This window comes from Copadichromis virginalis, linkage group LG3, assembly GCF_057382275.1.
Source record: "Copadichromis virginalis isolate Kocher_CV1m ecotype Utaka linkage group LG3, C_Virginalis_male_GT1.1, whole genome shotgun sequence".
In the NCBI taxonomy this organism is placed as follows: Eukaryota; Metazoa; Chordata; class Actinopteri; order Cichliformes; family Cichlidae; genus Copadichromis; species Copadichromis virginalis.
Window position 1 is genome coordinate 43,332,906 of NC_140620.1, and position 111,597 is coordinate 43,444,502.

At 44.3% G+C, this 111,597-nt stretch overlaps 7 protein-coding genes across 14 annotated transcripts; 3 read left to right on the top strand and 4 right to left on the bottom strand.

The window, feature by feature from the left end:
- Positions 1-415: 415 nt before the first annotated feature.
- On the bottom strand, positions 416-3,957 carry LOC146714873 (transmembrane protein 272-like). Of its 2 annotated transcripts, XM_085451214.1 has the most exons (5): positions 2,874-3,957; positions 2,566-2,635; positions 2,421-2,471; positions 2,125-2,283; positions 416-1,310 (listed from the first exon to the last, which is right to left on the bottom strand). In XM_085451214.1, exons 2-5 carry the CDS (start codon positions 2,612-2,614, stop codon positions 1,012-1,014), a joined length of 558 nt encoding a protein of 185 aa, XP_085307340.1. In that variant the 5' UTR covers positions 2,615-2,635; positions 2,874-3,957; the 3' UTR covers positions 416-1,011. The 2 variants fall into 2 exon arrangements, with proteins under 2 accessions (XP_085307340.1, XP_085307339.1); XM_085451213.1 differs by having other exon boundaries at positions 2,566-3,957.
- A 2,137-nt stretch (positions 3,958-6,094) lies between these two features.
- On the bottom strand, positions 6,095-8,839 carry LOC146714874 (transmembrane protein 272-like). 2 transcript variants are annotated; one of them, XM_085451225.1, is made up of 5 exons: positions 8,740-8,839; positions 7,194-7,269; positions 7,063-7,113; positions 6,814-6,978; positions 6,095-6,300 (listed from the first exon to the last, which is right to left on the bottom strand). In XM_085451225.1, the coding sequence occupies exons 2-5, from the start codon at positions 7,252-7,254 to the stop codon at positions 6,110-6,112; spliced, it is 468 nt and encodes a 155-aa protein (XP_085307351.1). In that variant the 5' UTR covers positions 7,255-7,269; positions 8,740-8,839; the 3' UTR covers positions 6,095-6,109. The 2 variants fall into 2 exon arrangements, with proteins under 2 accessions (XP_085307351.1, XP_085307352.1); XM_085451226.1 differs by lacking the exon at positions 8,740-8,839 and having other exon boundaries at positions 6,814-6,950; positions 7,194-7,259.
- A 2,813-nt stretch (positions 8,840-11,652) lies between these two features.
- Positions 11,653-24,272, bottom strand: polr2a (RNA polymerase II subunit A). The gene is made up of 29 exons (XM_085451187.1): positions 23,947-24,272; positions 23,069-23,201; positions 22,842-22,978; positions 22,553-22,726; positions 22,180-22,461; positions 21,928-22,089; positions 21,615-21,835; positions 21,386-21,518; positions 21,172-21,296; positions 20,794-21,004; positions 20,494-20,703; positions 20,239-20,407; positions 20,041-20,135; positions 19,708-19,911; positions 19,396-19,618; positions 19,121-19,304; positions 18,818-18,989; positions 18,271-18,376; positions 17,784-17,989; positions 17,426-17,689; positions 17,098-17,305; positions 16,911-17,011; positions 16,708-16,812; positions 16,420-16,602; positions 16,097-16,300; positions 15,825-16,011; positions 15,586-15,699; positions 15,324-15,473; positions 11,653-15,150 (listed from the first exon to the last, which is right to left on the bottom strand). Exons 1-29 carry the CDS (start codon positions 24,031-24,033, stop codon positions 14,000-14,002), a joined length of 5,901 nt encoding a protein of 1,966 aa, XP_085307313.1. The 5' UTR covers positions 24,034-24,272; the 3' UTR covers positions 11,653-13,999.
- Positions 24,273-24,755: 483 nt separating this feature from the next.
- Positions 24,756-52,014, top strand: zbtb4 (zinc finger and BTB domain containing 4). 4 transcript variants are annotated; one of them, XM_085451189.1, is made up of 4 exons: positions 24,756-25,452; positions 26,740-26,846; positions 26,956-27,057; positions 43,346-52,014. In XM_085451189.1, exons 1-4 carry the CDS (start codon positions 25,447-25,449, stop codon positions 48,849-48,851), a joined length of 5,721 nt encoding a protein of 1,906 aa, XP_085307315.1. In that variant the 5' UTR covers positions 24,756-25,446; the 3' UTR covers positions 48,852-52,014. The 4 variants fall into 4 exon arrangements, with proteins under 4 accessions (XP_085307315.1, XP_085307317.1, XP_085307316.1 ...); XM_085451191.1 differs by lacking the exon at positions 24,756-25,452 and having other exon boundaries at positions 26,762-26,826; XM_085451190.1 differs by lacking the exons at positions 24,756-25,452; positions 26,740-26,846; positions 26,956-27,057 and adding an exon at positions 37,123-37,367.
- An 8,137-nt stretch (positions 52,015-60,151) lies between these two features.
- On the top strand, positions 60,152-66,811 carry shbg (sex hormone-binding globulin). Of its 2 annotated transcripts, XM_085451209.1 has the most exons (9): positions 60,160-60,550; positions 63,163-63,328; positions 64,088-64,185; positions 64,431-64,617; positions 65,104-65,265; positions 65,406-65,562; positions 65,810-65,946; positions 66,074-66,275; positions 66,400-66,811. In XM_085451209.1, exons 2-9 carry the CDS (start codon positions 63,221-63,223, stop codon positions 66,534-66,536), a joined length of 1,188 nt encoding a protein of 395 aa, XP_085307335.1. In that variant the 5' UTR covers positions 60,160-60,550; positions 63,163-63,220; the 3' UTR covers positions 66,537-66,811. The 2 variants fall into 2 exon arrangements, with proteins under 2 accessions (XP_085307336.1, XP_085307335.1); XM_085451210.1 differs by lacking the exon at positions 63,163-63,328 and having other exon boundaries at positions 60,152-60,550.
- Positions 66,812-68,358: 1,547 nt separating this feature from the next.
- On the top strand, positions 68,359-86,509 carry neurl4 (neuralized E3 ubiquitin protein ligase 4). Of its 2 annotated transcripts, none has more exons than XM_085451193.1 (29): positions 68,359-68,561; positions 73,623-74,130; positions 74,218-74,283; positions 74,368-74,837; positions 74,999-75,110; positions 75,191-75,279; positions 75,366-75,438; positions 75,855-76,128; positions 77,683-77,864; positions 77,946-78,031; positions 78,114-78,276; positions 78,367-78,577; positions 79,137-79,213; positions 79,307-79,385; positions 79,650-79,819; positions 80,016-80,144; positions 80,306-80,451; positions 80,585-80,803; positions 81,575-81,673; positions 81,753-81,905; positions 81,985-82,152; positions 82,249-82,407; positions 82,556-82,735; positions 83,224-83,317; positions 83,413-83,520; positions 83,596-83,740; positions 83,874-83,986; positions 84,106-84,265; positions 84,349-86,509. In XM_085451193.1, exons 1-29 carry the CDS (start codon positions 68,397-68,399, stop codon positions 84,551-84,553), a joined length of 4,803 nt encoding a protein of 1,600 aa, XP_085307319.1. In that variant the 5' UTR covers positions 68,359-68,396; the 3' UTR covers positions 84,554-86,509. The 2 variants fall into 2 exon arrangements, with proteins under 2 accessions (XP_085307319.1, XP_085307320.1); XM_085451194.1 differs by having other exon boundaries at positions 78,370-78,577.
- Positions 86,510-89,020: 2,511 nt separating this feature from the next.
- On the bottom strand, positions 89,021-110,245 carry hdlbpb (high density lipoprotein binding protein b). Its single transcript, XM_085451196.1, has 28 exons — positions 110,134-110,245; positions 108,611-108,690; positions 106,763-106,864; positions 106,365-106,516; positions 105,965-106,180; positions 104,240-104,446; positions 103,792-104,007; positions 99,819-100,025; positions 98,977-99,084; positions 98,555-98,659; positions 98,246-98,324; positions 95,995-96,134; positions 95,801-95,905; positions 95,575-95,688; positions 95,416-95,502; positions 95,175-95,306; positions 94,202-94,420; positions 93,896-94,117; positions 93,585-93,803; positions 93,190-93,331; positions 92,561-92,688; positions 92,368-92,472; positions 92,137-92,271; positions 91,682-91,825; positions 91,418-91,597; positions 91,220-91,336; positions 90,322-90,480; positions 89,021-90,232 (listed from the first exon to the last, which is right to left on the bottom strand). Exons 3-28 carry the CDS (start codon positions 106,836-106,838, stop codon positions 90,140-90,142), a joined length of 3,807 nt encoding a protein of 1,268 aa, XP_085307322.1. The 5' UTR covers positions 106,839-106,864; positions 108,611-108,690; positions 110,134-110,245; the 3' UTR covers positions 89,021-90,139.
- Positions 110,246-111,597: the final 1,352 nt, after the last annotated feature.

A 111,597-nucleotide genomic window follows, 5' to 3' on the forward strand; every position in this document is an offset into this window, starting at 1 on the left:
TGTGTCCCCCAGTCTGTGTTAAGTTGGTGTGCTATGTCATTGCGTGTATGTGTTTCCTGTTTTATTGTGAAGGTCTGCGTCTTATGTGAGTGTTTTCAGTTTGCCTCCCTAGTCTCGTCACGATAATCACTCCCAGCTGTGTTCCCCACCTGTGTGTAATCTCCCTGTGTTCTCTGGGTGTATTTAAGTTGTGTCTTCTGTCATGGTAGTTGCTGGTTTGTCTGTGTTGTTTCCCCTCGGTCTCCCTGCATCTCTCCATGTGTATTTCCCCGGATCTCCCTGCACCTTCGTTCCTGGTTTGTGTTGTTAGTTTACCCAGTTTAGGTTTCCGGTTTCATGTTCACCCACCATTGCTGTTTGTACCCACTCCTGTAAATAAATACTCGCCTGCACCAGAGCTTCCGCCTTTTGGGTCCTTTCTCCAACTCCACACGGCTTGCCCCGGCAAACCGTGACAGTTATTCTTATTTTCTTTTATTTACAAGTAAATAAAACACAACTAACACATGAATTTCATACATAAAAATTTCATCATATACACTTTTAAAAGGAAAGAGGGTTAAATAAAAAGATGAGACATAAATCATTAATTGTAATTTTACATGGTAACTGCAAAAGTTTCACGTTGCCGTATTAACCAAGATAAAATACTGGGCGATAAGCTCCAAATGTACATAAAACACAGATAACAATAATGATTAATCAATAATATTGATCAATTGTATGCTTATCTTTTCTGATTAATCTTATAGTTGGATCAGGTGACCCTTATCTTCCCTTAGTTATGCTGCAATAAACCAAGGATGCTTGTGGGATTCCCGAGATTAAGTTAAAAAGGGAGTTTTTCCTTCCCACTCTCGCCAAGTTTTTGATCATAGGGGGTCGTGTCTTGTTGGGGTTTCTTTTTAGTATTGTGGGGTCTTTATGATACAGAGCACTTTAAGCTGTTTTTACTATTGTTGTGAATTGGCTGTATATAGTAATTGAATTATGATTTCGATTCAGTCATGTTTAGGTTGCTCTTGAAATTGAGACCTCATGTCTCAATGAGATTTGCCTTTGAAAAAAGTAAACTATAAACATTGCATTATTTTGGTTATCCCCAAGCAGCGTTTGAGTCTCATTATCATCACTTTCTATCAGAAAATAAACAGCTAAAGAATACGAGCAAAAAAGAACAGCTAACAGGACGAAGGCCAGGTTGGTGGTCCAAAATGCAAACAGGTAGAGCGTCTTGTCGCAGTAATGATCGGGGTCTTTAGTGTTCTTGTTGTAGTCAGGTTGATAAACGGAGTAGATGCGAATGGTACCTGGAGAAATATAAGGGAATCAGTTAAGAAAGCTTGATCATGATTGTGCAGGAGGCAGGAAAAGAAGACACAAATGTGCGCACACACAGGCGAGTATGAGGGTAGGACAAGACTATGAGCAGGGATAGACGCAGACACTAAATACAAGTGGTGAACAAGACCAAGAGGAAACAGCTGGGAGACACGGCTGACATGTCTTTTTTGAGGTGGGCAAAACAGGACATTACGCACCCCGACGGGAGACTGTCAAAATAAAACAGGAAGCAGAGAAGCAGATTTGACACAGCGACGTGGACACGACAGGTTTAGGAAGGCACAAAAACAGACCATGGAGCACAGAGACAAGAGTGACAAGGAAGAAACGGAACAGAGGGAGCATGGAATCAATTATTCAATTATTTATTTCTATTTAGTTTCAAAGCTCTTCTTCTTAAAAGCTGCACCAGTGAATTTCAGCCACTTGAAAGCAGCAGAAAACAACACATCACAGTTTGTGAATTGTGACTCTTCTTTTGTATTACAGCCTGAAGCCTGACCTTCAGTCATATTAATCTCATGAAGATTATTTGCATCTACAATAACTTTATTATTTAAAACTGTGATCATGTAAAAGGAAACAAGAGTGATGGAAACTTCTTACACTTCAAGCAAGCACAAAGCAGCAATAGGGATATTTCACCAATAATCACCAATAATTTTACTCTTGTGAAAAATCTCTGGGTTTTCGTGTTGCTATTTTTTTATGCTATGCAGACTATGTGTAATATTTCTCAGTACTGCACTGTTAAGAAACTGTATAATTTATAACGCTTACCCATGATGAACCACATAAAGACAATGGCGATGGATGCAGACCAAAGGATGATACCACACCACCTCTTAGACCACAACCAGAACACGGCTATGAATCCATAACCAGACAGATAGACGGGGATGAAGGGGTCGATTCGACAATCATCAATGTGCACCAATCCTGCAAACCACAAGTATGAAAATAAAGACGGTCAAATGGTTATTACATCATTTTGGTTATTTCATTTTTTTAAACATTGTTTTCATAAAATACATTTAAAAGGAATGCAATCTGAATATGGAGCGTCTGTCACTTACCAGTGATCGCCTGAAGAAAAAACATGATGTGGTAAACCAGCAAGGTGCAAGCTGAAGGAAGGCAGACACAAAGTGATTTCAGTCACAAATGACTCCAAGCTGCAGCCGCAGACGTGTGCAAAAACATTTTAAATCATTCTCTCACCTATTGTTTGACGTATCCAGGTGAAATAAGGTCTTTCACTCTCTGGCATTATGACTAATTATAAATGGACCTACAAAGACACAAACAAGGCTGTGAGATATGCTCAAGCTGTCTATATGTCCGGTAAAAGAAACGATAAGTCTAGAATAAGTATGACAAATTATAAACAGTTATTCGTTAGTCTGTGAAAATGAAATGATACTGAAAATACAGCATGTCGAAAATCTGAATAACAAATGGATATAAATGTATATCAAATAGTTATCAAATAAACCTTAAATGTATTAAGTGATTGGATTAAGGCCTACCTGTTTGCACGACTGACAGGTCTTTGTCTTTGAAGAGAACGGTTTCATGAGAACTTGGCAATATATAGTGCTGTCAGATTGAAAGTGTTGCTGTCTACACTTCCTTTTACAGTGACTTTCACTTTAATACTTGTTCTTCAGCCATATTCCTTAAAGAACAACACCCCAAACTGTTTTTGGTGTTGTTGGCTCTGTGCAGCAAATGTCAAACAGTTCAAAATTCCAGGATAATTCCTCCTACTTTAGGTACATTTTCATTTTATCGTGAGTATGAATGAAAACTGCATGAAATCAGTCTTTTTTTCTGAATTACAGTTACTGTTTTAGAAATTTTAAAAAATGGATAAGTGACGAGCAGACATCAGCGAAGATACACAGATACCATGACAGAGACTAAGGCAAAGTTTTGAGTCATTGTGATAGTGTGCGTCAGCATCCGCATCACTGGGAACACAAGACTGAAACCAGTGGCAATCGCTACAACGCTCGCCCTGACAGAGGTGGAGTTTGGATGGTAATACCTGCCTGCAGTCCTGACCTCAAACCCACTGAACACTTGGATCAGCTTTGGTGTGCTGTTTGTGCCAGAGCGACTAACACAACCACACTGGCTGACTTACAAAGAAGGAGACGCCAACAGTAGAAACAATAGGTTTGTATACCAAACTCTACTTTTTAGGATACCAACCGTCTGTACTAATAAATCAGCTGGTGTCAAACTTTGGTACCAGAACACGTCTGGATTAGAGGAAGAACAAGAGTTTCAGAGGAGTGAGCAGCGATCTTCGGATGTGTTGAAGACCAACAAACAAAGATGGCAAGACAACGGTGGTGAGCTGCAAGTTGTCTCATGCGTGTTTAAACTTTTCATAACTTGACAAAGCTCTCAGAAATAACCATGGCAACACATAAAACCTGATAAAGCACCCGGTCAATCAGAAAATATATCTAAAACCTGAAGAGTGTACAGTAGTTGAGCCTGAAATCCAAATTCACTGACAGAGCTGCAGCTAGCATCAGCAATGGAGGATGATGATGAAAAGCAAGACATCCACATCTTCTTCAGGTCATCAGGCACTAACTGAGCATTTTTACACTGGGTACACTCAGATTTCTTATTGGCATGTTACAGTAAATAAACCTTATGTGACATGGCCCATCTGTTGAGAAGTTTTTATTCATTTTGCCAAACAAAATTTGAAATTTTTGACACAAGTTTGAAGTTATTATTCAAAATTGCTGTGAAGGAATTTATTATTCCTTCGCAGCAACATCTTTCATTGGCAGATGTGATATTTCCCACAAGTGAGCTCTTTGAGAGATCACGCAAAGTTTTTTTTAATGTATTAAACTAAAGAAATTAAGCCAACTTTTTGACTTTCAAATATTGGGATCTGCTACCCAAAGAAGTAAGCACCATCAGAGCTTAACGGCTATTAACCAGCTACCCTCACATCACATCTGGTGAAGGTGCTGGAGTGGCTAAACCACCCAAGACTCCAGGTAAAAACATCTCTGATGCTCTGCAGGACAAATCTGTCAGTGGATGATGCAATCATCTGCTTGTTACTAGAGTTATTGATCACCTTTGATTCCTCAAATACGTTTAACTAGATTCAGATGCTGCTACTTAGAGGAGGACAACAGGAAGTGTCAGTAAACACGTGCACCATCTCATGGATTACTGACTATCTGACAAACTGGACACAGTGTGTGAGGCTGGGCAGAGCACTCGCTGATTTGGTGATGTGCAGTAAGAGCCGTGATCCTTAAACATGTGCAGCAAAGTGATGTTGATTTTCCATCAGTCAGCTGTGGTGAGCACAGCGTACTTTACTGTGGTCTGCTGGGGGATCAGCACTGGAGCTGGATAAACTGATCAGGAAGGAGTAATAATGTTTAATTTTATTCTTATCAGTAGTAGTAGTAATGCTATCATCCTTTCAAGTACAGTAACAACAGCCATGATGAAGGCTGGTGTGATAAATAAAACAAAACAAAATAAATTAAAATAAAATAAAATAAATGCTTAATATCAAAAATGAAGCATTAAGGGCTGTGTGATTTGAGGCATTAGGGGGACATCTAGTGGTCTTTGAATGTTATTGCAGTCAGTTCTTTGCTGGACTTGGAAGAAGTGGCGCAAATGACTTGAAGAAAAATGTGCTGTCTAGAAGTCAGATTTGAGTTCTTTTTGTTCTGCACATTTATTTATTTATTTGTTTATTTTTATTTCTTTTTATTGTAGGTGTTGTTATGATCGCACGTAAATATACCCCAAAAACTGGTGGATAGAGTCCTATATGTGACATCGCTGTAACCAGTGTTTCTAAGAGGAATCTGCAATCAGCCACTCCTTTAGCTAAATCCTAACTTTGTCATCGAGAGGATTATTTTCTATTTCTCAGTTACTTGTTCATTTAGTCTGTTCATTTAGCAACAGAAAATATTGCACCAGTTCTTCAAACAGCTCAGTACAGAGAAGACGATTATGAGACCACAGAGGAACATATAGATGGGGATGAATGGCGCCTCGGACAGTTATTAATGTGCACAAATCCTACAAACACGAAAATGAGGAGTGTCAAGTTGCTGTTCCACAGTTCATTATTTCATTATGTTATTTCAATTTTCAAGTTTTATTTCCAACACATTAAATGAATGTAGATAAATTCATTCTGATTATAGTGCCTCTCTCACTTACCAACTATCCCCTGAACAACAAACATGATGAAGAATACCATGGAGATCAAATCTGACGGACAGCAGACACGATATGGTTTCATTCACAAATGACACCATGCAGCAGCAGATGTGTGCAAAACTGTTCAAAATCACTTTCTTACTTATTGGTTGAGATATGCAAGTGTGTTGAGGTCTATCACTCTCTGGCATCATGACGAGCTAGTAATGAAGCCTACAGAGACACAAAGGAAGCCGTGAGACGAGCTCAGGTTGTCTGTATATGTCAGATAAATCAAAGATAAGAGTGTCAGAAGGATGACAAATCAGAAAATGCGAAGTGTGTGAAAGTATTACTTAACATACAAATCAAGCTTAAAATAATACAACAGCATACAAGGACATAAATGTCTTTACTTTCATATTCTCACATGAAAGGAACCTGTTAACACATCAGCCAATGATGAACGTGTCATATTACGACATGACGTAAGATAACTTTTTAAATCGTTATTCAATATAAACCACCATCCACAGTATTCATTGCTTTTTGTTTATTCACCATAGGGTAAAGGCAAAACAAAAAAGCACGAGCAACAGGGACAGAAGAGCGAGAAGCCTAAAAGGATGTAGTTCAGGTTCATGGTCCAGAAGGCAAACAGGTAGAGTGTTTTGTCGCAGTACATATCCGGGCTCGCTGTCTTATTGTAGTTGGGCTCATAGACGGAGTAGATCCACACGTTTCCTGAAAGACAGAGCAAAAATAAAATGTTTAATATAGAAGTGAAGAGTTTCATGACTATTATTTATTTTCTTTCTCCAGTGCACTTGTGTGATTCATTAACATAACGCTGATGAATGTTTGTTATTATGGTACACCTACCATATCTGTTTCTCTCACATGCTTTATTGGTTTTTTGGTGCTGCCCATACCAAGAACTTTCATACATGAAATCAATGGGTTCCACATTATTTTATTTACCTCTGTTCACCAGCAGAGTGAATTTAAAATCAAACAATCAAGATTTGACTGAAGTGCAGACAGTGTTAGTTTATTTAACAATGCAGCAACACACATAAATAGTGTGGTCTGGAGGAGGTAACCAAGGCAACCAGTGGAAGTAACATATGAGCAGTAAGATCAGGAAGTAATTGGGTGAGAATGTCTGAAGGTTTTACCTACATGCTGAGTCTTACATTTGCTTTCTGGGAAGCAAACAAACAAAACAAAACTGCTTTCTTCCATTTTTCAGCTTACCAGCAATGAACCAGCAGAAGACGAAGAGTGAAACGAGGCAGCTCCAGGCGCTCCTGCAGTTGCGGCAACACTGAAGGATGGAGAACAGCAAGGTCACCACTCCAACCACCAGCAGGTAGATGGGAATAAAGGGCTCCCTGGGACAGTCATGGAGGTTCAATGCTCCTTTTAGGACACAGAAAAATACCTAACTGTATACATTTATGAAAATGTCTACATCTGTCTAACAGTGAGTGCACCTGTGCTTACCCATGATGAGCTGAGCAATGTGCATGACAAACAAAATCACCTGGAAACATCCTGAGACAAAAACAGAACACATATTAAAGTCATCTGTCTGATGATGGTCCTGCTGAGGTCAGCGTGGCACCAGTTCTTACCTACGACCACAAATGGAGGTCTACGTCTGTAGACGTATGTCAGTGTGTACGTTTCAAGCATCGTCTCCAATGAAAACTTCAAAAGATAAAGACACAGAAGTTCAGCTTTGTTCACGACTATCACAAGACTCAAGTGACTCAAGAATCACAGAAGCAGTAAATCTAACCAGGTGACCAAGCAAACTTTAAAAAAACCTTCCCCAAAGGGAAGTGGGTTTACACCCTGTAAATGCTGCACAAAACAAAGGCTAGGTGCACCCAAATTTTTCAACCGCATTGCTTAATCAAGTTCACTTTTTTTTTTAAGTTGCTGTCCATACAGACATTATTGATTTGTAAATGATTAACTAACAAAGTTCTTTATTTGGAGCACAGTTCTATAGGAAGGATAAGTTACTTAAAAAGTGCTTGTGCTTAAAGTGCTTTGGCACTTTGGCACTCTTTGGCAATATTGTAGACAATGTTAAACTTAATCACATCGGCCTCCTCTGACGACCTGTTTGCTGCTGACTGCTGCTTAAAGGCAGTGGGGAGAGGGGAAACTTGGGCAGTGCATTTAGCGCAGCATATAATGAGCTTTCTGGATACACTGTGCTTTTTCAGCGTTGATGGCTCTGTGTCAGAGCACTGGCTATGAATTTCAGACAGATCAGGCCTTAACGAAAAAGTTATCAATCCTTCTTTTCATCTTTTCTCATTACCCACAGCTACATCCACTTCTGTCGGGCCTAGGCTACTCACTAGGGCTGAGTATCATCACTGATTTCTATAATCCATTTGATTCTGATTCACGAAGTCCCGATTCGATTTGATTCAATTTTGCCTCAGACACTCAGAAATATTATAATTATGATCATTTAGCAGTAATTTGGCATAATTTAGAAAAAAATTAATTTTAATGTAAATATTTAAAAAGTTGAAATTTCTTCGCTATTAAACAGCAGACATTACGCTTTCTTGTGGAGGTCATTTTTGAAAAACAAAAACAAAAACAGTAGCCGACAGCACTGTACATAACTTGTGCGTAATAAGCCAACGAATAATGCAGAAAACAGATTTGAGACAGAAAACTGTTCTTGAAGTATACTGAGAGAGAGAGCAGCTGTGCCAGATGTGCTTTTGGTGGAAGCAAAACAGCAAAAGTAAGAGGGAATTCGTGACGATGTTTATCAAATGTGAAGCATAGTTTGGATCTTTTTTTGCTGCTGGTTCAGTCAGTTTTGGTTGGAGAGTGAAAAAAAACCTGCAGCATCAGAATCTAGCGCAAAAAAAGTGACGTAAACACAAAGACCGGATCTGTGCTTTCGACTTTCAGCGTGTCCGTGTACGTGCCGTTAGGTCAGAAAACCGACATCTCGCTGATTCTGACGTTTTTATGTCGAATCCGTTAACCTGCTCTCATTTACCGTTTTAGCTGTTTGGTGGTTGTTGAAATAGTTTTGTGAGCTTTAACCTGAGATTCTGGCGTTTCTGTCAAAAATACGTTTATACTTAAAAGTCGATTCAGGATTTAATGAATCGATATTGCGTTAATCACGCTACTCACCTCCCTCTATCCGCCGCACTTTCAAATGTAGACAAGAAGAGCTACAGAAATATCTGGACCACGGCCAATCAGAGAAGTCCCGCCCCTGACTATCTCTGATTGGTTTAGACCATGATATGGGCATAATGTGTGTTTGTTGTTGTTGATTACATGGAGACTATCAGAGTGCGGAGACTTTTGTTTTTTTGTTTTTGCCGAATGGGGCCATTCGATTTTTGATTTTCTGATTTTATTTTATTTTTTATTTTATTTTTTGCACTGTTGAGAAATTGGTCGAACTCTAGAGCCCCGCCTTTTCACTCAAATGATGCTGCTGCTCAACCCATTTGTTGGTTGGGCAGCAGAGTTGAGTGCGATGTTTGTGCCCATGAAAAACTTACCAAATCTTCTCTGCCAATGCCGAACAGTTTCTTTTGCTCCTGTTTTGCAATTCTGATTGGCTACCTGTTTTGTGCCATGTTTGACTGATCTGAAGAGGGCCTATGGCACAGTTTGGAGCAAGCCCTTGTACCATCTCCATATTAAAGGCCAAGCCCCATGGGCTACAACCACACTGAAAAAAGGCCGAACTGGAAGACCAACACAGAGGCTGGATGATAAGAGGCATTAGGGGGACATCTAGTGGCGTTTGAATATTATTGCAGTCAGCCAAGTGTGTTTTCTCTCAGGCACAGTGTGTAAATGTTATAAATCTAAAAAGAAAAGGCTCAGCCAGATGAAAGCTACAGTATGTTTCAGTACTTGAGCTGTTGCACTAAATAAGAAAAAACAGTCAGTTTTACTTCTCTCAGTTAGTTTGAGGACTTTAATTTGTTTACTCATGCCAGGATTAGTGACCTCCAATTAGTGCAGGTGATGACATAATTTACAGTCTCACTAATTCTAAAAGTCCAGTAAATAACCCTCTGCAGTTTGATCTTTTTGACTCCGAAAGTCAAAGCAGTGCCTGCACACATACCTGAAAGTAAGAAGGTAGTCCTCCCACCTAAAGAACTGCAGACCACATCTGCAGAATCCCATAATTTCAAACAGTACAGACTCACGGTGATTAAGAAATATCAACAGCAACATTAAAACATTCAAAGTTTACCATGTTCCTACTTTTTGCAGCTCAACATCTTGAGGTTAATGTGAAGTCTAACAGGGCAGAGGTAAGACTTGTTGGCGACAGCTACATCTGCCTATAGCTCAGAGGACTCACACTCGAGCGGAGAACTCAGCGGAGGAACTCGGTGAAGAAGAGAGAAGGTTAGTTTATATTTCCTGGTAATGATTTGCAAACTTGGTGGATAAAGGAAAGAGCAATCATGCTTGTAGAGTGGGGTTCATGTAGCACGTCTGCTTCAGGTTAGGCAATCTCAAACACGAGTACAAAGAGGAGGAAGTCAGAAGATTTTCTCCTCCTTGTACATGTTTCTGTTGCTCTTCAAGTCACTGACTTTAGCTGAATACTGGCTGCATACTGAACATATGTTCACGACTCTTACCCAAGGCACTCCAGCTCCCACTGGGAGAGGAGGTTTTTGCAGGGGGGCAAAGACTTTGAGATCCACTCAGCCTCCTGCTGGACACAGTCTTCCTCGACTTCAAGCTAGTCAGTGCTGACGTGTCTGTGATAGAAAGTCAAAAACAGTGCAGCCACAGACATGAAACCACAGATGTACAGGAGGTGAACACAAACATCAACATGATGTTTGAAATCAGCTCAAAGCAGGAGCAAACACTGAAAGGATCTCACAGTGACGAATACATAGGAGAATAAGCACAAAGCAATCAATGAGCTTCAAACAGGAACACATTAAAAGGACCTCATACCTGAGCTCTGTATTCATTTGTCACGGCTTCATTTTTAAGATGAGCTTTTGACCGTTTTGGTTACAAATAATGGCTTGTTCAGAGCTGCTTCTCTGCAGTGTCACCTTACAAAAAGCCCATCCAGTGAACTGATGGGAGTTTACGCCTCTGACAGCATCAGCCTCTCTAATTTATAGATCCATAAGAGATAAATTTACTGAATTTTCCAGAGGAACCCACCCGAGGGATTTATATTTCTATCTAAATAAGTTGATGAAGAAAATGTCCCAACATGATGATGTAAATCAAACATGCTTTCAGAGTGAGTCTCCAACACGTGAGGAAAACGGGAATCAAGTGAAAATCTGGACTTTCCTAATGAAAGTTTGTCAAACACGATTCCAAATCACTGACTTCCTTTTAAAGTCTCCACAAATAAGTCACTGCCATCTTGCGGCCACAAGATGGCAGTGACGTAAAGGTTGGCTGCAAAGAGGGAGACAGAAGCTGTTTAATATGAAAGCAGAGAGAGCTTTACTTGTTAATTCATGTGTGACTTAAAACTAAGTCATCCTGGACAAAACTGCCTTTTTTCCAGGCTTCTGAGACTGAGTGGCTCCAGTCTGCTCATTCGATCAGTTTTGATTGGTGGAATCCTGCAGAAATGATCGTCCTCCTGGAAGGCTCTCCTCTCTCCACAGAGCAACGTTGGAGCTCTGTTACAGTGACCATCAGGTTCTTGGTCACCTCCCTGACTGGTCAGGCAGAGAGCTCTAGGAAGAGTCCTGCTGGTTTACAAACGTCTTCCCTTTAGAGATGAAGCTGCTGAGTTCACTGGGACCTCCACGCCTTGATACAATCCTGTCACAGAGATCAGCAGACAATTCACTGGACTTATTGTGTGCAGAATTTTGAGATGAAAAGTGAATTTAATCCATTTTGGAGTAAGACTGAAATGACAAAATATGACACAATGGCTGAGAATACTTTCCAGATGCATTCCAAGTTTCTCCATTCAATTTACATTTTATTAGCAGGAAAACTGAATGCTGCTATCAGATTTATAAGTGCCTGAAATAATAATTACTAAACGTAGATGCTGATTTAAAAAAGACAAAACAATTTTATAGTAAAACTTTTATTCGGTTTTTTCAAGTCAAAAACAAAGAACAGATACAGAATGAGATCATGACTTGATTTCTATACAGTGGCAACTTTAATTTAAACCTTCCTTTGCCCACACATGTAAAGTCATTCCTCAGCTTTACACTCTGCATCACCCTTCATTCACTCACGCACACACTCCCATTCATTCATTCGCACTGGGAGTCCCGATGACCTGCATTGAGAGAACAGCACATATTTAAGACTACAGGATTGGATGCAGACATAGCGTCCACCGAGATATTTACTGAGTGCAGTCACCAAACCTGGGTTCTGTCAAAGGCCAGAGGGATGCAGTCCTTTAAATTCAACACCCATTGGGGAAGCAGTGTTTTACAAAAGTAGACATTTGAAGATTTTCAGAACAAAACCCAACCGATGCCTCGGGACTCCCAATCACATCCAACACCTGCTCTCCTCCCTATGATTCCCCTCGTCACAGGTACACTTGTAGAAAGAAAAAAAACAAACACTGATTTTCAGAAATGAGGATCACTCATGGATGAAGAGGGAAAAGGGAAGGGGATCCAGCAAGTCCAAAATATTCAGATGAGTTTTTCCATCAGGGGTACAGACTGTTCCCTGACATCATCAAAGCACGAGAGAAAGCACCCGCACTGAAAAGAAAGCTCACACTAATGTAGTGGGTAACAGTGTTTTAAAGAGAGGCCAAAGGCGCCGTTTCTCTGGACGATCTCCGCTTTCAAAGAAAAAACAAAATCGTTACTCTTACCGAGGACAAAATAAAAATAAGTTCAACCTTTCCTCTTTCACAACCTGGTGACATCGGTCAAAATGCGATACAGCTGAGAGTGAACAGAAAAGTAAGTCGTGAGTGGGAGAAAAATGTAAAAATAAAGCACTCCTCCTTCACCCCCTGCCCTCTTCATCCACAGTGTGTGAACATGAGCCTCCTGGAAACAGGTTTATAAAAATCACCAAAAGCAAACAAGTGAAAAGCCAAAAAGAAGTCTTACTTTGTCTCTATTCACACAGAATAGTAGTTAACTTTCTTTCTTAAATAGTCCAAATAAACCTGTGTACAAATCAACTATCAGAGATGGGACAATGATTAGTGAAAAGCCAGATGGATGTGGGAAAAAAATGCTCAAACTAAAGCTTGATCAAAATGTATCAACATGTGTTACTCATGCAAACAGTGACAGAAGCAGCAATGCCAAACTAGTATCCCTCATCCACGGCTGCCCCATTTCCTCCTGAACTCAAAAGTAAAGACAATCCTTCTATTTTATTTAATAGAAATCTTTAAATTCTCCCGCATCAGGGGAAGATCATTTGGAAAAGTTTTCTTCTTTTTCTTGCTTTTGATGCACAAGTCTCCAAAATAGCAGAGGACAATAGGATGCTGGCGGGTGTTTATGACATCATTCAGCGCTCTGGGGTGTGAAGGAGGAAGAGTGCGAGGCCGATGGGTACATACGCTTATGCAGTCGAAGATGCTCTGAATGAGAAGCGTCTTTTTTTGTATAAACTGCATGCCAGTTTCTCTCTCCTGTAATGGATGCGTTAATGGAGACGACATGTTTTAATGTAATTGCACTCGAGCCCCCAAAACAACTGGCAGCAAGTGTTCTTCTACAAAAGCAGGAGAAAAAAAAATAAAAAAATTGGGCAGGGGGTCTCACAAGACACACCTCGGTGAAATGTGCAGTAAACAAAAAGGCGCAGGCTAACCCTCCTCGATTTTCCTTCCAGCTTATGCTTTTGGTGATGAATACAATCTGCTTAGCTTTTCGGAAAAGGCTTTTGGCAATATGTACGCGTTCCAGGAACCAAAAAAAACCAAAAAACAACCATTTAATTAATAAGAGCAAGAGAGAGAGACTGGATGCAGGACACTATAAAGTTAAAAAGAGACTCATTTCCCCCTCCACAGTTTAAATATTCACCACATCTTCCTCTCCTTTTCATCCTCTTGAGGGATTCTCAGTTTTGCTTCAACACCCCAAGTGAAAATTAAAAAACTATTTCAAAAAGGCAGCCTTTTTTCCTTCAGGCAAAGCAGTTCAAGTCTTTCACATAATAGTTTTGAACTTTTTTTTTTTGGGGGGGGGGGGGGGGGGGGTTTAAAGATGAGGGGGTGGCAGCTCCTTCGGATGGTCCCAGGCTTGAGTTTTCCTCACAGGAAATGATCACAGCTGGGACCCTCCAGTGGCTAAAAGCTCCGTCACCTCCAGCTGTTTAAAGATGCTGTCCGTTTAGTTGTCTCCCACGAGGCGATGGAGCTTCGTCCCCGTTCTGTTATTTCTTTTAGCCGCCTCCCCTTCTCCTGCGCAGCTCATCAGTTGTTCTCCTCGTCGCTGTCGTCAGGGCTGATGGCCGGGCTGTAGGTGGGGGAGGTGGGGCTGTATCCAGGGGAGGTGGGGCTGTATGTCGAGCCTTTGGGACTAGTCGGCGAGTACGTGGGAGATGTGGGTGAGTATTTGGGTGAAGTTGGGGAGTAAGTGGGGGATGTAGGAGAGTATTTGGGGCTGGTGGGGGTATAGGTGGGGGAGGTGGGGGAGTAGGTGGGAGAGGTGGGGCTGTATTTTGGAGTCGTCGGAGAGTAAGTAGGAGAAGTGGGAGAGTACTTCGGCGATGTTGGGGAGTACTTGGGTGACGTGGGAGAATATTTGGGGGAGGTGGGAGTGTACTCTGGGGAGCTGGGGCTGTATGAAGGCGAGGTCGGAGTATATTTGGGTGAGGTGGGGGAGTAAGAGGGCGAGCTGGGGCTGTATGATGGTGAGCTGGGCGTATAAGTGGGCGACTGCGGGGTGTAGCGTGGACTGGAAGGCGAGTATGACGGAGAGGTGGGTGAGTACGAGGGAGAAGTGGGTGAGTAGTTGGGGCTGGTCGGGGTGTAGTTGGGAGAAGTCGGGGAGTAAGATGGCGATGTCGGGGAGTAAGATGGGGAGGTAGGGGAGTAACTGGGTGAGGTGGGGGTGTAGTTTGGTGATGTGGGGCTGTAGCTCGGGCTGGTCGGCGAGTAGGAAGGAGACGTGGGGGAGTACGAAGGGGAGGTGGGCGAATAGGATGGAGAGGTGGGGGAGTAAGAAGGCGAGGTGGGAGAGTAAGACGGTGAGGTGGGTGAATAGCTGGGCGACGTCGGGCTGTAGCTCGGCGACGTCGGACTATAGCTGGGCGAAGTGGGAGAGTAGGAGGGGGAGGTGGGAGAGTAGGAGGGAGAGGTGGGGGAGTAGGAGGGAGACGTCGGAGAGTAGGAAGGAGACGTGGGCGAATAGGAAGGAGAAGTTGGGGAGTAACTGGGCGAGGTGGGCGAGTAGGAAGGAGATGTCGGGCTGTAGTTGGGGCTGGTGGGAGAGTAAGAGGGAGAGGTGGGGGAGTAGGACGGAGAGGTAGGGGAGTAGCCCGGGCTCTGTGGGGTGTAGCCACCTGGGGAACGAGGCTCGTAGGCGGGGGAAGTGGGGGAGTAGTTTGGTGACATGGCTCCACCTAAAGAAGAAGAGACATTTTAGAGATGAGTAAGAAACCATCCAGGATGAGTCTTTGACTTTAATGCATGCAGATTTAACACAACACAACAAATGGATCTAAAGACATTATGAAGCGTGTATCCAAGGTAACTGCCCAAACAAGAGATCAAATGTGCCCAGTCAGTATCTAACCTGGAGATGGGATGTATGGGCTGGCAGGTCCCGGAGATCCTGGAGAGCCAGGAGTGGGAGACCAAGCAGGGGAGTAACCAGGAGAAAAGCCACTTGCGTCTGATGCTGCACTGGGGGAGAACCCTGCTCCTCCAGGGGTCATGCCGCTGCCTGGAGGGTAAATTAAAAATCAAACATCAGTAAATGAAGAACAAAATTAACAAACAAACAAGAAAAAAAAAAACCCGCCCACAAAGCAATGTAGGCGCTCACACACACTTACCAACACTGGGAGACCAAGCGCCATAGGCTGGGGTAGCTCCGGTGTTCCATGGGGTCATAGCAGGGGACATGCCGCTCATGGGACTGGGCACAGTGCCGAAGAACATTCCCGTGGCTGCAAATCGGATGGAGACGGAACATTAATATCGTATAAAGAAAAAAGAAAAAGTAAAAAATAAATAAATAAATCTGCAATACAAACGATCCCTGGTTCTATCCAACAGACTTTCCCCCACTTACGTCCAGCCACGCTGATGCCGGGTATGTTTGTGGGAATCTCCATGCCGTATTTGCACTTCTCAGCGTCCAGCAGTAGGTCGAAGCAGCCCGTCCCCGCTGGTGCTAGCTGGCCAAGCATGATATTCTCTGACACACCCTTCATGGGATCGCACTCTCCATGGGATGACGCCTCCATCAACACATCCACCTAAACAGAAAATAAAAGAACATAACTATGAGGACAAAATCTTCATGATTCAGATTAAAAATAATTCAGTAGTTAGTTCTCATACCGTCTCCTCGAAGGAACACTTCATGAGCGGTCCCGTGTCTTGGCGGTTGATGCCGTGACGGGTGATGGCCATCAGGTGACCTCGGCAGGTCATGGTGTCACAGAGCAGAGCCAAGTGGCGGTAGTTGACGTAGGAACCGTCGAAGGAGATGACGTGGTACAACTCCCTCTCCAGAGCCTTTCGCACAGCCTCAATTCCCAAGACCTAACAGAGAGAAAAAGCAGGAGAGGAGAGGGGAAAGTAAATAACAAGGACAACAAAAACAAACAAAAAACAACAGTATTTTGCTCCACTGAGATAAAACCATTTTTATGCTTTTGTACCGTGAATATCTCCACAATGTCGTTGGAGGTGGTCCTGACGGGGTCGACGTCTTTCTCGCTGAGCACTCTCATGAGACTCACTCCGTCCGTCTCAAGGATCCACTCCTGCAGGGCTTTGAACTCACCGTCCTCTGTGATGATGATCTTCTTCTTGTTGTCAGTCTGGGGCAAGTGCATGTACACCTGAAGGAGAGGAGGTGCGCCTTTAACTTATAATCAGGCTTTAGGGAGGAGTTTGAGAACATTAACTTTCCTGCAGCAATCATTAAAATGTGCGTTATCCATTACCTTGCTGATCTGCTCGATGCCCTGCAGAGTCATGTCTGTCAGCATGTTGGACTCGATGCACCTCAGGAAGACGTCGTCATCCATCTTGTCCACCACCTCCTCGTCCTAGGCAGGAAACAAAAAATTAAAAATAAAGAAAATGAATAAATATAAAATCTGACTAGAGTGAATTTACTGTTATTAAAATCATCACTGCTGCTCACCTCCTGGAACTTGTTTTCATCACTGTTCATGATTCTGATTCGCAGCACCAGCTTCTCAGCGTTGTCGTCGTTGAAGATGCAGTTGAGGTCTTCTCCAAAACCTGACAGAGACGCCACAGTTACATTATGGTAAATTCATTCCGAAAAGGGAAAAAGAAAGAAAAGAAAATGTGCGTCCACACCCCACCTGCATTGATCTTCTCTGCAATCTGCTCCATAGTCAGTTTGCGATCTGTCATGTGCTTCCGGTCGAGCTCGATGCGCAGGAGCCACGGCGAAATTCGTGTCACATCGAAGTCGGGCATCTCGTAGTAGACGTTCACCCACTCCTGGTCCTCGGCCACCACCGTGTTCTGTGGGTTGGGATCGTAGTAGATGGCGGTGTTGGCCGTCACCTGAGAGAAAAAGAATCCAGCTTGTACATTAGGACCGAACAATTTTCTGAAAAATGACACTTCCTGTGGCTTCCTCTAGATCCCATCAAAATAAAGGTACATACAATGACTTCCTCTTACTTTTCTCAGTGTTGTGTGCTCCAGCCGACAGAGGATATCTTTGGCCCTCTCTGCGTCACGTGCCGCCTGACCCAGAAGGAAAACAGTCAGTGAAGGCGTCTTTGGCCTCTTCGAAATGTTGATCAACTCCTTCAGACGGGGCACACCGAGTGTTACGTTCTTGGCCGACACGCCGGCGTAGTGGAAAGTGTTCAGGGTCATCTGAGTGGCTGGCTCTCCCAGAGACTGAGCAGCCAGAGCACCCACCATCTCACCGGGGTGAGCCTGGAAAAGGAGGTGCAGGAAAACAAAATGTGATGTTCAGCTGTTCAGAAGCCTAAAAACGCTTAAACCCCTCGCGTCAATGTGCTAAACTCACAATAGACTGGTTGAACTTGGTCTCAATCTCTCCCAGCAGCCAATCGAAAGCCTCGGTGGACAGCCGGAACTCCTCGGTCATGCGCTTGGAGCACAGTGTGGAGCGCAGGTGGATGTTAAAGAGCAAGGTGGCGTTCTGCTGGGCCTGTCTACTCAGAGGGTCGTCGCCATTCACAATCACCAGCTTCTTACTCAGGTCGTGAACACCTGAGGATGCAAATGCACAAAGACTGAAATTTTGTCTACAGTGGTGTACGCTACAGAAAAAATAAACACCTTTCCTCCCTGTCAGAACACTGGAGCTATGTTGATCTAATCATTCCGCTTGTTATATAACCGGCAGGAATTCACCAAGTGGCTTTACAAAGCTTTAAGAAGCACCTGAGGCCAGGTCATGATCTCTCAGCTCCAACAGCCTCCACACGCACAATTCATCCTTGAACATAAAGAGCTGCAGCTTCAGTGAGATTTCTTATTTTTCAGCTTACCCTCGACCACTCTGAGAGGATGGAGGTCTGTCGGAGTTCGAGGGTTGATTCGGAAGATCTTCTGAGCGTTCCAGATCATTCTGGCCAGGTTGCACGGCAGCACCACCTGCAGGTGAAGCAGCATAGCAGAATGAGTATTTCTGCATTCTCAGTAGTCAAGCTGACCAGTTGTCCCACTTTATGTGGGACAATTCAGTCAGCGTCCCACATTTTGACTGGCTCCGGTTATAAAAGTGAAGACATCTCTCAGAGGAAATCTGTGGCCCATTAAAAAGAAATATGCTGATCTATGTATTTATTCTCACGAATGATTAGCAGACAGAAACATGGCCGAAAGAAAAGTGGGTGCACAAAGGTCCACAGACACTCCAGCTTTATTAATTAGTTTAATAAAAATGTGTGAATCATCTGTGCAACATGAGATTTATACCAGACGTCTAACGTCCATAGTTTTGTTTTTAGATGCATTCATGTTTACTACCTTTAGGGTTTTTGGGGGGCAGTGGAGTTAGAGAGCAGACACATCTATTACTGTGATCTCACACACCTTACTGTCACCAGTAGGGAAAATTGCTCGCAGGATCTCCCTGTCCTCCTTCATCTTATCAAACTCCCTTTCCAAGGTGCCCTGGACATGAGCATTGGTCATCACGTCTTTCACCACGTCTTCTTGCAGCGTTCGCCTCAGTGCTCGCTCATTTGTGCAATCAAACTTGAACCTGGAAATACCAGATGAGGCATGTTAACCACTTCAAAAAAAATGAATAAAATGCTCAGCACAGATCTTAAAATCATTTTAAAACACCACTTCTGTGATTGAACACATGCAGGTGTCAGGTGCGTGACTCACTTCTTTTCGAAGGCTTTGTGCGAGGGTTTCACTGTTGCCAGATTTTGGAACTCTACATTCTCTCCTGCCAGGCCGTCCTCACCGTATCGCAGCTGCACCACCTGATTGATGGAGTTCCGCACTGTGCCATCATACTTCACCATCACAGACTCCATAGACTTGATCAGACGACGCTGGATGTAACCTATAAATGGGGCAATTTTTTTTTTCCTTAAACATCTTGTCCTGCGTTTAAATTTTATTCTCCATTTTTTGGTCAGACTGCACAGACTTACCAGTCTCAGCTGTCTTGACAGCTGTATCAATCAGACCCTCTCTGCCTCCCATGGCGTGGAAGAAGAATTCTGTTGGTGTCAGGCCGGCCAGGTAGGAGTTCTCCACAAAACCTCTGCTCTCAGGACCGTAGTCATCCTTGATGAAGTGAGGCAATGTGCGATGTTTGAAGCCAAACGGGATTCTCTTACCCTCCACGTTCTGCTGCCCCACCACAGCAATAACCTGAATAAGGAGGAAAGACAAGTCGAGTGTCTCGAACTCCAATCAAATCCAATTACTCTAATGCAAGGTGGTAAGGAGGACTCCTTTACCTGTGAGATGTTAATCTTTGAGCCCTTAGATCCAGCCACCACCATGGACTTGAAGTTGTTGTACTCGGACAAAGACTTCTGGGCAGAGGATCCCGTTTTGTCTCGAGCATCGTTAAGGATGCGATTCACCTGGTTCTCAAAGGTCTGCCTCAGTGTGTTACCAGGGGTCGGCTCCAGCTCGTTGTTGTGAGCTTTCTCAATGACCTGGCAGACAGAGAGTCAAAGAAATTATTTTCCTGTATAAAATTTCACTCTATTATCTGCAAAAACTGGTGAACCAGCTGAATAAGAATCAGCCTCGAGTTTGAGACGTTTATGAAACATTGTTCTTACTTCTATCACATCCTGTTTGGCTTTCTTGATCGTATTCTGGATGTCAAGGTACGTCTTGGCATCAGCAATGGAGTCACCAATACCAATGGAATGACCTGTTAAAATAGAAGGGCTTATTATGAAAACAATCAATTTGGGAATATTTATTTAATGTCTATTCAGAAATATAGCGATAAAGCTCCACTTCTGATTTCGTACCCTCGATGAGCAGCCAGTTGTTGACCACAGTCTGAATGTTGGAGTAGAAGAGTCGGGTGATATCATGGCCCATTTCCAGGTAGGAGATGTGGACGAGGGAGCCAGCTGATGTTCCCAGGGACTTCTTACACAGGATGCCCATGATCAGCTCACCATTCTCCACTATAACCTGATGAAAGAGATCATAAATGGTTTACTTATAGTGTAATAAGTTTCCAGTCTGTAACTGATACATAGACGGTCTGGCCTTTGTACCTTAGTGTCGCCGGGTGATATGTGCTTATAAGGACCGCTGTCCTCGTCGTCAGGGTGGGTGCTGTGTGTGCGGATCACATTAATGTGTCCTGGAATGATAAGACTGAAGATCTGCTTGCCAGTCCACAGAGGACGAGGTTTGAGAATGGCCGGCTGAGGCATTTTCCCATCCCAGGTGGAGAGGAACATGAGGAGATTCATCACTTCACCCTGTAAAAGAATTAAATGAGTGCAAAAGGCACTGTGCATTTAGGATCCTTTAAGAGAAAGAACTGCTGGTGATGAAACGAATCTCCTTACCCTCTCCAAGAAGACGTCCCTTTTGGTGAATTTGCGAACAGCAGTCAGAGTGTCCTGCACGATACCCATGACGGGCCTGTTGGACTGCGGTGTGACGATCATACGAGGCACCATGGCCAACTCTTGAATCTCTGCCCTCGTCTCCAGCGACTGTGGCAGGTGGAGGTTCATTTCATCGCCGTCAAAGTCAGCATTGTAGGGCGTGGTGACACTGGATGGAGACGAAATGTTAGAAACGCTAAAACACTTGTATTACAGCTATTTGCAACTGACAGCGTTAGGAACTGCTAATAACAAATATAGTAAAAGATTTACTAAACATAACGAATTCAAGATACTCAGATTACTTTCAAGACAAGAAGATGAGTCATTGAGTACCTGAGGTTGAGTCGAAATGTGGACCACGGCAGAATCCGCACCCTGTGCCCCATCATAGACATTTTATGTAGTGTAGGTTGTCGGTTGAAAATGACAATGTCCCCGTCACACATGTGTCTCTCCACCTACACAGAAAATAGTGCTTTTTAGTCTGAACACATACACAGGATTGCAAATCAAGTCAGGCTTTAATTATGTATTTTTTCCTTCTTACCTTGTAGCCAATTTGCAGATGAAGATCACTTGGTTTTGGGTGAAATCGCAGGTCAATTCTGTCTCCATTGTCGCGGATGATGTATTTGGCTCCGGGATACTGGCTGTTTCCTCGTCGTACCAGTTCTTGCAATCTGATAGACATAATCCGAACGAATTAGCTGACACAAGTTCACTTCAAATTAAAAAATTCTTGAAGGCACAAATCATTACGTTAAATGAAAATGTACCTGTCTATATTGAAAGGTGTGACAATTTCTGGGAAGGTCATGTTGGCAGCAATGGATCGTGGTACGCCCACTTGGTCAATTTGCAGGTTGGGATCTGGGGTGATGACGGTTCGAGCTGAGAAGTCCACACGCTTCCCCATCAGGTTACCTCGCACTCTCCCCTCCTTCCCCTTTAGACGCTGTTTTATGGACTTGAGAGGGCGGCCAGACTTTTGCATCGCCTGATGTAGAAAAACATTGGTTATAGCAGATGATAATGAGCTCACGTGAATGTTTATCTGTTTCGTTATGGTGCCAGAAAGTACACACATACTCTTGGCAAGCCTGGCAATTCATTGTCCACCATAGTGGCAACATGAAACTGAAGCAGCTTCACATCTTCAGCTATGACGTGAGCAGCCGCACCACTCTGCTCGTTTCTTTTAAGCTGGTTGTTGATTTTGACGATGTCGGCCAGTTTGTGGGTCAAGTCATCCTTTAAAACAGAAGTTAAGTAAGTCATGATGATTTAGGATGCTCTCACATATATGGGAGGGGGAAAAAAAAAGTCTCGGTTGTCCTTTACCTGGTTGCGAGCTGAGCCCTGCATCACTACAGCAGGCCTTACAGACAGTGGAGGCACAGGCAGCACAGTTACAATCATCCACTCTGGTCGGGCGAACTTGGGGTCCATGCCCAAGATGATGTCTTCTTCATCAGCGATGCGCTTGAAGATCTCATGCACACGCTCAGGACTCAGCAAGATTTTCTTCTCCTGCGAGTCCTCATTAACGTGTTTCCACTCAGCATACAACTCCAAGCCGGAGCGTTTAATGCGTGGTTGATAGCGTCCACAGCCCCCGTGACCCTATGTAAACCATAAGGGAAGGATGAGGTTAAATAGCTGAGCCATTCCACGAATGTTTGTACACGGTGACTAAAAGGCCCCACCCAAATACCTTCTCCTTGGTGAGATCCTCCTCCGTCTCCTGCTGCTCCATTCCAAATTTGTTGTCCATCTCCTCTCCGCCTTCACAGATGTTTTTTCCTTTGCACAACTCGTAGACGTGGGTCAAACGCTTCCTGGGTTGTCCTTTGGATTTTGCGAGGATGTCTTTGATCTTGGGATTGTTCTATAGGTTAACAGTAATGGATTAAGGTGTTTTAAGAATCCAAACTTGAAACATCAGGACAGAAATAAGATTTTTTTTTCTAGTGAAACGTCAGTACTGTATTATTACTACTTACTGAATCCACTAGCAGCTTGGAGCAAAAGAAGCAGACACACCGAAGAACCTTCATAATCTTTGATATGAAGCCAACGTGGAAAACTGGTTTTGCTAGTTCTATGTGGCCAAAGTGACCTGGACATTCAGTCATGTTGCCTGAAGAAAGAGAAGCAATGTAAACAATATGACATCATGGCCCACCTTTAAAAGAGTATATAGGGACAATAAATGCTAAATTGACAATACCTGCACATGTCTGACATCTCCCAGTTCGCTCTATGACCCCTTGTCTCGGATCCATAAGGCCACTAAGTTTCGGACGTCCTCCTTCTGTTGTTTCGGGGTACTTGATTCCCCATTCTGTGACGGACATCCGTCTCTGGGGAGAAAACAAAGCAAAGTAAATTACTTTCTTCACATTACTGATCATGTCTCAAAAATCGATACATATTCATTTTGTAAGTTCTTTCAATAATGTAATAATGTAAAATATAATAAAGTAAAAAGTAACACGTGTACACACCACGTAACACGTGTTGTTTCGCTAACAACTGTGCGTGAAAAACATGAATCTCTGCCCACGATAACTTCATATTGAAATTTTAGCTATATGAAAAAAAAAAAAAAAAAAATCACCAAAAATGCAAACCAAGAAACTGATCAACTATCAGTCATGTCACGCTTAAAAAACAACCTTCAGGTTTAAAAATGCTCTGAATTTATTGAAGTAACGATGCCTTTATTGTGCATACAGTGTTAAAATTCAAACACGCAATGAACACATCAAAGAGCTTCACAGACACCAAAATACCATCTCCACACTGGGCCCAGTTATCAATACGCCTTAATAAAATGGGGTTTCATTCATGTGATAGCATAGATTTATTTAAATAATGATGTTCTTTAAGTTCACAAACTTCCTGCAACATGCTAGTTAGCTCAAGCTACTTACTTACTGTTAGCTAGCTAGGCTACGCTAACAATAGGATTTCCCCATTGTAAACGGAACCATGTCGTTGCCCCATATTTTAAATTACACTATAACTGAAGACACTAATGTAACGTATGTGATATGTAATATAATTTAAAATACGAAAATCCCACCCTCCATAAATAAAACCTACAAGTTCATCTGGGCTGATGATGCCGAATTGAACTCTCTTGATCGTGCGCAATGGGCATGCGCTGTCGCCGGAGGGCGGTCCGTGCATCCTGTCTATTCAAAGAGACGCGTCCTTCCTCGGCACGCCGCTTTGTGAGCAGGAACAGCCTTTAAATTGTCACCACGACTCTGGTCAGGCCGCCAACGGTGACCGGAAAGTCTCCGAAGGCGATAGTCCAGGGACCTCTGCTGTCGGTTGCCTTTAAAGCCGAGTTAATTTTGTTTAATCATATATAAGCTGACTACCAACTGTTCCCCTCCCTTTTTTTGATCCACACTCTGGAGCGCTCTAAGCGCTACTGAATGTTGAGAGGTCCAACGCTTGCTTATATAGATTGAGTCTTACTACGGGTTGGCCCACTCACAAAGACAGGGGCTGACTCTTCGGAAGGTGGGACGTGGATACCCGTAGTAAAACGCTCATTGGCCATTCAAGCCAGTTAAATGAATAATCTATTTTATTGCACGTAAAACCAATTGGAGGGCACGCTTGTTTTTGTCAGCGAATGAAAGCTAAAGGCGGGCGTTGATTTAATCCAAGCTAATTCCTATTGGCTACATCAAGCAAGAATAGGCGGTGTTGAGCATATTTTACATCCAAAATGTGAATATTCAATTTAAAGCCTTCGGATTCGTTCTTTTTCTCGTTAATATTTAGTAGCTGAAAAGAGTTGACCAATGGCTGCGAAGATATGAAGCTTCTTATAATAATTTCACCAAAACCCGCCTCGTTTCCGATGTTTGCCGAATGTTGCCGATGTGAATTTCTTCCCTCTGAGCAAAAATAAAAAAAATCTCTCTTCCCTCGTTCGTCTCGCTGTGGATCAGCCTGGGCTCTAAGAAAAGAGGCTCAGAGCTGAGGCCTGTAAATGTCTGTAGTGAAACAGGGAAAATAGTCGACAAATATTACATTTTCACTTCAGAAACATTGTTTATTGGATTATATTTCGATCTCTTTTAAGAAATGCGTCGACGTTTTGGCTTTTTGACTTGTGCATTTTTGGATCTCTGGGACTTTGAATGCAAGCCTCAGACTCGACTGCGAGGGATGGCTGCATATTGAACTGGATTTTCCCGCACGCCCTTTAGGAAAGTCTCGGGGAAGCCTCAACTGCTTATTTAACACCTGCTTCTCACCGGATTTTGACTATTTTCACTTATATCTGTAATATGCTCGCTTTGTATTGAATCATAATGTTAAATTGTTGATTCGCTTTAAAATATTTTTGTTAAAACGAGAAACCCTACAAAGGCCACGTTTCGAAAGCAGGCTGAAATGGCGGTTAAGTTGCATTATTTGGCCACTAATTTTACCGACGAACGGCGAGTGTTATTTAAAGTGTAATGGTTGCAACTCGTTTACAAGCCCGCTGATTCCATTTTTAAATTTCTAGAGTTATTATTTGGCTTTCTTGGGTAAAGCAGTCGATTGGTTAGCTTAACGTCGGACTATTTACCAGCAATGACGGTATGTTCCCTGATGTTTTTTGCCCTGCTATTTCACGTACCATCAACAGTTTATTATATTTATCCCATAATGGTATTATTATATCGTAGTGTTAAAAAGTGCCGTTAACGTGAGGCTCCCTGTGTTTTAGCCTTCTTCGGTTTAGCCCTGTATTTGCCATAATGGCACAAAACGATGTTTACCGGTTAATTACTGGCTAATGGTACCATGCTTGTTTACATGCTGAGGTTGTTGAAAACGCGTTGATTTACTATACCACCTTTATTTTTGCTTTTCAAACGCTACCGTGAGGAATATAATTAAGGCTATCACAGTTAGCGCTCAACATGGCGGTTGTATGCTTCTTGTTGTGAACGAGAAAAGATGGAGGTCTGGAATATTCTTGTTGGCTAACTTGACCAGTCAAATACCCACGTATTTGTTTTTATATTAAACCGCCGAACACAGTATTAAAATGAGCCCTGTGAATATTTTAGCTTTACTTTTAAATCGTTAGGTTATTTCAGAGGTAGAAAGTGCTCGTTTACGTTTGCCAGTGACGATTTGAACACTGTCGACTCTTCGTCGGTGGAGAAAGTTGAAGCCATTTTGCTAACAACGTGCATATTAGTCTGTTATAGAAGAGGAAATCTCTCTGTTTAGTCTGTATGCGGATGTATAACCCTGAATTTACTGTAATTAGAACAATGGGGTCTTAACCAACATGTATTAGAGTCAAACTGAGGTAAGCGTGTTAGAGCTAAAATATTATAAGTGTCTTCAGTAGCTAAGAATTGTCTTCAGCATAAACAATAGATTATGCTCAAAGGAATCGACCGAAGTGACCAGTGTTTCCTGAGCAAAATGATACAATGTCTTAAATGTAAGCTCTTTGACAGCCACCAATCCCATTTGTCCCATAAAAGCAACAGAGGGTTGTTTGGCAGTAGGTGCTCAGTATTCGGTATAGACCCTTTTACACATTTTGTCTTCGTTTTGTCAAAAGAAGGTGGGAGTAAACGCCACAAGCAGTGTTTAAATCCTTGTGTGGTTGCATAATCTAAATCTGGTGTAGTGTTTTTACTGCATGTAATGCTGTTGAAGCATTGTATCAGGTTCTCCTGCCCATTTTCCTTTTTTTCTAAATAAAGAAACATTTTTGAAACAACAGTATGGACTGTTAAGTTTTATTTTTACATCCCACATTTTCTTGTTAAAAAAAAATACCACATGCATGTTGCTGAATGGGACCAAATACCAGCACTGTGAACATGCCTGTTTGCCATCATCTGTTCTGTTTTTTGGCAGATCCATCAGAGGAGAGCATCACTGAAGCTCAGAAGCAAGGTCAGATCTGCTGTATCCACATGGAGTCAAAACATGCTCCGAGTGATGGTGATGACACGTTTTGAAATGTACATAGGAATGTGACAGTAGATCACTTTGTTCACCATGTGCCATGCTATACCATGACTATACAAAGGATTCATTGTTGACCAGTTGGCTCCCTCCTCTGGCTTGTAGTGAGAATGATCAGCTTTGCAAAGGCATTGCACAACCACATTTTCAATGCGGAACCGGCTCCCAGAAGACTGTCAAAAGTGCTCCCTCTGCTGTTCCGAGGAGGTTAGTGCATATAGCCCCATAGTGTCAGCATAGTATCAAAAGCAGTCACCTCTGCTTTCCTAAGCATGAAAGAATCAAATGTGTATAGATCAGACTGGTTCAGGAGTAGGAACGTCCTGTAGGCCTGGTGTGTACGGCCCTTGACTGGATTATTTAAAGAAGATTTCAATGTAAAAACACACTAAAGTTGTGCAATTACTGTAACTTTATGTATATGATTCACTTTTTTTGCTGTTATTGAGTACTTTTTAGTTTTACATACACCTTGTAAATGTAATAGGTAATATCAAATTTCTAAATGGGTAATTACAGCTATGAGATTATGCTGACAAGCAGTTGTAAGTATATATAGAAATATACACTATAATACTTTAAAAGAAGGACAGAGACTATGAATGAAAATTTGAATGCATACGTTTACTAGTAATGCATTTTAAATGTTAATAATAGTACCTTTACTCTAATGAGGCATGTGATTGCATATAATGTGAACTTCTTTCAAACTGAAGTTGGAAAATATTTATATTTAATGATAATGATTAATCATTACATGTAGTGAATTCAGCTTTAGAAGTCTGACAGACTGCGGTACTGTCCGCTGCTCAATGTGGCGTAGCTTCTCATACTTTTAAGGTTGCTTCAGTTTATGTTTCTCAGTCATGTTTGCCGCTCAGTTTCACTTTAGAAAATAGATTGGAAGAAAATCCGGACTCTGTGAATGCTGGTGGTTTTGGCAGCTGGATGTTTCCTTCAGTAGCCATGGTTGACTTAAGTTTGATGTTTTAGAGAAGGCCAGTTGGTGACGGTGGCCTGGTTGTTGAAACGTCTGTTAAAACCAGGAGCAAAGTCTCGCTTCGGTTAGAGGGGAATGGTTGTTTGATTTGGCTGCTGTCGGTATAGGAGAGCGTCTGTTTGTTCCTGTAAGGACTGAAGATTGGTGTATCCAGGGGGAGCTCTTGTCTGTCGAGAGCGCGTGTGTGTTGTTAGGGGTCAGTGAGTTTGTGGTGGGGTTATAGCACAGTATAGCAAAAAAACAAAGCAGAGACTTAATTTTTTCAGTCAGATTTACAGTGAGCTTAAACTATAACGTTCGCCTCCATCCCTGTAGAAAAATTGTATTGTTATTGAATGACATCAGCCAGTGAGTCACTGCACAGCACAAGATCACGGTTTCTTGACAAAGTGAAAGGCAGCATGTCCTGGAGGCTGTGTTGCTGCTCTCTGGATAAAACTGCTGAACATGAAATGGAGAATTTGTGTGCCTCAGTAAAGTTTGAGAAAATGGGCGGTTGTTGGAAAAACTACAAATCCCAGTGTGCAGGGGTCATCACGCTGAGCACCAGGATCAAACAGGCAAGACTCAGTATTTAATGTCAGGTTCGTGCGATTATTGGAACAAAGAAAAAGAAAACCTTTCGTTCTCTTACATTAGGGACCAGGATGTTAATAAAAAATGGTTGACGCACGTTCAGAGGCGTGCTCCGAGAGCCCATCTGAACAGGCCAGCCCATTTCTGCCCGCTACAGAATGTCCTGTTCTTTGACTGTTTGTTTTGGCTGATGTCAGCCTCTGCCAAGCGTCTTCATCTTTTCTTTCATCCTTCCTTTTATCATCCAAACACTCTTTCAAGCCTTCCAGGTCCCTCATCTGCCGTCTTTTTTACCCAGGATTCCTTTCAGGCAGCTCATTTGCAGACACAAGCAGGAATGTTAAGTCAGCTAGTATTTGACTCGGAGGAGTTTTTGCGGGAGATCTGTGTTTTGTTAAGGCTCTTTCAGCCTTTTCCTGGAATGATCTGGGTGCTAAATTAATTGCTCCTGATCCCACCTCGCGTTGCAATCAGCTTAGCGCTAATCTCGGGTTCTCAGAGCAGCCAAGTCTCGTCTGGGCGACGCTGCTGCAACGAGCTGTCCATTGCTCGCTTCTTCCAGGGTTTTGACCCCTGGCACTGTCCTTTTCACTCATTGTTAAGCTTTTGGGGGGCTTCTTTTTGTACGCCTTTCATTCTCAATCAGCTTGGCCTATTTACCTTTTCATACGGTCGCATGATTGCTTTCGGTCCCCCTCAAAGAGCTGTCTGCCAACTAACTGAACAACTTGAACATATTTCTCTATGTCTTAAGTTTTCATCTTCGCTTTCTTGCGTCATTGGCTTCGTCTGCCTCGCTCATAGTCTCAGAGATGGCCACATGTTGTCTGCGGTGTCCCTTCTTATCCATTTTTTTGTGTTAAGTTTCTCTCCTGTGCTGCTGTTGTGTTTCCCCTGGCTGAATGCCACTGACCAGACCATCTGCCTCATTTTCTTTTTTTTCCCCTTTCTTTCCCTCTTTCCCTTTAATTCTTAATGTCAGCTCAACAGTTGGGTTTCTTTTTTCCACCCTTTCTACATTTTATTTTTGATTACAGGATACGCTTACCTCATATTTTCCTAACTCAAAAAAAAAAAGAAATCCCTGTATCTATCTCTTTTGTCTTTCCAAGACGGCTTCCCGTCTTTCCGGGAGGCTCTGATTGAAGTGCCTGCGTGCTATTTAAAGAGGCGTGGATGAAAGCGGGGTTGTTTACAGTGCCCTCAAAATACAGCCTGTCTAGAAACAGGAAGTACCATCGCCATGAAGCGCAGCAGCACACGGCGTCAGCCAACATGCAGCTACTTCCTCCTCCTCCTCCTCCTCCTCCTCACGGCTGAGCAGCAGCTCCAGCAAAACAACCCTCCTGCTTATCAGAGAATTATGCACCCCTCCCCTCTCCTGCTCCTCCTGAATGGCGCACATACACAGCAGGCTTTTCACCCCCTCCACCATGTCCTATCTCGCTTTCTCCCGTTTTCTTCTGCCTAATGCCCCCCACCCCTTCCAACTGCCTCTCTTTGCCAGTACAGCATGCCTGAGTAGCTGCCTGGAGATGAAGGAGCTAATTAATTTGATTTAGCCGTCCCCTCTCTCTCCCTCTCTCTTTCTGGCAGTGGAAAAACCAGCCGTCCACCTCCCTCCCTCTCTCTTCCACACCATATCAAGCACCCCTCCCAGATGATTTTCCAACTATCCTTTCTAGTCTCCTTTAGCAACATCCTTGCTTCCTCTCCTCCTCTTCTTTTTCTGCTCTTTCCCCCCGTGTTACACAACCATATTTTGCCAGCGGTTTATTGCATATCAAATTGTAAATTAGATGCCAGCCTTAACTCTCTTGCGCGGCCTGCGCCCATGTAATTCCAGTTTTCGACATTTTATCTCCCGTGTGCCCGGGGAGAGTTTGTGTGACTCAGCAGTCTCGCTGCTGAGTCACACAAACATGCTCGTTATAGCTCGGTGTGCCTGCTTCAGGGACCTAGAACAGGCCTGTTAGACTTTGGGTGGATAAAGGCTCGTTTCTGTCATTTGATACTCCGATGGATCCGCCTATTGAGTTATATCAGGCAAGTCCAGCAATGCACTATAACTGTCGAACATAACTTGTCAGCGTAGCTCGATGAAACCTTTCCTGTGCTTTCATCGTGCCTGTGGGACATCCTCTGAGCTTAGCAGCGTGCAGGTTGTGGACATCTGCTGAGGACAGGCTCTTTGTCGTGTGTGTGTGTGTGTATTTCTGGCTGTGAGCATGGTGTAGAGTTGAACCTGCTAACTCCTCTGCCGAGACTTCAGAAGTTTTAAGCATTCTCAGCTCAAGAAAAAAGGGGGAATATGTCGTCCATCTTCCATTTTTAATCCGATTACATGAAAATTATTTCATGATCATTGTTGTTGTGTTAGCAACTAAAATATTTCCGCTGTTTTGTGCCTACCTGCAGTTGGTTTAATAGGTCTGACAGCTGTGAGAAGTTCAAGTAAAAGTGTGAAATTACCCAATAATTCTTGAAGAAACAAAACGAAGACAGGAGTTTGAAAACAATACTTTCAGATTTCGATCCTAGTCTGTCATAGCTCGACCTTTGTGATGATACAAAAGCAGTTTCACCTTTATGCTATGCACGGTTCTGTGGTTGTACCCTTTTAACCTTGAAGCATCCAGTCGTAGCCTCTGTATAGACGTAGAATAAATGTTGTGTTGTGGCACTTCTGACCTGATTATTCAAAGTTTCTTCTGTCTTCCAACCCTGTGGTTTTACGAGTTTTCGAGAGGCTGCTGGCACAGTTATGTTTACATTCTTACAGGTTGGTTGAAAAATGTGTAACTCATACAGCATTTCATTAGATGCCTTTTTTCCCTACTCAGTGACACGTCAGGGGAATATTTTAAGATAAAGCAGGAAAAAATAGGTTTGTCTAATTATAGCTGTAGAATTACAGTCATGTGAAAAAGCTTTCCCAGTGCAATAGCCTGTTAAAGCCAACATTAGCTAAACTGATTCACGCTGGTCTTGTCTGTCCAAAGGACATTGTTACAAAAGGTTTGTTTAAATCAGTGGTTCCTAAAGTGGGGGCGCGCCCCTTAGGGGGGCACAGAGCCATTGCAGGGGGGGCGCAGTATGAATAAAAAAACGAATGCTTGGACACTGATAGCATAATGGACAGGTTTTTGGCAGGGCTCCCACACAAATACAAAGCAGAAGATGAAGTATCGCCACATATGCTTCCAAACCAAAGACTAGAAAAAATGATGAAGCATATTTTGCCTTTGGCTTTACCTGCACAACGGTGGCGCCAAGGTAGGTATCCCGATCAGAATTTGTTTCCCCTGCATCGGGAGCACCCGCTGGGCTGTCCAAATCCCGGACAAACAGTATCCCACAGTTGTTTATGTTTGCACAGAGAGGCATTTTGTGAAAAATGTATTGATAGCAATATTGAGTATTCTTACACAGTAACAAAAAACTACACGTATAATAATTACACCATAAAGATGGTTTGTTTTTCTGTTATTTAAAAGTGTTGGTAGTTTATTTTATTGTAACCTCTAATTTATTGCAGTTTACTTTCATTTTTTTTTAATGTTTACTAAAGGTTTGAGGTGTGAAATAAACTGCAATGGAGTTTATATGCAAAATATGGGCGTGTGTGGTTGGAGGATGCGTTTGTGCCAGGGGGGCACAAAGATTTTCTTGTAAAACAAAGGGGGGCCCAGCAAAGAAAGTTTGGGAACCACTGGTTTAAATGCAGTTCTGCAAACGTAAGCGTCTCTGAGCTTTGCACAGTCTGACCTTGGGGTGAATTTGCTGGGATGTCGACTCCTGGGAAGATTGGCAGACGTCTTCAGTATCTTTCACTTGTGAATAATCTTTCTTACCGGAGAGTGATGGACTTCAGATTGTTCTGAAATGGCCTTATAACCCTTCCAATATTAATGGACAACAGCAATTGCTTCTCTAAGATTTTTCCTCATTTCCTCATTGGTATTGTATTACCACCACACTGTAAAAACTTCTGCTTGTAAAAAGGTGCTCATATTTGTTGACGATTGGTTAATCAAGTGTAGTAGATCAGCAGCTCCTGGCGGTTACTTTCCCTTTTATTTCCTGTGGAAGCAGCAAAGGTGTACTTAGTTATTCACCTATTGCACTTTTGCTTTTGTTAAGAAATTAATGACATGATATATAATCTTTTCCTAGTTTTAAGACTAATAGGGAGCAAGTGAATTTTATTATGTCCTAATATATAAAACCTTAGACTTTAAAGAGGGTGTACTTTCTTTTTGACTGTGTGTTGTAAACTGGGCTTTATGATGGTGTTTATCTGTAGGTCTGAGTAGTCTGTGGAAGAGCTGTTAAACCAGTTAAATGGTGGTTTCTGCTGTTAACTTCATCATGTGGGAGCCGTTTGTTGCGTGGATTTTCTGTTCCATATTACCGGCTTCCTGCACTGATTTTGTTTTTTTGTAAACAGCAGAGACGTGTTTGCAGAGGACAGGCTGCAGCACGCTCATCTCTCTCCCTACGTCTACCGAGGTTTCATCAAATTACTCACAGCACCGCCCCTCTCTCTGTGAGATAAAACTGAAGGATTCAACACCCAATCGTGTACAGATGTAAACACATGTAAAGCTCATTATTAGCCCGCACGCTTGCAGAAAATGTATATGCTGCGCTTTCACTGCTTTCCTGAGAAACGCAGAAACTTGCTGCGTCGTCCTCTTAAAGCTGCTGCTTCCTCTTTAAGAAGGCACTGACATTTGAACTCCTGGAACGTTGTTTGACTTCCCACTTTGATCAGAGTCCAAGTCAGCTGGAGAGCAGGTTAGTCATCCCTTCTCTGAGATCACTGAGGATGTTTTCTAACCCATGAACGGGCCTCGGGTTATATGCACACCAGTGTCCGGGTTAGCAGAAACACAAAGTGAATGTTAAGAGGAAACAAGCAAAGAGAGTGACTGATTCCTATCTCATAACTCTTTTTTTTTTTTTTATTCAACTACAAACAACTGACCGAATAAACACCAAGAACTAAGGATCTGATGCTTGACAAGTCTGGTAAGCAGTAAGCAAGCACGTTTAGAGTTCAGGTGCACTAAAACTCAAACTGACTGCAGGTGTGACTCTGCATATCGTGGATCTGACAGAGATGACGACCTTTCCCTTTCTTCTCAGATACAAGATCCTAGGCTCACTCAAGTGTTTATACTGGAACAACAAGCCTCGTTCAGCACGTCTTTAAGAGATAGACTCGAGCTCTCAGTTGTCTTCATTTAAAGAAAAAAGTCAGACTCATGCACAAGCTGACAGACCCTGAAAAACAAACAAGGACGCACCTACCAAAAGGTTTCCTCCATAATTCAGCCAGACTGCATAGGGTCCTTTTGATTGCACAGCTGGTATAGTGCTGAGTGAAAACAACAAAAACATTTTAGTTCAGTCCGACCGTACATGTAGAATTAATTCCTTTTAATTTTCTAAAGAAATCTATTTGAGCTTCAACATCCCGTGTGCGCCCGAGACGAAATCCAAGACTGACGCCGCGACTCAGATAAACACTTTTTTGTTTTCTTCTTCCTTTGGTTAAATATTGAAAGACTTGGTGAGTTAATGGTTTAAATTTTCCACCGACATGGCTTTCTAAGTTTCTCTATCTCTGTGTATTCAGATGTGCGTGTCGCTTGGTAGCACAGCATGAAAAGATATGATCACGTCTGGCCTAACAGCCATGAATAGGGATTGACGGACAACGGGGTGCCTCTGAATGTAGAGTTGGTGGCCGGCTGCAGCCACGGGACAATGCAGGTGCACATGCGTGGACCGAGTGGCTGCACTCCTGTAACACACACTCACTCTCACACACATTGTCTCCGCATCACGCATGCATGAGCTCATTTTCATGACAGACATAATTTTTCACTTTCCAGTTCTCTCACATACACACACTTTGCTTTAAAAACGTGCACGAGTGAGGATGGAGGGTGCAGGAAAAAAAAAAAAGTTCACTCAACTCCAAGAGCTCGAGAGGTCACAGGAACAACACCCAATCCCAGAGCGGTTCCCATGGAGACAAGTGTGGCAGCGTACAATGAGGGTGAGAGAGACTGATGAAAGAGGGAAAGGGCAGGGGAAGAGTAGGAGGAGGAGGGTGGGTTGTTGGCGTCAAGGTTCAGTTGGTGGGTACCGGAGGGGGGTGGGCGGGGGGTCTCTCCACTCAAAAGGACAGTGGGAAGTATGATGGTGCTGTAGCATAACAGTACCAGAACATTCTTCCACCCCAGCTCGCATTTTTCTTCCTTCTTGTTCCAGCTGAGAGAATACCTCCTGATCTGAGGCCGCAGAGTGGCTCATGGCTGTCGGAGGAATTTCTACCGACCGCGACACGCAAGGCCGAGAGCAGCGAGGGCGAAGGCAGTTTCTGTTGTGAGGCATTTTGCATGGCTATGCACGAATCAGTGCTCAGATGCAGCTGCAGACCTTGATTAAAGTTGTGCTGCCAAACAAAACTGAGAGTTGTGCCCAGTAGATTTCAGAGTATCCCCCAGATACCCCAGCTGACCTAAAAGCCCTTAATTGACAGGAGCAGCGCCATCGACGGTAGCACTTGAACCGTTTTAGCTGAGGGCACGGACAATGGAATGGTGTCCCTGCCCCGGGGTTTGTGGCGCTCTCTCAGCCTTTGGCCACGTTCTCATTTAAAGACGAGTCTGAAAAATTTCGTGCACTGGCCGCTACTCTGGGACAGCACTCTGGTTTTATACCAGAAAAGATTTGATCCAGTTTCATAAAATGTGAAGTTTCCTTGTCCCTCAAATCTTAAAATATAAACTAGACCAATACATTAGCCTATGATGGAAAAGAAGTATTTAGGCATAGTGAGCGACAACGGCACACAAATAGCCCTAAAGGGAGCTCTGCACGAGTCCCCAAACAGCAAAGATGGAAGATGTCTTTGTCGTTGCAGGGTTGCACGTGGACAGTAGAGGTTCGCAACAGTTTTGTTGCTACTCAGTGTGACAGAAAAGGGTGTTGGCAGTGCAGTGGTTAGCACTGTTGCCTCACAGTAGAAGGTCCTGGGTTCAACTCCACCATCTGGCCGGGCCTTTTTTGTGTGGAGTTTGTTCTCTCCAGACACTCTGGCTTCCTCCCAGTCCAAAGACACGCAGTTAGTGGGTTTAGGTTAATTGGTGGATTTAAAATTGAGAATGGTTGGCCCTACAGCAGACTGGGAACTTGTCCTAGGTGTACCCTGTCTCTTGTCCTATGACCACTGGGATAAGCTCCAGCTCCCCTCATGTTGGTTCTCTGGACTGTGCCGTTAATGAGATGTAGTTCTGAGTTCTGTTGAAATTAAAGTTAGACTGGAGCTTCAAATAACTGCCCAAGTAGGTCCTCAGTTGGGGCTCCAAAGATGTACGCAGAGCACCAAGACTTGCTGCTAGAAAGACTTTGTTTGGTTGATCGGCCTTTCCTCCCACCTTATCCCTGTCACTGAGCTTTGCATCCATCCATGCAGCTCTCCATACTCTCACCGATGAATGGTGGTGCCATCACTTCCTTCCAGCAACAGCTGTTTACTTTGCAAACGTCAGGACGCAGGACTGAATTATTGTGGCTGTGCCGTCGTTCCAAAGTTGTAAAATTCTTTATGACACCACTGTAAAGCGCGCTTGGCCCTTGCACTCGTCGGTCTGACCGGCCTTCCTGGTTGGCGGTGAATTGTTTTGGTACTTGGAGGAACACGCCTCCACCTACGCAGCCTGTTGCATTGTTTTCACACATGCTATTTTAAATCTGAACACCCTTCATGGTTAGCAAGTGAGGTCACGAAGCATGAAAGACATGGGCATCTGCCAGGCAGGGAGAGCATGAGTTTAAGTTGCATCATGGGAAATGTAGGGTTTGGCATTTTTGTTTCTGGGGGGTTGTTTTGAGCTTTGCTTAAAGTTGGGGACGTTCCGGCACCTGCTGAATCAATTTTAGCTGTTCTTTTTTCAAAGTGTCTCTTCCGAATCCCAAAACTTCATCGAAGTGGCGTGCTGAATGGTTGGAGTACCCCCCCCCCACACACACACACACACACACACACAACACCCTTTATAATGTCTGAGTTTTCCCCCACTGAACTTCACTTGTTTCACAGAGTGCTCCCATCCGCCATTTGACTACCACCAGCCTTGTGCTCTCTCTGTCTCTCTCTCTCTCCCCGTCGGTCTCACTTTCTCGCTGTCTCTCTCCCTCGTTCTCCTCTCACTGTCCCTCCGTCTGTCTGTCCTGGTGCCCAGGTTTTTTGAGTTGGCGTGGTTCCTGTTTGTTTTCAGCCATTTTGGGGACTTGCAGTGCTCGTAACAAACTGCTTAAATGGCGTCCTCTTGCTTGCTTGCTCTCCCACTCTGTCTCCCTCTGCCTCTCTCCCTCCCTCTCCCTATCACTGGGCTTTGTGTATATAAAGTAGTGTGTGTGTATGCGTGTGTGTCTGTGCATGTGTGTTAGAGAGGGAAAGGGGGGGGGAGGACAACACTTCCAAATAAAAGGAAGATTGGATTCAGTGAGGTTGGGGTGGAAGTGGTGGTGGGTCAGTTGAGGGGGTGCAGAGGGATTCACTTGCCGGAGAAGAAGAAGAAAAGAGCAAAAACACTAAGAATCGTGTGTCAGAGGCAAAAAAAACTGGAGTGAGACAGGAGAGAGAGCAAGAAAAGGGGGGAGTGAGCGAGTGAGAGCAAGCAAGTTCGAGTGTGAGAATCGCTCCTGCCCTCTGTCTTCACACACTGCTGCCTGTATGTGTGTGCATGCGTGTGTGCGCCGCCTCTCCCTCCGCTCACTCTCTCTCTCTCTCTCTCTCCCTCTCTCGCACACACTCCGACGTGCGCATACACAGACCAAAGGGGGAGAGAGAGAGAGAGAGAGAGGGAGTGTGAGGGGAAAGAACACATCGCAGCAGAGATGCAGCAGGAGGTTTTCCGAGGTACGTTCTCTTGTATGCTTGCCTTGCTGAGAGACAGACAGAGAGAATAAGAGGAAGAGAGGCTGAAATCTGTTGTTTTCCTGCTTGTTTTTCCGCTTCACTCTGCTGCTGTGGCGGTGATTGCTCCGCGCGTGAAGAAGGAGGAAAAGGTTTTTATTTTACTGTGCGCGTGCTGGGGCGTGAGTCCTGTGGTGGGTGTGTGCGCTTATGCAGTGTGTGTTTATGGTAGGGTATTTATATGTGTGTGTATGTGTGTGTGTGTGCGCGCTGGATCTGTGCGTGTGCCAGTAACAGGCCTCGTCCCTCGTCTCCCTCATCCTCTGTCGCTGGCGCACCACGCAGTTCTTTTTCAAGAGCGATGACTCGTTCTGAGATTGTGATGAAACTTTTAATTTATCTCGCATCTCGGCGAGTCACTGCAGGTCAGGGACTCGAGGGGAGAGGGAGCGAGCGGTGGCGGTCAGCCCGCACCGGTCGGGAAAAGGCGTCAAACACGCGATGCAAGGTTTGTTTTGAGGGGGTCTCTTAAACATGGTGGGCCGGTCCCCCACCTCCTGCATGTGAACTCGCCAACAACATTAGAGGAAGTGTTCTGGTGAGTTTAAATGTCGGATGTAGGCGATGGTAAACATCTCCGGTCCCATCAACAGGTTCTGTCTCTTATTTCGTTTTTTTGGGCCGCCCAGTTTGTCCTCCATTTTACCAGCCTGGTGTTGTGCTGGAGGTTGCCTCACATAGAGCGGTAGAGGGCATATTGATGTCCCCAGCCCAGCATAAGCCTTACTTTTTTCTTTTTTTTTTTTCCAAAACAACAGAGCATCTGCTGCCAGCTACTCCCAACATTCCTCGTTCCCCTCCTGGATGCCGAGACAGGTCCCCGAGCTCGGCATGTGGAAAATATGACCCATACTGCCACGGGGTGAGAGGTCATAGGTCAGACAATAGGAAGTTTAGTTCCTCTGCAGCTCTGTTGTGTTGAAAAAAAAAAGAAATAAAAGAAGATGATGATGTTGATAGCGGCGGTTTGCTATTTTAAATGTGGCTGAGTCACACATTAGATGAATTAAGTGCCTTTGAGGCGTTTTTCTGCGCTGGACATTAAAGTGCTGAGATGAAAAGCGTTACCGTCTCTGACTTGGTTAGCTGTGTTTACATAAATGTTTTTGTTTTTTTTCTCACATGCTGCAAACTTAAAAGGATGTGGACAAGCTCAGGAAGCTGGTGCAGCGCTTTGCTGCTCACCCTGCCATGGGTGTACTTGCTGTTCATGGTGACAAACCGCTTTGCTAATACTCGCATGTTAAGAACTTAAATGAGGTTTTCACGCCTTCAGCAGGGACTGCGCATGAAATTGAAAATGATTTGGGGGTGGGGGGAATTACCTCAACAAAGGTCACCGATGCATTGCCGCCGCTCTCCAGAGCTGGGGGTTTTTTTTTCCCTTCTTCATGTTTTTTTGGGTCTCGCTGCTTCCTAATGCCTCCCATGATTCTGTTGCAGCAAGCAGAATTATGGGAATTACGTGCTGGGCTGGGAGCTAACAGAGCGTGGAGAGTGGTGCGTTTTAGACACGGGCAGGTTTGCCGGTGCGTGCAGTGGCATTCGAAAACACCATGATACGACAGTTTACACACAGGGTGGGGGCATGCAGTCAGTCACACTGAGGGATTGCACGAGGGGGGGATATGAAAGACGAGGAAACCGTAAAATGTGAACACGGGATGGATGTGTTTGAAGTCTCCCCTCTAGTCCCCCCACGCCCCCACTCACACCACCATAACCACTCCCCGAACCATGCCAACTTCCCCTTACCTCCTCCCTCCTGCTCTATCCCATCTGGCTGGCTCCACCACGCCCTCTTGGCCGGGGGGTTGTCGGGAGTTCAGTAGCTGTTCTTGCTAACGATGCCCCCCACCCCACCAACCCACCCACACTCACAACATTATGCACACACACAAACACTCATCTTTGCAGACCTACTGCTGCTTCGATGCCTGGGCCCCTCTGGCTGACCTTCCACAGGGGAGGGCGCCCAGCTACACCTTCGTCTTCCCACATGCTCCTCGCCGCTGGCTCGCCGGCTGGAACACACAGGCCCCCCACATTCACCCTCGCAGGCACTCCTCTTAACCTATCACACACACACAAATACACGCACGAGCACTGATACCATGATTACTTTCAGTAATAATAACATTGCAGTCAGCAGCCTAATTGCTGAGTGCAATGTTATTATCACGCCACAAATAAAGGGATATCCTGAAAAAGGATTGCAAAGAAGGAAAAACATAAGTCACACACACACACACAGACTTCCTGGTTCAGCTGTGACCTGTAGTTACTGTCAGGTTACTGCCGCTGGTTACAGTTTCCTATTTTATAAGAAACGCATCAAACTCATCCGCTGCATTCAGGGTCAGAGTAAACTCAAACTAAACTCGGTCCGTCACGGCCTGTTTGATCGTCAAGCTGCTTCTATTTTTTTTTTCCCAGGCGTGCAAGTTATCGAAGATATCCTGTTGTTGTGTTGCAGTTGTGTAAATATGATGGCCTAAACTGTGGAAATAAAAAGAAGTTTTAATCAAGGCCTAATTTGGGAGGGTGAATGGCAAAGAGTGAATACCCAGAGGTGAAGTTAATCATTTAAGCACTATTAGTTCAAAATTTAAAGGAGCCATAGGTGCAAGTGTTAGCTGTTTGCACTATATTGATTGTGCCACATTAAGAGGCGCTAAAGCAGCATTAAATCTAATTTGCTTTAATCAGACCTTTTAATATTCAATTATAAGAAGTATTGTTGTGAAAGAGCTGTAAAGGGTTTCCTTTTTATGTCGTTTTCCCTTTGAAGATTAAAAAAAAATCTCAACACTGGTGGTTTGATTTTTGAGAGTGTTTCTGTAAGATGGTTAAAAAAAAACATGGTAACTGAATCCCACCAGTTATTTGTCTATCAGCATGAGTACCAGTTTCAGTGCGGAATAAACAGATTGCTCAACGTCTGGTTCAAGGCCTCGAGCTGGTGCACCAGCCAAACTCCTCTGCCGTCCTGCCTTCTGTTATACAAGGCCAGTTTAGCGGCGATGTTCCCGGTGACTGATTGTCCGTTGCAAATCATACAATTATAAGGGAAAAGTTAAAGTTCTCCACATTTTTCTCCTGCCAAGAGAAAAAAGACCCCAAAGTCAATAAGTCAAACTTGGAGTCCAAGCAGGTCCAAGTTATTTGTTGTGCTGGATAGCACTTTTAATTTCCTAAAGTTAAGGAGTTTAAAGGTTAATGAGAGGAGTACGGTCAGGTAGGCTTTGTTACTTACGGATCAGCGTTTCCCGTAAAACCCTCTCACCTCCATCAAGTGAATTCCTCTGTCTGAGGTTTCTCCTTGCTTTACTCACGCTGCGTGTCGTGCTTCCTCTTCGCGCTACTGTGTCTCCTCCCTCTTATTTGCCAATCACAGTTTCCACTGTGGCTCTATTTCTTCCAGTGTCCCTCATTTCAGTTACCTGGGGAAAGCGACTGATAGCAGTAGTGAAAAACAAAAAACGAGCCTTAATTTTCCCTGAAGATTTCCTGCTCGGTGGCATACAGGGGTTGCGCAGTGAATGCCAGACCCATCTGTATCCCCCTAATGGTGTCATGCGTTGGTCATACGTGTTGGCCATGCCGTTACAATGTGCAGTCAACGTTTAATTTGTAATTATAATCAAAACGAGGAACTTTATTGTCACTTTAAATGCACCGATCTTCAACTTTGTGCTATTTTTAAGGTTTTAAAGAATAAAATCCTCCTAATCAAAACCGCTGATGTTTACTTTCTCTTCAGATTTGTCATTTGATGTGGAAAACAAACTGAATCATGCTCAAAGTCTGCCTTTGATCCCTCTGCCTGTCAGCCCAGCGTCTCTGTCTTTACATGAAAGCCGACGCGTTTGCTATAATGCGCGTCGTGTTTACGTGAGCCCGCTCCGTAATTTGGCCCGCACCGGCTGAGCACCTGCTCTCGATGCGCGGTTTTTGTAGTGCCACGAGCATAAATAGACGAACGCTTCACAGGCCGGGCGACGTGTTTATTTGTGCAGAACATCCTGTTGCAGAGAGGTGTGGGAACAGGGTTGCTGTTTATTTTGATTTTTGCCTGGGGACTCTCATGGTCACATTTGTCTGTGCGCCGAGTGTCGAGGTGTTTGTCCACTCATCTGTGTGTGTGTGTGGAGATAAAGTTGGGACTTTTAAAAGGCAGCCTGTCACAGTCAGGCTGCGTGTTGTGCAGGCTCTGCTTGCACAGTGGCTCCGTGCGTCATAGGGAGATGAAGAGAAAGAGCGAGGGGGCGTCGTACGCATTTTCCTGTCCGCGACGCAAGAATCAGATGAGGGGATGAAATTTTTAGCCTTGGCGCTGTCTCTCAGCGCGTCCGCCCACTTGTAGCAGCCTGGCGCTTGCCATAAGGGATTTCCTGCACAACATCTATCGCTCAGCAAATGTGAGCGACAACGGAGGCCCGTTTCAGTACTGAGCACTGATTCGTGCACCCTTGCTCTGATTTAGATCTGAAAGCCGGCATGAACCGCTTTATTGTCCCTTGCATAACAAAGAGCATGTGCCGCTGCTTGCACCCAGTATGTGATTAAAAGACACTTCTGTTTTCCTTCCGTTGGCTACATGTCACTCCAGCTGCATCCTCAGTGTTAGGCCGCTGTGCACTCAGATTCACCCTTTGGTTTTGAATATCATTTACAAGCAGGCCCTTCCATGTTGAACTGCTTTGTTTATGCCGGCCTGTCTTGCCTGTGGGTGAGAGTGTATGCAGAGTGCACGTATGTGCTCTGCGTGTGTGTGGTAGCATTAGCCTGGGCTCCTGTTTATCTGACGGTGCCGTGTGTCTGACTGTTCCTATATTAACCCCCCCCCCTTTTTTTCACTAACCCACACACTCTTTCTGTCTCCCTTTTTTTCTGTCACCCTTTCACTCTCCCTCATCCTCACCCTCTTTTCTCCTTCTCTGTCTCTCCCTCCTCTTTCCTCTGCAATAACAGTGCTGACCTAGTTTCTGCCTGTTCAGGGCTGCCTGTGGAATTTTACAGCGGCCTGCCTTCCTGGCTGCTTTGCTGCTCGAAACGAAGGCAGAAAAGCATGACTGAGGATTTTTCTCCTCGTCACATCATTACGGCCCAATCCCGTCTCTGCCCCCCCCCCAAAATCTGCAGACCTAAACAAATGAACCCGCAATAAATAAGTGATAACAGCGAGCTGACTGCCGGTACGCGATTCTGCTGCTTTCTCATTTATGGGACATTTTTGCAGTGGCACTGCAACCGCCACCGTAGCAGGCGAATTAGGATGGAAATGAGGATAGCCTGTCGCTCATCTTCTCCGGCTTAGCCGAGATTGTACCGGATGCAGAGGGCAGAAAAACACCCCTTCTCTGTGCACATGCATGCAATCTCCCTCCCCCCCCCATCCCCGCCTTCACAAATAAATGGTTAGAGTCATGCCTGGCAAATACTAGCCACTGCCAGGAATGGCTAACAAGGCTCTTGCTCACATATAAAGAGAGAGCGGGACTATTTTTATGCGTGTTGGGGCCACGAATCTAAGTCAGCAATTTATTCCGCGGGAATCTTGATTAAATCTGAACGCCTTCCAATTAGGCATAGGGAATGTTGTGTCACAGCCTAGAGAGAGAGATGGATCGCTGGAATGCGTTTCTGAAAGCTTGGCTGTGGCACGCTGAAATCTAAACCAGCACTGCCGCAGATTCATTCCTTCCCCCTCTGCCCTCTCCCTCCCTGCACTCACCATTCCTGCCTGAGCAGTCGGGAGTTCAGCATAGCTGGGCATTTAGTCTTCTCCACCGTTTGTCATGATTGCGTCTGCAAAAGTTTTGGGTGTAATGTCCATTTTCTACCTTATGTATGTTTTGTACATATACCATGGTATGCTTATAATGCTAATACCTTCTTTCTGATTTTTTTTCTTTCAGATTTCGGGGGGTGGTCATGGTGTCCGGTGAGGTGTGGGACCCCCTCCGTGTGGGCCATATTCCGTCACGTCTGAGTGAACAACGCCCGGCTTCCCTCTGCAAACCCGCACGGACTGCAGCTAAGGACCCCACCTCACACCAAAGTCAGCGACTGTCCCCTTTGTCTTCCCCGCCGCCGCTGCCAGTGGTTCGAAACACCCTTCACCCAGCTCGAGCTTCCTCCTTGCATCCGCCTGTCAGTTTGTACGGCTCAAACAAGGTCAAAGGACTACACAAACCAGTACACCGTCCTGGTGTGACTTCCCAGTCTGAAGAAGAAAAAGAAGAGGAGGGGGAGGAAGGGGAAGCTGAGCGCTTGGAGATGAAGGGTAAAAGGCTCGGAGGCCGGGGAGAGACCACAATGGAGGACAGGTTAGAGGATATGGGTGATGGACCTAAAAATGCAAAAATCACCCTAAGCTTCCCGCTCAGTGCAGCCCCCCTTCCGACCTCTCTGACATCACCAAACCACTGTCATGGCTCCTCCTCCTCATCTTCCCCTTCCCCCCACCGACGGCGACCGTCGTCCAAAAGCTCAGACAAGGGGTCGCTGTGGAAACTGGATGCCACCATGGACGTAAAGCACAGACCTTTTAAACCCCCAAGACACGACAGCTCTCCGTCCTCTTCGCCCTCCTCCTCCTCATCTCCCATGACTGTTCATGCACTCATCAGAAAGGACATCAAATCGCCACCTCCTCTAAAGTGCTCCAAGCTCAGTTCAGAGACTCAGTTTCACAGGTCGCCACCAAGATCCTCCACCGGGCCTTTTGGGGGATGTTATGCTAGAGATGGATGGGATGAAAGGCACAGGGCGGCCAACGGTACAGCCTCCCCCTCACAGACTGCTCAGATCCTCTTCAGTCTGGGCACATCAGCCTATCAGAGAGGCGGGGATGCAGAGAGACGAGAGAAAATAACAGGAAGGCCATCTGGGAAAGCTGGGAGCCCTCACGGACCAAGTCTTCACCCACCCACCCTCCATCTCCCTCCCCCTTTACCACCACCACCTCCTCCTCCCTCCGAGGGCCTCACCGCACCCCCACACTCATCCTCCTACTCCCCTACTGACAGCCTGAAGCCCGAACTGATTTGTGGCGTGTGCCATCGGCTGTTTAGCTCAGCCTCCTCCCTCACGGTCCACATGCGGCTGCATCGTGGCAGCCGCGCCCTTTGCTGCCGTTACTGTGGCAAGGTCTTTATCCACAGCAAGAGACTGCAATCCCACGAGGCCTCCTGCAGGGTGCCAGGCCTGCCCTCTAATAGCCTTCGCCCTCCTTCTCTCACTATACAGCCAAAGGAGGAGCCGCTGGAGGAGGGCGAGGTGAGAGTGGAGGGGGGAATGATTGTGGGAGAGACAGACATCAGCAAGGCACGGCCAGGGAAGAAAGCACGAAGCCTCCTGGCGCGTATCCAAGGTGATGATGCAGCAGGCACAGAGGTGCTGGCGGGTGATGAGAACCATTTTGTGAAGGTGGTAGACGGCAATGTCATCTACTTCTGCTCTGTGTGCGAGCGCTCCTACATGACCCTCTCCAGCCTGAAGCGTCACTCTAATGTGCACTCCTGGCGCCGCAAATATCCGTGCCATTTCTGCGACAAGGTCTTTGCCCTGGCCGAGTACCGCACAAAGCATGAGGTGTGGCACACAGGAGAGCGCCGCTACCAGTGCATCTTCTGCTGGGATGCCTTCGCCACGTACTACAATCTCAAAACCCATCAGAAGACCATCCATGGGATTAATCCCAGCCTCATCTCCAGTGAGAAGACAGCTAACGGGGGTTATAAGCAGAAAGCTAACGCCCTCAAACTGTACCGTCTTCTTCCCATGCGCTCCCAGAAGAGACCCTACAAGACTTACAGTGACAGTTTGCATAACGGCCTGCTCCTGCCACCAACCGAAACACCTCCCCTCTCCCTGCCAGGCCTGGGCTGTGCTCTGGGCCCCGGGGACCTGCAAAGCCTAATCAGTGGGGCCCACCCTCAGAGTCTAAAGCCTGACCCAGATGCCTTCCCTGATGGATTCCCTGATGGATTCCCTGTCTCTGTGACTGCTGAGCACAGGGACCTCTCTGCACTAACACCCCTCCCCCAGGTAGATATGTCCCAGGTTAGAAAACATGAGAGTGAAGACATTGAGTCAGAGCAGGAGAGAGGTAGTGGCAGCTTCAAAATGTCCAACAGCAGTAAAACCAAAAGTCTCAAGAGTGGTAGAGGCACAGAGACGAGCATGCCTTCTGTGATAACATATGGCCATACAAAGCCCTCCGTCATAGTTCACGGGACAGCTGTGTCATCCTCTGTCATTGTGCATAGCAATCAGGTCACGTCTGGAAGCGAGAAAAGCCCAGTGAACAGCCCATCCCCCGAAAACAGTGACAGTCAGACTGTAGTCAAGGGCCCGTCTCGGCCCATCAAAAAGCAAAGGGACAGCATAGATAATCACAGAAAGAGGTCAAGAGACAGTTCAGATACGGCAGAGGAGGGCTCGAGAGGCAGGCAGGACAGAGAGACAGGCAGATTATTTCACAAATCACGCAAGTCCCACAGCAAGAGTGATATCTCTAACTCAAAGCAGCTGTCAGCATCTGTAGGGTCACAGGTCAAAGAGGCAGGGCCACTGTGTCAGATTACTGTACGTATTGGTGAGGAGGCCATAGTGAAGCGCAGTATATCTGAGACAGACCTCAGGAGAGATAAGAGCCTTTCTCCCCCCAAAACCAAACGCAGTGAAACATCATCTGTGCGGGACGCCAAGGAACCACGCCACTCTCACTCCCACCACCACCACCACAGACACCGCCTCCAAAGCAGAGCCAGCATGGAAGCAGAGGGCAATAAGGAAGGTGGAGACTCTGAGGAGGAGGAGGAAGAAGAAGAAGTGGTCAGGAAAAAGAGCCCCAAATCCCCCAGTGAAGTGAGGGAGTACTACTTTCGTCAGGAGGTGCGCGAGCTCGAGAGCGACCATGACACAGAGGACAATTTATGGCGACCTTACTACTCCTATAAGCCCAAGAGAAAGGCCCAAGCACATCTACAGAGGGTAAAGAGCTGGCAGAGGAAGCTAAAGTACAAGCGCTCCATCCGGCTGAAGAGGAGGGCAGAGAGGCTTAAGAACCTTTCAAATAAAGAAACAGAGAAATCACAAGATGAAGAAGAGGATGCAACAACTGAGGAGGCTGAAAAACTGCCAAAAGCTAACAGAGACAAGGGAGAGGGGGAAAAGAAAGATAAAAATAAAGAGGCTGAAGAAGAGGTTAAGGAAACCCGCCATGAGGTTTCCACCTCTCCTGTGCACTCTCCAAAACCTCCTCAGTCTACCTCAGTGGCTCCTACAGGAATAAAAAGGCGGCCGTGGACTAACGGGAACGCAGCTGAGTGTGGTACGTGCGGCCGCTGGTTCTCGAGCCCCAGAAAACGAGACAAACATGAGCTGAGCCACCTGCTGGAGTTTGTTTGCCTTTTCTGTCGAGCCACTTTCCCCTCGAGGGATAAGCTGGAAGACCACCAGAGAGCCCAGCATCCCAAACCTACTGAAGCCCCCTGTGCACCTCTCAAAGCTGCTCACGAACAAGTAGAAGGGGTCAAACCTGTGCCAGAGATTTCAAAATATGATGAAGATAAGGGGGGACAGGGTGGCCTGGGAGGGAGTCACTCTAGTCCAACTCGTCTAAGTAGAAGGGCCTTATCACGACACACGTGCCCACAGTGTCACAAGGTGTGCAAGACATCCTCAGCTCTGAATCGACACATCCGACGCCACGAGCTCAGCAGTTCTCCAGAGAGAGAAAGAGAAGATAAAGACACAGAGCCAAAAACAGCAGAGACAGTTGCTGACATTCTTAGCAGAGAGAATGAAAAAGCAGAGCTTCCCAGTGCTCTCTCTGTTTCAGTCATCAGCTATTCGACGCCAGAGCCGCCCAGCAGTGGCGAGTGCTTGGCGTCGCAGCAGCCTGAGGAGCACCTCTGTGAGCTCACAGATCATCAGGTGTCAGAAACCAGTGACAAACCTGAACTAACAGAGCCCACACTTCCAGCTCCAGAGAGAGAGCCACCAAAAGCTGCAGACCCTCCGTTAGACGCCCCAGTAAACCTTACACCCACCAACCACAAATTAACATCTGCCACGCCCTCCACCCTCCAGACCGTGCTCGTCATGAACGGATCTGAATGTCTTGACTACCGCACTCCCAGCAAAAAGCACCTAGATAGTCAGATCCACAGAATACCCAGCCCTGTGCACGCTGTCGCATCCGCCAACACCTCCCCAAATGTGCCCATGACATCACAGACCAGAATAACCACTGCTGCTCCTCCTGTTTCCATGACAACATGTTCCAGCTCCGAGGGGGGATTCATGAAACGGGATGGGGTCATTATGGACAGAGAGAGACAGGGTGGGAGCAGTTTATTTCTACACGCCGGCTACGAGGAGCCGCCTCTGGTGCAAGATCTCAGAGTCCAGTCCCTGTCCCGCAGTCCCTCTCCCAATGAAGCACAAGACCTGACCATGTCCTCAATACTAGCTCGCGAGAGGGAGATAGAGAGGCAAAGGGAGAAAGAGAGGGAGCTGGAGAGACAGAGAGAGCGGGAGAGGGAGAAAGAAATTGTGAGGGAGAGAGAAAAAGAACTAGAGAGGGTCCACCAAGTCAGTAGAGCTGCTCACATCCCAGAGGACCAGATCACACTTTTGGTCCCCAAAGAGGAGCCCTTGAGCCCCGTCCCATCTCCCCAACATATCCCCACTCAAACCACTATGAATGGACCCTCATCACACAGGCACACTCCCAAATCCCCCTGCCGGTCACCTTCGACCATTGGACTGATAGCTCAAACCAACCACCAGGTTCACTCCAGTTCACAAGGACTTGACAGGCTTACGCTGCCCACTGGAGCAGCTGGTGCCGGCGACCGCCCCTCTGCCCACGCTCTGCTTCTCCCCCGAGCCCCACAGCCACCTGAACCGGAGCACCAGGATACCGTTTCTTCTAGAGATTCCCAGCAAGGTAACACCACCCCAGTGGGTTACCCCTCCCAGGATTATCCACTACCCCTCATTGTGCCGGACAGCTACCGCTCTGGTAAGAAGCAGGAGGAAAACCTGCTCATGTCCTCCTACCCGCCTGGAACGCTTCCCTTTGGCCCCTTGGGAAAAGTGATGGTCCCTAATGGCGGGGACCTGGCCAAGCTGCCATTCTATCCGGACCCCTACCAGCTGCTGTATGGGCCCCAGTTCCTGGCCTATCCCTACAACTTGGCAGCGCTGCCCGTGGCTCTGAATATGATGGCACCGGGGGGAGACAAAGTGGAGCCTCTGCCCTTCCTCCCTGCCATCTTCAACTACGCAGCAACTGCCGGGCCTTACATGGGGGCGGCCCCCCATCCCCTCGTGGCAAACCCAAGCCTCTACAGCGGCAGCAGCGGCAGCAGCAAAAAGCAACGGGACAACAGCAGCAGCAAACCCTAGGACAGCCACGCATTAAAAGGAATATAATTCAAAGGGGACAGCCTCATGTGTTCAGGCTGGGAGCGGGAGGAGTGCATACACTGGCACGGCACCCCTGCCTCTCTTTAATCCAGCAGAGATCAGAGTTAGGAAGCAAAAGTGTGAAGGGAGGAGAAGAAGCAAAGAAACTCTCCTGCCTTTACTCCTGCTCGCCTCTCTCCGCATCTCTCCCGCCCAGCTGTAGCGTGTTATAGATCTAGAGCTCGATTAATCTTCCTCTTTGACTCATTATATTATCTATAATATAAGAATTAAGAACTGCTAACAGGGTGTGTGTTTTGTGAAAAAAAGAAAAAAAATTAGTTCAGTCTACTTCCCTTTATAGTCACCGCATAACGAGGATAAAGGCTCTTCAGGGAAGGCTTGTGTGGGCAAGGATGAGGCAGAGGAGTCCTTATTCAACACGGCTGGAGGTGGTGAAGCATTAAACGACTCAAACCTTTTGCGTGCGTTTGTACGAGTGAGCGAGTGAGAACAGCAGGCGTGTCCCGCTGGTGTAAAAGTGTCCACGAGAGGTATATATGTGAGCTTTTACATGAACATGTACAGCAGGTAGGGATGTGTGCATGTAGGGGTTGAGCATTAACTGCATATGTGCGAAAGTGTGTGAGTTTGGGTGTGTGGGAATAAGATCATTCCGTTTGAGACGCACACAGCATTCCTACTCTAGTCGGAAAAGCTACCGTAGGTCAATGTGTAGAAGTGCATTTAGAAGCGATTCTTCATATCCAAATCATTAAGAAGTCGAAGCTGTGGCTGGACGCGAGTCTATGACAATGACAGATCAGCTGAGCTTCTGAGGTCTGTCAGCGAACCTGGCGACTCCGAGGGCCAGATGACACTGTAGGATCTGTATAGCATTCACCATAGTTTATACCTTATGTGCACAAACAAGAAAAGTAGTGGTCACTTAAAAGGGACACTTGTAGCTGCTTTGGAAATGTAGCTGGCCACTGGGTAAGAATTAAAGGCTGGTAGACCATTGCACTTCTGTTTTTTCATCTCATTTCCTTCACTTAAAAACTTAAAAAGAAAAAAAAAACTGAAAATACTACTAAAAAAAAGAAAAAGAAAGGTCAGCCTTCATGTTGCGTAGCTTTTTCCCCTCTTTGACTGGAAGAGGAAAAGGCTCCATTTTCTAAGCCAGGAAGAAGAGAGCAAAGAATGAGGGGGAGAAAGAGAAATGAATTCAGGGTATTGAGTTGTTTCTGAAGAGGAAAGAGAAATATATGGGCACAAAACTGCTGGACTCTGAACAGAAGTGCTCCGTAGAAATGACGCTGCGGACGAAAAATGTTGTCCTGCTCCATAACTGTGAGGAGATTGGAAAAAGAAAAAAAAAGTCTGAACTATTCCCTTCCTGCCTTGTGTTATTAGCGAGAGGTAGGAAAAGGCCAAAAAGCGGTGGCCGACACTCTCCAGACGCCCTCGCGGTGGGGCCTTTTTGTTAAGTGTAATGTTATCTCTCTATATGTTTGTTCCGTTGAAAAGATGTTGTTGTTTATGTTGTTTAGCCCTACCAGGTGGGGAAAGTGGCTTCGGCGGAAAAGAGGGGAGGGTAAAAACTTCAAAATATGAATGTAAATTTAGTCATGAGGTTAATGAAGTACAGCTACATTAATGGTAGAGTTGTTTTTTTGTTTTTTGTTTTTTTGTTTTTTCCAAGTTCCTGTTTTGTTTTCTGTTTTGACACAAATAACCTGTTAAAAGAACCGTATAACGTCTGGTATGCATATATACAGTAGTCCTAGGAACATGTCAGTAAACTTTGGTTCTGTATCCACAAAGCATGAGCAACACTCGCTTCCTAACCGTTTATATCCTCGGCAAATCTGGCATTGTGCGCACAGCTTCTGTTTTGTTTCCTTTTATATATATTTTTTCTGGTCTCTAAATCATCCATATCTGTTATGTTTTTGATGTATTATTTGGAAGAATTCCACAAAAATTAGTCGCCACTTTTCTTTTTTTTTTTACTTCTCACGGTCACTTTGTAGGCGCTATTTTAATCCCGCCCCCTCCTCTCCCCCTCGAGCATACACTCGCTCGCTGCACCTTCTTTTGTTTTTGTTACTGGTGTTGTTGTTCTGAGTGACGACGTTTCGGTGTGTGATGGTACTCGGGCACCTTTTTGGTCCAGGTGGGAGTGTTGAAAACACTGTGTGACCGACTGCAGGGGTGCACAGGCGTCCCCCTTGGGTGTGGTTACAAGCCTTTTTATTTTTAAATGTTTTTTTTTTATTTGTTTTTTTGTATGTTTGGGGTACGTGTTGTGTACGAGAGCGAGCGGCTGCGTGACGTGAATAAGAAAACCAAAATAAATCTGCCTAAGCAGCATATCCCTTGGCAGTATATGGGCCACCTGTTTTGTTTTTCTTTTCTGTGGGTTAGTTTCAGTGTAAAATAAAAAGCCTTTCTGTCTCCAATACACTATCTCAAGCCATTCCTGTAGACGGACATGTTTGTGTTTCGCGGGGGTGTTTTTGGACCATAGTTTCTTATGCCATAGTTTGCTCTCATGGTTATCATACAGACCAAAAGCATGCAAATCGACGTATTGTAGTGACTGGACTGGAATCTGGAGGTTTAAAAAATCAAACTAAACAAAACAACTATTTACTGTATGTTTTAGTTTCAATGAATGTGCCTCTGCTTTGATATTTAAATAATTATAGTAAGATGTGGATCTGCCAGATTTCAACTGTTAAAGGTGCCTTGTTATGGCATAAGAAATTTGAATTAGCATTTTTTTTTCCTTGAGAAATGATGATTTGGAGATAGAGTTCTTGGCTTTGTTTGCTACGAAGCTGTTCATAGATGTAGGAGTGTGGCTAAACTGTTTTGGTATCGTGTACATGTCTAGGGTAATACTGTGCCATATAGAGCCCACAGAATATGTTATTGTTATTTTTAAAAGATGTTTTAATGTTGCCTGATGACTTTGTCTTTAGATTTGATACAAAGGCTTGTAGCCACAGCTCTCCCAAAGTCTGTAGTTTCCTCTCTCCGACATTCTACTTCTCCTCCACCCCAACCCCACCCCGTTTCCGTCTCCCTTTCTTTCTCTTTGCTGCAATCAAACAAAATAAAGTATTAACCTGATGACCCAGCGAAATCAGCTCTAGCTTGGTGCTGCGTGTGTTTTGTGGTTGTTCTTGTTCATGTTGATGATGTGTCCAATCTGTACAAGTTGATCAAGCGCCCTTAATACGAACCATGTGTTTAAAGTCAGCAGATGTCTGCTTTTGCATTGTTTGTGAAATGTGCGTTTAATATTTAGCAGATCGGGGGGAAAAAAGCTTTGTTTTAAAGACGCATGTCATCTCTCCCCTCCAAAAACTCAGAATGTATGGATTTTTCTTCTGGCCTGTGCTGATTTTTATCCTCCAAGATTGTTTTGGTGCGAATTGCCCAGTTTGGGAGATATCAGCTGTAAGCTGAGACGTCTGCCTTCTTCTATTCAATATAATGGAACCAGATGGCTCTCGCTTTACTGTGCTGAGAGTGCCAAAAAACAAAAAAACAAAACAAACAAAGAAAAAGATGCATCGGAAAAGCGAAGAAGGAAAAGTAGAAATTCATTCAGCTATTTCTGAGTAGGAGGAGAAATATGTGGGCACGAATCATGAAGTGAATACTCAAAAATCTTGTTATGAGCAGTTTCATCAGGAGCTTTGACTGCATGAGCCAGCTAACATGACAGCTCAGCTGATCCATTGTAATATTTGCATCCTGTCACGCTGTCACAAGCACGATCTCTGGATACGGCTGGCCGACGTGGTTCACTTGGAAAGAAAATATCTGAAACAGCTGAACAACTCGCAGCAAACCAAACTAGGTCACATGTGGATAAAATATGGCCCGAGGTCCAAAACGGGCCCGTGGATCATCTAGAGCTGGCCCCTGACGTTCTAAGAGGAAAACTAAGCGCACAACCATAAAAATACCAATAAAAAGCAGCACTGTGATAACAGATATTGAGGCGAAGGACTGTTATAAGTCTGCACTGCTCAATTTCAACTTAAAGCACTCCACTTTTTTGTAATGATCTATAACAGTTTTACTCTAATGGTAAATGAGGCCGTATTTATGTAGATGCAACAATTCAACAAGTTTTCCTTTGCTTAGTGTGAAAAAAACTTGACCTGCCCTCATCTAAAGGAATAAATCTTCTTATTTTGTATCCAAACATGCCATTTCTAAAAAATCTTTAATCTAGGAATTTTTGTCTTAGTTTCAGTAATCAATTGGGGAGCGTTTCTAATATGTGTCAGTTACCATTGTTTACTTGTGAATAGTGGTTTCAGAGGGTCAGAGGCAAAGATTGATTAATATGATCAACATGGGCATCTGATCAGATTTAAGAACAGACCAAGTGCTTTAAGCTTTATTTCTCACTTTATATTAAATGCATGTTTAAAAAAGACACGTGGACTGTAATGCAAGCCAAAGCAATATGAGCCTTTTGTTTTATTACACTTCTCTAAAAGGTTGGTTTTTTTGGGGGGGGGTACTCAGAGAGAGAAACCAGTTTATTTTCTATATTGTGATTGTTTTTAATCAGGGCTTCATATATCATCCAAGGCCTGTATAACAGAACATTCTACTGCTAAAAACACACCTGCTGACGGTGTTTTCCTCGACAAACCCCCTCTGTAGAAACGTTTGATCCTAACGTCCCGACAAAATAAAAGCAAATGCTGAAATCTGCATTTGTGGAAAAGGTGAAACAAAGAATTCATCATAAAGTAAGACTTTACCGTTCACCTGTAGCGTCTCTGCTTAATCATTCGTGTCAGCTTAGTTGGTTGCTGAGAAAGAAACCTGAGCCTGATCACAGATTACCATCACCGAATGAGCACTAGTGACACTCAGTGGATTATCCAGGAACAGCCAGTCCTAAAACGTGAGGTAACAGATGAATTGCCTTTGAACATATTAAAGGGACAGATCACTCCAACATCAAAATGACATGTTTTGACCTCTGATCCGTAGCTCCAATTATCCTTCTAGATCAGGGGTATCAAACATGCAGCCCAGGGGCCAAATCCCGGCCCGTCAAAGGATCCCCCTGCCCCACTGTGCGGCTTCAGAAGGTGGGAAATAAAAATGCTTTGAATTCATTAATAAAGTATTTCTATCTTTTAAAGTTGTTAGGATTATAAAGAATTTAAATACTCTTTGTTGTTTCACACTGAAGGTTTTGTACTTTTGTACATCAGCTGTGATCCCTAGATTTTAACACACGTGCAATGACAGTAGCTCATGACTGTTGGAAAAACAGACCTGCAGGTACGAGTCTGACTTCATTCACTCCGTTTATTTTGTAATGTTGCCTGTAGGTGATATTAACACTGAGATGCATTTAACTGTTGATTGGGACATGTGTGTTTCGTGCTGAAATAAACAGCACTTTTTCTTATCACTGTAAGAAAATCACACAGACCTGGTCCCTTTATGAACTTTGGACCTGTTTCCATCCTGACTGATACGCTCCCCAGTGTTCATAAGTTTCTCCTTTTAAATCACTTTTAAATGAAATGAGTTACTCTGAGGGTAAACACATGCTTGCACCTGTCTGAGTTGGTGCAAAATTGGACACATTTGCTTATTTTTTACAAAACAACATCAATTGATGTTGTTTTCCAGCAAGCAACTTCGATTACCTTACACTGATAAGTAAGATGTATGTAGGTATACTCTAGTTTCCCCTGAGCTGATCCGTGGTATGTCACAGAAACACACAGGTATGAGGGCAGATGGAGGGCAGTTATTTTAAATTCATCAAAAATATGTGTATGCATTTGAATCAACTGGAGATAGCAGCCTTTCCCCACTGAGGTCTTTTAATCTTGCCAAATTGTATGTTTTGCCAGCAGGCAGCGGAGACCACTCACTGAAAAGGAGGAATCTATGGATGGTAAAATGGTAAATGGCCTGTATTTGTATAGCGCTTTACTCGTCCCTAAGGACCCCAAAGCGCTTTACATATCCAGTCATCCACCCATTCACACACACATTCACACACTGGTGATGGCAGCTACATTGTAGCCACAGCCACCCTGGGGCGCACTGACAGAGGCGATGCAACTAGAGGCGGGCGGATCGATATCAGTACCAGTGCTAGTATTGGTATGGGATCAATACTAAGTTATACTCTGTTTCTACCCTCTAAATTCCGTGTGTAGTTCACTGAACATTTTACATTTTTTTGTTGTTTGTTACGGTGTTTGTTCCCAGAAATAAAAAAAAGAACTCAAACGTGCACTATGAATAATATCTTAACCTTTTTTCGTGTTGACTGTTTTATTTATAACCTATAATACATTTAAAGAACAGAAGCTGACAAAAAAAATAGTTTCAAAATACATAAAAATCTGAAAGTTGTACTTTGTTGTGTTAACTAATAATTGTGGAAAGTAAACATCACAATGGTCATTAAAATTGATGATGATTAATCTCATAATTCATGCTTTCCCCTGAATAAGCTGATTTTTATAGGTTAAAAGTATCGGTATTGGCAACACTGCTGGCAACACCAGTTAACCTAAAACCTAGTTAAACTGGAACACCATTAACACCGGTGTGTGACGAGTATCCTCCGACCTGCACAGTTCAGGGTCTCGTTATCATGTGGAGGGCAGAGGCGAGCAGGCGAGAAAGCTGCTCGCAGACGTCCTGCTGCCTGCCTACAGCAATGACTCATTGGTCACGTGATAGCCACAGTCATGCCTTCTGATTGGTCCAGAATCTAACGCAGACGACCAATCATCCTGCGATGCGGAAATAACGTCTCCAAAACGACAACAACGTAGCGGGAAATTGAAAGGAGAAGCAGCTGGTAACAGTGCACAGTTTCTGCAACTTTAGGTTCTAAGTTAATCTACAGTTTAAAATGGTATCTTTAGAGCTTTAAGCGATGTTTCCTGGTTTTCTCTGTGGACGCGGTATGTTGCCGCTAGTTTAGTGTTTCCTCGTAAAATCTCGTAAAAGTATTGACTGCAATGAACGCTGTATTTATTTTGACATGTTGCTCAAAAAGGCTGTAAATCTGTGACTTAGCAGTTCCCTGTCCTCTCTATCAGCCATTCCAACTTCTTGTTTCGCAGGAGTCACCGATGCAAGTCATCTGCCTCCATCCTCCTCCTCTGTCATACCAACCCTCTACAGATCCACTTACACTACATCCATGAATCTCCTCTGTGGTCTTCCTCTTTTCCTCCTGCCTGGCAGCTCCATCTTCAACATCCTTTGTCCAGTATATCCACCGTCCCACCTCTGCACATGTCCAAACCATCTCAGCCTGAGCTGTCCGTCTGATGCACACATTTTCAGTCTTTCTATCAGTCCCACCATCTCCAAATTATACATCACAGCAGATCTCTCTACCATCTTGTAAACCTCCCTGTCACTCTTGTTGTTATCCTCCTGTCACAAATCACCCTGAAACTTTTCTCCACCCGCTCCGCCCTGCCTGTGCTCTCTTTCACGTGCACACTGTCTTTTGCTTTCGATGGATGATCTCAGGTATCCAGTGGAGCAGAACCACTGGATCATCATAGTGCAGGGTTTTGGGTGACAACATGTCCCTATTTATGTGGGACTGCACTTGTCCCCCTATGCCACACCTGGAGACAATAACCCACATTTTGATTGGCTCTGCAGAACATGCACTGTTCCAAAATCTGTCTTTTTTTTTATAATACTCAGGAAAAGATTGTCTAATGCCATACTCATCAGGGAAAGTTACACGTCACTAAAATGTCACAAGCTAGCAGATTATGTTCAGTATGATGGAAAGAACTGCAGAAAAATGAAGCAGCAGTATGTACTGAAAAATGGAGTAATGAAATAACAGTGAAATAAAAGGAATTTATTGGAATATATAAATACTGTTGCGTGAGACCATAAGAACAAGCTTAAGCTTCCTTTTATCCTCATTGTGTTTACCTAGCAAGAGAGTTGGAAGTGTGTTAGATTTGACCTCTGTATGCTAAATAAATCTGGGAAAATGTACGTTTTAGTGTACTGTACAAACATTTCAGGCGACCTCTCAACTATGTTGACATGTCCCACTTCACCCCAGTCACACACAGCGTTTGCCCTACATTTAGTTTGTTGGGATCTGGTCAAACTTGTAGGTGGCAAAGTTACAGAAGATGCCTTTAACTATTCTCTGGTCATCATAATAAGAGGATACAGAAGGAGAGCAGAAAATAATTCATTCCTAATTTCTGTCTAGAAGCAGCACACAAAGAGGTTCCAAAGAAATCTGAGTAGTAAAATAAAAAACAGTTCTGTTAATCGGAGTGGTATTTTTCAAGATTTTTTCTTTTTTAATCAAATGGTCAAAAACAAAACGTAAAAAACATGAAGTTAACTTTTTATTACTGTAGTTTACATTCACCCGAGGGCTCACCCCGCCTCCACTTGCAGCATCATTTCAGACGTAGTGCAGAAGCTGCAGGTGCTCTCTCCTGACGCACCAAACTTTATAATGGGGGGTTTTAACCATGTCTCTCTTAAATCAACTTTGGACAATCTGTATCAATATGTATCCTGTCCTACCAGACGGGATAAAATGTTGGGCCTTTGTTACGGATCGGTGAAGAATGCTTATAAATCCCTCCCGCTTCCTCCTCTGGGATCTGCAGACCATAACTGTGCATCTTCTGCCCATCTATAAAACTGTCTTAAAACGAGAGAAGACAAAGACTAAGGATGTTGACTTATGGTCAGAAGAATCTATGCTTACCTTGCAGGAATGTTTTAAGTGTACAGATTGGGAAGTTTTTATTCAGTCTTGTGGAGATGATCTCGACGCTCTGGTGGATGTTACTAGCTCTTATGCAGTATTTTGTAAAGACATGATTATACCCCGTAAGCGCGTTAAGGTCTACGCTAACAATAAGCCATGGGTCACTAAAAGCGTCAAATCCTGTTTAAGGAAAAAGAGACAGGCCTTTAAAGAGGGGGCTGTTACTGATTTTCAGACAGCCACCAAGGAACTGAAAATCGAGATCTTGAAGGCAAAACAGAGCTACAAAAACCTTCTTGAAAGCAAATTTGCTGCAAGAAATTTTGGGTCTGCCTGGACTTGTATGAAAACCATAGCAGGGTTTCAAAACCCCCAGAGCAGCAGTCAGGTCATTTTAGATGGTTTTAATTCAGACAGAGATTTTGCAAACGCTTTAAATATGTTTTATGCTCGTTTTAGTTCTTCTGATTTTAGCGAGGATATTTTGGAACTGAAACAGAAACTGAGAGATACTCAGCACTTTATCATTGAACTCAGCGATGTTAAAAAGGCCTTTCATACAGTCAATGTGAACAAGAGCCAGGGTCCTGATAATATTAGTGGCCGCCTAATTAAATTTTGTGCTGATGAACTCAGTCCTATATTTCAGGTTATTTTTAACAAATCCTTGCAAACACAACATGTGCCCTCTCTTTGGAAAGAAGCAGTCGTGGTTCCTGTCCCTAAATCTAGTCGTCCAAAAATTCTAAATGACTTCAGGCCTGTTGCCCTCACTTCAGTTGTCATGAAAGTCTTTGAAAAAATCATCAGAAATGTGATTATGAAAGAGACTGAAGGTCAGCTGGATCCAAATCAGTTTGCATATAGGCCCAACAGAGGAGTGGAGGACGCACTTTTGACTTTGTTAAATCTGATTCTTAAACATGTAGAGAGTAAAGGGACTTTTGCAAGACTTCTTTTCATTGATTTTTCTTCGGCTTTTAATACAATACAGCCCCATATTTTAATTAAAAGACTTTTAGAACAGTTTGAAATCAGGAAAAACCTGGTGGGCTGGATTTTAGGTTTTTTAACTAACAGGTCACAAAGAGTGAGAATAAATGGGATTCTGTCTGACCCAGTGTTCTCCTCCACAGGTTCTCCTCAAGGCTGCGTCTTATCTCCCTTATTATTCATTCTCTATACAAACATGTGTCAGAGCAGACATGAAAACAGGGCCATCATTAAATATGCAGATGACTCTGTTATTGTCAGCTTACTGAAAGAGGGTGAAACTAACCACGGTCCAGTCATTGATGACTTTGTTCAGTGGTGTGAGGAGTCTTATCTCCAGCTGAACATATCTAAAACAAAAGATATGGTGATTCCTTTTAGGAAACAACAAAATGGGCGCGCAGTCACTTTAATTAAAGGTCAGAAAATAGAGCAAGTACAATCATATAAATATCTTGGGACTATAATCAATCAAAATTGCAAATCAGTTTGTAAAAAGGGTCACCAGCACCTTTATTGTCTTAGGAAACTTGCTCATTTCCACACTGACCAAAAAATGTTAACTTTGTTTTATTGTTCTTTTATTGAGGCTGTTTTATCCTTTTGTTTGGTGGCATGGTTTGGTCAGACCTCTGTCACAGAGAAAAACTCTCTAAATCAGATAGTGAGATGGTCCAGTCGTCTGATAGGTGAGCCACAGTCTTGTTTAGCCTCCCTGTACTCTAAGCAGGTAGAGGATGGCTTTATCAATCCTTAAAAATGGTTCCCATCTTCTAAGGGGTGAATTTCAGCTTCTTCCCTCAGGACGGAGGTTTATAAAAATAGCTTTGTCCCCGTTGCTGTCACTGAATTAAATAAGAACTGTTTTTGATTCGAAATATTAAAATTACTATATGTGTGCCGCAGTGAGGTTTATATCTTTACTAGGTATGTGTGTTTTTAAAGGGATGCCAAATGCTGTCATTTTTTCTGTAAAGCAAATTTACCTTGCCTATGGGTATAAATAAAGTAACCTTGACCTTGACCTTGATGATGGCTCTATCACAGTGTCCCATTATGTCAGAACACAAAATGCCATAACCCTAAAAGCAGCAGCATGGACGGCAGCCATCAGTAATCCCTTCATTTAGATGAGTGCTGATACCTTCTGTGATCAGCTCGTATGTATGAGAGCGTGTGACAGGGAAGAGTTGTGGCCTGTTTGCTGTTCATCTTGCATTTCCCACCTTTCATGGCCTGATTGTGTGCAGCGGAAGAAAAGAACTTTGAGTTCTCTCTCCCCCTTCACTGCAACATTTTACACACACACTTAGTCATGGCTGGCAGCGGTCAATCAAGGTTCCTGTGTAATGTGTAAACACATGTGTCTGGGTTCGCTAAGGTCACTCACCTGGCCCGCAGTCGTGTCCTTACACAAATAACAACGAGTGCGGAAGATTGATGGACTGATAAAAACACACTTTTTAACTTCTAATATTGCAACAGACCCTTTAAAACCCCCCACAGTTTCTTTCTTCTGTTTGCCTGCTGTACTTCACATTCACCACCCACAGCCATCTGCATTTCTGCAAACACTGGTCTCAACCAGCGCGGCCTTCCAGCCTCAGGATCGATAGCTTGTCCAGAACATGGCATATATGCCCTCTGGATCACAGGAATTGTGACAGCAGACACCAGCGAACTGCAGACTTTTCCACAATCTCTCTGCTCCTCATCCTAACTCGACCTCCATCTGCACCGCAGTGTAGCTGGACCAACCGTGGGCTGTGGGGACTGAACGCGGCGAGGCCTGGGTCAGTGAATGTGCTGCAGGATGACTTGGAAAGCAATGGCAGGTGCACTACTGCTCACTCTGAGCCTTATTTTGCTGGGGTGGGGAGCTGAAGGCCAGGAAAACGGAGGTGATAAGGTATGTTAGTGCAACGCACAATGCCTAGAATTAAAATGTGCACTCGGTGTGTGTGCGTAGGAAGTATCATCTATATGCACCTTTTCAGCCTTTAATGAAGTCCCTGATTCATTGTGTTTACCTAGCAAGAGAGTTGGAAGTGTGTTAGATTTGACCTCTGTATGCTAAATAAATCTGGGAAAATGTACGTTTTAGTGTACTGTACAAACATTTCAGGCGACCTCTCAACTATGTTGACATGTCCCACTTCACCCCAGTCACACACAGCGTTTGCCCTACATTTAGTTTGTTGGGATCTGGTCAAACTTGTAGGTGGCAAAGTTACAGAAGATGCCTTTAACTATTCTCTGGTCATCATAATAAGAGGATACAGAAGGAGAGCAGAAAATAATTCATTCCTAATTTCTGTCTAGAAGCAGCACACAAAGAGGTTCCAAAGAAATCTGAGTAGTAAAATAAAAAACAGTTCTGTTAATCGGAGTGGTATTTTTCAAGATTTTTTCTTTTTTAATCAAATGGTCAAAAACAAAACGTAAAAAACATGAAGTTAACTTTTTATTACTGTAGTTTACATTCACCCGAGGGCTCACCCCGCCTCCACTTGCAGCATCATTTCAGACGTAGTGCAGAAGCTGCAGGCGCTCTCTCCTGACGCACCAAACTTTATAATGGGGGGTTTTAACCATGTCTCTCTTAAATCAACTTTGGACAATCTGTATCAATATGTATCCTGCTGTACTTCACATTCACCACCCACAGCCATCTGCATTTCTGCAAACACTGGTCTCAACCAGCGCGGCCTTCCAGCCTCAGGATCGATAGCTTGTCCAGAACATGGCATATATGCCCTCTGGATCACAGGAATTGTGACAGCAGACGCCAGCGAACTGCAGACTTTTCCACAATCTCTCTGCTCCTCATCCTTTTTTCCTTTTTCCTCGTAAATTTGTACATTTACCATTTTTTTCTCAGAATTTTTCCCTTTTTTCTCCCAAAGTTGCAAATTCTTTGCTATTATAATTGTCAATTAAATTGATAAATTTGCATTTGTATTTTTCTCTCAGAACTTTCTTTTACATTTTTTTTCTCAGGTAACTCGAACATTTCTTTCTGGTAAATTAGATAAGCTCCAGTTCTTCTAAAGATTTGTTGTTCTTGTATTGTTTTGTTGTTGTTGTTGTTTTTTTTAGTTTCATATTTTTAATTTAAACCCATTTTTTTAAAAATGAAAAATTTCAACTTAACCTTGAAAAGTAAAGCAATGCAGCTTTGCCCTTTTTACTTTATACATTTGAGTTTTTTCTTGTAAAGTTGACCATTTTTTCACCTAAATGTCTTTTTCATGAGTTTTCCTATTTTTTCTTCTGCGTTTGTGAATTTCTTTTCAATTTTTGTTTCTCTAAAACTTTTTTCTTGTAAATTTCCTAGTGTTTTTACCTCACAAATTTGAGACTTTAATCTCAAATGCCACTTTGTTTTTTTCTTGGCTTTACAAATGTGTAAAGCTATCCAAGTGTTCATAAACACTTGGATTGCCTTGTAATTTTCAGTCTTTTAAACACCACAAGACGAAGGCCACTTACTTGTTTATTAAAGTGAAAGCAGACATTTCCAAAACTGGCCACTCAAATGAGAAAAATCTTGATACTTGATGGATAAACAATACTAAACCTCGGGGGAGAAATATTTCAGTGAGATTCAAACTGTCTCTTTAATCTCTTCATGAAAAGGATGAGTCAGTCATTGTCTGGGAAATGGTTGTGGTCTCCTGAAAATAGTTGTTTCGGTTAAAGCCTAACAAACTGCTGAATTTGACTAAGAACAGATCCCTTTTTTCTACAGCACATGTTGTAGCTTTTGAAAGCAGGGAGACATAGATGGTACCATAGTAATAATAATAATGGCTCTATCACAGTGTCCCATTATGTCAGAACACAAAATGCCATAACCCTAAAAGCAGCAGCATGGACGGCAGCCATCAGTAATCCCTTCATTTAGATGAGTGCTGATACCTTCTGTGATCAGCTCGTATGTATGAGAGCGTGTGACAGGGAAGAGTTGTGGCCTGTTTGCTGTTCATCTTGCATTTCCCACCTTTCATGGCCTGATTGTGTGCAGCGGAAGAAAAGAACTTTGAGTTCTCTCTCCCCCTTCACTGCAACATTTTACACACACACTTAGTCATGGCTGGCAGCGGTCAATCAAGGTTCCTGTGTAATGTGTAAACACATGTGTCTGGGTTCGCTAAGGTCACTCACCTGGCCCGCAGTCGTGTCCTTACACAAATAACAACGAGTGCGGAAGATTGATGGACTGATAAAAACACACTTTTTAACTTCTAATATTGCAACAGACCCTTTAAAACCCCCCACAGTTTCTTTCTTCTGTTTGCCTGCTGTACTTCACATTCACCACCCACAGCCATCTGCATTTCTGCAAACACTGGTCTCAACCAGCGCGGCCTGCCAGCCTCAGGGATCGATAGCTTGTCCAGAACATGGCATATATGCCCTCTGGATCCCAGGAATTGTGACAGCAGACACCAGCGAACTGCAGACTTTTCCACAATCTCTCTGCTCCTCATCCTAACTCGACCTCCATCTGCACCGCAGTGTAGCTGGACCAACCGTGGGCTGTGGGGACTGAACGCGGCGAGGCCTGGGTCAGTGAATGTGCTGCAGGATGACTTGGAAAGCAATGGCAGGTGCACTACTGCTCACTCTGAGCCTTATTTTGCTGGGGTGGGGAGCTGAGGGCCAGGAAAACGGAGGTGATAAGGTATGTTAGTGCAACGCACAATGCCTAGAATTAAAATGTGCACTCGGTGTGTGTGCGTAGGAAGTATCATCTATATGCACCTTTTCAGCCTTTAATGAAGTCCCTGATTCTCTGCAGAAGCATGGATGACTGTAGTGACATATATTGTTTCTGCACAATTACATGCTACAGCTCCTGATGATTGGAAATATCTGCCTGTATCATTTAGATACATCTTTTTCTTCTAGAAAAATCTACTTTGTTGGCTCATAGGTTATGTTTTAAAGAATAAAAGTCTAAGGGGGAGGGGGGATCCCAACATTTGCTTAGACTTTGCTCAATTTGCTCAGTTTGTGGACGCATCAGCATAATTAAGATAAGAGAAGAAATACTTTACTTTTGTCCCAGTTTTGGGAAATTACTAACACAAAAAGAAAAGCAAGACTTGTTTTTCCTCTTAAATGTTGTACATACACATGGTTCATCTCCACAAGTGAGTGTTGTGTGGTTGCTCTTGTCAATGAAATGCAGTGATGTGGCACTTCATCACCATTTAATAATTTCTGCACACTGCTCTGTTCAGCTTTTTTTTAAAAGTCGAATCAATAACTGAATAAATTTAATCTCTCGGTTTAATGTGGTTTTAACGAGCAGCCAATGAAGATCTCTGAGTGTAAAATACTGAGGCTGAGTTCAATAAATTAGAGCTGCGTGTAATAAAAAGCTGTGAGTAACGACCTAAGTGTCAGTTCAGTGCAAGATGAAGCTTGTGTCTTCCAGAAAAAGGTGCCGGGCAGTTCTACCGTCAATCTGGGCCAGAACACCCACGACTGGAGGCCGCTGATCCACACAACGGTCAACCTTAGTGAGATCCGCAGGTACGTGTGCGATGGGGCAAATCAGTGCACCGTCAAGCCTGCACAGCAGCTCATCTGTGGGCAAGAAGGTGCACATGATTCTTCTGGGATTTCAAATTAAAACGTGACATTGAAGTTCAGTTTTTACTGAACAGGCGTACATGAGCTCTCTAAGATCATTCAAAGATAAATAAGCAGGTTGTCTTATTAATGCACCAATGAGCAGCCGTCACTCCAATTTACTGTATCTTTATTCTGCCACGCAGCATCAAATCCTCCTTTGAGTTCCGGACATTTGACCCAGAAGGTCTGATTTTCTACGGAGACACAAAAAACGGGGATGACTGGTTTATTTTGTCGCTGAAAGACGGCGTCCCTCTGATGCAGATCAACAAAGGTGTGCTCATCAGCGTAGCGGGCAACCCGAGGCTCAATGACGGGAAATGGCACACAGTAAGCATCCAGTGATCACTTGGAAATCAGTTTGTTGAACTCCAACTGGCTAAAGAACTGCTTTATGTTGCTTTTTAAAAACTCACCCCCTTATGCTTTTCCTTATTTTCTGTCATACATATACATATATCCTCACAGTAGTGGATGTTCATATTAAATATTGAGGTCAGTTTATATGCAAATTATTATGGTCATCGTCATATAAGGAAAACAGCTGTGAGCACACAAATTCCACCCATCTGCTCCTCGTGGTTTGTTTGCAAGAGACAGCCAATCAGAAGAAAGCTGGAGTGGCCTTGAAGGGGGAGTGGCTAAAACTGCTGGTTTGGGCCTGGAGAGAACTCAGGAGCTGCTCCAAGGCTCCGTATGAGAAATTATGAAGAGCTCCTTGAGAGCGCGAGAATGAAAACATGCTGGAAATGAGCATAACAGCTCATCTTAAAACTGGCTAACTGTACCGTTTGTTGTTCTCTTGATGCCACCAAGATGGAAGTGAGCAACCAGGGCAAATTTGTAAACCTGGAGGTGGATGGCACTGGCGGGCTGGTGGTGGGCATACATTCCAAGCAGATGGAGGAAGTCATTTACGGTAAACTTCGACTGGCCCTTGGCGGGATTCTGATCAGCAAAGAAAAGATGATTCTTCAGGTACTGTGTGTATTTTGCACCATTTGTTTTAAACTGCACTTCAGCTGCAAATAGACCAGATGCTGTTTTCCTTTCCTTGCACAAGACCTCTGGAAAATAGCTTCTTGAACATGTTTGAACCGTCCCTCCTCTTCCTTTAGTTCAATCCCAAAATGGATGGCTGTGTGCGGAAAGGCAACTGGCTGAACCTCACCTCCCCATGGGTGGCAGAGGCAGACGAGCTACAGCCTTGCTATGAAAACATCCAACCTGGCAGCTACTTCCCTGGCACAGGATTTGCCATTTTCAACACCTCAGGTGGGAACACTCTGCTAAATTATCCCAGATACGAGCAAGTGTTTACACTCCTTTATTCAATAACAAGCTTTCCAGCTGGCCCGGATATTGCATTTATGCATGATATGGCATCTCGGGTAGCAATATTTCTCCTACTTCTAAGTAGGTATTCCTGATCAGATTCAACACGTTAATTTGTATTTATCAGAAGTGGTTTTAACTGCCTCAACACATCAGCAAATGTACTTTTTTCTTCTTTTTTCCCCAGATTTCCAGATCGATGGAGATCACGAGGTCCATATTGAGCTGTGGGGGGATTTCAGCCAGATGGACGGGACCCTTTTGAGCATCAAAGCTGATGGGGAGGAGCTCATGTTCTCTGTGGTAGCTGATAATAACACTAAGGTATCCACATAAGTCAGATGTATTTGCCCTCAAAGCGGGATTATTAACTTAGCAATGATGTTTGTTTCATGCAAATAACACACACAGATCAGTGTATGTCACAGTTCTGTTTCCATTTGGCATTCAGAACTTCACATTTACCTCTAGAGAAGAGGTGTTCACCATGAAAAACACTTTCAAGAGGCTCCAAATTAAGTTTCTGAAGGATTCGCTGAGGGTGGTTAAACATGAGGAAGAATCATCGGCTGATTTTTCAGTCAGTGCAGGGAGCAACACCGGTTATTTATCAGCTTGGAGAGATGGTCATCTTGCCATCGGAGGCCTTTTGGGTGAGACTGCAGCTTTAAAGTATTTCAGTCGAATCCTGTATTACTGTGCAGCAACACAAAAAAAGGATCTGCTCTGTGTAACTCGTGAAGACGATTGTTTTCTTCATCTATTTTGTCTTTTCAGGTGAGAATGACGACGATGTCGGCTCTCAGTTCTTGACAGGCTGTCTGGAGAAGATCCAGGTCCAAGGGAAGGATTTGGATCTGGATTTGGCACGCGTGAAACACGTGTCCGTTTCCTCTCACAGCTGCCCCGCTTAAACCACAAAAGCATGCTTACACTTTAGGGTATGCTGAGTAGACATGGTGTTTGCAGTGATGAGCACTAAAGTGTTTTAAGTCAGAATTTTATACTTCTCCCAGTGAATCTCTAAAGTCTAAATAATTTAGTGCTAAATATTAATATTTTACGAGATGTCTCTTCCACTTTCCCACTTTTAACACAACATACAGATAAATCTGATAAATGTGAGCAGTTTTGTGACCCTGGTACATGCAACAGCAAGTTTTTGAATAAAATATGACTTTCCCTAAAATGGTTTCTGATACATATTCATTTTTCTGGTATATTTTAAGGCACAATAGAGGAGTAAGATGTGTAACAAATAAAACTGTTATGTTATTTTGTTATGAACACCTTTATTCTTCAGCAGAGTCGGAACTCTCTTAGGCAGTTTTTTTTTTTGGTAATTTCTTTAAGGGGGCGATCGTGGCTCAAGGGAGTTCGCCTTGTTGGGAGTTCGCCTTGTAATCGGAAGGTTGCCGGGTCGAGCCCCAGCTCCAACAGTCTCGGTCGTTGTGTCCTTGGGCAAGACACTTCACCCGTTGCCTACCGGTGGTGGTCAGAGGGCCCGGTGGTGCCAGTGTCCGGCAGCCTCGCCTCTGTCAGTGCGCCCCAGGGTGGCTGTGGCTACAATGTAGCTTGCCATCACCAGTGTGTGAATGTGTGTGTGAATGGGTGGATGACTAAATGTGTAAAGCGCTTTGGGGTCCTTAGGGACTAGTAAAGCACTATACAAATACAGGCCATTTACCATTTAAGAAGTCTCCAGGAATAGTTGTCCAGGCTTCCTGAAGGACATTTAAGGCTGCCTTTTGTCCTGTTCTATGTTAACATGATGGTCACCCACATTGATCATTTATCCAATCCTCTACTCTCGGCTGATTATCTATCAGCTCAAATACAGTCATTTATAACCCGGTTAGACCTCTTAGATCTTTTGCCACGAGGCTACCATCACTGAGTGTAGTCGATTTCCTTTAAAGCCAAATTTGAATTCTAATTTTCTTCAACTTACGTTCAGCCAGTCTTTTCACGCATGCCTCACAAGAACCCACTCGCTCTCGCCGAGTGACTGATCTTAGACATGAAAATTGCTCCCTCTAGTGGTTAATTAAACATAATGTAAAATTCATCAGAGACTTGTGTATGACGTCATCTATCCCATAAAATTAGATACACGGAAAAAGTCCAAATATTACTTATCAACTTTAAATTATGAAAGCAGAAAAGAAGAAAGATTAGAGCAAATATGAATGAAACGCTCAAGATCAGTTTCAGATAAAATGATGTCTGCTCGCTCGTTTCTGTATTCACTTATCGCTGCAAGAAGTCATCAAAATGTTATGTGCAGCTTTGAAATGAACTGGAAGATGTGAGAGGTCGGAGAACACAGACAGATAAATAGATTTATTTTCATTCAGAACATTATATACATTTGTTTCCCAAGACAGCATTAAAGTAGCAATAAATAGAATAAAAATATAATAACACCTATTAATATTTACCTAGAAAATCATATAATAATAAAAAAAAACATACATAAAGCGATAAAATGCGAACTGATAACGAACGTGACTCTAACTGTAGATAAAGTAGAAAGTTTTTAGCCCTCGAGCCAATAAAGGAGAAATAATCAAAAACAAGTGTACGACGAGGCTACGTTGAATGTAAAAACGTTAGCTTCTGAACCAAAGCGTTTATATAGACTTTAAAATGACGCCACGCTTTCAGTCATTAAAGCCTGAGGTGCGGTTGCTAAGGATTCCACACATCTGCCGGCTGCCATAATGTTACTGTCGCAAAGCCTCGCTGTCGTGAATACTGGCCGCCCACTGAAGATGGCGGCGGAGCTGCATCCGCGGAGCGGAAAGCTGATCGGCCTGTCCAACTCGAACCGAACCGCCCGTCGCAACCAGCCAGTCCAGGAGTTCAATCACGGCCTGGTGCTTAGCAAGGAGCCGCTGAGGGACCGGGATGTCTTCACCGTCCGCATTGACAAGAAGGTAAACAAACTGCAGGCCCGCTGCTGGCTCCTCTGAGCGTGTGTGAGGGCAGCGGGACGGGAGTGGAGCTGGAGGGACGAGCCGGGGGTCTGTGGCTGTCCACGGTCTAAAGCTATTGCTGCTGCTAAGGCGGCACACACAGGGCTTGACAGTAGCCGCAGTGTTTACCGCTCCTCAGGCTTTAATTAGATACACCTACAGAGACTGGGGAGGACCGCAGGGAGCTGATAAACAGCCCGCTGTGGGCTGGATGTGATAAACAAGTCTCTTAGCTAACGATAGCCCGCCCGTGTTGCCTTGGTGCCGTCAGATAGCCGTGCTAATGAGCCGCTAGCAGGCTGGCCGGGGCTAGCCTTTCTGGAAGGTGCTACGAGGGCTTTGTCTGGCGCTGACAGGGACCCGATATCGTTTTATCGCGTGAAAGGATCCCACCTAAGCCGGTAAGTGCGGTTCTTTTAGGGCTTGTTTTGAAGGATCGGTCGCCTGTCAGGCTGTCTGTCCGATGGCTAATAACACTGCAGTGTTCATATCGTAGTGACTCAGAGGCCATGTGTGAACAGTACACAGTGACTACACCGAGGCTGTTACCACTGTCATTAATATTAACCAGAGCCTGTGTGCTGAAAGCCTCCGCTCTGCAGCCTCCGCTCACCTCTGTGCGTATGCAAAGCGTCTGCAGACCGCTAGAACTGCTGCTCCAAAAGTGGCTGACTACTTCATGCTGTTACTCATTAATTACATGCACTCTTTCGGCTGACTTCACAACCATTTAAACACAAAATCACGGATATCACGTGTCTAACTTTACTAGACCTGCTGCTGTTAACTGTTTGCATCATCAAGTTAAGTACAGGTGATCTTTTTCCTTTCTTTTTCCTTCATTTCCAGTCAAAGTCCTGCCTCTCCTCAATCACAAGTACAAAGACAGCTTACAGCTACAGTTCGCATCCACTGATGAAGCTTAAACCAGTTTTTAATTGTGACTTTTTGCAGGTAGAGGTGGCCCAATGTTCTCTTTCCTTGAATTAGCATTTGAATTGCATTAAGAGTGCCTGTGCACAGTGTTTACATTTCAGTTGTGGAAAACCTTCTCCGTTGTAATGGCTTCTGTCTCTGCAGTTGGCCTCCCAGCGACGCTTGCCAACAACATGGCAGCATTGGAGTCAGTGCCAAAGCCAACTGCCCCCCCACACACACGAAATGACAGTGTGTCCAGCCGTCTAAAAGCATAGCGTGTGTGCACGTAAAGCATCTGGTTTAATAGCACCTGCTGCATGCTAGATAATTATGCATCCCTGGTGGAGCTCTCAGCCTGATAAAGGCTCTCATAAAAAGGCTCACGCCCTGTCTTTGCATGCATTGCCAGTCTGAAAATCAATAGTTTGACATCACGGAGCACCCGCTGGTATGACTCTTGAGTGCTGACGTCCAGGGTGGGGGGACGTAAACACATGAGGGGGAATGAAGTGATTTATTGGAACAGGACTCGGCAGGTGTTTTAGCATTTAAGGAACTGATATGATAGGATTCAGTGGAAGATTCAACTTGTGATATGGAATACTATGTCATGCATTTTGTATACTGGGAGTTACTTAAAGCTAAAATGATTAGCTGTGTTTTGTCTCGTGTGACAATATCAAGTTTTGAATTGTGCTTAATGGGATGAGTAGATCAATATAATTGGCACATTGATACTAATATCTACTTTGAAATGCCACTTTTCGTTTCTTGCTGTTACTGTTTAATTACGAGCTAAAGCTAAAGTCATAGGTTTTCAAGTCTAACGTGTTTTAAAAGCACACAAATTCAGTAAATTGTGCCACTTTGTGTTCCTCAGTCATGCCGATCTGGCTGGAAAATTTTTATTTGCTCCCAAATAGGAGTTTGTTGTTGTGAGAATTCGCGCCGCAAAAGCTGAGCAGCTGCGTTTCCTCTCTCTAGCGGTGCTCCTCATAGGTGGTGCTTTTGAAATTGACAGGCTATGAACTTCTCTGTTTCCCTATAAAAGATGCTCTGTTGTCCCGCTTAGTGTGTATATTTGTAGCCTAGAATTATTAGTCTTTTTGAGTCGAGTCGAGTGAATGACCGGGAGGCAGACGCCCACAGGCTGCTGTCACGTAAGCGAGAGCGCGAGGGAAGGAGATGTCTGTCTCCTCCACACACACAGACCCGGTCAGCCTGAGCTACTCCCAGATTTGTTAACCCAGATACCCTGGCTGCAGTAGCACACTGCCTTAGATAGCACCTGCCACGGAGCTGAGGAAGAAGTGGGCAGGAGGAGGCTTACTGTAGTGTAAAAAGGACAAAAAAAAAAAGGTATTGATCCCGGGGAAAGTGTCTTTGGCACAGAAGTCAGCTGCAGAAAAACATCCCAGGAGCTGGAAGGGTTTCAGTGATATGGTCACGGTTATCTCTTACACTGGAGTCCTAATGGGGGTGGGGGTGGGTTATGACTGAGCATAAAACTGAGGCTTTTATCCACCGCTGAGGTTTTTGTCAGATACCTTTCTCCTTGAGCAGCAGGTGGAGTGCAGCCAGAACAGGAGTCGACTCCTCTTCAAGACGACGGGGGTTCGCATCTCCTGCGCTCAAGTGTTTTTAATCAAGACTTAAACATCAACGCCAGCTGCTGTTTACATTTTCCTTTTTCTGCTGCAGTCTCTCGTCCACGTTGTGGAGGTTAAACAAAAACGAACAATAGAATTCATCTCGGCAGATCAATAAAGTATCTCGTTGTCGTCAGCTTATGGTGAGCTTCGTGTTACCGGGAAGAAACAGATGCCTCGGGCTGCCTGTTAGGCGATATGAGGCCAATGTCGTGCAAAGGCACGAGGAATTTTTGCTGTGAAACGGGGACCAACTGCGCCATGAGTTTAGGGGATGGTGAGATCGCTGAGCTGAAGCTCAGGTGTTTGTTTTCTTCGAACGGGTTTAATCATTACACCTGGACCACAGAGCCGTCTGTGCTCTCTGCGGCTCCACTTCTTTTTATTATTTCAGTCATAAAACGGAGGAAAGCATTAGCTATGACCTCATAGTGAGAAGATCCTGAGCTTGTACCTGATTCAACTCTGTTCCTTTACTTGTGGAGTTTGCATAATCTGCCTTCAAAAGCTTGTAAAAAAAATTTCCTGCCCCTGTGCCATATTTATATTATAAATCCCAAAAAACTGCCAGCAAGTTGGTGTACAAGTATACACTTAATGGGTAATAAAAAGACAAAAACATATAAACAAAACCCCTCACCTGTAACACAGCAGATAGTTGCCCCTCCCCGATCCAGAGGTTTCTTCCTGTCAAAAGGGAATTTTTCCTTCCTACAGTCGCCAAGTGTCTGATCATACGGGGTCATCTGATTGTTGACATTTCTCTAGATTATTGTAGGTAGGGCTGTGTGATATGACCAAAATCTCATATAACATGAGATATAAGAATTCTATCGTCCGATAACGATATAAATCACACAAATGTAACATTTTCTGTAAATTCTGTGAATCTCCGGCAGCTCGACTTGCGAGAAGTGTTTCCAGCTGCTCATGTAGCTGGAGTCGAGTGTTTTAACTGATGCATGAAACGATAGATTTTTAGACATAAGTTGTAACGGCGACGTTTTCTTTGTGAGTATTTATTACACAGCGTGCTGCGGGGAAAAGCCTGTTCTAACGTTTGAGTCTAAGGCTTATTTTTTTAGCACCTGGCGGCTCTTTTTTGCTTCTCATCCGTAAATAATCTGCTCTTTCACGTGATTAAGTTTATTTTGAAAAGTCTCAACAGGATCTTGAGCTTTATTGTGAAAGGTTTATGTGGAACATAAACAAGCAGACACGCGATGGTTTTAGCGTAGTTGTTGCTAACCACAACGGATAAAAACAGGCGCTTGTCCGTCCATAGTGTGGTTATATTAAATATAAGAGAAAGAGAGAACTTTAAGAAATTAATATAGCCACTACAGTGACCATCAAAACGATGAAAAAATATTTCCGTAAACAGTTTATTTTGCGACACCACGAAACAAACGATAGCGTAAAATGAAACAGACGTTTTTATATCGTCATCCGATATATATCGTTATATCGAACAGCCCTAATTGTAGGGTCCATAAAGCACCTTGGGGCGACTGCTGTTGTTATTGAATATAGAATTGAATTATTTACATACTAGCAATATTTCGTTACCTAAATAATCTTCCGATTGCTGTCAGTGCCGCTGTATCATAGCAGCCCTAATCTGCACACACACTGCAACATGTATCATTTCAACTGTGCTTTTTGTCATCAAGCTAATGGGACATCAGACAGATGACAAATTGGACAATATGTAGGGACAAAGCTGATTACGTCCTTCTGATGTCGTGGTCAGTTGCAAGTTGTTATTTAATTTTTTTCCCTCTTCTGTTTGATCTAAATATAGAGCAGGATGTGTGAAACTCACCCTTCAGTATCAAAATGTATTTAACTCCCATCTTGGCAGTAAGACACCGGTATCATAACAGTGATCTAATGCAGCACTGGTGGTTCAGTGAGTTTTCTTCCAAGTTCATGTTCGTGCTGTTAAACATGACAGTGCAGCGACAGAGTTACTGTCAACTAATCTCTGACAAATTTTCATATTCTTCTACGCTCGCACTGTCCCGCTTTATTCTCAAAGGAGCGCTGCCTGAGCTGTGCTCGTCACCGGCAGATCGACTAAAAATAACAGCGGCGGATCATACACGACACGCCCTTTGTTTTCCATAGATATCTACTTGCAGTTTTTAGCACAGAGCTTCACTTTTTTAAGAGTAACTCCCACGGCACAACACAGCTCCACTCGGAGTCAGAGAAAAAATAATAATAATACATTTTTACTACTTCTGTGCTTTTTCTCAATATTTGCTGTCGACTTCACAAAGCTACATGGCTCTGACGTTATTTTTGAGCGTTTTTAAATGTTTTGCTAAATGTGGGACAAAGACTCGGTCTATGGTAAGGTGTAAAATCCATACTTTGTTGTCTTTTGCTTTTTTAAAAATGGATCTTTAATTAGGAGAAAGGTTAAAGGTCACACTGTGTCTCCTTTCAGGTGAACTCGTGGAGCGGTTCCATCGAAATCGGCGTGACGGCCCTGGACCCCGCCGCTCTGGACTTCCCCAGCAGCGCCACGGGCCTTAAGGGCGGCTCCTGGATCGTGTCGGGCTGCTCGGTGCTACGCGACGGCCGCTCCGTCCTGGAGGAGTATGGCCGCGACCTGGACCAGCTAGCTGAGGGCGACCGCGTGGGCATTCAGCGCAGCTCCCGCGGAGAGCTCCACCTCTGGGTTAACGGGCAGGACTGCGGCGCGGCCGCAAGCGGCCTGCCACCCAAGCTGTGGGCGGTGGTGGACCTGTACGGGAAGTGCACGCAAGTGACAGTTGTGAGTTGCGAGCCGCCACCGCCCTCTGCGGAAAGAGAGAGCGAGACATTAGAGCGGGAGGAGGAGGAGGAGGATGAGGAGGAGGAAGAGGTGCTAGTGTGTGGGGGTCGGGAGGACGCGGGGATCGCGGCACTGATGAATGTGACAGCAATGAATGGAATGATGAATGGAGATGAAGGTAAGAAGCCTTTGCTCTTTATCGCCACGGTTCTTTTTCCTTCTGTCTGTTGGACTGCACTGATCTGCTGTCTCCTATCTCTGCCAGTGCCTGAGCTTAGATGCAGTCACAATAGACCAGACAAGTTCCTCAACAACCTGGAGCCCGATGCTGGTAAGAACATGCCCCCCAGAACCATCAGCGGACACTTTCCAGCTGGACTGGCGCTCACAGCTGTTCTCTTCCCGTGTCTTTCAGTTCTGACGGAGCACCAGCTCTTTGACGTGTTCAACAACGCAATAGTGTCCTTTTACCGCTCCGAAGATGAGGGCGGAGGGGAGGATGGCGGAGGAGGCGGTGGTGGTGGAGGGGGAGGAGCAGCAGGAGGAGGAAATACAGGAAGCGACTCCTCTTCCAGAAATGACAGAGGGAGCAGCAGCGGAGGAATGAACAGCGACAGCGGGACGGGGACGACAGGAGGAGGAGCGGGAAGTGCCGGGGACAGTGGAAATTCTAACAGCAGCCCTGCTGGTAATGGAGGCGTGGGGCCGGGAGCGCTGACAGGCGCGATGACCACCAACGACGCGCTGCTGTTCCACGAGAAGTGCGGCACGCTGATCAAACTGAGCAACAACAACAAGACGGCGGAGCGGAGGAGACCGCTGGACGAGTTCAACAACGGCGTGGTGATGACCAACCGGCCGCTCCGACACAATGAGATGTTTGAGGTGCGTGCACGTATTTGATACAAAGATTTGCACATTAACCGGAAGTAGCACAAGGACGTGACAGCAGCATTAAGGGTTTATGAAAGTGCAATAAAATCTTTGGTTGACATTAAAATCAATGAATAATTGTGACAGATAATCATAATACTCTCTGCTATCAGATCCGTATCGATAAGCTGGTGGACAAGTGGTCAGGCTCAATAGAGATAGGTGTGACCACACACAACCCCAACAACCTGGACTATCCTGCAACTATGACCAATCTGCGCTCAGGTAAGGCACGAGTAATGACACGGGGAAGTCTGTTTGTCTGCGGCAAATTACAAGGTGCTGATTGTTTCTGCTTCTTTAAGGTACAATCATGATGAGCGGCTGTGGGATATTAACCAACGGAAAAGGAACCCGCAGGGAATACTGTGAATTCAGCCTCGATGAACTTCAGGTGAAGCACGTGAACACACGCGTAAACATCTCATTTCGTCTTTTTCTGGTAAATCTGACTTTACTTTCTCCGTTATCGACTTTTAGGAGGGAGATCACATAGGGTTGATGCGCAAAGCCAGTGGAGCGCTTCATTTTTACATCAATGGCATCGATCAAGGTGAGACGGATCACAGCCTTTGATGAGGAGACAGAAGTCCGGTCCAGGACTTTGAAGCTGCAGGCGCAATATGGTGGTTATGAATGAGTGAGAGATGTAGCCAGTAACCACAAAGCAGTTCATCTGGTGCTGGAGATTTCTTTTAGTTATTTACACCGATCAAGGATAACATTTTGACCACCTGCCCCGTATTGTGTTAGCCCGTGCCACGATGAAGAGATAATCAGTGTTATTTACTTCACCTGTCAGTAGCCATAATGTTATGCCTGATCGATGTAAATATGTTTTAGCTCCTGTGTTATTCTCGGCTGTTCATCTCTGTATTAAGATGTGTCTGAAGATGTAATCGTAGAATCCACACTTGGATGAAGTATTGAGTGTAAAGAATTTTACTGTTCTTGCTTTGTTTCTCCCAGGCGTCGCAGCAGCTCAGACCCCCAACGTGGTTTACGGCGTGGTCGACCTCTACGGCATGGCTGTCAAAGTCACGATAGTCCACAACCACAATCACAGCGACCGCCTCAGACGCAACAACGCCATCATGAGAGCGCTGTCCCCCGACGTGGGCCGACCCCGGACAACTCTCTCCGTCACCCCGGACGCAGAGCTGCCCGACCGTCTGCTCTTTCACCCCAACTGTGGTCAGAAGGCCGCCATCATCAGCGATGGCAGGACGGCGCTGCGACCTCAGTGAGTTGTCCTTTCTGCTACTTCATGTTAACCTCGTGATCTGAAAATACTTGTTACGGGTAATGCACACAACTACACCGCGTTCCAAATTATTATGCAAATGATACGTTTCTCTGATTTTCCTACATAGTTGATTCAAATGACAGCATCATTTTCAAGTCATCAAGCATTAGAGTACAATTCAAATGTCTTAACAGGTCAAGTTACATATTAACATGGGACCCCTTATTTGATAGCAGTTCACAGTTCTTGCACTCATGGAACTTGTGAGTTTTTGGAGAGTTTCTGCTTGAATGTCTTTGCAGGATGTCAGCCTCCCAGAGCTGCTGTTTGGATGTGAACTGCCTCCCACCCTCATAGTTTTTGCTTGAGGATGCTCCAAAAGTTCTCAATAGGATTGAGGTTAGGGGAGGATGGGGGCCACACCATGAGTTCCTCTCCTTTTATGCCGATAGCAGCCAATGATGCAGAGGTATTCCTTGCAGCATGAGATGGTGCATTGTCTTGCATGAAGATGATTTTGTTGCGGAAAGCACGGTTCTTCTTTTTCTACCGTGGAAGAAAGTGGTCAGTCAGAAAAGCCACATCCTTTGCAGAGGCCATTTCCACACCTTCAGGGACCCTAAAGCGCCGACCAGCTCTCTCCCCGTGATTCCGGCTCAAAACTTGACTCCACCACCTCCTTGCTGATGTCACAGCCTTGTTGGGACATGTTGGCTGTCCATCAACCGTCCACCAACCGTCCACCGCTGCATCCATCTGGACCATCCAGGGTTGAATGGCACTCATCTGTGAACAAGACTGTTTGAAAACTAGTCTTCATGTAGTTCTGGGCCCACTGCAGCCGTTTCTGCTGTGAGCATTGGTTAGGGGTGGCCGAATAGAAGGTTTATGCACAACAGCAAGTCTCTGGAGGGTCCTACACCTTGATGTTCGCAGGGCTCCAGAGGAACCAGCAGCTTCAAATATCTGTTTGCTGCTTTGTAATGGCCTTTTAGCAGCCACAAATCTCTTAACATTATGCTGATCACGCTTAAGTTTTCGTGAAGTATCTAAGGTTTTCATTACGTGTCCGAGTCATTCAACTATTTCACGCTTTTCAGCAGCAGAGAGATCCTTTTCTTTCCCATATTGCTTGAAAATGCTGGTCTGCTTAATAATGTGGAACATCCTTCTTTAGTGGTTTTTCCTTTAATTGTTCTCAAACCAATGTGTCCGAGATTGATTTCAGTGATCCAAAGAGCCCTGAGACACAATTCCATACATGAGTTTAATTGACAAACAACTTATTTAATCTTTATGCCACTTAAACACAATTTGCATAATAATTTGGAACGTGGTGTAAATATGTTCTCGCGGCTCAATATTTTTAGTGTTTACTCATCTTCACACTAATCTTTGCTGCAAAAGCTCCTAAAACCTCTGAACAACACGCAGATTACCTGCTTGTCCTCTGCTGTATTTTTCATAAGTACTTGTGAAGAAAGTTGATATAGTACTGCAGTATTTCAATCACAGAACAGTGATGGAGTGTAAACAGTGCCGCTTTTACAGCGCCACTGACGACTTCAATCACGGCGTGGTCCTGAGCAGCCGGCCGCTGCGCTCCAATGAGGTGTTCCAGGTTCGCATAGACAAAATGGTGGACAAGTGGGCGGGTTCCATTGAAATAGGCGTCACAACGCACAACCCCGCCTACCTGCAGCTGCCCTCCACCATGACAAACCTGCGCTCAGGTGAGATGAGATGGAGCAGCTTTTGTAGTTTGGATAACTTGCTGCGCCGGGGTTACTGATCCCACTGGGGATGTTTTCCAGGGACGTGGATGATGACGGGGAACGGTGTTATGCACAACGGAACGACTATACTGGATGAGTATGGACACAACCTGGACCGACTCAAGGTTAGTGGTAATAATGTTTGTTTTTATTACTATTTTAAACATGACTGTTTGTTTTGTTTTTAATGCATTGTTCTCGTTCCAGGCCGGTGACACAGTCGGTGTGGTGCGTAAAGAAGATGGCAGCCTTCATTTCTTTGTGAACGGCGTGGCTCAGGGCCCGGCAGCTTGGAATGTCCCCCCCAGCGTCTATGCCGTGGTGGATCTCTACGGCCAGGCTGCACAGGCCACCATCATGGACGACATGGGTAAGACAGGAGAGCACGAGAACTAAGAAATGTCTTTAAAAAGAAAATATTATCATCAGAGTTATTTTTCTCTGCTTCTTTCTCTTTCAGTAGACCTCCCTCCTCTTCCAGAGGACAGCTCCGAGGGACCCACAGCCATGTCCCCTGGGAGTCCTTGCTCAGTAGGCGGAGCCACCACAACCACTGACTTGCGTTTCCACCACCTACATGGCACCAATGCTGTCATCACCAACGGGGGGCGCACCGCCCTGCGTCAGAACTGCCGCAGCGAGTTCAACGATGCTATTGTCATCTCCAACAGGTGAAACACGTGACGTCAAAGTGACCTGTAGTGACTCTTAATCCATCCATGGAAGATTGTGCTTTATATAAAAAAATAAATCTTAATCCTGCAATCTTCCTAACAGCCAGCAGGGGGCAGCACCCGTTTGATTATATAGAAGTTTATAAGGAAATCGCTTTGCTCCTCTCTTGATCTTTGACCTCATAACAAAACATTTCTCACTCTCAATCACTAGTTTTCTGTTTTGTTCAACAAAACGTGCACATTTTGTAAATTATCAACCCAGCAAGAGTTAAAAAGACAGTAGAGCCATGTTGGTTTAGTGTGGGGCTCCTGTATGAGTGTGCGGCGTCTCTAGGTTTGTCCACCACTTGTCACATCTGGTTTCAAAACACCAAGATGAAACCAGTGATGGCGCTGTCCATCTTCTTATACAGTCTATGCTTAAAGACTATCCACCTCTTATTCACAGGAGATGGGCGGTGTCACCATGTTTGATTTGCTCATTAGGTGAAGGTGTAAAGCGTTTCTCTGTGGAGCCGCTAACATTCCTCTGTCATGTCTTAAACTGCTGCAGGTGCCTTCGGGACGGAGAGCTGTTTGAAATCGTGATCCAGAAGATGGTGGACCGCTGGTCGGGTTCGATAGAAGCCGGTGAGATGTTTGCCATGTGTCCAGCAGCAGGTCACTTCACACTAGAGCAGCAAAAAAACAAAAGTGTTCCTCTCCTCGTCTTCCCGTGTTTAGGAGTGACAGCCATCAGACCAGAGGAGCTGGAGTTTCCAAACACCATGACAGACATCGACTATGACACGTGGATGCTCAGGTACTGATGCTGTATGCCAATGTGATGTCATCTTGAAACTAATGTCTGTGCTTTATTAAGAAGGACTCAGTGTATGTGTGCTCAGCATGACCAATGCAGATGTGCACGTTCCCAGTTGTCTCTTTTTAACCTATTAAAACTGGTGTACAGAGAAGATAATTGTTGGAAAGTCAAAATATTTTTCCAGAACTTTTTTTGTGGAAAAATGTAAAATTTTGGTTTCAACTGAGAACATTTTTTTTTCCCTTTCTGCTTTCCTCGCAGTGGGACGGCCATCATGCAGGATGGCAACACAATGCGCAACAACTACGGCTGCGATCTGGACTCCCTGACGACGGGCTCGCGGATCGGGATGATGCGCTCAGCCAGCGGAGACCTCCACTATTATATCAACGGTGTCGACCAAGGTGTCGCCTGCTCTGGCCTCCCATCAGGTAGGAAATTGTACGAGTTGGAGGACTTGACTGAAGCAACACATACCACTACTACTTCCTCTAAATCAGCCACGCTTTCCCTCTGCACATCCAAACCATACATACTTGCTTCTGCTGCCTTTCATTCTGCCACAGGGTTGAGATGGATTATGGTAAAGGAGTCAGATTAACAGATGTGTGTGTCTGACTCTTTCAGAGGTGTATGCTGTGATCGATCTGTACGGTCAGTGCGTTCAGGTGTCCATCACCAGCTCATCGGGCCCGCTGGACAACAGCCTCTGTACCAGCAACGTCACAGAGAAGAGCTTCCCCATCCACTCACCAGGTAAATGTCAGGATCCTTACTTAGTACCAAAAGCAAAATGAGTAGAAATGACGGGTGGTTCAAGAGTTTTGCACAGCACTGCATATTTCAAAATGGAAGAAAAAGACGAAACTATGTTCTCAGAGTCTGATGTGTTTGTTCTTCATTCCGTGTGATTGCAGTGGCAGGTGTTGCCCACCGGCTCCACAGCAAACACGGTAAGAACGTGGTGCTGCTCGGCGAGGGCTGCCAGGCCGTCCGAGTCGGAGGTTACGCTCACGGCATCGCGTTCAGCGCAAAGGAGCTCAAAACGGATGAGCTGTTTGAGGTGAGGAAGAGGTCACGGTGACCAGATATTTCAGAGATGGCGGGCCTGATTTGCAACATTTGAAATGCTTAAAAGTAGAAAGGAAAGGTTTGAGTTCTGCATTTAATCCTCTCCTGCTCCTCTCTCCCTGCAGGTGAGGATAGATGAGGTGGATGAGCAGTGGTGCGGCTCGCTGCATATCGGCCTGACCACGCTGGCTCCTCTGGAGCTGCCATCCTGCCCGCTGTCAGGTCTCTCCCCCTCCCTCCCGCAGCTCCGCACCAAGGTCACCTGGCTGCTCTGCGGCTCCGAGGTCCGTCGCAACGGCGTGCTGCAGCGGCAGAACTACGGCTGCTCACTGGACCGGCTGATGGTAAGCCACGCACACACCCCCTCCTCCCCCGCCGGCTCTCTGAGCTGTGCACCGAAGCTCTTCACGGATACCTGTAAGCGGCGCTTCAAGTAACTCATTAAATTTTAAGGATTTCGTTGAAGATCAAATTAAAGACCCTTAAACCTGTTGACTTAAGAGATTCTCACAGCCTTTCAGAGAAGCTTAGAAGAATCTGCTTCTTTGTCTCCTGCACGCTCACATTTTTGTCTTTTTTATTTTGTGTTTTGTTTTTTTTAAAATTGGAGAACCACTTTTTAAAAATACAAATTTTAAAGGCACCGTCTAAATAGCTGGATCGAGGGCTTCTCACTGTTCACTGATGATTAATATTTAACATTATCTGTCCATCATTTGAAGTTGACCCCAGGGTATAAAAACCTGCAGACTTAAACACGAGCACCCACGCTCTTAATCTTCAAGTTAAAATGCAAATCCTGAATAGTTTGGAGCTGAATACTAATCGGCTTACTCCATCAGTCTTCGGGCTTTTTGATTTAAATATTGATTCATTTTCTTAATGCAGAGAAATGCTGTGATTCCTTTGTGTTGTTTATCTGCTGTGGCTGAATAAAGCTTTAAAACAGAGCGGAAACTAATGTTTTGAGACTTTTTCTAAATGTCTCTTATCTTTGAAAAGCATTGAAGCTAAAAACCAGACGAACAGCAGCAGTGTGTCATCGCCGCACGTCACTCGGAGGTGTTAATTGTGTCGTGACACAGGCGGCGTTAAACCCGGATTTGTGTTTTCAGGTTGGGAACCGCGTCGGAGTGAAGAGGTGCAACGACGACACCATGCACATCTTCATCGACGGAGAAGACATGGGGCCCGCCGCGACAGCCGTAGCTAAGGTAACCACCGCTCACTCTGACTCTCATCAGTGATGTCGGTCTGCGATGCCACTCAGCGCCTCTTTCTTGCTCCTTGCAGAACGTTTATGGAGTTTTGGACCTGTACGGGCGGATAACGGCGGCGTCCATCGTCAGCTCCTCGCTAACGGAGGACGTGGAGAGCGTTAAGGCGCCCTCGCTCTCCTCAGACAGCTGCAGCGAGGGCGAGGAGGACAGCACTCCCGTCAGAGAGGTATGAAGGATATTTAAGAGGTACCCTCCGCCTGTTCGATTTTTAGAGAGAAAGTCTGACTCTCTGTTGCCATCTTCAGGCCGAGAGCGAACCGTGCGTGCTGGTGCCCACTGTCATGGCATTCCTGGAGAATCACGGCAAAAACATCCAGCTGTCCAATCAGAACCTGACAGCAGCCAGAGTGTCGAGCTACAACCAGGGCCTGCTGGTCACCGCCCAGCCGCTGGCTCGTCAGCAGCTGTTCCAGGTAAGAGTAAGGCTTAACGTAATCATTCGGATCCTCCGAGCGCTCGCTTCGATTTCGGGGGTACCGTCTTAAACCATCGCTGTTTTTGCCCACCAGTTTCACATCGACCGTCTGAACCCGTCATGGACGTCGTCGCTGTCTTTAGGGGTGATTGGTCACTCCCCCGACCGGCTCAACTTCCCCTCCACGGCGTGCTGTCTGAAGCGCTCAGCCTGGCTCCTGCAGCGAGACTCTGTCTTCCACAACTCCCTGAAGGTGTGCACTGAGATCACACAGATCTGTCATCGGGGAGGATATTGATTTATTTTTTTCTGTCTTACATGAGAGAGTCTGTTCGCACTGACCCTCAAATTTGACTTCCTTCACTTTCACTGCTTCACTTGTCTCCCCCTCTTTTTTCCAGATATGTGAGAACTACGGTCCTAACCTGGATACGTGTCCAGAGGGGACGGCGTTGGGTCTGCTGGTGGACGCCAACAGTTGTCTCCACCTTTATGTCAACGGCATGGACCAGGGCGTGGCGGCCCAGGACATCCCTTCTCCCTGTTACCCCTTCATAGACCTCTACGGCCAGTGTGAACAGGTTTGCGCACACATTAGTGCATGTTTTGCATAAAAATCCAGAAATGATTTGTAGAAGAAAACAAAGAGCCGACTAACATTAAAAAGAACATGAAAGTGTAAGCTGAGAGTGGATTTGTTTTATCGTGTTTAATGAACTTTAAGTCCAAAAACAGACCAGAGACTTCATTTCTGTCACATTTGAAGATTGCCAAAGTTTAGGGGTACGGAAAGCCAAAAGGGTCATAGCAAACCATCAGGTGGCAGCACAGTTAGCAGTGTCACCTTTCTGTGTGGAGTTTGCATGTTCCCCCCACAGCATCTACAAGCTTTTATTAGATACCCACGTGTGATGAGCGATGGCACTGAAACAGACCCTGTGCGTCTTTTAGGTTTGTGCAGCTCTTCCAGCTGCTACCTTTAGACCTTCGTGTAGCTGAAAGCTGTGAATACAGTTAGTGTGTGGACTGTGAGGCAGCATGTTTATCATATGTCATGTGCTGACGGCAGGTTACAATAGTCACCAACAACGTGCCAGCTGTGGGTGGAGAAAGTGGTGAGACCCGCTGTCAGGGCGACATGGAGAAGGCAGACATGGTTGATGGTACGAAGCTGACTTTTTTTCTTTCTTTTTTTTAAATATTCAAAGTGCTGAGGCCGTCAGATTGATCAGTTTTGCCTCCTTTCCTTTCACAACAGGAATCAAAGAGAGTGTGTGCTGGACGCCGCCTCCAGAGGTCAACCCCAATAAGACCTGCGAGTACCAGGCGCTGTGCTCGCGCTTTAAGGACATGCTCACGTTACCAGGTGGGTGCTTCATCTTTCAGCTTTTCTTCCCGAGACTTCATCTGGATCTAAAACGCAGCGTCTCTGTTTATTAAGATGGATACTTCAGTGAAGATGCAAAGTACAACCTGTGCTACTGTGAGTCCTGCCACAAACTCCGGGGGGACGAGGCGTATTACAAGAGAGGAGAGCCGCCCCGGGACTACGCCCTGCCCTTTGGGTGGTGCCGCTTTGGCCTCAGGTAAGAAGACGGCCTCAAGCTGAGCAGCGATGACATCACTATCCGTTTGACCTGAAACTAGCGAGGGAGTCCACGTTAATCCGTTCAGCTTGCTTTGTGTTTGCGTCAGTAACACACTGTCACATCTGTACAGGATGAAGTCCCACTGTGAGGTTTCCAATGCACTGAAGAAGTGGCACATCGCGTACCACGGCACCAGCGTGGGAGCTCTGCGACACACGCTGGACCACAGCCAGCTGTTGCCGGGTAGAGAAATCACCGGCACGCCTTTTCTGTATTCACACGACGACTCCAGACACACGCGAGTTGTTTAAGGAAACACCTTAAAGCAGCTAAAACAACATTTTGACGCTTTGTCTCCACAGGGATGTCGTCCATCTTCTCGGTGTCTCCAGCGAAGGTGGAAGGGCCGAACGGCTACAGCGAGCCGGAGGAGAACAGCGCCCCCGGCAGGGAGGTGCCCAGGGTGCGACTCTCCCCCACCATGCGCTACTCTGGCTTGGAGATCTTTGCTCCCAAAGTGCAGTAAGTCACATCTGCCTGTTTTATGAGTGCTAACAGGAAGTGAGGTGGCTTTTTGTACTAACAGCGCACTTCTCCTCACGCAGATTTCGGGACCCCCGTTCTCACCGCTGCCACCAGGCTCAGGTGGGATTCCAGGTGTGCGTGCGCCCGGGCTCCTACAAGGTGGGACCCCCGACGCTCGGCCACAGCGAGCCCCTGGACCCTCGCTTCAGCAACTCCGAGATCGAGTGGATCACCAAGGAGCAGGGCGGCACGCTCCTCTACGGACTGCTCGTTCGGATCGAGTGAACGGAGCAATGAAGGAAGAATTTGGGTGGAGGCGGGGTAGCTCCACACGGCACTCCTAGTACTTTTCGAACAGAAGAAAAACTTGACAACCAAATCCAGCCCTGCCTTGAGCGAGAGACTCCTCTGGAATCCAGCTGTTCCTGCTGTGGAGTGTTGACACTTCAGCATCTTTGATTTAGTTTCGTTCCTTTCGCTCTCGGACTCTTTTAGCGGCGCCGCGGCGGTTTCAAAGGACAGACACTGCCTGCACTTTATGTTTCAGACACTCGTGGGCGATTTTTAAACTTCTCATCCACACAAAGCATTCGTTCATCCGCTGTAGGGTTTTTTTTTAATCATTTTTATTACACTTTTCTTTTTCTTCTTTCTTTCCCGGAGCCTCACAAACGGCTTCTCTTTTTGGCACTTACTTTTAACACTGTGCTGGTCAGTGTTTTACTTTGGGAGGAGCTGCACTCCTGCCAGTCTGCACGTTAACAAACTGTCACCTAAAAACACAAATGTGGGTAAAAAAGAAGAAAAACAAAACGAGGAGAGTGAGGATGTTTTCACACACAGACAAAAAAGAAGACACACTTGAATCTGGAGGGATTTTAAAACTGGAGTGGGTGGGTTGGGGGGGGCTTGTTTACACATGTACCACTGTATGTTGCTGTCCTCTTCATGTCTCCACATTAGCAGTTTGGCTTTTTTGTTTGTTTTTAAATCAGCCCCGTTTGCAGTCTTGTCCAGCATCACTTCTTTATCGAATGGGAAAACAAGTTAGGACCTGGGACCTGCCCCCGCTGCACGTTTGGGATTGTCAAAGTGCAGGTGATGAATGATAACTAACGCTCCAGCCTTACAAGTTAAGGAGATATGAAATATTTTAAGATACTGTAGAATTAAACACAAGTTTATAGTACACTGTTTAATTTAAAGAAATTACAAGCTTATTAGCATCTTTTTTTTGCTTAGATTTTACCTTTCACACCTGTATAATGATTATGAAGCTACAGCGAGCCCCTTTTAAACCTCTCCCACATGGTTCCCTGTGATACCTCACCTCATTTTAAAGGTTTTCAGACAGTATTTTTTGAGTTTAAGGTTTACAAGAGAAAGGGATGAAAATGTGGATGAAGTCGTAGGTTTAACAGCACCCGTAGCACACAGATGCTCTCCAGGTTCCTCTGGAAGTGCATCTCTCACTGTTGCTGTTGTTGTCAGCGATGGCCTGAGAGAAAACGGCAACTTCAGGATGCTTCCTCTAGAGAAGCATCCTGAATCAGTGCCACTGCTCTCTATTCTTTAGTGCTTGTGCGGTTTAAACAGACCAGCGTGAGAGGACGTTAATTACCAAGCTTCAGAGGACGCGGTAGCTTTGGAGAGTCCTACAGGCTGACTGTATCTTCATGTGAAAACGCACATTTCCCCAGATGTTTAGCTTCTTCTTCTAAAGGTCAGCGAAATGGACTCACACCAAAAAAGGTGTGACCGCCCTTTCATCCTTTCAGTTTACACTCGATCCACCCCCGGGAGCAGAGTCCGTGTCCCCGCGACCTACGTCCAGGTGTTTACACGTGAATGTTTCTTCATGATTTACACTCTGTGTCAAACGTTTATGCTCAACATCCACCTTGACTGCATGTCAGCTTCCCACTCTTCAGTTCAGTTTCCAACATTTCTTTCATTTAAAGAGCCAAACTCACTTCACGATCGAAGCTCGCTCACCTTCTATAAAAGCAGCTGTGACGGGGAATCTTAAGAGGAAAAGAAAAACACTTCCAATCAAAAATGTGAAAACAATAAAGTTATTAAGTGGGTTTATTTATGGCCCAGTGCTGCTTTGTACAATTTAATTTGTATTTTTTGGGGGGTTATTTCTGTTTTCTGTATGTCGCGTTGTACAGGCTGTTACATAACAGATCATATCTTCCTGATTTATAAAAAATAAAACTGACAGACAGTATGCACACATGGATGGGTAAAGTCTGTTTTTTTCCCCTTTGAGCTGAAAAACAAACAGATGCTGAAAAGAAAAGACCAAACCAGCTGGTGCTTTTTGCTTCCTTTTTTTTCACATTTTATTTCCAGTAGGAAAAAAGAAAAGTCTGGTCACTGACACGTTATTGCAGTGTTGCACACTTAATCACACCACCTCCAAAATCCTGGTGACTTGTAACTCTTTAAGGCCGATAGTGGGATTTTTCATAGCTTTTTTGTTTTCTGTACAGAAACAGCGGCTGCTTCGCGAGAAGCTCCATCCTGCTATTTAACAACAAGCACACACAATGTGATTAAAAAAAAAATGCAGACCCAGCAAAGTGGCAGCTGAAAGTCAGAGTGAGGGAGTTTGCTGCTCCACGAACAAAAGATCTGACTGTAGTACTGACGGGGCCTGATCTACTCTGTGGTCCTGCTGGGTTGCATAGTCGGCGTCTTTTGCAAATCCATCCTCAGCGGTTAAGTTGTTTCTGCACCAGCTTCACTTTTAAGTTGGACCCTGAGATTATTTATTTTTTATTCATTTATTAATTTTTTATCGTCTGCTAACAGAGCTGTTCACTCTGCCTCTTTAGCTTCATTTACAGGGAATAGTTGCATGAGAACATCTTTCCTTTGAGTGAATTAAAGTGACACAGGTGAGCTAATCTCTGAGGACACTGACTGACAGAGAGCACATGGACGACCAGAGGGTCACTTTTCCAACCAGAGCCTGCAATATCCACCAGCAGCCGAACTTCAACGAGCGAGCGAGACTTAAAGTGGACTTTATTCAGCTCGTTTCCACCTGCATCATTTGTTTGCGCCACTTAGAAATAATCCTCATTTCTGGCATCCTGGACCCTGCTAGAGTCTTTCAGTTCATCCTTTCTCTGAAATCACAAAGTTTAAAAGATGGATGTAGCTCCTACAACTTCACCCACTCATTTCTGCTGCTGCCGTCCTTTTTCCCATGTGACGAGGAGGACGTCTGACTGAAACCACATGCTCACTGGCTAAAGTCGTTAGCTAATGAGTGTTTATGACAGGGACGCTACATGCATGCTTTATACTGGTCTAAACAAGCTTTTTTTTTCTCTTATTCTTCTTTTCTTCCTCTGATTGGTTGTCATAAGGAGCAAGTGGGTGGGGCTTTGCGCTCACTGACGTCCTACAGGTCCAATAATAGAAAAAAAAACACCGCTTAGAAGAGTGAAGTGTGAGCTTTTAGCTCATATGGATTATTTCTAGACTGTAATCTCATAACTTTAAATTAGGGCTGTCAATAGTAATGCAGAATTAATCTGTCGTCACGATTAACGCAATTAAAAATTTTAACCCATCTGGAATGGAGAATGACTCAAAATCCCGGAAATGTCTGTCAACGCATTTCAAAAGTTCTGCACTCCAAATGGGTTAAATATGTTACAATTTTTATTTTATTTTTTAAATTTGAATCATGATGACGTGTTAAGGCGTGAACCTTGACAGCCCTAATTTAAACTCTTGCCATATAAATACAATCATACGTCACTGTAACAGTCTACAGTGTGTAGCAAATTAGACCACTTGTCTTAAAAACTAGAAAACATGTTAGAAATCCATCATAAGCTCTTTAAAACTAAATATAATAACAACTGATATTATTTATTATGCAAATACAACAATAACTCACAATTTTGAGGGGTTACTCTCAACTTCTCTAAGAACTCAGGAAATAATCCACCACCCAAATAAATTTTCTGTTCAGGATTTCATGTAAATAACTGTAATTTAGCATGCCGACTTAAATAATAAGTCATAATTTAATGTTAATAAACATTAAAGTCAATGGATGAAACATGTTTTTAATTATAGAAACATAATTATTTTGGCATTTACCAACACTGATGATTTAGGTCAGCTGTAGTATAAACGTTACACTGCGTGGTGGTCTAATAAATGAGCACTGTATAAATGTATACGACAGAAAATAAGGCATAGGTCCACTTTAAGTCACTGATGCCGCGAAATGATGGCAGTGCCGCTCACGGCAGAGTCATCTTTAACTGAAGTTCAGCTGCAGTTCCTCCTGCTTTAATGGACAATCTCCTGCTCTGATTTTCTCAGCTAATTCTTAGCATATTTTCCAACATGATCAAGTATTCCTTTAAACCTCCAGGCACAAGCACGGTTTAGCTAAACTGCTTGAAGTCTGGGTCGGTTGTATAATTTAGCAACGAGCTCACATTTTAAGTCTCAGAACCAAAAAAAGGGCATCTTTTTTTTTTTGCTACGAAATATCCGTAAAATGAAGCACCTGAAGGAGAGGAAACCAAAGTGCGGCTGTTTATGGTTGAGTTTTTTCTTTTTTTATCCTGGAACAGAGATGTCACTTTAAGCAGCACGTCTGAATTAAAGATGAGTTCAGAAGGTAAATAAAAAAGCAAACAAACAAACAAACAAAAAGAAACAAGAAAAACTCTCCAGGATGAGCTCCGAGCAGACAAACGGACAAAGACCAAGTAAAAGTTTGGTTCAGCTTCTTTCAAATATACATCTTAACTTGCACGCGCGCACACGCATACAGAGTCTTTCAAATATACCAGAAACCAACAAGAAGGACAACGACAACAACAAAAAGAATAAGAATCCCACACAGATTTAAAAAAATAGCGAAAAGTTCTTTGTACACTTCGAACAACTAGTAACATGTTCTCACCCCTGACGTACAGCATTCACTCCCAGACGCAAGGTTGCAAGCTACAGCGAGTGCTTTATAAAAACGCATGGTCACAGTAGTTCAAATGAAATGGCTCCTTTTGTTTTTTTCTGAATAAATAAAACAGTTGTGACAAAACAAAACAAAAAAAAACAAAAAAACAACCTTCATTACAAAACAACCAGTGCAGGACTTCCACGTCTTCTGACTTATTATTTAAAAAGAACTACAGCAGCTGTTTGTTTTTTTGCTCCCAGTTTGGAAATAATTTTTTTTTTTTTTTTAAAGAGACTCATGGGTGGAAAAACCTTTCCTGAGCCCATCAACGCACGGATACAGCCCACTGCACCACATTAGCGAACTGGAAATGAGAAAGCTCTTCGTAAAAACCAGAGGAAATCTTTAAAAGTCGTCGGTGCTTACAAACTCTTCTCGTTCTAAAAAACAAAACCACACTCTCCTCTCTTTAGGTTTGCGTCAGGTACGTGAGGATGCCTCCTCGCTGCCCTCTGACAAAGTCAAACTTCTCTTATGTACCGCGCTGACGTGATGTCGAGGGGTGGGGGCGGAGTCTGGAAGCAGGAGGAGTAAAAAACAAACAAACAAAAGTGGTTGAACCGAGAGGAAGAGCAGGACAGCAAAACTATGGACAAAGGACTCAATGTTTTTTTTCTCTCGGGGGAAGGAAGAGGAGGAGGAGGTACTCAGGGAGACAGGAGGAAGAAAGAAGGAATAGTTCTCCCAGAATTCATTGTGGCTGGTTGTTAGGAGAACAGTGAGGAGGGGTGGTTCAGAGAAAGAGAGACAAAAGGAAGGTCACTAAAGAGGAGGGGAAGGCGAGCAGCAATTAGATTTGAGATTTGTTCTGTCTCTCATCGTCTACTTTACAGAAGTTTTGTTGGTTTTTCTCCAGATGAACAGCTTCAGAACTTCTTGGGGCCCCAGGCCGATGCCTGCTTTGGGGCTACGCCTGTCCCGAACGTGGGGAAATCCTCGGCGCTGCTCATGTCGGGAGCCTGGAAGGAAAACACACGGTCTGATGGGCCCTTACTGCACAGACATCCCTCCAACAACAGGATCATGTCATTAAACTAAGACATCCCACCTTGTTCCCAGCCGCGTTCCAGGGAGCGTCCCGCACCACAAAGCCCTTAGCCGGACCCCCGCTGCTGTCGTCCCCTCCACCTGCTCCGCCTCCCCCTCCGTAGCGAGATGGAGGCTTCATGTAAGCTGCCAAAGTCTCTGTCTCCGTCACGCTGAGCAGCTGAGAGAGATGAACAGAAGGAAAACTGCTCCTGAAAACAGCCTTTGTTGATGAGTCAGAATGATTTTCATTTCCTGGCCGGGATCCTGTGGATCTACTTGTTACCCCGAAGGCATGTAAAGCAATATATTAAATTTAAAACATAGTTACAAAATAACAGAAACGTGATTGCAAATATACCACAAATCTCTTTATCTGGTACAATAACTCGCGAACCGCAACAGATAAAGTGTTTTTTGGGGGGATTTCTGTCACAATTTATTGGAAAAACACATTTTCATCGGTGGGTTTTAATTATGATTATTATACCTCAGAGTTCATTAATATCATGAATATTTCCTCAAATCCAACAAAAACAGATTTAAAAATACAGAAATGTAAAACAAGCAAAACAACCAGATTTAAATTTGGCTGATCTCCCCTTCAAAGTCGTCTCCTCTTGTACCTCTGTGCTGCTTTGAACCTTGCTGCTGTTCTTAGATCGCGTCCTGTTTCTGACTGCTAGCGCTTGACTGAGAAGCATGCTCGGTATGTTTAACCCTAGAACCGCCAAAGAGGTCATTTTGACCTCCTGTGATTTTAAAAATCATGCAACGCCGTTAAAGTAAAACCCAATCATCTCATATTTCATGACCTTTCCTAAAATGCGTTTGTTCATCACTGCTGAGGATGGAATTTTAGCCGCATGTGCAGGACGTGTGCTGTAACTGCATCTCTGTCTTATATTCAGTGAACTCACATATTCCTCCTCCAAGTTGAGCAGGTGATCGATGGCGTTATCAACCGTCTCAGGAAGGCCCGTCACCGTCACTTTGTCGGGCTCGTCCGACCCGGGCTGAGGGAACCGGATATCCACCTGAGAAACCAGAGGAGTGAAGATCAAACATTTCCTCGTTTAACTTCAAAACGAGCGATCTATGAATCGATCCAAACCAACCTTGAACTCCTCCATCAGCTTGCGGATGGCTTTGCCGCGGGCCCCGATAATGCGGGCGTGGGTCCTCGGGTCCAGGTGAACGTCTTGGCTCACCATCTCCTGCAGCTCAGCGACAAGCTGCTGGATGGCCTGGCGCGCCTCCTCCACGTTACGCTCGTACCCCGAGATTACGATCAGATCCTGGGAGGAAAAGGAAAGGATTTGAAGTGATCAATGGGAACGGTTCGGCACAGAGCCAGGAAAAGACAAAAAAGGGAAACGGACCTGCTGCTCGTCTCCTTTGTCGGGGAACTGGATGCTCACGTCGTGGTCTTTTCTGATCTGAGAGATGACGGCTCCTTTGCGGCCGATAATCTTGGGATGAAACTTTGGATCCACAGACATGGTGACCTTGAAACTACGCAGGGCCTGAGAGGAGACAGAGCCACTGTTTTCTTTCTTTTTTAAATACATGTTAAAGAATAAGAGATACTACACACGCTACACATTCACTGCTATCAGGAAATCATGACCCCTGTGGTAATCTCCTAACTTTAAGAATTAAACTTGTGCTTCCATTTTTTCCCCCTTTCAAAGTTTTTTAAAGAGGTTTGTCTAATCTGGATGGATGGCGTAATGATTGTGGATGATGAATAATCTGAAAATCTGTCGCTACGATCACGAGAAGCAAATGAAAAACTGAACTGTGATGATAAACATGACACAGTGTGTGCTTGTACCCTGTCCTCCTGCTCGGCCTGCAGTTCTTTCACCCTCTCCAGCAGCCCCTGTTTGGCTCGCTCCACGTTGGCTGCCAGGCCCGTCACCTTGATCACATCCAGCTGCTTCTCAGGCTGCGGCACCCAGATGTTCACCTACGTGCACAAAACCCCAAAGTTCACACGTTTGGAAAGCACGGGTATAGAAAGTCCCAGTAGATGGCACCAGAGAGCAGCAGCGTGTCGCCTTACCTCGTAGTCTTCCATCATCTTCCTGATTCCAATGCCCTTCTGGCCAATGATGTAGCGATGCAACTCATAAGACACCTCCACATCCTCTGTTATGGGCACCAACGCCTGAAGGAGGAGTCACAGAGCGTGTGCTCAGAGATATTAATGAACATTAAACAGCGTCACATCTCAGCTTAATGAAGATAGCGCCTACCAGCAGGGCTGCTTTAGCCAGCTCACATTTCTCTGCCCGCCCAGAGATTGTGATGATGTCACACTTGCGGGGCACAAACTCCGCCTCTGGACTGACCTCACCGTTCTCCTGTGGCGAAACCTCCTGAGCTGCAAGTTTACAATGAGAAAAACAGGGATTAAAAGTTTATATTTTGATATACAACTCTTAAACACTGATTTTTTTTTATACATGTAAAAGAATACGAAATACTACACATGCTACAGACTCACTGCCATCAATAGATTGTGATCTGGTGGAACTTGAAGGATTGAAGAATTACACTCTACCCGACTCTGCTAGGAACAGCTAATTTTGTTTGTGTTGCCATCAGGGAAAGTGCACAGTGCTGTGCGACTATGCAGCGTCAACAATCATAACACTGACTGACCGTTATTTCTCCCGTCTCTTCTTTGACATTTTAATTTCCCTTTATCAGCTGTTCTAAATGTTGATGCGGACAGATGAGCAGGTAGGGAGGAAACTTGAGAAAGGCCTGCTCATTTCTAACCTAGTGTGCTAAACTGCAACATAAACCCCTCTGCAGCGGCAACATCTTCACAGCAGCAGCAGGACGTAGCTGCGGGTGCACGTCGTGGGTCGTTTCTAACCTGCAGCGCTGTCGTCTCTCTCGGGGAACTTGATTTGCACCTCGTGCTCTCTGGTGATGTGCTGGATGCGGCAGCCTTTGGGGCCCATGACGGCGCGATGGTAGCGCTGAGGGATTGCCACCTCCACGGTCACCTGGGACTCCTGCTCGAGAGAGAGGAGGAGGAAAGAAGAAAACACAAAAGGTGAGCACACCGGGAGCAGGTTCGATTCCAATTATAAATAATGAGCTTATTGAAGCGTCCTTGAAATAACATCCATGTCTGTCCAAAGTAGAAAACTTGCAGCTACTTCTGACAGCATTTCTGTGACTTTCACACAGTCAGATTCTTATAAATCAGCTTTGACCTGAGTGCAGATAGCGACCGTTTGTCTCTACGTGATTTCCGTCTCTCACCAGATCCTCGATGATCTCCTGGATGCGTTTCTTTGCGGCCTCCACGCAGTCCTTCGCTCCCTTCAGCGTGACCCGCTGGCTGTTCGCTCCAGTGCGAGGGAAGCTCACAGCCACGCCGCCGTACTCCTCAGCCAGCTCCCGCAGCACCTGTCCTCTCCGACACACGAAGTGGCGGTGATGGCGAACGTCCACCACCATCCTGTCCTCCACCACGTCGTCCTGCAAAGGGAGACGGCGAGATTGTTGATTTGAAAAATCAAGAATCAAGACATGAATTAAATGGTGATGTTTTGTAGGACAAAGGTCGTCACCAGATTTTTGACCAGACTTTCCAGCTCCTTCTGGGCCTGACGTACGGCTTCTTCTTTCCCTACGATGGTGATCAGCTCCTGCTCTGTGTCGTCAGGCGACGGGAAGATGATCCGGGCGCCCGTCCGGTCTCGGACGCGGCGAATATTGGCCCCGCCCCGTCCGATTAAGAACTTGTGGTACTCTGGTTTGGCCTGCAGCTCAGCGGTGAAGTTGTTTACTTGCTGCGAAAGGCAGAGGATGGGAGGAGGATGTAAGTATTTAAACTTTTAGTCACCTCTTCTATTTATTCGCTCTTTCCTGCTCACCTTCTCTTCCGCCAGCTGCAGCAGCTGCTTCTTGGCTTTCTCCACCTCACCGACGGGCCCTCTGATCGTGACCTTGTCGGAGCCGGAGCCCTCAGAGGGGAAGTGGATGTGGACGCCGCCGCAGTCTTCCATGATGGAGCGCACGAGGCAGCCCTTTGAGCCAATCAGAGAGTTGTGCAGCTTGGCTGGGATGGTGACCTCTGCCTCTTTAATGTTGGCCTGGAGGGACGGAGAGGGACAGGCTGAGATTTTCATGCAGTTTAAAAACTGACGACAAAGACGAACATTTTAGAAGACGTAATTAATTCCCAACAGAGGAAACCAATAAATATTCAGTCCATCCACCTTCTGCTGCTCATCCAGGCTGGGGTTGCAGAGGGCAGGTCTGAGCAGGGAACCTCAGCCACCTCCTACAGCTCATCTGGGGCGATACGGTGGTGTTCCCAGGCCAGCCAAGAGATATAATATCTCCAGCTTCTTTTAACAAAGAAATCTTAACCCACTGTCATTTTTTCCTCTTTTTAATATTACTTTGGAGAATTTTGTACCCTTCTGTGGGATTGGAGAGATGATAAAAAAACAAGAGAAACCGGATTTTGGCTCAGAACCATATCTAATAGTTCATCTCTGCATATGTGGTTTCAAAAAGTCGAGCGGTGTAGGGAGAATTAAATTCTGCTTTTTAAGTCTAGAACTGCCATAATGGCAAAGATGCCGTTTATTTAAGAAGTTAAGTTTATATCGACTCTTTAAAATATAAAATAAGATTAAAGCCAGCAAGCAACCCGCTGATTTTCCTAATGCAAGTTAGGAGTGTTTTTTCAGGTTAACAACTCCACTGATCGTCTATGGATATGACTCTAATCGAAAGATTTAATAAATTATTCATCCAAGAAACAAAAAGAAAGTAGATTTTAAAAATCTATTTTCTTCAAAACTCTTCAAGCATCAACCAAAAGCAACCATGTCTCACCAGCTCTCTCTGGATGGCGAGGATTCGGTCTCTGGCCGCCTCGCAGTTGTTCTTCTTGCCCGTGATGACGATCATCTCCGAGTTGCTGTTCTCCGTTGGCAGGTCGATCTTGGTGTTGGTCTCTTCGCGGATCTGGCAGTGCGAGCGTCTGCCGTTAGTTTTTGTCTTAAACGCTACATTCTGATCTAATAATTTTAGGAGTCAGATTTGGACAGAACCTGTAAAAAAAAATAAATCTCACCTTCTTAATGTTGGCGCCCCCTTTGCCAATTATGTTCTTGTGAAACTGCTTGAAGATGGGAACGGAGAGCGAGAAGCTATTTTCAATCTGCGAGAGAAAGAAACCTGTGTAAGGGCTGAGGACAGGGAGAGGCAAGACGACAAAAACAGAGGGTCGTACCAGGTCAGCGATGATTTTCTGGAGAAACTTGGCGCATTTCTCCACCTCATTTTTTGGACCTCTCAGCTGGACGATGTCGCTCTTTTGCGACGGGTCGGGGAAATTGATAATGACCTAGAAGGCAGCGAGATGATAATCACCAAATTACATTACAGCTGAGTCAAAACAAATCATTGAACGGTGATGACAAGGCCAGACAAACTCTCGGGTCACAGAGGACGTTCACCTCGGGAAACTTATCTCGAACTTCTTTGATTTTTTCTCCTTTCTGTCCGATGATTGTCCGGTGAAACTTCTGCTCCACGATCAGATCTTTGGTGCGCTCGTTTTCCTTGAAATGACAAAAACGTAAGAAATAAAGCTCTTTATGTCATCTGGCTCTATCAAACCAATGAACCTATGCTTTGAGTCCATTCTCACCATCCTCTGAACCATCTCCATGAGCTCTCTGCGTGCCAGCTGTACTCCTTTAGGATCTCCCTCGATCCGCACCAGGCCACTTCGCTCAGAATCCTGCGCGATTCGAACCGACACCTTGTACTGCTCCTTGATACGATTTACTGTAGTGATACAGGGAAAACAGCAGAAATGAAATAAGAGTGAAAACCTGACATCACCCACTCTCACACCGGCACACTCACACTGAAACACAACCTGAAGAATGTCCTGCTTCACTGCCCCTAATACTCTAAAGGAGACCATGATTTAAAAAACAAACATCAGGACAAGTATCCATCGGAGTATGAATGTGTGTCAGTGTTAGCTGGTAACCACTTAAAGCAGAGAAGAAAGTGCTTGTGTGAATGGGTGAATGTGGCATGTTGCATAAAGCGCTTTGAAGGATCCGGGAGAGCAAAAAGCGCTAAATAAGAATCAGTCCATAGAGAACTATTTCTCTTAAAATGTTTAGAAGAAAACGTGTCCAAAAGGTTTTGAAAGTTGGTTCTTTTTATCTACATGCAGTGTTTTGAGAGGGAGAAATGTTTCGTCATTCATCCAAGCCTGAAGTAGTAGAATAAACATAAGTTCAAGCTCCATAGAATTGTACTAACTCTGTTTTGTCTTATATAGTACATGTTTGCACGTTTTAATAAAATGCTGCAACCATTTCCTATTTATCTAACAAGATATAAAGAAATGAAGGATGGAAAAGATTTCTGCAGGACACTTTAGAAGCTAAATCCATGTTTCATAGCGTCTATCCACCTTCAGACGTTTCCAGGTCCAAACTCAAAACAACACCGTGGCATCGCTGAGAGTTAAAAAGTGTCTAAACTCTTTCATCTTTAATAAAATGATCAGTGTGGCTGCTCTACCAGGTGTAACAATTAAGTTTAACATCCACGAAAACAGGATTAATGAAGCTTAACAGAGTTAGAAGTTAGCAGGGAGTTAGCTCGCTAGCTTTCATATAAAGATGATATACCAGGTTCTGACTGAGGGATTTCTGTAAAACTAAAACGTACAGCTCTGCTATCACTTTGGACATAAATGAAGACAGAAAACTAAACAGCAGTGACTTTTGTGGGGTTACTGAAGTTGGGCTAGCTATAATGATGTGCTATGTGGTGGCTAGCTACACAGCTATGGTTAGGATAATATAAACACCTGAGCAAAGGGAAGTGGGAGGATGAACGCTAAATTTTTTTTCCTCTCAAAAAAATTAACATGAGGGTTCCTGATTGTTAGGGACAAATGCAAGGCAGGAAAAAGATGCTGAAAATTGACCAAACTTCAGAAAAACTGAGACGATCGATCATCAGCACGAGGTTGGTCATCAACATACTGCTGCGTGGTTTGGATTACTCGCTATGACAAAAATCCTGATCCTCAGCTTCATGTACTCATTCAAGTCTTCGTTAGCCTCAGAATGACTCTTTTCTGACCTGTTCAAACATCTGGTGGCAAACCATGGGCCGTAGTTACATCGCAAGGTTTTAAAAACTCAGCTTTTTCTGCTGCAGATGAATAGTGGTAATAAAAACTCAGAGAGGCCGACAGAGATCATTGACTATTTTTAGGGGCTTGTTCAGATTAAACAGAACAAGATACAAAGCATTAAAACATGTTAAAAACACAACAGCATTAATGGACGCAGTTTGGACCTGGAAGCAGGTCTCATACGTCATCACTTAACAGCCAGATAGGATTCATGCTCAAAGATGGAGCAGTTTTAAACCTGCTGGAGAACACCGATGTGCTGTAGGTAAGAGCCTGACATCTGTTATCAAAGACTAGCTCTCATGACGAAAATCAGGTCACTAACACCCGACTCATGACTCACAATCCAGTTCCCTGCTTTACAACACAAACACTGCAGGAAGTCTGAGATCAGCGACAGCCACATGACAACTTTTCAGTTTAAAAATCACTCAAAACCCTGAATTTGATGCTTTCCATTAAATATTCTACCCCAGGCAGCATTTGAATTATCTAAACTAAAAGCAACTAGAATGACTGACAGGAAAAATCTAAATATATCGATATGTGTGGATCAAATGATCTTTACCATTATATAAAACATGAAATAAAAGCACTTTTAAAAACATATTCTTTGTTAGTTTTGCAGGTAGGGAGACAAACTAATGAGGTGCAACAAGGGCTCCACCTGGGAGTATGACAGATTTGCTACAGTTTAGTTTTCAGGTCAGGGGTAAAGCGATCGACTCACTGTTGGCTCCGTTCTTTCCGATGAGGTGTCTGTGGAAACGCTGATCTATGTTGATTTCGGTGTAGTCCATCCTCACCAGCTGGACACCGGGTAAGAAAAAGGAGATTTGGATTTATAAATGTGAACCAACACTCAACCAATCAAACGTGATTCTCTCTTATCTCTCTTCGGGTCTACCGAACCATAAGTGTGTGCGGCTCTTCCAAAGCTTTGTCCAACACAGCAATATTTCTTTCAGTGACAGAAGACAATACACGTCATGTCTACCGTAGCTTTGTTGTGTTGGTGTACGTGTGTGTCTGCACTGACCAGGTCCTTGATGATCTCTTGTATCTGGGCCTGAGCCTGCTCCACCTCCTCCGTCGGCCCTTCAAGACTGATGCGCTCCTCGCCATCGGTAAACTCTATGTGAACCTACACACACAGACAGGAATAAAGGCAAGCCAGTTAGGACGTTTCCCCTTCTGTGTTGATTCTTCCATGCTGTAATTCATCTCAGCTGACGTCAAGTTTCTAAAATCAAGTGTCCTCCGCAGTCACTTTTCTCTGTCTGTGTTTTGTCCAGCATTTTTTGCTTTACTGGTCCCATTTTGCACAACAACTGCTGCCGTAACACAGCCTCCCCCCACAAAGCTTTCTGTCACGCTGCAGGAGCAGGATGTGAGACTTCTGTGTTATCTCTGGCTTTTACCTCAGATCACCCCACGCCTTCTTTGTTCTCCTTTCCTTACCCGTGGTAGCTGCTGTGTGATCCGCCCGATGTTCTGTCCTTTCTTGCCAATGATGAAGCGGTGCAGCCAGGCGGGGGCAGTCACCTCCACCACCATTACGCTCTTAGCCTGAACGGGTACAAAACATTAAAACCATGTTTGCACTGACAAATCACAGAAATAGTTTTTCTGCAATGGCTTAGTTGCAACTTAAAATAAAGGGGTTATATGGGGCTTTTCCTTCTTTCCATATCAAATATTTAAAATGAGATCAGTGTACATGCAAGTAATCCCTGTGAGCCAAAGCTCAGGCTTCAGACTACTCTACACGCTCAGTCTCCAATGCTTGTACCGAGCTGACTTCAGCTCACCACGGATTTCCTTTTATGGTCACGGAAGCTAAAGCAGCTTGTTTCAGACACAGGGTGAGGTGGAGTACGTATCCTGACCTGGTGGAGCCCAAAACCAAAGTTTAAAGGAAGACTTAAAACCAGATGTTGCTATATGACTTCTGGATTGGTCAACAAATCCATCATAAATGTTTGCCTCTAATATTGATAAACTACATATAGATTAATCATTGCCCAGCTCTCTCAATTTCTTTCACTGTAAAGATGTGGATGTGATGTACTTGCTGAGGTTGTTAATCTTGCTGCTCTGAACTATTAAAAATAAATACATCTAAACATAAAGTCTCAAAAAAAAGGAAATCTAGGCCGTCTGAGTACCTCTTGGATGTACCCTGTAAATGCAACTTCAGGGACTTTTATTCCCTACATTTCTGCCATAACAAAAGCTAATTACATTAAGCAAAATGCAATCCCCATCTCTGTCCTTTAATTACAGTTTTCTCGTGTTCTCACCTTGGCGTAGACCTGTGTGAGTGCTGGTCCCAGTTTGTCAGGCTCCCCTCTGAGGATGATGGTTTCTGAGCTGGAGTCCAGAGGAGGCATCTCCACCGACACCCCCGTGGCCTCCAGGATCTCCTGCAGGGTGTTGCCCTTCGGACCTATGATGTACTTATGCTGAGACTTCTTCACCTCCACAGAGATAGTCGTGGTCTTCCGCTTCTGCGAGGAGGACATGGACAAGTGATAAGACAATCGTGGCGAGAGGATGTGGGTAAATCGAGAAGCTCGTTGAGGGATGGATGGAAACATAAGAGGAGACAGAAAGAAGAAAGAAATCAGGGAAGCAGGAAGGAGATGGGAAAAGTCAAGTAACAGAAAGACCGGACATAACCCTGGGGAAGGAGAAGGGAACAGAAGGAGGGTGACTGACAGATGAAAGTGGGAAGGCAGCAGAGAAAGTACATTTGTTTTTGCTAATCATATATATGCACTAAATGACATTAGCATTCTCATCCTGTTGTTCTCTGGGGAAATCCAATTTTCTCCCGTTATTATCTCCGGCTTGCCTATCATCGGAGCTCATCTGCTACAAACACGCAGTTCCTCTGCTTCACCCATCCATCTCACAGAGCTTCTTTAAAGTTGAGATAATGCACAAACTCTAAATAACCTCCTTAAATACAGAAACACATTAAATCAAACACCTTTGGTACAGATTAGCTTTATGGTTCATGAGATGGAGCGAACAAGTAAAACAAGACTGGTGAAACAAAATAACCACACTGAGCTGCCTGCAGTCATGCGTGTCCTTCAGTAAAACCCTAAACTAAACCGCGCGCTGCTTTCCCACAGCGAGTCGTTCGGGGTAACAGAAACACCCGAGCGTCTAAAATGTCAATGCAAATTTAGCCCGGATGAAAAAACTGGCACAAACGACTGAAAAAAGCAAATAAAAATCATGCATGAAAATAACAAACACGAGACTCCCCTTTATTAAGTATGTGATCCTATTTTTATCATTTTCTTTGTTCTTTGTTTGGATTTCTGCAAAATCTTAAAGATTTGATTATATTCTGAGGACAAATGCAGCTGGAGTCGTTATTCCTGCTAAACTGCTTGCAAGTCCACTTGAAATCTAACGCACATGCATAGTTTGCATATTGTGATGTAAATTTTCTCTGGACAAGACACAAAGACGCACAGGACCAGTGTGATGACCGAACTTGCTTTACTCTGACCAAAAGGCCCCTGACATATACGGAAAGTCTTTATTTTATATTTTTGGCTTGATATTTTTGACTCTGTGTTTTTTTAAAAAACAACAACAACAACAACAAAACAACAACACGTCATCATGAGTACTGATGCAAATTAAGTATTTTAAGGTCAATGACACAAACAAGTGGACCACAAAAACAAAAAGAGGAAAAAGAAAGGCATTGATGGAGCAGACAGAATCGGATGATTTCCAATCAGCCACTCAGCTTCCCATATGTCCAATGAGCCAGTCATGAATTTGAAACACATGAACAGCAGCTCAGAGAAATAGTCACATGAACGCTCACAGCCACACGCTAGCATGCTGTCGGCATAGAAACGCTTCACTTTGAGCGCGTACACAAACAAAGGCATAACTGTGAAAACGTTTGTAACATCACAACCAATGACACACTTAAACCCCCCCTCACCTAGGGCTGGGCCATATTATACCGTTCACGGTAATACCGGTATAACGTTATATCGCGATAGAATATGAGTAAAACGCGCATGCGCAGTGCCTTTGTTTTCATACGCACATGACCGATTGTTGAGTGAAACAGATGAACCAGAATTGGTTTGTAAAAATGGTGCAACTTCAGTGATGTGGAACTGGTTTGGTGTTTATCCGTCAGATACACAACAAAGCACATTTTTTTGCAGAACATGCAAGCGGCCGTCGTTATTGTCGTATTTGTCGGACTAAGATGCTCTTAAATCTGGGAGTAATCTGGGTCCTAAACTCAGTACACTTCAGGTCAAACAAACACTGCAGCATCACTGAGAGTTAAAAACTGTCTAAATTCTTTCATCTTTAATAAAACGATCAGCATTGCTGCTTTACCAGGTGTAACTATGAAGTTTAACTTCCAGGCATCCATGAAAACAAAAGTTATTACATTTAACGGAGTTAGAAGTTAGCAGGAAGCTAGCGAAAGTTAGCTCGCTAGTTTCGCTAGTTACCTAAGCATGATATAGCATGTTCTGACTGAGAGATTTCTGAAAAAAATCAAACGTACAGCTCTGCTATCACTTCCAACATAAATGAAGGCAGGAAACTAAACAGCAGTGACGTTTGTAGGGTTACTGAAGTTGGGCTAGCTGGTATATAATGATGTGCTACGTGATCGCTAGCGACACAGCTATGTTAGCATAACATAAACAGTGAAGCTGGAGGATGAACACTAAGGTTCCTCATGGTTAGAGACAAATGCAATCGCATGGCAGGATGCTGTAAACGGACCAAACGTCAGTCAGGAGAACAACTGAGATAATCCATCCACAATACAAGGCTAGTCATTAATATACTGCAACAACATGGGAATAGAGCAGCTGCCAGAGAATTCAACATTAATGAATCAATGGTACAGAAGTGGAGGAAGCAAGAAGAATGAGTTTAATAAAGTTTGATTTATCTAACTGCTTTGTTTAGCTCAATGTGCCTTATGGTCCAAAAAATACGTACTGCACACTACAGTTTAATGTTGCAAAGCACCTCTTTTTAACTTCAGTGGATATTATACATGGTTATGCTCAGGATATGTCAGCCCATTTCTACTGGAAATGCCTTTTGGTTAAACTTTCAGCAAGGAATTTGCATTTGCACTGTTACATTTTATAAAGCTTTAATGTACATAAAAACCAGCTTCTTGTTTAAGTGAAAATTAATGGAAGGTTGTCTTTTTGCGCTAGTAATGTTGTGGAGTTGTATTTTGTCTCGCATCAATTATATCGTCGGTTATATCGTTATCGCAAATTTTCAAATGTATATCGTGATAAATATTTTTGGCCATATCGCCCTGCTCTACCCTCACCCCGCTTAACATGGATATTTTAAAGAAGCTGAATTTTTTATTTTAAAGAACCTGACATTTGTCCTTTTATATAAATCTGTTACACCTGCTTTTATTGGGTAAAGGTGGCTATACAGCAGCTCATTGCACATCTATAAAATACAGAAATAAAGAATAGATATATCAACTAATACAAACAATATTAAAAAAAGAAATGCTAAAAAGGCAGCATCATGGGTACAGAAAGGTCACAATTCTAGGGGGTACAATTTACAACCATACATGATCCCACCAAGCAGCAGACATCAGTGGAGGTCGTTTTCTGGCTCAATCGCTTCGGACAGTAATGGCCTTTAAGAAAATTTCCCTTTCTCTCTAAATTTGGTTAAAAGCAATCAGTGAAAACTGTTCAGGCCATTACAAAGATTGACTTTAATCCATCTTCAACGCTGACTTCCTTTATTCTGAACAATTTTCTATGGATCTGAGGTTTAAAGTTTGTCTAGTCAACAAATAATGCTACAAAACCTTTAAATTAGGCTTAAATTCAGCACACCCAGAGCACCTAGCTGTTATCTTTAACTCAAACACGTGTCTCTGTTTCTTCGAGTACCACATTTGACTGATGCTTTGGTAGTCAAATGTGATCAGACAGCCGCTCCACAAACACAGACTAGTATTACCAAGAAATAATACAATTGAAAAATACGAATTTAAATATGAAAATGTGTCGAGCCAACAAAGGTCTGGGTTTCGATCTGCTGATCGTCTGGGCAGTTTGAAAGGAGGAAGAGATGACCTTTGACCTTTTAACTCAATGTAAACATAACAGGGCATCTGATTTTTGGGGGATTTTTGACCTAAGAGGACTTAAAGTCACTCATGTCCCATGTCTGCAGGATGGGGCATGAATAATCTCTGGAAAACAGTCCCACCTTGTCTTCGTAGATGGCTCGGATGCGGCTGACAGCCAGCGCGACCGCCTCCTTCTCGCCGGTGATGACGATCTCGTCCTTAGGCAGGCTGGACGGTGGGATGCTGATGCGGGCCCCTGTCTCAAGGCTCAGCTCCTGCACCAGCCTGTTGTGGGCTCCGGCGATGAAGGGGTGGAAGGCTTTCTCCAGGGACAGACGCTCCACCGCGCGCTTGTCCTGGTGAGTGGGTGAGGAAGAGCAGGAGAACGACGGCAGACAGAAGAGTCGATCAAACGTGACGTCATGGTGATGGTTCAACACGATTCAATATTGAATAGTAAGAAACAATTTAGTTCCTAATGCTACTGTTTGTGCATCTTTTCACATTGCGAGACCAATTAGTTTCAGTTGAGCAGAAATTAGTTATTAAAACAACCCCCACCCCCCTATCCACCCACCCATGTCTGACCTGCTCAGCAGAGATCAGCAGGATCTCATGGCGAGCCTTCTCAATTCCCTCCTTGGTGCCGGTGATGCGAATGTTGGCGCTGGGGTCGTCCGGGCGTGGAATAGCAATCTTGGTGGCAGTCTTCAGCTCCAGCTCCTGCAGCTTCTCACCGTTCTTCCCAATGACAAATCGATGGTGCTCCTTGGGGATGGCGACCGTTGCCGACGCCTAGAGGAGCAGGAGAAAGTTTTCAGGAGCAAGTAAGTTAGATTTGTAGTGTTTCCCAATGGAAATAAGCCTTCTTATTTATCAGGGTACAGCAACAGCCACAGAAATCCCTTTTAATTCTAATGTTGGTGGAGCTTTGTGCACATGTACAGAAAATACCTTTTTTTAATAGTCATCATCTACCAGGGAAAGTAACAGGATGACATAAAATTCCTACTATCAAAGTTTTCTTTAAACTTGGTAAAAAGCATTCGACCTTGAAAAGAGAACAGAGAGCCTCTGCACTTTTTTCAACCAGTAACTGCAGCTCAGTGCACCAACTGAAGTGGAAATCAGCATGTTTGCTGCTGAGGCACAAAGGCCACCCCTGGGAGCTGATGGTCATTTTCCGGCTCAACTTTTTGTCCTAAACTGGCCTGATAGGATTATTCGAGCCGCAGCCGGTATTTGCCCTCCGTGTGTGTCTTTGGATCACGTTTCAACATTACGCAGAGCGAAACAAAAACATTTTTTAGCCACCGGTTACACTGTTCTGATGTTTCTGCTTCACAGTGATTTTTGTTCAAAGATAGATGGCTGCGTATTCAAATTCTTTGCTGCGGGTTTAAGTTTATCTGAGTTTCAGAGGTTTCACTGTTTTTGCAAGTCACACAAGAATGAATAACAAATGTAAAGCCTGCACTGCACAAATACTGACAACAGACTGTCTTCTGATTGGTTGCCCCTCACAAACAAGAGGTTCGAACAGCAGGCAGATGGAACTCCTGTGCTCGCGGCCAACGCTGTGTACCTGAGATGACCATATTAAGGATATCCTGTCTCTTTAACTTCGTACAGAGCTGGGGTATTAAACATAAGGCCTGAAGGCCAGAATCGGCCCAGCAAAGACTTCAATCCGGCCCACTGGAAGGCTTCAGATAACAGGAGTACATCGATTTTGAACAAATGAAAAAATTTTCCCTTGCGGTATCAATAAAGTATCAAACTATTGTCTTAAGATTTGCAGATTTTCCTCCTGATAAAGTTTCCACCTGCAGCGTCATTCATTCCACACCAAAGAGTTTGGTAATAGGTGAACAATTAAATGACTGAAAAGTTCCACTTTTTCCAGCATCTACTAGAACTTTTTGTTTTTCTTGTATGTGTTATAAATACAGCACACTCTGGGCAATGAGCTAACAGAGTTTTACACATTTACAACGAGGAGGACCTCACACGTACTATTGAAATTATTCTTTTCTGTCTTTTTTCTTTAAAAAAATTAAACGTAACCATCTCATATGTTGAGTTAAATCTCTTTATACTGACAGAAAGGGCAGTTACGCTGACCCACTATGTAAAATGACTTTAACATCCCTGTGTTAGAGCATTAATAACTTTTTGCTCACATTGATTACTTGTACACACTCTGACCAGCTTTTCAAACAGAAAGTAAAAAATTACATATATGTATATCCTCCCAATATTTTCCAAATCCAGATCACTTAATTATACTATGAGTAGTACGAGTGCATTTACCTGTGTCTGCAATCGAGCTACGATTTCTTTGCGAGCCTTCATCACGGAGTCCACTTTGCCAGTGACCATGATGGACAGGCCCTGGTCTTTGGCCAGAGACAGCTCGATGTGCGCTCCCGTTCGCTGCATGATGTCCAAGCACACTTTGGCCTCCTCGCCCTCCCCAAACTGGCTGTTGTCCTTGTAACGACGCTCCTCTAGGGGCACGTGGAACACCTGGGTACAGACGAGTTGAAAGTGTTTTTTTCTTGCTTGTTGTTCCCAGAACATGCATCTTTCATTAGACCAGCTCTACTGCAGCTAAAAGGCTTGAGGCTAAATTCAGTTACAGCCATCATCATTAAAAGAGCTGAGAAATGCATTCATTCACTTTTAACAGTCCCCACAGTGGGCTCCTCACCTGGGTGATGACAGAGGCTTTGATGGGTCTGATCTTGCTCCCCCATGCCGAAGGCGGCTCTCCAGCCTTCTCCCCTGGTGCTCCCTTCTCCGGCAGTGGAGGGAAGGCCTCCAGATAGGTAGGGATGTAGGCCTCATCCTCCGGGACGCAGCCTGGCCCGGAGAGATAAAGATAAAAATGGCAAGGAAGGAGTAAGAAAACAGTATGTGTAGGGAAGGATTGTTAACAACAAAGATACCAAACAACAATAAAAATAAGCCTGTGTCAAAAACACATAATGCACATATCAGAAAATCTAAACACATTAAACTTGGGCTAATAATTTGCTCACTAGTTTGGGCTCGTGAGGGGAAAACTCTAGCAAGAATAAAAATAAGTGGGAAGGTGCAGGTCGTTACCTGTGATCTCCTGGTCCTTGAGACCACTGCGATGCTCTGCAAAGCTTTCCGGGGTCAACACTGCCACTGAGCTCATGGTTCAAGACTTATTCCACTATTCCACTGAAACGGAAACATGGGAATATTGATTTTTTTTTTTTTTAAAGAAAAACAATAAATCAGAACCTTAGAGGAGGAAACGCACTGCTGTGTTTTCATGAAATCTCAGACTGATAAAGCACTAACTACGATCAAATTGCTTTCACATTGTTTCCCTCCCTGTGCTCTCTAGGACTGCTTAGAGAAGGCCCTGAAGAACCACACTCCCTCTGTGGCTCTGCCGCGTTGCACCGATGCTGCACGCTGCACCTGAGATGCTCCAATTAGCACTTAACAAGCGTCAGATAAACACACAGTGCTGCGAAGCCTCGGGGACGGGGTTATCACAGGTCAAACGCTCAGAGCTGTCCAAGACAACTGCTGCGGACATTCCTCGTGATGCACTATCACAGGTCAGATCTGCTCAGCTCGCATCACAACAGTGGGTCCCATAGGATTGTGAGTCCAAAACATAACCCACAGGACCTCCAAGATCTCTGCTAACTCAAGGTTCGAGGGGTTCATGCACAACTAGACTAAAAACATCTATTTATCTAGCAGCACATAAATAAAGATGCTGTTTTGGCGGGTCTTTAAAGTCGAGCTGCAGCCTGTCCTCTGCATTTAACACACACACAGTGGACAGCAAAGAGATGGCGATGAACTTAAGTGGCATAAAAAGAGCACTTCGTTCTTGCTACAAGTATTCTAAAATGTGTAATCAAAACCTTCAAAGAAGCTGTCAAATAATACTTATTTGGCCCTTGAGTTAATCCACTACATACAAGTCATTTTAAGTCATTTTAGCTCCTCTCACTTTGAGGCCATCCTCCATTTAAGCCACGTTTCTTCTGATTGGCTGCCCTTCATAAAAAGTTTTAAGCTTTCTGAAGACTCTCTGAGCTCACAGGGATTAGCTGCACATATGCTGCGACTTTGACCATGTTTAACATCAGCATCCTCTGCTGTCACAGTATATTTACACCCACAGCAGGCTAAAGCTACACCCCGACCACATGAGAAGGTGACAGCACCCCATTTCTGCTGCGATGTCCAGAAACTCAAGGACAAGCCTTCGAATGAGTTATAGAGATAGTCATACACTTTATGCAGTTTAAAGTATAAATATTAACATATTAAAGGAATGCAGTTTGAATTAGAAAGAATGTTAAAATGTAGTGTACTTCTATTGTAATCTGAGATAAAATGTTATTGAGGAGAAACATATCATTTCATTTATTTTCGCTGCAGCCATAAAGTTCTTTATGCGAGGGGGTGAGGACGTGGAGGTGAGGGGGTGGCAGGCACTGAACTCTGTAACTGTGCATTTTGGGAACACTGATACAGTCTTGTGATTAAGGGGAATTTTTATTTTATTTATGGCAACAGAGCAGTAAAATAAAAATCAGTGAATACTACAAGCACACATTTATGAGTCCAATTAGCAGCTGAGGAAGTTAATCTTACAACTTTTGTTGAGTTGTTTTAAGACAGTTTTTGTTTTGTTTTTTATCTTTCCGATAAAAATGTAAGTGATTGGGTTTTTTTTATTGTTTTATTATCTAACATCTATGAAGCTCTCCAGTCGAGCTTTCTCTCCTTAAACGTGACTGTGTGCTCTCAGGGATGCCATATGAACCAAGCTCTTCAAGTCCACCCGCATTGCAAATGATCCAGCAGTTGTACCCTCTAAAGACAAAGCTGTGGAGGACGTGATCATTCAGAAGTAGTATTGTCTGCCAGAACTGTAGAAAGAGAGCCCAGGCTTACCTGCAAAAGGTCAATTGCCAGAGAGTCCGTCCAGTTAGCGGCTACCGTAGGCGCTTCAGTGTGAGTGTGTGTTTCAGCTCCTGGATGCACAGGAAGGAAAATAAAAAGAAAGAGTAAAAGTGAACAAAGGTAAATCAAACAGCTCTACAGCACGGAGGCTGGGTAAACACCCACACTGCACTGCACCTTATACCGTCTCGAGCTGATTCACTCTCCTCCTCAATTCCCTCCCTCTCCTCTGCTCTCTAACAATCCTCCCTCTGAGATTTCACAAATTCAACAGCTAAGGAAACCTGAGAGCAAACGCTTCCAAACACCACATGTGACAAAAAATAAATAAAAAAATAGATGTCCCACTACTTTTTTTTTTTTTGCCCTGTAAGCAAAGCTGCAGTGTCTCTTGAAAGTGTGTTTAATAGCTTTAGTCCAACAGCAACCAGCTGGTCAGATACAGGAGCAGTGCCATTTTAAATGTCATATTTCAGGATCATATTTGTGCGGGATGGAACAAGCTAAAAGAGCAATTACAGCATAATACCATTTTAACACTGACGTTACTTAAGGGGGAATAAAAGGGATACTTAAGTGGCAGTGGGGTCTTAAGATACCCTCAGACTTTACACAGTGGGAGCAAACATAAAAACAATCTTTTGAAGAGCTTATAAATAATGGACGTGCAGCACTCTTACAGATAAAACTATCCGAGACACAGTAATGTAAGCAGCTGAAATTAGCTCCTCGCTAAATGCGTCTTTACACATTAATGAAGCAGCAATAATTAATGGAGTTACAATGTAATGTAACCGTCTAGGGTCATTTAACTTCAGGTACATTTTGGAGCTATTACACAAGTGTTTTTTTTACCACAGTGAACGTTTTAAAAGCGGGACTTTTGGCAGTAGATGCGCTTTCCGTTATGGTGGTGGCGGTGCTTCGCAGCACGCAGAGGGTTGTGGGGGTTAAACGGGCTCCCACTGTGGGTCACCACCTGCTTCCACGATGTTAGTTTGCTAACATTAGGCGAGAAAACTAGAAACAAACGGAGGAAATAGGAGCACCGTTATAACTATCAGTTGCAGCAGCTAAATAAAAAAGGCAGCCGTACACGGTGCTAGCTAACAGCTTCGCTAAACGCACCTTTCTCCAGCCGACTGATGTATTTCTTGCTAGCTTGAGGACGCACTGCACGGCTGGTCCTAACTAACTAACATCGGTTAAAAGCAAACTAAAGGTCTCAAAATATTAGTAAGCACTTTCGCTGAGCTAACACGCATCGCTTCGCGCCGACCTCAGCCAGACATGATTAGGCGCAAGGACTTTCTGATAATCGGCTAAAAAACAAGCCAGGCGGACGGATAACCAGCTCCAGCACGCTAGCTCTCGGGACGCTAAGCTTGCTATCCCCGGCTGCTTGTCGCTTGCAGGCGAACCGACTCTATCGCCACCGTAACTACACTTTAACTCCCCCAATGCATTCATATGTGCATTAAAAAGTAAAGATAAAATAAACCTAGAAATCCTACCTTTCAAAGAGAAAATCTACCAGAGGGTGTGTGTTTGACAGGTGATGGTGTAAACACAGATGTGATTGGTCTAGGAGCATTTCCTCTGCCGGCGGAGTGATACCAACCAAGCGCTGCGACTCAACGAGTATAAAGGAAATGCCGCAGTATCTTTGAGCGGCACGAGCATCCCAGTTAAATAGGTCCTCGTGAAATTAGACTCACTTAGCTCATTTGACTGTGAAATTTAACCGCATGATATTTGCATATAGTTTTCTGATTGGTTAAAAGTAATTTAAAAAAATGTTTGTATGTTATTAGCCATTGCAGCTTCGCACGTCCATCAAACTGACCGGCTCTACTTCTCATTCATAATGGCTAGCATGCTTTTCAGGAGTCAGCGCATCATACTTTTCCTGAAGTCTACAAATGTCTGACCTGGAGTGCAAAAACGATCACGTACAACTAAATACTGCTGTTTTTTTTTTTTTGTTTTTTTAATTTTCCAAATAAGATAAATGTCACTTTGTGTGTATGTAAATCGTGTTTAAAGGATATTAAGTTATTTGTTTGTAAGCTAACTTAACATTATGGATTTTCAATAGGTCAAACTTTAAACTAAAACAGGTTAGGTATAGTTGTGGTTGGAAATTTTCATCCATGAATGCCATGGTGATTTTTGGCTTTTTTCCAGGGTGGAACGATTGTACAGGATAAATCTTTATTGACTTTAAAAATCAAAAATTGGGTGCACAAGTTTGAATTTCTTTTAGATTTTCTCTCATCCACACAGAATCAAAACTATACATATGGGCTCAATATACATATGTCCCTACAAATATTTGGTTAAATGTCCCTTAGTAACTTGCACTTCAACAAGATGCTTTTGGTAGCCGTCAATAAGCTTCTAATATAATATAAATTAATATTTTTATTATTAATATTATCTTTTATGGTCAGGTTTTACGCATCTGTTGATTTGAGGTGAAGTAAAAAAAAAATTGGAGGTAGTCCTTCTTCAATATTCCAGCCACTTTATCCAATGTATCAGTAGCACTGGCAGCAAAACAGCTCCAGAGAACTATTTTATACGGTGGCCCCTAGAGACAAAGCACGTACAAACTCCAAAACACTTACAAAATCCAAAACACGTGCAAAATCCAAAACACATGCAAGCTCCAAAACACTTACAAAATAAAAAACACATGCAAAAGACAAAACACGTACAAAATACAAAACACGTGCAAGCTCCAAAACACTTACAAAATAAAAAACACATGCAAAAGACAAAACACGTACAAAATACAAAACACGTGCAAACTCCAAAACACTTACAAAATACAAAACACATGCAAGCTCCAAAACACTTACAAAATAAAAAACACATGCAAAAGACAAAACACGTACAAAATACAAAAAACATGCAAAATCCAAAACACGTACAAAATACAAAACACGTGCAAACTCCAAAGCACTTACAAAATA

Bases quoted from the DNA above. Each gene is read 5' to 3' on its own strand.
- LOC146714873 (XM_085451214.1), bottom strand. From the start codon at position 2,614: ATGCCAGAGAGTGAAAGACCTTATTTCACCTGGATACGTCAAACAATA. The intron at 2,472-2,565 runs GTGAGAGAATGA...GCCTTCCTTCAG, and splicing joins CTGGATACGTCAAACAATAG to CTTGCACCTTGCTGGTTTAC. The intron at 1,311-2,124 runs GTAAGCGTTATA...ATATTTCTCCAG, and splicing joins CTTTATGTGGTTCATCATGG to GTACCATTCGCATCTACTCC.
- LOC146714874 (XM_085451225.1), bottom strand. From the start codon at position 7,254: ATGCTTGAAACGTACACACTGACATACGTCTACAGACGTAGACCTCCA. The intron at 7,114-7,193 runs GTAAGAACTGGT...TTTTTGTCTCAG, and splicing joins ACCTCCATTTGTGGTCGTAG to GATGTTTCCAGGTGATTTTG. The intron at 6,301-6,813 runs GTAAGCTGAAAA...TCTGTCTTTCAG, and splicing joins CTTCTGCTGGTTCATTGCTG to GAAACGTGTGGATCTACTCC.
- polr2a (XM_085451187.1), bottom strand. From the start codon at position 24,033: ATGCACGGACCGCCCTCCGGCGACAGCGCATGCCCATTGCGCACGATC. The intron at 16,813-16,910 runs GTGAGCAGCAGT...TTTCCTGCCTAG, and splicing joins ATGAAAACAAGTTCCAGGAG to GACGAGGAGGTGGTGGACAA. The intron at 16,012-16,096 runs GTATGAGAACTA...TTTTCTGTTTAG, and splicing joins AGTGTTCCTTCGAGGAGACG to GTGGATGTGTTGATGGAGGC.
- zbtb4 (XM_085451189.1), top strand. The intron at 26,847-26,955 runs GTACATAGGAAT...TCTGGCTTGTAG, and splicing joins GTGATGACACGTTTTGAAAT to TGAGAATGATCAGCTTTGCA. The intron at 27,058-43,345 runs GTTAGTGCATAT...TTTTTCTTTCAG, and splicing joins CCCTCTGCTGTTCCGAGGAG to ATTTCGGGGGGTGGTCATGG.
- shbg (XM_085451210.1), top strand. From the start codon at position 60,443: ATGTGCTGCAGGATGACTTGGAAAGCAATGGCAGGTGCACTACTGCTC. The intron at 65,563-65,809 runs GTGGGAACACTC...TTTTTTCCCCAG, and splicing joins TGCCATTTTCAACACCTCAG to ATTTCCAGATCGATGGAGAT. The intron at 66,276-66,399 runs GTGAGACTGCAG...TTGTCTTTTCAG, and splicing joins TGCCATCGGAGGCCTTTTGG to GTGAGAATGACGACGATGTC.
- neurl4 (XM_085451193.1), top strand. From the start codon at position 68,397: ATGGCGGCGGAGCTGCATCCGCGGAGCGGAAAGCTGATCGGCCTGTCC. The intron at 74,131-74,217 runs GTAAGAAGCCTT...TATCTCTGCCAG, and splicing joins AATGATGAATGGAGATGAAG to TGCCTGAGCTTAGATGCAGT. The intron at 78,277-78,366 runs GTAAGACAGGAG...TTTCTCTTTCAG, and splicing joins CACCATCATGGACGACATGG to TAGACCTCCCTCCTCTTCCA.
- hdlbpb (XM_085451196.1), bottom strand. From the start codon at position 106,838: ATGAGCTCAGTGGCAGTGTTGACCCCGGAAAGCTTTGCAGAGCATCGC. The intron at 98,325-98,554 runs GTCAGTGCAGAC...CCCGGTGTCCAG, and splicing joins AAGAGATCATCAAGGACCTG to CTGGTGAGGATGGACTACAC. The intron at 93,332-93,584 runs GTGAGAGACGGA...TCTCTCGAGCAG, and splicing joins AGGAGATCATCGAGGATCTG to GAGTCCCAGGTGACCGTGGA.